The sequence below is a fragment of the Alosa sapidissima genome, chromosome 14, assembly GCF_018492685.1.
Source record: "Alosa sapidissima isolate fAloSap1 chromosome 14, fAloSap1.pri, whole genome shotgun sequence".
NCBI classification, from domain to species: Eukaryota; Metazoa; Chordata; class Actinopteri; order Clupeiformes; family Clupeidae; genus Alosa; species Alosa sapidissima.
Window position 1 is genome coordinate 15,956,996 of NC_055970.1, and position 144,179 is coordinate 16,101,174.

Sequence of the window (144,179 nt, forward strand, 5' to 3'; positions counted from 1 at the left end):
ACCATCGGGGGGGTTCACAGCCCTTGTTCTGAGTGGTGTGATGAGCTGCTCTGCCAGGTCCTCCAGCCAGCTTTTGTAGCCTCTGTACTTGTTTCTGAAGGTTGTTCCTCCAACAGACCTTGCAGCAATGTAGGCATTGTGGCAGGACACAGCCAAGAAAAAGAAAAACACCCTCCTCCACCATTTCTTCGATCGATGCTGGAATCCATAGTAGCCAACCATTTGATCAAGCTGATCGACGCCTCGAACACACGCGACACTCAGTTGACACACATGACACTTACACATTTGCACTCAAAAGACCAACAAAAGTCAAACAAACCTTTCATGTACTTCTGGTAGTCTGCGAGTGAAGCTGGCCCTACCACCGGGACTTGGTTGGCTCTGTCTTTTCTTCGATTCATGGTCCCCACCCGGTTGGCACGATCAGTGCCGCAAGCGTACAGGCCATGGGTCTTCATCTCCTCCAAGAGGTTTACCCCAGTGTAAAAAATGTCCATAAGTGAGAGCCGTAATATGGTCTGGCTAAATCCATTACCACGCGGTGTGCGAGACCCTTCACGACCAGCATAGACCTGGAAGTTGGTCACGTAACCTGTGAAGCTCTCTGCGATTACCCATACCTTGACACCCCATTTTGTCGGCTTCATGGGGAGGTACTACCTGAGGGAGAGACGCCCTTTGAATCATGCCATCATCCACAGACACCTTGCCATCTACCTCATACAGTGCCTGGAATTGGGTAAGGAGGTAATTTAGAAACCAGCACATTTTCCACAGCTTGTCATCATGGTTGTCATCTGCTGCGTGGTTGTTCTGGAGGTGTAGATACCTGAAAATGCAGACATAGACCCAGGTAAGTTACCTTGGATGAAAGCATAATATAAAATATTATCATAATTGTCATGTGTTGTGACATAATATTCTGTCTATATTGTAAATTACTTTGGACTGTAAGCTACTATTTATACTTGTATGTGATGATGACAATAAAAATATTATGCATAAAAACTGTCTGTTACTGAAAAGTATTATACTAATACATCTGTCTGTGTTGTAAATTGCATTCACATGTGATGATTACTGAATAAAAGTATTATGCATAATACTAATACATCTGTCTGTGTTGTAAATTACATTCACTTGTATGTGATGATTACTGAATAAAAGTATTATGCATAATACTAATACATCTGTCTGTGTTGTAAATTACATTCACTTGTATGTGATGATTACTGAATAAAAGTATTATGCATTACATTTCTCAACATAAACTGTTATAAGTTCTTATTACAGCATCATCACAATCAATAAGTATTATTATTGTCCTTACCTTCAGATGGCCACAAATCTGTCCCGGGCCATGTTGCTGGTAAAGATATTTTTACTCTGTCGCCAGTAATCTTTTCGTACTGGCAGCACAAGGAGTCCCATGCCCATACAAATCCCGATTAATGTCTTCATCTCCGGCACAGTTACGTGTGACCACCTTGCCATTTTTGCTCTAGATGGAGTTTGTTGAACCTGCTCACTGTAAGTATTCATCTCAGTAACAAGATGCGCCCAAAGTTCCTCAGTAAAAGTTAAATGCCTGCAGCAGTGTGGCATATGCAGGTAAATCGACTTTCACCCCTGGTGTGCGGTTGAAAACACTCCGTTGATTACGGTGGTAACTCTCAGTCTTCCATTCAGTCTCAAACCCTTCAAATTCATCGTCCACCTCGTTGTCTTCAAACAAATGTCGTAATCATAAATCCTGGTCGATTGGTTCTGCGCGTTCAAAATCATCAAACTCATCAGCAATGTCATTGAAGCCGAAAAACTCCTCAAAATCACTTCCGTCTGGATTCTCTTCGCTATCAAAGTCCTCTATGCTTGCTCGAAGAAAATTCAAAACAATGTTACGAGGAACATGACGACACTCCCACGTGTCTATTCTGATGCATTTCATTGGCCCAGAGGCCGATAATTGGTGCAAAATACCCCTTATACCCGACAATTGACGTATACGCTTTCCCAACGTCAATGATAGAATTACGCAACAGCGCCCCGGCTCCTTTTAGGCAAGTCCCTCCACTCGGCGGCCATTTGACAACGCTTTTTGGGCACTTGTCGGGCATCCATTTCGGTAGAAATGCGCATGCGCAAGGCTTCACGACACCAATCTTGCTCCAGCGGCGAGATCACAACACATGATTGGCACGATGTCTTCACAACACACCATATGATTGGCTCAATGTATTCACATCACACCACATGATTGGCTCAATGTATACACATGTCGACGTTTTGCCGAGGAAGGGGTGGGATATGTGTAGACAACGGCCATATTGGCTGTGTCTCCACATTAGAAAGTCTCTGGTTAAAGTAATGATGGCCACTCGTTTCTCTTTACTTAGCTGATTGGTTCTTGCCATAATATGAATTCTAACAGTTGTCCAATAGGGCTGTTGGCTGTGTATCAACCTGACTTCTGCACAGCACAACTGATGGTCCCAACCCCATTAATAAGGGGAACCACTAATTAACCCTGACAAGGCACACCTGTGAAGTGAAAACCATTTCAGGTGACTACCTCATGAAGCTCATTGAGAGAACACCAAGGGTTTGTAGCGCTATAAAAAAAAGCAAAGGATGGCTACTTTGAGGAATCTAAAATACAAGACATGTTTTCAGTTATTTCAGTACATAATTCCATAATGTGTTCATTCATAGTTTTAATGCCTTCAGTAAGAATCTACAATGTAAATAGTCATGAAAATTGAAATGAAAATTCATTGAATGAGAAGGTGTGTCCAAACTTTTGGCCTGTACTGTATTTCTGTAAGAATATTTTTGCTGGCATCACATAAAAAGGGCAGTATCTGACAAATTGTCTGTATGAGGTGCCTCAAGACTTCCACTGTATGGAGGTCCTTCCTGGTGGTCCTTCTCCGTTTGTTGTTTCCAACAGGACAGAACTAGGAGATGGAGACAAAGGAGTAGCCTCTCACTGCAATACAGGGGGAGTATATAGAAATAAAAACACGATAGCACTTTAAGAAAAAAAATGCGTAGCCCATGCTAGATTTGACCAAGGGTTCTGACATGAGTCATCTTACACTAATGTTATGGTAGACTGCTGTACAACCACAGAAATTCACAATACTATGATCTAACGTGTGCTACACAGCGAAACCTCGATGCATTACTCTTAATTAAGCTACGTCGTAGCTACTACATCAAAATATTGTCACATGGAATTTTGTAGCCTACATTCAACTGGTCCAACTGGCTGGGAATACACTTAAAGTTATGTCGCAAGCAATCACTATTTGCATCACTTTTCCTACCCGTAGTATAGCTCAGGATCATGGTGTTATGGGCAGTCCCATAACAGCACCCATCAGGTTTTAAAACGTAAACTTTTTCCTTTGAGCTCCACTTTGCTTGTTGTAGGCTTTAATGGTCCTGTACTGGGCTTGGACGTTTTTTGGTCATCTACATCTTGCAGCGCCACTCCGATTTGTCTGAATCTTACAATACAAACATGCATCAAGTTCAGCAAGATTTGCACAATGAAGGAAAAAGTGGACTGCACTCATTGATTTGCCGCTACCGGAACAGAAGCCTCTCTGTACACTTTCAACTTTGGTTTATCTGTAGAAACCCTATGGAAACCACCACTGAAGTATAAGGCTATTTTGAACTCTGTCAGCGGTTTTAAAAGACAGCCTTAAATATACACTGTTTGTTAGCGGTTTTGTCATAGAAACAATAGTGTCCAACGTCTATCTGTCGCTATGTTTCTGTGACGTTTGTACGTAATAAGTCGTTACAAACTGGTATTGCTATATCTACTAACAATTGCTAACAACAGACACTTGCTAACAAACGGTAGCATTTTGTTCTCGACTTGTTGACTAACTGGAACGCAACCAGCTCCGCTTTTCATACGGATATGACATCATTCTGAATCCCTAGTCGTTTTACGAGACAACTGGAACACGGCATAAGCCCTCAGGACGTTCAGACAACAAAGTCTGTGAGTCTGTTAGGGGGACATAATGGGTGCATTTCGTCCATCCTCCCTTACTTCTTTCCTCCCTTCTTTTCTCCAGTCCTAGCCCCTCTTTCTAATTAATTTTGTGAAGGAAACAAGGAAAGAATGTAAGAAAGATGGAGGAATCAAGGAGAGACAGATATGACAAATTAGATGTCCTTCTCACTCACGCATCCCTTTTAAGAGACATCAATTACTGATAATGCAGCGCAGCATCACCTCTTAGGTTAGAATAAACAGATCATTGTTACACAGAAATTGCAGAGAATATTAACTATAAGTAATGGAAAAGTCTGGAACAACCAACAGTCTTTCTATATCTGGCCGCTCAGCCCAACTGAGTAATCTGGGACGAAGGGCCTTGGTCAGACAACTAAGGACCCAATGGTCACTATGAATGAGATCTATAGTTCCATTGAGAAGATGGGAGAAGCATAAAGAAGGACAAACATCAGTGCAGCTCAGTGCCTGGTTTCTTCCACACACGCTGTTGGGAATTGTGGCTAAATAGTTCAGTCTTTGTTTCATCAGACCAGAAGATTTTACTTGTCATGGTCTGAGAGTCGTTCAGGTGCTTTTTTCAAGAAATGGCTTCCATCTGTCCACTCTACCATAAAGGCCTGATTGGTGGAGTGCTGCACTGATGTTTGTCCTTCTTTACGCTTCTCTCATCCTCTTAAAGGAACTCTAGATCTCATTCATAGTGACCATTGGGTCCTTGGTTACCTGTCTGACCAAGGCTCTTCGTCCCGGATTACTCGGTTAGGCTGAGTGGCCAGATCTAGGAAGATGGAGGCTACCGTGCTCTTGGGCACTTCCAATGCTGCAGAAATGTTCTTGTACCGTTCTCCAGATCTGTGTCTTCATACAACCCTGTCTCGCAGGTCTACGGACAATTCTCTTGACCTCGTGGCTTGGTTTTCACTCTGGCATACACCATCAACTGTGAGACCTTATATAAAGAGATGTGTACCTCTCCGAATAATGTCCAGTGAATTCATTTAGGCACAGGTGGACTCCAATCAAGTTGTAGAAGCATGTCAAGGACCATTGATAGAAGTAGGATGCACCAGAGCTCAATGGCAAGTGTCATAACAAAGGGTCTGAATACTTATGTAAATGGCATATTTCAGTCTTTTATTTAAAAAAAAAAAAAATTTACAAAACACTCCAAACACTTGCTTTTTTGTCAGGTGTTGGAGTATTATGTGTAGATTGATGAGAAAAAAAATTGAATCCATTTTAAGATGAGTCTGAAACAACGAAATGTGGAAAAAGTGAAGTGCCGTGAATACTTTCTGTATGCACTGTATTGGGTACCCCTTAAAGGGAAACTTGGCAGGATTTCCCCCTCTGCTGGAGAAATTGCACATTATGCTATTTCAAACTGTGTGAAAAGGTACTGATAAAGCACATGGATTTGTTCACAAGCTAGCGAACTGTTAGCATAAGTTTGGCAGAACTATGTGGATGTTACAAGGTAAGAAACACGATTTAAAACGAGTTTCTTGTTTCTCACTTCTTTCCGGGACGGTAGTCTCAATGTTGCAAGGTTGGTTTTCCGCCTGGGGACGCTAGGCGCAGCGAGAAAAGTCACCATTTTCACCGGAACAGGTCATTTAACCATCCAAATGATTTCTAAACGGGTTTATTAAGTTGAAATAGTTGCCAAGATCCCCTTTAAGCTACATGAAAGCCTATTGAACTACTCTGCATGTTGGAAAACAATGCTAAGGTCATGTTCCTGCATGGTTACTACAAAGTTAGTGAAACAGTACCGACAGAGATGCCATTCTCACGATTACAAGTCAGTGTATCATGAAAATGGGTTTGAAGCCATTATTTTTTTTAAGTCTTTGGCCACCCCTGTTGTTCAGTGTTATGCTTTTGAAAGCTGTATGCAAGCTCAAATAATTTCCTGCATTATGTATTCATCCAACTATCTGATTTTGAATCTGTTGTTACCTATCCTTTTCCATTAGGATAGCGCATGCTCCTGCAGCAGGTAAAATGGCTGTGTTTACTAAATGAAACAAGGCATACAACCTTTCATTATTCAGCCGTGGCCTACTGGTTAGCGCTTCGGACTTGCAGGGGCGGATCTAGAGATTTTTTCCTGGGGTGGCGAAGGGGTGGCATGAGGTTCCAGGAGGGGGGCCATGGACATTATTCAAAACTTAAAATTCTACGGATTTCATTGAATATGTTTTGTTCTCTACATTACATTACACGAGGTGGGAGGCAAATCGGAGATGTAGCTGGCGTTTTGGATGATGCGGGTCTTAATATGTGAATTTCTTTCTCTGTGTAGTCTGTACTTAAATTATACAGTGTCAAAAAGCAATTCTAGCGGGGTTTGGAGGTATGTTCCCCCAGAGAATTCTTTTAAAAAATGACCCCTCAAATGACTTCTAGTTAGTTTTGAGGGAATATGGATACATTTATAAAATAAGCCATAAATAGATTTAGGTTATATGGATTGAAACAAGATTCTGATGATTTGGGGGTATTTTTAAAACATGACCCCTCAAATGATGTCTTCTAGTGAGTTTTGAGGGAATATGGACAAATTTAGTCATACAAAATAAGCCATCGGTAGATAAAAAAAGAATATTAATATCCAACACTATCTAACTGCCTTTTCCAAGTATGTAGTCTAAATTACTGAAACAATTTGTGAAATAAGATACCAGAGACACTAGGCAAATATTTATAGGCATGTCATGCAGTTGGTAGCACCATACATAGGTTAGGCTATTGCAAGGCTTAAAGCAAGGACATTTTCTGTGCCTTTAAGTTAGGCTATTATTTTTAAGACCTAATATTATATAGGTATTATAATATTATGATATCAAATAATGTTTTTGCTCAGAACGAACCTAAATGGAAATCAGTCCTCCTCAGTCCCTGATCTTTAGTGCCAAATGTTACGTCTTGCCATTCACAATTTAGGCTACTCACTCACTCACAAAGTGGTGAATAAGGAAGTACATGTATAGGCTACTGTATTAAAGTACCTTTATAAATATCCTATTAAGAAACGACCTCAAACACGAGTGAACAAGCAACATGTTCATTTCTTGAGGACACAAACTCCTGTGCTGGCCTCAGCTTGTTGGTTCATCTACCAGCAAATGATTGAAATCTATCACCCAATGAAACTGGAAGATTTAACTGGAATCTAAGCAATTACATCTCATGCACAACGCTTCATATGTGATGTGCTTTCAAACGTCTAGTCTAGTAGCCTACTCTGAGTAGGGTTTGTTTGAAAATAGTAGGCTACTTTTACTTATTGTGATTGAGTAGAATTTCAGTCATGTAACTGTAGGCTACTTTTACTTGTGTAGATTGATTTACACCATATATGAAAAGAAAGGGTAAAAAAAAAAAACGCAACCGCCACCAGCTTGACACCGATTAGATATTCTAGTTTGATTTGACATGTTTTGAGAACCCGTGTTGAATTATCACGTGTATGGGTTGACATTGACAGCAGTATTTAGGCTACAATCAAATGTTATAAACTAGTGACAACACAAATAGACTTTAAAGGTTAATCGTTAAGCTACGCATGAGCATGCCCTTATTATCTGACCTGACCATCATCAAAAAATTCGATGAGACAAAGTCTTGCGGATGTAAATGACGTAGACTAACAGTGAGGTTGTTGCCGGGTTAATTGATGGACTGACTATGGGTCTGATTATGGACTTTTTCGTCTTGGTGGTCAAACTTACCACTTCGTTGTAGGCCTACAGACAGTTGACACATAGTTGCATGCACTGTGCAATCTGCTGCCAATGGTGAAATTTCGCGGGGGTCACTGCGCTGATGGTGATGGGTGAAACCATTGTGAGGGGGCGGGGGATTCTAAATCGGCGATTTCTGTTTGAGAGGAGTTTGGTGCGGGTTTCACACCTTCTCACAGTCCAACATGTATGAACATAAAATATACTTAAAAAATATTATCTGATTTATAAATGGGGTGGCAACAGGGGTGGCAAGACTGTGTCCCAGGGGTGGCAGTTGCCACCTTTTGCCACCCCGTAGATCCGCGCATGCGGACTTGTAACAGGAGGGTTGCCGGTTCGAACCCCGACCAGTAGGCACGGCTGAAGTGCCCTTGAGCAAGACACCTGACACCTGCTCCCCGAGCGCCGCTGTTGTTGCAGGCAGCTCGCTGCGCTGGGATTAGTGTGTGCTTCACCTCACTGTGTGTTCACTGTGTGTTTCACTAATTCAGAGATTGGGATAAATGCAGAGACCAAATTTCCCCTCACGGGATCAATAGAGTATATACTTACTTACTCATACTACTAGTGGTTTTTATTAACTTCAATATGAATTCCCCCCTCTGTGGAAACTGAGTGTATCTGTTGGGGGTCCAGAGGGGAAATGTTTTGTGTGTTTCTGTGGTAACATTTTAATTCTTATGATTAATATTGTCAATTAAAAGTTTGTATGTTTTAGTATTTGCACACTCATGACATAGCACACATTCAGTCTGCTGTCAGGGAAAATGTCTTGGAGAGTATCTCCAGGCCTGTAGATGGCACCCTGGGAGGGAGGGATGGGGGCAGGTACCATATAGCTGGCAGAGAAGAAGGAATTTTAAATGCCAGTGAGCAACACCTGAACATTGCCTTGTCCGTTCTCTTTGTATTTTAAGCTCAAGCAAGAGAACGTGGTTGTGCCGTGCCCCAAGCTCCCCTAGACTTGGAGGCCGGTAATATATCCACAGTTGTGTAATGACCAGTATTACATGATTGTATGTAAAATTTACATTGTACATTTTTGGACTAAAATTTGGACTACCGTGAACTTAGGGCACAATGCTGTATTTGGTAGCATGGGGTTGTGCTTTATACTGCTGTAATCCGTTTTGATGGGAAACTTGTTTAAGTCAACTAAAAAGCTTGCGAAACACCAACTTACCAACTGACATTATGTTTTCCAATATTCTAATTATCTTTCATTGGTGATGTTGCTGGTGACATTCTGCATTCTGCCTCGGACCACACAATTGCATTATGCATAGCTTTGGTGACCAGTGGGAATGGCAGGGCCATCAAGTTCTAGCAGCTTAGGATCATTATGGACCAAACCACCTTAGTATGTTTATGGACCAAAACATGTCATTGACCATATTTTCATGTAGTTTGAATGCACTTGATGAACATTTTTAAATATATTAATTAAATTGTCATTGTGGGTACAGGTCATTTGTGACAGGACATTTGTGTGTCTGTATGTGTATGTAATTCCCTAAAAAATCACAAGGTGTCAGTCTTGGCCTTGGTAGATATGGGATCCTGAAGGAGGACATCAAAAGCTTTTAATCATATTTTACATGTATCCCCACTGTGTAACTGGGAAAAATCAAAGCTGAATGTACTGTTACAGCAGTTCTGTGATTATGTACAGTTATCTGTCTTAACATTTGAACTGGATAATACATCTAAATGCACTAAGTACATAAACATACCTTAACAAATAACAGTGGACTGCCTGTTCATGCAACAAAAAAAAAATCATTTTCCCCTCTACAGAAGTGAAGAATTATTACCTTTCTCCTACAAAGGTAATCATTTTACTTTACTTTTGGGATAACAGGTATAAACAGATCAAAGAGTAGCACTTAATCATATTTCCCACTTTTGGCAGTCAAATGGTGATGTGGAATTGTGCTCCAATACCCTAGGATCTCCATTGTATTATCATTCATAGAACAAATGTTTAATGTATCTAGACAAGCAATGGTCTACTATGGTGTGTAAAGATGACAAAAATGTAGTGCAGTGCAATTGATTTTTTAAAACATATCAAAGAAAATATTTATGAAAGGAACAACTGCACATCTTGCTAAATCTGTGATCTGTGTTTTCCTCAGCTACATAGTGAGGCAAGAGGTTGGATGTGTTTTTGAATATAGCTCACAAAAAGCACTACACATTTATACAGCGTGAGATAAAGCATTACAGCCAACCTAAAGTTTAAACGTAATTTTCTATTGTGTAATAAGTGCTGGTATAATCCTCGTTTGCAAGAGGGAGCTGGGTTTGATACAGTCTAGTCTCTCTCTCCGAAACAGAACCGAACAAATTACAGTATGTACTGGGTCAATGTTTTCGTTTTTTTTTGTTAAAGTGCATGGTAATGGTAATTCATAATATAAACTTAGGAGGGGATATTAAACAGCACTGTATATTAAGAACCACAAAAATAAATAAATACATAAAAAGACATGAGTAATGCTTAAGTATTATTTTCATATTAACAATAAAATGTCACAACAAATTTCATTGCACATTGCCACATCATAAGCATTAATGGTCTGAACAGGAATTGGGCATGGTGTTTTCCGGGTCTTTCCACAGGAGTAAGGATGACCCATATGACATAAGGAATGATAGGCTTGTATTTGTACTACTCTTTTGATGCAAGTGTTCAACTAAGTGAAAAAAAAAACACCCTCTCAAATGAGAAGTATTGTGTCCATGTCATTCACGGTCTAGTGCATCCGTGGACAGTTTATTTAGAAGTAGTCCTTGGGTAGTAGGATTGCTGAGCAGGAAAGGCTTCCACCCGTGTTAGGTGTCCGGCGGTGTGTGGAGTCTGGCTGATGAGTTAAGGTGGAAGGAGAGGCGGTTTGAACGTGCAGGTCCCAGCGCAGTGACGAGGGGTCAGCATCTTGCATGAGAAGTGGTGAAGAGCATCATGAGCTTCTAGGGGAAACCATACTGATCACTTCATGTATCGACACACAATTGAATAATTTAATCTGTCAAACGTATCATTGACTGTCTATATCCTCAAAAACCTATTCCAGAATACCTACATTATGTGTCAGAATTAATTTAACAACATGAAGGGAAAAATGCAGCAAAAAGTGAAAGAGATCATTTTAAGAAAGGGGTTGAATCAAAACAATCATAATTTTCAGTGAAAACTTAGAAAGTAGCACTTGCATATATTCGTTACGTTATCTGAAATAAGTTCTCTTGAAACCAAAAAGTATGATTACCTTTCAGCTTCTGTTGAATTGCATAACGAGCTTTTCTCTCTTGGTCCAACTCGTTGCACAAAGTGTCTTCGTTTAAAAAGAATGAATATGATATTACTAGACTGTCAGTTAACATTTTTACTGATGATCAATGCTCTCTATATTAAAATTGAATGTTTATTGATACAATATTGTGACAATCAGTTGTCAGATGTTCTACTTCATCATAGAAAAGATATTCACAGTGTCACATCTTGGTTGTTCAATAGAAGTTTCTTTTTCTTTTTTTTGAACGACATAAAATCTATAAAAAATATTAGTCGAAAATATGCAAGTGTCACTTTTTTACATATCTTCATTATTCAGCAAACTGATACATATATACAATCTTCAATAAGTGCATTTCATTTCGGACTGACTACTCACCTCGAACAATCTGTAGCTGTTGTACCATTTCCTCTCGATATGACAGCTCTCTCTTCATCTGATCCTGAAAATTATCTGAGGAACAAATGTCCTTGAGATCCTTAATACATGGACAACATACCACTGTCATTATGGAGAAAATCTTGGGATAAGTTGAAAGTTTGTGGAGTTCTGCTCTTGGTCATAAAGAACTGCAGGTTGAATTATTTGCCTGTGGTGCTCTGATTATTCACCTTTTAAATTTTGAAATTCTCGCTCTAGCTTCTTCCTGAGCTCCACTTGCTCCACCAGCTGTTTTTGGAGCTCCTCTGTGGACATACGGAGAAACCCCATTCCAATGAGCCAATGGAAAAATTGCACTTTTGTATTTGAAGACTATAATAGTGTGTGTGATGTCTGTATGCTACTGAGACCTTGAATTTCCCCTGGGGATCAATAAAGTATCTATCTATCTATCTATCTATTTATCTATCTATCTATCTATCTATCTATCTATCTATCTATCAATAAAATGAAGAGTTTTTGAATGTTAAATGTAATTGACTGCACTAGTGTCTACATGCATAGTGGTCTCTGCTGTGTGTGAGGCGAGCATTAACAGTTAAATCCCTGTGTTTTCAAGCATGCTGTTGCAAGATAATTAGGACAATAGCCTCAGGCTTAACGTTAACATCTGAGAATACAAAGGGGAATCTGCGATGTTAACACAGAGTGTGAAAGAGATGGAGGTCCTTATAAGATATCTTTGTATCTTTTAATTTATCACAATATATTGTACTTATACTGGTTTACCACAATGACATGCAATAGCTGCATCCAACAATGTAATGTATGCAATAAGATGTTAATTTAGAAACTGCATAGTATTATCAAATAACTATCATACGTTAAATACATGAATATGAATTTACCGATTAACATGAGACATGTTTTGACACAAACTTTGTGAGCAATAAATAGACCTGTTCGTCTGTATTCCTATTACACATCTTAGGCTATTATTTAAGTAGTGGATACTTAGTAGTGGATACTTATTTGCCATAATTTATTATTTATTGTCTTCCTTTTAAAACTATATTACAATGACCTATTGTTTACAGTCAAAGCGTGGTTTATTCATTAAGGAAAACAGTCCGTAGGCCTACCTTTCGCCATATTTTCAATGCCTTTTCCAGTTCTGGGTACCTCATCGCGCATCGCCTCGTCACCTGTGCCACATGCATATGAATTATTATCATTAAAGGTTTCCGATGCTTAGACCACATATAGATGTAATCCACACTGTATGACAGTGTTCAGACTTACTCGAGCTGTCTTTGGATACATCGTAGGTTTTCTGCAAATCAGATTCGTCCTCCGTTGGAATGACGCTTTGCTTAATTGAATCTTTTCATGTCAAATTATAAAAAGGCTCAATAAATATTAGTGCGCACTGTAAAGTCAGAAATACAAAAACCTTTATAGTGATATTATTACCAATGGTCTCCCGCGGACTCTGGGGAAATTTGGATACTAAATGAGATGCTGTAGACGAGAGCAGGTGTCCATCCTTTTCATGGGCATACACCTGCAGCAACCAAATGAAAAAAAAAAGGAAATGTAACGTAATTAAATGCAACTTTTTATTTTACTAACCATGGCGGTAGAATTGTCACAATTATTGTAATCCACTTCCACGTCATTCATAATCAAATTCGAGTTATCATCTCAGGTTTACATGAGAGAGGGTAGTAGGCTATGCGCACAATGGCTGTAATTTGTGTCAGTGACAACAAAGAGAGTCCGCCAATCCCTTTCATCAAAATAAACTGAAAATTATCCCCCATTTTAACCCAATTTGCCTCAAGTAGCCAAGGCTTATGATCATTCTTAAGATAAAAAAAAAAAAACTAAATGTTTTTTTCAAATAGGCTACCGGATTAGCCTCCCATGACATTAATTGGGACAAAGGTGAAATTAGTTCAAAACTACTGGTCTTATTTATTGACACATTCACTGGAAGTATAAGAATTAGATTTTACTGCATTGCCCATAGCTTAGTTGAATGTGTTATATTATTATTTAAAGTATATTTAAAGTAGGCTTATATTAGAGAATCACACACACGTTGGTTTCCGTGAGGATACTCACTTCGTACACCACAGCATCTTTACTCTCTGGCACGTGCTTGCTCAGCCGCTCGTCATCAGATGACCCCGCCTCGCTGAACAAAACTCTCTGGGGATCATCCGGTTGCTGTGTTGGTCGAGTCTCCGAATCTTCACTTTCATCGGGATTGGCCTGAGACGAGATCCGCCCCTGGGGACTGTGATGATCTTCAACGGAAAGTTGAATTGACTCTTCATCTTCTGGTAATTTATTCGATTCCACGTCAACATCCGGGTCTTCTCCACTGTCAACGTCTGGAGAGATGGAGCGGTAACTGGAACTTTCACTGACAAAGTCAGGTGATAGGTAACCTGAACGAGCCCCTGTATATGCCTCCCTGTTGCCGTATAGTTTAGCAATGCTCTCAGCGTCTTTCACAACTGGCCTGAAAGCAGATATGTAGCTCACCTTTCGAGGCGTGCTGGGATGTCCCTCCGTTGACCTGGCCTCGTCCCCAGACTTTTCCTCTTCGTTCCTCGTGGACTGAGAACTTGAGCAGCGCTCACTATCAAAGAGGCTGTCTTTGGGTGTGATGGAGCCTCGATCATTTTGGTCAGATAGTTCGGTCTCACTTTGTCGCGTGGAAATGATATCTGTATGCGGTTTGGGCTGTGGTTGTGGATATGACATTGGTAGGCCGCCTGCCGTGGGCCAAAACATAGGGAAGGATGGGTAAATATTGTCCTTTACTCCTGGCCAAAACACACCTGGAACGTTGGTCTTATTTTGGTCTGCAATACCGTCGTCCTTCTTATGACACAATCCAAATGTAGGGAATCCATAGGGATGTGGAAAGATTGGTGGTGGGATCTTCTGTAGTACCCCAAATCCTTTGCTGGGCACAGGGATGACAGGATAGTTGCGTACACTGTTGGTCAAACCGAGAGCACCGCGATCGTCTTCACAGCGTAGGGTTTTGTGCGGAACCTCGGGTGAACTAGTTTGCGTAATGTTGCTGGAGGCTGCATGGGACTTTAGAGAAGAGGACATTTCTGACCCACTAAGTGGCATCGTCCTTTTCCGGCTCCCGCCGTTAAACATGGCCTTCACGTCCTCCCAAGCATGACTCACGTCATCGGACGCGCTCTTGTCGGTGAGTTTCAGGTGGCGTCTCCATGAATTGAAGTTTGCTGCGTCTGGTTGTGTGTATTTAGATTCAGGTGTACGATGGGAGTGAAAGATAAATTTGTTCGGAGAAAAATACATATTACAGTAGGAGCACTTGATACATTTTGCTCTTGAGCTGTTATATCGAGCTGGAATGAAACTACCCCTGCTTCCCCATGCGCACTCGTGAGAGACGTCAAATGCAAAATTTTCAGGCAATTTCGGTGGCGCATGGGCCCCAAGGAAGGATTTACAGAGCCTCTCTGCCTCGCGCTTGGTTATCATCCCGCAGCGTCTGGATGAGATGGGCATCGCCCCCGCCCGCCTCAGAATCTCGAGCTGAACCGGGGTGCACTGCACACAAGTGATCCCAAGAGCGACGCGTCGGTTGTGTATCTCGTTATAGCTGTAGTTCTTCAAGAGTGTGTTAGATATCTGAGCCAAACAAAGCCTTTCTTGCCCATCTATCACCAAAGAAACTATAGGCACTCCGTATAATGCAGTCTCACTGACTTGATTCGGCTTAAGAGAATTGGAGCTAGAATAGGGTTGCAGTTCCTGTTTTGAATTTGGGGAAGAGCTGGAATCTCGTCCCGCTGGCAACTGGCCGGGTATTGGCTCCATTCCTGGAGATCTGATTAAGGGTAAAAAAAAGAGAAGGTTATTGGAATAATTAAATATCCCACCACATAGGCCAAAGGTTGAACGTTTTATTAGTATTATTTTTTAAATTAAGTTTACTAGAAACTATTATCTACTGTGATAGCTACTGTGATAACTGTGTTATTAGTATTTTATTTCAGACCAATAAACAATAGTAAGAAATATGCATTTACTGTAATATTCAAACAGTCAGACTACGCTTGGTATGCTAATAATCACAATTTCGTCATTGTTTGTCTGGTTAATATAATTATAAGCACATCCTTTCAAATAGTTTATCAAGAGGCAATTGTACCTGGAAATCTCGATTTTTTTAGACGTAGACTTTAGAAATATTTCCTGTGAGCTGTCAATGTCAGCCCTGCCGCTTTGTCAAAACTTTTATCACATAAATGTTTCAGATGTTTTCGTTTTTAATGTTTTACGTATTTAAAGTATAAAGAATTGTGAGTCAGACCTTTTCGACGTCTTTAAATCGGCTCTGAGACTAGAGTGATTACTTAAGCGCCTACTTAACGGCCTAATACGCAAAAGAACAGAAGGAAAGGGTTCTTTAGCTCCGTCAATGAGCTTATCGGAGAGGAGAAGACAACTAAGCCGATTTCCTTGTTATTACACAGGGTTTTCCTAATTTCTAATAGAATATAATATAACTTATACTTTTAAAAACAGCAATTTAAACTATGAAAACATGCTTTAGTTTTTTGACACCTGACACTGAAAATGCCCTCCGAGTTTAGAGGCAACTTCGGGCACATTGGAGGTAATCTTGCTCACCATCATTAAAAGTATTAGCCTAGGTCTTGATATTTCCTCATAATCTTCGGTAATCATTTTTCCGACAGTCTATCGAAGACATCGAAGTCATTTTGTCATATTATACAATACATCAATTACCTGAAATGTTAATGATATCGATCTTAACTTACCTTTATCTCTGAGGAAAGAATGCTGTAAAATGTGACTTAGTTACATCAAAAAGAATGAGCAAGTCGTCACTTGGTCGTTCGAAATAATAAATATGGAGGTACGTCTTGGCTCAGTGTCATTCAAATATCCTCCTCTCTGCGTGCTACTGTGCAAAGACTTCCATACTCCATGGCTGTTCGGCATTGAGTGAGAAATGTAGGAAGATTGACCACATGTCAGTCCAGAAGCCGTCGCCACTCCTCAGCAGACTGAATACGTTACAGCACAGAAGAGCGAGCTAAAATAACTGCAAGGCACACCCACATCGCACGACCATGTCCGTATTAACTATTTGCCTGCGGGACGTACGATAGTCACGGGAACCCTGTTTGAATTCAGATGTGTCTGAGGAGGAGGACGAAGAACACGGGAATCGTTAAATGTTAACGATGATTAAGATATACTTTTCAAAACAATTATGAGGCGTTGAATAATTACACTTTGGGTTAGTGCGTAAAGACCAAGTGCTATGCACAAAACCGCTTTAGAGAGGTGCGTAAACAGACTTTATTTTTAAGAGACTTTTCAATTATTAACATTGTTAATGATGACTTTAAAAGTTTGGCATAGTTAATGTCTTTTAAAGACATACCCTAACAGTATTTATAAGTATTACATCAAGTGTAACCTATATGTCAAACTCATTTCTGAGAGGCAAAATGTTCTACCATAAAATATTTTTCCAATGTATGAAATGCAAACAAATGATTAAAAAAAGCCACTGAAGTAAAATCGATGGCGACAAAATGTCAGACTTTGTCAGGGTACATGACCATCTGTACTAATTTTCGAGGACGCAAATCAATTTGGAATTTCAGCACAGTCTTTTTTTTATTATTTGGAAAATGTATGGAACTGCATGTTATATGATTATATATGTTGCCTCTTTTGAAATATGCATTTTTTATTTGGTGGGGTCATGACGACCCCAGGGCATGTTTCCTGTCATAAAACCCATCACTCCATTTCTCATGCTCTCCAAATAATGGTCCCTAAATGCAGCAAATTTGTTTAACACACAGGGCGCGGAGCAAGCGGATAGTGTGTACAAGCACAGTGATATATTACAGCAAATGAGTGAGGGTGGAGAGGGAACCTTATATGATCAGATTAACTATTTATAAGGTGATCAATGCCCCGCAGTTAACCCCTCTACGACTCATTCTTGGATATCGATACCTTGTCCTGATAGTATCGCTCTTTAGTTTTCTTGCCAAACAAAATAGGCAAACCAATTTAACACACAGGCTAAACATCTCCAAATATACTCTACGAACATACATTATACATATCTAATGAAACACGCTGAATTAATTATTGTTTCTTAAATATGTTGAGTAAAAAATGTGCTGCTAACTTGCATTTGCACTGCATTTTTGTTTGAAAGCATATTTCATAGCACGGTGGTGAAAGCAGTCATAACAAATAGCCAAAATTAGTGGACAATAATATGACAAATGGCCTATTAATTATGTGTCACGATCAAAACTGGCGCACATTTGAAAGGCCCCTTAAACGTATGAACTGTCCGACGAAAAGTTTTGAGTAATCTGTAATTAATCATTCTGCCCGGTCCAAAATGTGAACAATTACTCTAAACAAATGCGCGTTAATAGCGTCCACAAACGCCCCGCGGGCACGCTGCACCCGAGCTTCAACCGTGATTGCGCTACCAGAAGGTGCACGCTGCTGCGTGCGTTATTGACTTGGGACCATTTTGAACGTGACGTTACAGCATGCTTGATTTAATGGAGAACTAAACGATTTATACATCCTTAAGTGCACTGTTAATTACCTTAAGATACAGACCATGATATTTTTTTTATATTTTATGTCTTTCCACAGTCATTGTTATTGCGCGCTGCATTGGCCAATATTAATAGTGTCTTGAACGCACATAGACCTGGCATGATCCCTGTACGCCATCAGATGGGCTTATTGCAATATTGATGGTGAAGGAAACTTTAACCTGATCTGTTCTGGTCGTGTCATCTTTCACAATCAAGAGGCTTTTCTCCAGCCCACAATAATTACAATTTATTCTGTAATTATTCTTTTCTTTTAAATTATTTACAACGCTCCAACTAAATGCGTCTTTGTTGCCATTTATTCTCGAGAAACAGGAGCTCACGTGTGCTACAACAATCCATTTATGAGTTCAGCGCAGGTACAGACACACAACACCACGCCCGCTTTTAATTAGATATTTTAGCGGTAATTTTAGTCGAGGCCTTTTATCACACTTGGCTACCCCTCAATAGTTTTTCGAGTATATTATGTGAGACACATCTGTGTGTAAACAATCGGTATAAGACAGACACCGCTTTAAAATATTTAAATGTCTCTAAGTCATCGAAATGACGTTTCCACAAAGAAAGTCTGAGGCTATAGATGGCTATACGTCTATCTTTAATGATGAATTACCACCCTTGGCTAGTGAAAACTCAAACTGCAGGCTAAATGTTAAATTACCTATTGAACACTTGCGTAGCTAACAGACGATGGTATTGTACATTAGATGTAAGCTATTTCAGAAATCTGTTTTTAATTTAGCTCCACAAAAGTTAACATTTGTAAAGTTTATCTGTTTAGCCCACATTAATTAGGCTCAAACCATGGACAAGATGCAAAATTAACAATCAGGATTAAAAATACAGAATATATAATGAAAATTGTATAATGGTATACAATGAGAAAAATCCGAAGACATAGTAGCATTTTTGTCACTGAATAAAATGTTTTGGCTTTAAGAGGCAGGTGAGCCTAAGGTAGGACTGAACGTTAATTAATTAATGTGTCCTCTCCGAGAGGAGCGAATACAATGCCAAGGGACTCTCCTTTTCAGAGAGCAGCTATTAAAGGCCAACCTCCCACATTGTTAAAATGATAAAGTTATTAACATGGCCAGTTTCATTGCCTTGTCGCTAAGCATTAGCTCGCTCGTGTTAAAGTGAAGGTAGTGGGAGTTATTACAGCTTGAGTTTAGGTGCACCACCCCACTATCCTAATACATCAGGATGCTAAAGCTCATCCTGGATAGCGTGTGACTCTACTCTGGGTTCTGAATGGGTCTCAGTTAAGTCTGTTGCTATTTGGGTTCGCACATGCCCATATCAAGTGTTGTTTCATGCACATAATGACACGCTGAGATACGCGCACATGACGCAGGCGTGGTGTCAATCAGCACCTTCAGAGGAAACGCCTGCGTGCGCGCGCGCTCACATATACACACACACACACACACAGTGCAAAAACAGTGTGGATAGGTGGCGTTGGTTTGTGAAGTATCTGATGTACTTCACCAGGAATAAATATCCCTAATTAAAGGAAACTTTTTTTCAACGCGGATAATTTCAGGACAGGCGTTGAGCATTTACCTCATGGGCCCGTCAGTCCACAAAAAACCTTCATGTAAATCTTAACTACGCATAATTGGCAGAGGCAAGCAACAATCTCACTCTCTCTTAGGAAAAAAACAAAACAATAAGACTGCCTGTATGAGCGCTGTGCTGTTAAACCTTGACCCCAATTAATTTCATTTTTAATGGTAAACATCAGCACCTTTTATAATGATATTTTTTCAGGTGTGCTGAAGTCAGATCGTTCAAATGGAGATAAACTGTACCAATTGTTTAAAAGGGAATGTTTGTTCTAGCCTTGACATCTCATAGCGTATGTCATGTATTGAGCTGGTGACATTTCAATCACTGGACAAATAAATCAAGTGTCTTCACAAAAGTGGTGCTCATTTTGAGACTTAAAGCAAACTATCCCTTCCGATCAGATGACTAGATTGTAAGTGAAGACGCCCGGACACCTCACACCCCATCACCAGGCTGTTGTGCGACAGCGACGCACATGTGCGGGCAATTTGGAGGGTAACAGAAGGTTCATTTCCCCATCCCATAATTCATGTCCTCGCAAGTTGAATTAAGTAAAGGTCTTCTTATGGCCGATTTAAATCCAAATTCAATGTTTTATTACATCCGCCACGCTACATGTGTAAGGTTTGTAGGCCTACACCCAGCCTTTATAAAAACCGGACCACACATGTAAAAACATAAAAGGAGTTCTATTTCACATAAGGGGTTTCCGTCACGAAGGATGACAAGATAAGGCATTTAAAACATCCTTCATTTGAGCTTGATTTGACCTGCGCAACACGGTCCCTTTCCGAAGCGTAGAAATGAAAACCAGACGGTCGATAACAGAAGAGAGAGTATTGATCAGAGGACAAGTAAATGCACTAAACAGACTGGTCGCAAGATGGAAACAAGATGAACCAGGCGTCGTCTCTGTAGAGTAGGAACACATGATCTCATAAAACAGAAGGTTTCAAATCGAAATGGAGAGCTGTGGCCAACCAAGCCAGGACGCAGTGGTTAACATTTGTCCATTCATCAAGTTATATTATGAATGAAATATTAGGAAAATATATAATGCACTTTAAAAAACTTAAGACTTGAACCCTCACCCAAATCAGAGCTTGTGGGTGAGGATTGATTCTTAGATAGGAAGAGTGTTCCTTTTATTATTTATTATTTCGGTCAGTCCTGTAGTTTACTATGGAGTGGGCTCTCCAAATACTATTTAATGAACGGAAAGACCTGTCTGATGAGACTAATAGACACAAATAGAGGTGTTCAAAAGCATTTATTATTGGATGTCACACAAAAGAGCATCTCAGGATTCTCTTAAAACGATTTTTGTAATCAATTAACTTGGTGTATTGCACCAGATATCATTTTTCAATAATGGACCATGAAAACACATTCAACTGAACATCATCCAGGGTCACATCTGTCACATACAGGCTGTGCTTGAGACATTTGGCCTTCCTGGGGTACATCTCCACAAAACCAATGGATACAACAAGACATATGTAACAGATGAATTCAAGTTGGACTTTTAGGGTTTACAAATCATATAACTGTGAGCAACAATGCTGCTTTACAATATCACATTTTCTATGTGTAAGGCTATAACTAAACTGTATTTTATTACATAGCAAGAACTTCCATAAAGTGCATTTTCTTTTATTGCTGATGAAAAAAATATGGAATGCCTTTGCTAGAAAGAAAACAAAACTCAATATTGCCCATATTTGTTTCTGGCTTTGAGAATTAATCTACAGTAAAATTGGCAAAGCAGGGATTTTTGACATTATCCACAAATTAAAACAGGTGTTAAAACATACTATGTATTTTATGATGTGCAAATCTTCTGGGTCCTAAGAACTTTAACCGTTATCCTTCAACAGAGCAACTATCCCATATAAGAATGAACCCTTTGGTTTAAATAGGTATGGTTGACAGTAATGTGTTCAAGGCTTCAATTTTCAACAGATAATTTCTGAATTCAGATGAAAGTTGTGAAGTTTGATTGGCCAATATATCCGCATTTTGCTGCATTTCAGTGTGGTAGTATAGTAGTAGTAGTAGTAGTTCAGGAGTATAGTAGCGGTAATCAGAAATTAGACCTACTTTGGAATTATCTGGAGTGATTTAAAAGAGCTATTGACGAATAGCTTTGATAATACGACGATCGGTTCAAAAGCTAGTGTCTCTCACAAATGCCCATCATGCACCTTGATTTCTTTTGGGTTTGACCTTAGGGCTATATGACAGAAAGCCAGGAGATTTTTTCTGTCAGTGATCAGAGTTCTACCGTGAGGGAGTTGGTTGGTTGGTTTCAATAAAACTCTGTAACAGTAAAGTGCATTATTAACATGAGTCAATTACACACCTCAGTTTAATTGATGAAAATACTGACAAACCAAGACATGAATTCATTGGGGTGAAGTGACCAACTGAGGTGGTGGGGGGGGGGGGGGGGGGGGGGGGGGGGGGGCTTACACAGAGTTTTTAAATTTCACACATTTTTAGAAGTCCTCTAATGTGTATATATATATGATTCATGATTGTTTAAAAAAATACTGCAAAAGAAGTTAAAATAATATTATTCCATTAAATATGCTGTCATACAACAGCACATAACATACAAAAGCAGAATGAGGAATCATTTGAGCCACATACTTAAACATGGTGTGGTGGGATGACTTTAGCACTCCATCTCATGACTTGACGTCATCAGTTCCTCATGGTGGACAACAGAGCTCACTCACTCACTCACTCACAATTCAGTCATTTATCTGTCTTTTCTGGAGCCCAAGGTAATCTGAGCAGCACAAATGGACACCATAGTCCAGAGCTTGAGCTGTCCGGAAGCCCTTCCCCACGTCGCTCCTTCATAATCTCACAGAGGCAGCTTCCTGACACTCCAAGCTGGGCTTGGAGGGGAAAACGTGTGGCACCTCATCCTTCGGTATTGAGGGCTTTAGAGTCAAGACCAGGATAGGACTGTCCTCTTGTCTAACTGAGCTTGGTAGGGCTTTTTAAGTCCATGCTTCCTACTTGCGTTTGGCAGCCACTTAACTTGTGTGGAGCTGAGGAGGAAGGTTCTCTTTGCATTGTATCTGTCTCTGCCTGGATGCATCATGTGTAGTTGGGGGGTGGAATGTCCTTTCCATGTTCTTCTCCCTGTGAAGCACTTTGGTTGTAAATGTGCTATATAAATAAATCTTACTTATTTACTTATTTACTAATGACAGTAGCAGTGTGGTCACTCGTCAGACTATTGCTCCCTTAACATCTTTCACTGCGGGCAGAGTAAGCAGACAGAGTGAGCGGGCATCCAAAGAGGACTCTAGCCGGAGAGATCAGGCATGAGCACAGGCGTTGCTACGCTACAGACAGCTCACAGGCACACGATAATGCTAACGCTAATGCTCGCTACATTGCTGCCAACCAATAAAGCACGGTCGCTCAGGCGTCTGGAGTCCACCTAAAATGGCACTTTCCTACGGAAAAAAACAACGTAAAGCCAATCATCTTCACACGGTTACATCCTTTTAAGACGTTAGGGTCAACTGCACACTCTTACGCATTCCTCAAACGTTATATTAGTATGAAAAAAAAAGAACAACAACAACAACAGAAGATTGCGCATTTCCTAATCAGCTCAGTCATGGGAGCTCAATGTAACAGGCAAATACAAAGAGTTGGGTTGGAAGTGAAGTCCATCTCACAGTGTCAATGAGGAAAGGAAATGCTCATTTCTAGGGAACGCCCCAAAGTTCGGACATAATATAAAGTTCATGACAGGGAACAAATCTCATAATGGCCATGGCCTTGGCCAGATGGGAAGGGAAGTGTTGGCTGATTTCTATGTGCTTTGGCTCCTCTGCACCCCGGGGATAACAGGACTGGGGGATCCTGGGAAATCTTTCCCATAATTCCACAGGAGAACCCCGACGGTCCCTTAGGACATGTGGGCCTGGGCCTGCTGGGTCCTCCTCTCCTCCAGGCAGCAGCACACCCACATGGACACCACCTCCATGTTCCCGTCGTCGTAGAGCTGGACGAAGGCATGGTCCTGTGGAGGGACAAACACGTGAGTGACAGAGAGAGAGAGAGGTGGGGGGTCAGTTATGGTCAGGAAGAGACAGAGAGAGAGAAAGGTGCGGGGTTCAGGACTCAGGAATGGACAGAGAGAAAGAGAGAAATGGAAAGAAAGAAAGAAAGAAAGAGAACGAGCAAACGAGAGATGGAAAGAAAGAAAGAGAGAGCACGAGTGAGCAAGTGAGAGAGAGAGAGAGGGAAAGAAAGAAAGAACTAGCGAGTGAGAGAGAGAGAGAAAGAGGATGAGGTACATAGTAGAGGAAAGGGAGCTCACAAGAGTCACCCAAGCCAGCCAAGACAAGAGCAGCTGGATTAGGTTTAGCAGTGAAAGGACTAGCCATCAAACCCTCTAGTGTCTGCAGGGCAGCTGACAGTACTGCCACCTCCACAGAGCCACAGAGGTCACAGCAGGGACAAAGTGGAGTGTATATGTGTGTGAAACTGTGTATTTGTGTGTGTGTGTGTTTTAGGCCTGTGATGGGCAGATACATTAATTTCCAACATCAAGCGTAGGATTCAGACCAACACTGACACATCATGTTTTTAAATGAACTTGTCACCCCTTATTTCAGTGATAAAGGGTCTTTTGTACTGGTTGCAACAGAAAAGCAAATTGGTCAAAACGCCACCATCAGGGGGATGGGAAGAACACACACACACACACACACACACACACTGTCACAACCTTATTACAGCTCTACAGGTGTGCTGCACACGGGGTCCACCGCAATAATCATTTCAAATGAAGACAACATCTCCACAAGAACTAGAATCAAGATTAATGCCTAGACGTGTGTGTGTGTGTGTGTGTGTGTGTGCAATTGTCTGTGTACACACACACACACACACAATTATTGTCATAAATACAGTCAATGTCACTTTGATAAACCCAATTAGAGAATAGTATTAGCCATTTCTGCTGGATGAAAAAAAAAAAGATAAAACAGAGTGGCAAGGCCAGTGTCTGCTGTGAGGTGCAGAGGGAGAGTGAGAGCTGATGTGTCTGCTGGAGTGTGTGGGGGGTGAGCACGTCCTGGACACAAAGGCACGCCACGCCACTCAGGCCCTGACGGCCGCGGGTCCCGGGGACAGGCCGGCGCCGGCACCATCAATCCTGGTGTCCTTCTAATGGGCAGCGCCGCTTTGGATACACTGAGGTTAATTACGCTCATATCAGTGGGAGCATGCGGCCGCTCCTGGGCCTCACACGGACTAGGGCACCCATCTCATCCATCACCCGGAGAGGGGGGGGGGGGGGGGGGGGGGGGTTGGAGCGAGGGAGGGAGGGGGGAGGAGAGAGAGAGAAAGAGGGAGGGAGAGGAGAGAAGGCAGGGAGAGAGAGAGGAGAGGGAGAGGGGAGAGAGAGAGAGGAGAGGGAGAGGGAAGAGAGAGAGAGAAGGCGAGAAGGGAGGGAAAGAGAGGGAGGTTGGGGGAGAGAGAGAGAGATGGAAAGATGGAGGAAGGGAGAGAGAGGAGAGCCAGTGGGGGCCCAGATGAATGTCTTTAATATCCAGCAGTGAGCCGTGGCTGGACTGTGCTGCCCTTAACCCTAACAGACTGGCCACGTCTCTGCCCCAACCCTGATGAATCCTGATCCTGACCGGGAGACAGGGCTTCCTGCCATTTAATTCAGCTAAGCTCACTCTAATACACACACAGGACACTGCCAGTGTCCATTACATACACACCGCTCCATACTGCTAGCCCACTTTGTCTACAACTAAAACACGTACACACACACACACACACACACACACACACAAACAAACACACACATACATCAGTTTCAAATACACACACACACACACACACAGACAAACTCTCTCTATCTCACTCAGACGCACACACACACACACACACACTGGCCTGACTGGACTGTTGCGCTTGGCTGTGGTGCTCCTGGTGGCGATGGACAGGGTCAGGAGCTCCAGCTGGACAGTTGTGCCACTGTCCTGCCAGCCGCGAGGTCACACTTGGGCACCCCCCACAACAGCCCTCATCTGGGCAACCTACAGCCCCCCCACCACCACCACTCCAACATACAGCCTCTCCCCCAGCCCAGGAAGAGATAGAGCAACATGAAGCCAAAGCCATTAATTAAAACACCTGCTGCTGGAATGGAAACGCCATTCGGCCGGAGAGAGAGAACAACACAAATAAATACTTCTTAGTTATTAGCTCATTATCTGCCTCCTGCTTACCTCGTGTAGAGGAGGGGGAGAGAGAGAAAAAGAGAGAGAGAGTGTTGAGCAAGCAGACACATAAAGAGAGGAGAGGAGAGAGAACAGGGGAAAAACTCATTTTAAAGTGTGGCTACATTAATCACAGCACCATATCAAAGTGTGATAATCACCTGAATACTCTATTAAAATAAAACTGCCAACCCAGGGGAAATTTCACCTTACTCTTTAATTGTTTTGAGTCTTTTGATAGGCTTTTTAATCTAAGATTAATTTATGCAATTTTAAATAACTCTACATATGATTAATAAGCTTGAAAATTAAAAGGAGTCTAAAGCAATTATAACAAGTGGTTGGTCATCACCTCATTAGGTGGTGTTGGGGAAACGCAGCTGAGGAATGTGTGTGTGTGTGTGTGCGCGCGCATGTGCAGGGGATGGCTGAAATTAGACAGGAACGCAAGAGACAGAAAGGCAGGAAGGTGGCGAGGTCAGTGCAATAACTGGGTCTTTGCAGATTTGCATACTAATGAGATGATCCCTGTGGAAACAGTAGCATTGGTAATTCAATCCTGTGTGACTGTGTGTGTGTGTGTGTGTGACTGTGTGTGTGTGTGACTGTGTGTGTAACATTTACATCCATGCCCATATATGCTGATCTTTCTATTCAGTGTCCAGCCCAGAAGCAACACTCGTCCACTGGATTACAGGGGAGTATATTTCAGGCCAGAGCCTGTGCAAGTCAACCCTCAGAGTTCAGATGTGTGCGGCTGTCGGCGGTCAGTTCAAATACCCCCTAAAGAGCTCCAGCCTTTGTGGTGTGAAACAGTGCACTTGTCCAGAGCCTCTCGGATGGGGAGGGGACAGGCGGAGAGGGGCGGAGAGGAGAGGAGAGGAGAGGAAAGGGGGATGAGAAGAGACAAGAAGAGAAGAGAGTGTTTCATGTGTGGGGTGATGCTGCACTGGAGGGGAGACGGCCAAAAATACCACAAAGTCATCTTCCTGAAAGATAACCCACTGCATACTGCCAGACGTGCTCTCACACACTCACACACACACACACACACACACACATTCAAAAAGACATAGATCTTGTTTTAAGTACAACAAGACTGAAATTGAAGTCCAAGTAAAATATCTGCATGAACTGTGGATCTTTCAAATAAAAAAGTATGTATGGAGATGCGTTTAGGGGTTTGGAGGGTTCTTGACAGAATTGGGGGCGCGCTTTGCGTGTGTGTGTGTGTGTGTGTGTGTGTGAGCACTCCAGCGTTAGGACACTGGTCTCTTTTGTCCTGGGGAGGGGTGGTTGTGTGTGTGTGTGTGTGTGTGTGTGTGTCTGTGCGCGTCCCAGCTGGGCATGGGGTCTGCTGGGAGGAGAAGGACAAAGGTGCTAAAAGGCTGTGTGACAATGAAGTCCTCCTCAGGGGATGGCAGTGGAGTGGGGGCCGGCTGCTCACACACATGCACACACACACACGTCAATCAACCAACAATCACTCACACACACACACACACACACACACACACACACACACACACACACACACACACACACACACACACGTCAATCAACCAACAATCACACACTCACTTTCATATACAAACGGCCATGATACAAACATCCACAAAGATTGTCTCTGTCTCCACACTTACAAAATGGCATGCCGTCTTTCAAATATTATGCAACCACATGCACAGTTTCACATCAGCACACAACTACAAATAGTTTCATATCTATAATACACACTATAAACACTTTAAAAATCAGAAGGTGGGCAGGATTTGACCACCTTCTTACTGCCCCATTGTCAGTGTGTGTGTGTTTGTGTGTGTGTGTGTGTGTGTATTTTGGTCAAATTCACTAAATCAAACGTGGGCCTTCACATGATGGCATCATTAACCCAAATCCCTGGCCAACACTCCACAGACAAGCTGATAGAGTAGTTTGCCTAAGTACATTAACTGAGAAAACTCATACACACACACGCACGCATACACACACACACACACACACGCACGCACACACAAAAACACACCAGCACACACAAGTACACACAAACACACATACAGTGCCCATGTCCTTATAGACAAACACACACCAGGCTTCATGGCCATAGTCTGATGTGATGCATTGCTCTGTCGTCTTGGACAAGTAGAGGGACACACTTTGGTGGGTCTGCCACCGCCTCGGAGACATTAGCAGAGCCACGCTCAATTAAGCCTGAGCCGATCCTCTCCTGCACGATACCTCGCCGTTAATGATCACCCGTCATGGACCTGCACCGCCTCTGGAGCGCTGCGCCCTCACCACACACACACACACACATATTACTACACACGCACACATAAACACACATTATGCACACTGGTTCCAACACATACACACACACACACATATTACTACACACGCACACATAAACACACATTATGCACACTGGTTCCAACACACACACACACACACACACAGTAGAGACACACACAGAAGAGAGAGAACACCTACAGTAATCTAGGGACCTGCAGTTAAGAAAGGACAGATAAAAATGGTGGCAGTGCTGACAATAATGTGCTGGCATCCCCATGGTGTGGTGGCACCACCTGAAGACAGCCCATGCCATCCACAACACCACACCATCAACCACCTGCCAAAGTGACAAGGGAGGAGAGACAGCCACGTCGAAATCACCTCAATGCCTGGCTTGTCTTTCAGACTGCTATACGTATAGTGTGTGTGGCGCCGAAGAGACAATAACTATTAGTGGAGCCAGGGCGCTGCTTGAAACTCCTGCTGTGGTGATGGCATTACCATACAGATCAAATGTGTTGCGGAGTGTTAATATGTATGCAGAGAGGGGGTGGCGGCGGCGGCGGCGCACAGACAATCAGACGCAGCCACCGAGGCAGGGAGGCGCACAGTTCCGCTGCACTGACCTCATCTCACGCTCATCAGGCCCGCGGCCCCGGCACCAGCCGCCAGGCAAGCGGGCCTGCCACGGGATCCGCAAAACACACACACACACACACACAGGCACTCAGCTACACACACATGCATACACATCACATACACACACGCACAGATAGGCATTCAGCGACACACATGTGTACACATCACATACACACAGAGATAGGCATTCAGCAACACACATGCATACACATCACATACACACACACACACAGATAGGCTCTCATGACTCATGACAGACTAGTGTATGCATGAGACACAGGCATGTGTGCATGAAAGAAATCCTCTTTCATTTCATGAAGGTATCACACCGTGCGTCAACATGAACATCGGCTGTATTATACCCATGGCTCAGGTCTCACTCTCTCCTTCCCTTTCCATCCCAACAATCTCTTTGCAATTCCTTTCACATCCCTTATCCACCTTATCCCATCTTGGCACAGCTTTTGATCTTTTGACTGTGGCTTAGAACAACAGCGGGGTGACCATAACTGACGAGGTCTGGATGTCCTCTATGTAAGTGTATTGATGGGGTCAAGATCCTCTAGAACAGATAGATGAACCGTCTCTGGTTCAGTGTACTGAAGAAGTCTAGATCTGGGTCCAGTGTGTGCAAGTGCTCAAATGGGGTCTGGACGTCCTGCGTGTGTTAGTGTGTCCTGCTTTAAGCCATCAGTGAGGAGCTGACCCTGAGTTGCAGTGCACCATGAGTCTGTCTCTATGGGAATGTGGAGGACAGAACCTGGCCGTCTCTATGGAGAGGTGGAGGACAGAACATGGCTGTCTCTATGGAGAGATGGAGGACAGAACATGGCCGTCTCTATGGAGATGTGGAGGACAGAACATGGCTGTCTCTATGGAGAGGTGGAGGACAGAACATGGCCGTCTCAGTGTTCTCACTCCACTCTCAGTGGACTTGGCGGCTCCATCCGGTGCCCACGGGCCGGCCAGCACTGTGCCAACAGCTTTTAAAGCCGTGAAGTGCAAATTGACTGTGACCACGGGTCACACACACAGATCTGAGATTTCCATCAGATTCACACATGGGGGGCAACAGAGTGGGGGGGCTGGGGGGAGGGGGGTGGGATGAAGAGAGCAGCCCGAGTCAGCTTTTAACTCATCTTATGCGGAGTTCAGTTTGTTCTGTCTTTATGGCAAACCGAAATGGACAAAAAGAACACAGCCCACCCCAAACCCTCAGCCTTACAAATCTCTTTTACAAGAGTCCACTTGGCGTGAAACTCTGGAAGCCATTTTTCTTCTTCACTATATAGAAATGAGTATTAACTTGATGGAAATTGTCAACTGGTATGGCCCGTCTGCTGTAACCTTGTATGCACTGGACAGATTTGACCTTGACCTATAACCCCATCCCCTTAAGTAGCTGATCATGCAGGCCTAGTGTTAATGATGAGCAACTTGAATTTTGGTCAGAACCCTTGGAAATGCGCCGGAGACATTACGTAAATGGTGTGCTTCGGCAATGTTTAATGCAGTACCCCAGGCAACCTTGACCTTCATCCCTGTGACCCTGAGAACCAAATCAGTACATCCAATCCTTACAGTGAGTAAGCATGTCAGGTTTGATAAAGATCCTTCAATCTGCTTGGGAAATATCACACAAAGACTATGGATGCCATACAAACATTACGGATACCACACAAACACTGCACAGCCAGAAAGCAGCATGCCTCACGTCCATAGTGGGCGTAGATGTGACACTAATGGCCCAGATGACTCAGTACGCTACAGGCCCTTGATTAACTAGAAAAGTTCTCATGGATAAAACCCAACTTCTCAGCCCCATCGCCCCTGACACAGTACGCAGTGCTCAGAAAGACTCAGAGGCACTTCAGTAGTTACGGAGGGCTCTGGGCCACCATTTCAAGTAATTAATTTCTAAAATAACTGATTAGCTACTTCTCCTTGTTCATGTCACCCCTGTGAGCGAAGGCTTGTGGCAGCGACAGATTTTACAAGACAGAAAAAAAAATGAAAAGAAAATGAATGTGGCCGATTTTCTACAGCAATTATAACAAGAAGCTAAATGGTGGGAAGTTCAATTCCCTTAATCACCTCTGAGTGAGAGAAGTTACAGTTAAATCTGTGATCGTAAGCTGACTACTGTTGACAGACAAATAGGGAGTTGTTGTCACTCATAGGGTTCACATGTCTGAAATGATTCAGTATAAATGTTGGAGTCCACTATGTGGACATCCCTATGTGTAAATATCCTCAGCCGATTCCCAATCCACTGACGAGGTAAGGCACACTCACCATTAAATTGTTTGGTGGCGGGCGCTCTTTGGGAAGCTTCTTCATACTGTGGAGACACAATTATAAACTGCAAGTTAACACAACTCAGCTTCAATTCAGATCCCGTCCAATTAATTTACACTTCAGAGAACATTCAAAGGAGAGGACTACAAAGGGGCCTCAAAAGATTTTTTTAGTACAGAAAAGGCAGTTTATGGAAGGGGGGCGACCTTGACTTGCCAGTATAGCACGAGAGTAAAAAGTCTTCACGTGTGGGGACATTTTAATCTCTGAATATCCTTGGTGTTCAGCATTTCCTTCTTGTCTCGTCCCCTCTGGAGATGAATTAAGCAGATTTAAATGGGTGGGCTGGGCCTTATTGTCCGCTCTGTCCGTGGCGAGGCTGGTATTGTCCGCTCTGATGGAACACTGACCTTCAGACGTGATTTTCCTTGAAAATATTTTGAAGTTGGGAAGCGTTGCGACTGAAATTGCAAGCTGAGGCCCCATGCGAGACTGTTTGTCTGATGATGAGACCAGACTAAGAGCCCTATTGGTCTATCTGAATTGATGCGATGCTGGCAATTGATAGCCTACCTAAACAAAACTGCTGTTAATATCACAGCATGTCGGCAGCCTCGTCGACATCTTCATCACTCTCATTGCTTTGACCACCATCACGGAGACACATCTTGAGGGCCAGAGAGCCGCAAAGAAAGCGTTGGCTAATTATCAGAGCAGGTGTAAGTAAGATGGGTTCTCCTTGGCACAGGTGACCTGGGCTAGGGCGAATCCGTCACAGCGACCTAGATAAGGGATGTGAGGGATTAGTGCTGGCCAGGCGAAGGCGGGGGGTGAGGTGAGCAGCGTTTGGAGGTGCGGGCTTGGTGGCGTGATGAATGGCGCGTGCCGAGGCCCTGGCTAATAATAGGCACCGAGGGGGGTGATGGGAGGCGGGTGCGGTGGCGAGGCTGGCATCTCCTCGCGCACCAGGTGACCTGTTTGTGTAAATACAAACAGAGGCTGAGCAAACAACAGCTGCTCCATGCCAACCAAACACATCTGGCTGTTGCCATGGAACCTACAGGTCCAGTGGGGGTGTTTATGAGTGTGCGTGTGTGTATGTGTTTGTGTGTGTTGGGGGGGTGGGGGGTGGGTTAACAGTACTTCAGTGTTTGCAAAGGGGATTTGACTCTAGTCATGGTTCACAGAGGGCTTTGGCATGTTTGTTTAAATCAGTGTGTGTGTGTGTGTGTAGGTCAGAAGACCAGGGATAATGTAAATATTTTCCTCTGCATCCGGCTCTGCAGAGGGATCATAATAATACTAATAAAAAGCCCACACCAATCAGAGTCCAATTATGTGTGCGGAGCCCCGGCGGGCTAATGTGCCGTCCCGTCCTTGCTAAAGAGACTCGCGGCCGCCCATTACCTCTCCGTGCCATTAGTCCAGCCGCGGCGCGGCGCAGCGCCGACACCACCCCACCGGCAGCTCTGGCGCCGGACGCTTTTAAACAACCTCCAGTCTCAGCGACAGTGTTAATGAGATCCACCAGCAAACAGGTGCATGCTCAGTCCCATGCCCTCTGATTGTGTGTGTGTGTGTGTGTGTGTGTGTGTGTGGTTGGGGGGGGGGGGAGGGGGGGGGGGGGGGGGGGGGGGTGGGTTGGCTCCTCTCTTGTGACAATGAGCAATGAGGTGAACATTTGTGACAATGAGGGGGAAAAGAAAGGCTCTTTCTTGAGGATGTTTGAAGTAGTCAACGTTGTCTAGATTCATTCAAATGTCTACTGAGGACTCAGGTGTGCCTCAAGACGTGGCCTTCATTAGCAATACACAGCAAAATAATAATGATGGCGCCAATGGAAGAAAAAAACAGCCTTCAGAACGCTGGGCCCACTTGTTTGATCGGTTCAGTGAGATTTACAACAGGGGACATGTGGAGACATTACCATTGTGTTATGAAGTGGATGAACTTCTCACTGAAATGCCCCATTGGAAGCACAGGAGGGTCCTGGAAGACAGAAATAACAACAATACAAGACATTAACCAGGCAGACATGGTGAACCAGAGAGAGGGAAATAAGGAGAGGACGAGAACAGTTTCACTTTTCTAAATTAGCTTAATGGAAACAACAATAACCATCATACTTCAAGGGCCCTATCTTGGCGATCAGAAACAGATGATCAGAGGCGCAAAGGTTAAGGGCGCGTCCAGTCCACGTCGGGCACGTTGTTCAAAAGGGTTGTTCTTCTGTTTCTTAATCAGTCATGGGTGTATTTTGGGCATAACATCCTTTAAACCAGTAAGAGTGACATCTGTCATTTCAGCAAGCAGCAAGCAGGGCAACTTCAAACAGCGCATCGGTATTTTGATAGTCAGCGGCGCATTTGAAGGAATGTGAGATGTCTGTGTATGGAACAGAGGGATTCCACTAAACCTTAATTCCGATGTTTGCATGTGAGATGTCCGTGTATGGAACAGAGGGATTCCACTAAACCTTTCTTTCCTAAAACCTGTTTGTGACTAAAGCCTACATGCATCTGCACACTTGCCTATTATTATACATATAAGTTAAATTAACACATTAACACTTATTATAAGTGAAATTAACTTCACTGTGGACTCATAGTCAACAACAAAACAGTTCTACACAGTTATTTACATTTACTATTGACTGATAAGGGGTTACCATCGAAAACATAGCCTGAAAAACACAACACTTACCCCAATAATGTTCGAATGACTGAATACAAACCCTAATGATATTTATCCTGCAGAGGAGTTGTTTGGGACTGGTTGCTAAGGGCTGCTTACATCTTGTATCTCTTGGTCAGTGGCGTAATGATTTTTAGAGGGTGTGAGATAGCGATTTTTGGATCATGCGCCAGACCACACCTTGTAGTTAATTGCTACACTCCTGGGCGCAAGGTTAAATAAAAGTGGAGTGCATGGCAAAATTCATCCCTTTATTGAGTGTAAGATAAAAATAAACCTTGCGTCGCGCTTACCGCCAGGTGTAAGATAAGGCCCCAAGTCTGTTATATACTCTCACTCTACAACAATGACTGAAAAAACAACAATGACATGCATCACAGTCATCTATCTTTTATCACAGTGGAGGGGTAAATCTAATTAGTCCAGACTGTCCTTAAAAAAATGTCTACAGAGAACATTTGACCTTGTTGGCAAAGTCTGCCCATGTGTGTGAGGACATAAGACTCTTTCTGGGAACACCTGAACCCACTCTTTGTATTAGGTGAGCAGGGAGCCTGATGCCATGAGGTGAGGGAGAGGGAGCGGGCAGGGCTTACTGTTGCTACGTGAGGACAAAGACAGAGAAGACACACTGGCACCGCTGGCCAGCAGGTACGGGAATGGGACAGGGACAGACAGACAGACTTACATACAGATAGACAGGCAGACATCAAAATAGGGGATACAGATGAGCATGTCTACAGCAGAATGGCTATGACGACCAAACAATTCAGATAACAGTAGGAATAAGTCAGAAAGATCCACAGCATCATCCACAGATCACTCTGTCTTGTGCATGAATTAAATCCATGTGGGGTTTGTGCTCAGGATCTTGCTTATGGTATTGAATAAGTAAATAGAGTTTACATAGTTCTTAAATTAGCTATAATTAGACTTTGCACTTTGCCCAGCATTTAAAAGAGGGCCCTGAGTGTGTGTGTGAGTGTGTGAGTGTGTGTGTGTGTGTATGTGTGTGTGTGTGTGTGTGTGTGTGTGTGTGTGCGTGCGTGCGTGCCTGCTTTTCAGGGGCTGTGAGCCGTGACGTGTTGAACAACTGCGCATGAGAGGGCCAGGACACACACCCCAAACCCCGCCCTCTCTTAATCACCCCAGAGGGAGGGACTCCGACCAATCAACAGGTCCGCCTCTCCATCTCCATGTCATCAACCCCGCCCTCACCTCACAATAAACAAGCACACACTAATGAACATGCCACCGTCAGCTCTATGGGACGTATGGAACAAATCACCCTACGCAGCTCTATGGTACATATGAAACAAATCACCCTAAGCATCTCTATGGTAAATACGTAACAAATCACTCTACGGTAAATACGGAACAAATCACCCTACGCAACTCTATGGTAAATACGGAACAAATCACCCTACGCAACTCTATGGTAAATACAGAACAAATCACCCTACGCAACTCTATGGTACATACAGAGACATTAGTGACCAAACCACCAGGTCTATGGTACATGAGGAAACACACTTGATTAAACCAACCTAAGGAGGTCTATGGTGGACCAGTGCAGCTCATATCATCTTTAAGAGAAAATAAAGCAAAAAGCCGTTTGGCAATTGGGGGGCCCAGTCAGGCGTGATGAGGCCAGGAAGGCGTACGGCTCAATTTCTACACAGCAGGCAGACGTAATGAAATCAAGCTCCTGAAGCCGGTCTCTACCACCATCTAATTAAAGCCAACAATACACAGACTCAGGCTGATGGCAAAAATAACAAGAGTTGGGAGGGGGGGTGGGGACACTTAACAACAGCCTGAACCCTTCACTTGCTCCCATTTGCCACATAAATACCTTAAGGCAGCTTCCTCTTCTCTCTCTCGTGTGCAGTCAGCTCTGCACCCCCCCTCCCCTCCTCCAGTTCCCTTGCCCATCCAGCTCTGCCCTCCATGAAGCATGATCCATGCACCTATTTAAATCAACAACACAGGCCCCACTGCTGCATACATCTATTTAAATCAACAACACAAGCCCCACCGCTACATACACCTATTTAAATCAACAACACAGACCCCACCGACCAACCTAATCTGGCTGCATGTCCAGTGGGCCCTGGCTGCTCAAATGAATGATATTCCATTATATCAGCCAACCCTGCAGCACTGTGAAAGGCCTGAGCGTGTGTGTGTGTGTGTGTGTGTCAGCCATGGTTGGAGAGAGAACACAAACTGTACAATTTGCTTGCAACCAGGTCACATAACAGGCACACATGCATGCATTCATTACAACACCAGAGCAATCGGTGGAAAGGTGTGTGTGTGTGTGTGTGTGTGTGTGTGGTGAGGGTGGAGAGCTTTGCTTTGATGTATCCTGAGCAAGAGCCATGTTGCAGCCCATGATGAAAGCGCAGTAGCATTATGCGTGTGGGGCGGTCATTACCAGACACTACAGGCCCCCCACACAAACCCAGGGCCCACGCCCGCGTTCTCCCTCTTCCTTGTGCCCAAACAATACGAGCAGTAAATATACATGTAATTGCCAGCCACCAATTATCAGGCAAAATGAGATCCGTAATTACAGCGGTGGAAATGAAGGAGCAGGGCTTATTAGTGTGTGTCTGTTCCTCAACAAGTACACACACACAAACACAGAGCAGGGACAGAGAGAAGAGAGGAGAGGAGAGAGGGAGGAGTGGAAAAGAGAGGAGAGGAAAAGAGAAGGGAGGAGAGGAGTGGAAAGGAGAGGAGAGAGGGAGGAGAGAAGAGAAGGAGAGAAGAAGAGGACAGAGGGAGGTTAAGAGAGAAGAGGAGAGAGTAAGGACAGGAAAGAGGAGAGGAAAGACAGTATAGTATAAGTATAAGTATATATACTCTTTTGATTCTGTGAGGGAAATTTGGTCTCTGCATTTATCCCAATCCGTGAATTAGTGAAACACACACACAGCACACAGCGTACACACAGTGAGGTGAAGCACACACAAATCCCGGCGCAGTGAGCTGCCTGCAGCAACAGCGGCGCTCGGGGAGCAGTGAGGGGTTAGGTGCCTTGCTCAAGGGCACTTCAGCCGTGCCTACTGGTCGGGGCTCGAACCGGCAACCCTCAGGTTTGGAAGTCCGAAGCGCTAACCAGTAGGCCACGGCTGCCCCAAAGGCAGGAGAGAGAGAGAGAGAGAGAGAAAAGAAAGGCGAGAAGGAGGGAGAGGAGAGAAGAGGGAGGACAGGGAGGAGAAGAGAAGAGAATAAAGAAAGAGAGAGGAGCAAAGGGGAGAGGAAAGGAGAGGGAGAAAAGAGGGGAGAGGAGAGGGGATGAGTAGAGAGGAAAGGGAAATGCGGAGAACTAAAGACGTTGAAAAAGGAGACAGGGAGGCACACACACAGACACACAGAAACTATCAAGGTAGCAGAGGACAAAGACAGAACCAGTTGTGTGGCCCTCACCTGTGTATGCCTATCTGTGTGTGTGTCCCTGAATATACACACAGTCACACACACCTCTTCATTCGTCACTTCACCCTGGTGACCGCTATGCCAACTGTTTATTTATCCCTGCAGTCCCATGGCAACCCCTTCCCCTCACACCAATATTAATGGCGGCTTCAGTAATAATAATAATAAAAAAAGACCTCAGCCGACCGCATGCAGCAACATTCAAATGTCACAAGAACATCTGTCACTCAGCGCCTCGAATTCCACCCTGCACACAGCGCAATGACAAGTCTGAGAGATCAGAAATGCAATCACACATAATCGCACCGCGCTCCAAACGTCATTTGCTTATGTTGCAAAAAATATATATATGTGTGCAGAGTGTTTGATGTTGAAGGAGCTGTTTAATTAACTTCATGTTCTCCCACTCAAACCTGCCGCGACCTCGGAGATGACTCTCCTCTCCTCTCCTCTCTCCTGCCGTCTCGCCTCCTTTCTCTAAGACCCAGGAGACCGCTCTGTCCGCTCGCTGTTCCAGCCACCTCCAGCACACTCCAGCTCCACCCCTCACTCTTTTTCTCTCTCGCTGTCTCTCTCTCTCTCTCTCTCTCTCTTTCCATTCCCTCTTTCTCTTGCTCTCAGATCAGCTGAACTGGATTACTCCACAAACTGGGTCCAGGGGAGCCAGCGTCGCTCTCTTCCTCTCTCCTTCCTCTCTCTCTCTCTCTCTCTCTTTCCAACCCTGAAAGTTTTAATTTAGCGCAAGCGTCTCCTAAGCCCTTGGTCAGATGGAATGTAGGTGGCGACCGTCCGGCGAGCTCTCGCCTTGGGGAGGAGGGCGGGCGGAGGCGGCGTGGGATGGGCGGCGGCAGAGCGGTTTAGTCGGTGCAAGGGCGACGGAGGGAAAACAGTTTGAGTGATGCCTATGCTGCATGAGTAATGAACAGGTCAGAGAGGTCAACCTATTACAACTGCAAGCGCTTAATTATTAATTACAATCTATACAGGAAGGGACAAGTTCAGTATGTTTAATGTGTGGCTATGCTAGCTGCTCCTCCACATACACACACACACACACACACACACACACACAGTCCTCGTCCTCTCTTGGCATTTTGTTATTAGCACGTCGTCAGCAAGTAGTTCAGGCAGAAAGGAGAGGAGAGAAGGTCCCACTGACATCTCTGCTAGCACACAAACACACACACACACACACACACACACACACACTCACACCCCAGCAGAGACACACACTCGTCAGTCATTAATGAAAATGACTTTGTAATTATACGCGCAGGAGTAAAGAGCACATTGAATCAAACAGTTACACAAGTAATCATTTTGCTCAACCACGGTTAAACACTGCGAGACACGCTCCCCTAAATTCTCGCTTAAATTGCGGCAAGATTTAGAGTTTAATTAGCAGCGTATAAAAATGTGCGATGGCCTACTTTCAGCAGTTTCCACTCAGACACTCCGGGAGCCGAGCCACACACAAGAACATTGAGAGACTTGTGAGTAAGTAAATGTGTCAGACACATTTAAACGGTTCCTTTCTGTAAATGAACTAGAACCTACATGACATTAAACAAACACTAAACACAGAACGCACACACACACACTGCAGAGGTCAGTGGTGCAGCTGAAGTTGTGGATGGGGAGACAGGAGAGTAAAATGCCGTCCTAACTGTCCCTGACCCTGGTCTGTGTTAAGTGCTCTGCGTATCCAGGTCGGAAAGTGTGTCAAGGTTTTGGGAACACGTTGCGGTGGATCCGTGAGGTCAAGGTTAATGCTACACACAGAGTGGCCTTAGCCCCTCTGCTGCACGGCCTGGTCATGCTACATTACCTCTGGTGTGAGTGTGAGTGTGTGTGAGTGTGTGTGTGTATGAGATACTGCACTGAAATCCAAAATGAAAGTGCCCATTCTCTTTGACTCAGAACTGCTTTGTTAAAGGAATTCTATATCTTTTTTTTATTTCAATTACAAGCACACGTTACTGGTGTTTGACTGCCAGTACAGGTGTATATACCACACATGTTTATCACACTTCTTTACTGATGCCTGGCAGGCATTAACAGCTTGATGTGTTCGAGGCTTGCCTTGCTCAAGCCTTTCAGTTTGTGTGTGGTGCAGCTTTTCCCAACAACAAAACATTCTTCATAAGCGTCCTGGTTCTAACATGGTGCTCTATTGTTCTGTTAATGTGTTAAGTTCTAGTTCTCAGTTCCTGTACTGTAGTCCAGTCTGTGGCAAGTCTCGAAACAGAGATTCTAATCCTAAGGAACATCCTGGTTAGATAAAAAGTAAATAAACACACAAATAAGCAACCAGTCAGTCTTCAGTTATTGTCAGTCATTGACTCTTGTGTTTAGGCCTGGTAATTAGGCCATGTTGTAACCTTTAGGCCCTGTGTTCTAGCAACATAACATTCTTAAGGGATCCAAACCAACTCTAAACGGCTGTCTATTATTCTATTGTGTACAAGTACTACAGTAGTTCTCTGTTCTAGATCTCTGCTGAGATGTTAATACTGTGGCCTGTGTACGCTAGCCAATGCTGTGGGCGGCTCTGCTGTGGTTCTAGCGAGGCCAGCTCTGTGGTTCTAGTGAGACCCGCTCTGATCTCGGGTGCTCAGGGCGGTTATGGGAAGGCCGGGTGGGGCTGCACGGGCCGAGCCGCTCCAGCACCCTGCTTCATTAGGAAACAAAATATAAGCTTTCCACTCCATTAGGGATGACTTTAGGAGCGAAAGCACATAAGCAGCCGACTCACCTCATCAACAATGCACTGCAATAACTGGAGAGGCTAGAATGAGAAAGGCAGGAAGTAGAAAGAGAGAGAGAGAGAGAGAGAGAGAGAGAGAGAGAGAGAGAGAGAGAGAGAGAGAGAAAGAGAGACCAACAGGGAGAGAGAAGGAGAGAGAGAGAGGGGGAGAGAGAATGAGGGGGAAAAAAACATTAGACAACACACAATTCTCTTACAGTGCTCCGGCAACAAAATCATTAATGCAATAAAAAGGTAGCAATTGAGATTAATCAAACACGCCCCAAAAAGCAGGGGCAAAATCCTGGGAGAATCCATTGTGTCTTGAATGTTCTTTATTTCTAACGGCACTTAATCTAATGGCAGCAGTTAGGAAGCTGGTGTATTATTTTATAGCAAAAACGCAATTTGGAGGAAGCTTAGAACAGGGCATCCAAGCGAGGGAGCGTACGACTGCCGTTTGGGGCAAAGGCAAGGAATTACTCCCATCTCTCCCCTCTCTGTAAGGTCATAAAGACACTCACCATCAGGGAGCCCTGGTTCTTCTGAATCTGAAAGGCAGGGGGAGAAAAGAAAAGTGAGTGTAAGATACACATAGGATCGGATAGACAGATCAATAGACAGATGAACAGATTAAAAAAAGAGAGATACGGAGTGATAAAACAAGGGTTGCCAGAGAGAGGGGATGAGAGTGGAGGCAATATGTAATTAGCATGTCATAATCAAAATGACTCACTTGGACACATTACGATCACTAAGGGGAAATTATGGCAACCCTGGTGGCAATTTGTGAGCATGTGTTCACGTCATTTACATAATGAAAATACACAAGTGTTAATAGCCCGCTACTCATTTAGTGTGGAGAGAGAGCGCAAGGAAGGGAGGCGAGGGCATTCATTTCAAACGTGCTTGTCTTCTTTCTTCCTCCCCTCTGGCTCGTGCGGCCGAGTGGAGGCGGGAAAGCCACGCGGACTTGGATGTGTCTTACGGATGGGACTGCCGATGACTAGAACACCAAGGCATCACACGTTTTTTTGTGTGCCTATTTCGATGCTTTGCTGATTGAATTGCAGTCCTTAAAATGTAGAAAATAGGATTCTGTGATGGAACAGAATGTAGGCACACTAAAAGAACCCCGGGGTGGCCAGTTATTTTGTTGGGCACAGTATTAGGTTTTTTTTTTAGTCTGGCACCTTGCCTGTGCCAATGCTCATTTCTTTGTTAACTAAGTTTGTAAATGAAATAAAGGAATGAAAAAGAGTAAAAACTGCCAGAATGGACAGGTCAAGCAGGAGCAGTATGAAGCTGTTTATAAAGCTGTTTACAAATGGAAAATACCCTTGACATGTGATGGCTGAAAAGAATCTCGATGATCAGATTGTATTCCATGTACATTTTCAGTCTAGCGTTTCTATAGATCATTTTAACTGCAGTGGTGATTCCACTGACCCTGTTCTATTGGCTGAGGGACAGCAGAGACTTTCTAATGAGGAGACACAGCACTCAAAGAATCTCCCATAGAAATGCATGGGGTTAGATCGGAACACAAACATGGCAGTCATCTACACATATTCTGCCCCTTCCGCTGCCAAAAGTTGACATGTGAATACATCGTGCCAATCATGTGTTGTGATCTCGTAGCTGCAGCGAGGTTGGTGTCATGATTCGTGAAGCCTTGCGCACATGCAGTTCTGCCCGAAATAGATGCCCGATAAGTGCCCAAAAAGCGTTACAATATGGCGTGAGTGGAAGGACTTGCCTAAAAGGACTTTGGGGACAGGGCTTCGGGAGGACCCATTCGAGTATCAAACATAATGTTTGGCTTTTATGAAAACAATGTAATTCTTTTATGTTCATATTAGGCCCACTCAATGAGTGTTATGCTTTGCATCGGATGTTGCATCAATCATATAAACAGATCTCACTCAGAGGAACTTGGATTACTTTTGGATCTGTGTCTGGAGGGCTTCAGAAAACAGCAGCTCCAAAATAAATGGAAATGTTTGTATAAAACATATTGAGCACATCAAACTGTAATCTATTTAAACTAGTGAAGGGAAACAATGATGAAAAACACAGCCAAATAAAACGAACACAGTCAGAATGCACAAAGGGAACAAATCAATCAGGAAGCGATTCGCTGCCTGGCGGCTGTATACACATCACATCAAGTCTGGTGTCTTCAAAGATTTTCAGAGCGAGCCATTGAAAAAAAAAAAAAATCTGAAACAACAATGACGATGACAAAAAAACTCCATTAGCTCCTGACAAAGAATGCAAATTAATCACAACATGGGGTGAGACTGAATTAAAAGAGCCTTTTTATAATCAATGGCAAGGCGTGGATGAAAAACCCAGCACTCTGGATCGCTGGCTCAACCTAACTGACTCGTGGGGCTGAACAAGGGCCTGGCTATGACACCAGCCCAAGCATGGGGCCTCTTTGTTGGGGCTCCTGACAGCCCTTTGCCCCCTCTGGCTACCCACTCTGCTATGTCTCCGATGCCCTTCAAAGCCCCCTGCACCCACCCTCACGTGCTGTCTAAACAAACTGACACTAGATTTGAAGTAATCTTAGTTGCTTGTGGTGCGTCATTTTACCGAGGCAGCGCTTGTGTGGAATGGCGTGGCATGGCGTTATCTTAGCGGTTGGCCTGATGTGGGGGCAGGCTGCGGACAGATGCGCTAGACTACATAAATGACCGTTTCGGCGCTATGGACGCGTATGCGTGCTCGTGCACTGGCTGTGGTGCGCTCCGGCTTCGTTGGGCTCAGCCCGCAGGTGAACTGTCTGCAGCGCCATATGGAGCAGGGAAAATTAACAACGAGATGGAAATCACCGCAGCAGCAGGGAGTCTCCCTTCCCTCTCCAGCCACCAAATGAAAATTAAAGATGCAAGGCAGGGCAGAGAGGGAAACAGAGAGAGAAAGAGAAACAGACAGACTGGGAGAGAGGGGGGGGGAGGCAATAAATTAATGGGGTGTGAAAACATGCAACGCTCCAGCACAGTGCCTGTGGCTCTATTTGCCAAGAAGAGAGAGAGAAAGAGTGAGAGACAGAGGGAGAGAAGTTTCTCATTTTCTCCCACTTCCGGTCATTTGAGGGCAAATCACTGATCACACATCAAAATGCTCACAAAGCGCTGCTGGTCCCCACTCTAAAATACATAACTGGGGAATTACCACTTCCACTGTTTGAGATCTTGGTGAAAAGCTACAATCCTGAAGCCATTAGGCCAGAACACCCCCTAACAGGACATATCTGCTGCAAGCACAGGGGCGATACCCTAACAGGACATATCATCTGCTGCAAGCACAGGGGCTATACGCTAACATGACATCCTCCGTTGAATGCACAGGGGCTATACCCTAACTGGACATCCTCTGAAGGCTGTGTATGGAGAAGAAACACTCTTACTGACCATGTTACTCCTCACCAGAAGACAAATATAACATGGCGCTACAACTGCTACAAATAACGCACAGCTGTTTGTACTGTTGTACTCTAATGTTCCTCTACCTTTTCTGCAAGGCCCCATTCATGTTTTCCATGGTGCGTCAATCGGGAAGTACGGTTCAGTTAGTATACAGGTGCATCTCAAATAATTTGAATATTATGGAAAAGTAATTCATTTCAAAAAGTAAAACGTCCATATGATCTTTAATACAGAAATGTCAACCTGAGAAGAGCCCTAAAGAGCTAACTAAATTAAAATACCAGCAATGGTCTCTTGAACCTTTAATCTCTGTCTGGGCAGGGCAGTGGACTTTTCCACTATATTCGAATTTTTTGAGATGCACCTGTACAACGGGTTAGAAACAGGCCTGGGGTTCCTTCAATGTTGCTTCCCTGCACTTCTTCTCTGGTTGCGAACTAAACTGAACTGAGCTGTGCTGAAAAACAGGATTTATCTGTATCATGTTTGATTTGCTCCAAGTGGGATATCTCTGTTAATTACAAGCCCTTGTCCAGTGAAAAGGTCATAATTAAAGGATCATAATAAATATTACATTACATGACCAAAATGGCCCTGAGCACCACAAGCACATTTCCAAACAACACTGGGATAAAGATGGAGAACGTCTAGTGATATCTAGATCATACAAGAGCAGCGATGGAGCGCCCATGTCTCTTGTGTTATTATTCAATGTTTGTGCGCAGGCAGGCCTGCGTTCGGAGAGGAGAGGAGCGGAGAGGAGAGGAGAGCGAATACATTAGTTTATGTAATAACACATGCTGGATTAGCATGATAATGGCAGCGTTAATAGCAGTTGCAGGAGCGGAGAGAGTGAAAGCACTTTGAAATGAGACATGCCCCAGGCTGTCCCCCTCGCTCCCCCCCACCCTCACATACACACACGTGCACATACACACACACAAAGGGTAGTGTGTTCCCCTCTATCAAGCAAACAATCCCAAACACACACACACACACTCACAACCATAAGAAGGACAAGGACAGTTTTCCATACTTAAACAATAGACATTCTACTCATCTTAGGACCATGTCTAAAGACAAGGCATTAAAATACAATCCCCATGAAAATGATTAATTGTGCACAAAATTACACTCTCAAGGCATCAATGGTCTTGCTGACATACATTAATGTGAAGCTCCCTGAAGGCCCATTACAACCAATTATTACCATTTAGAAAACATATTATCCAAATGTTCCCTCGACTGGCTCTAACAAAAATTAAAGGCTTGTTTTATAGTCCCTAAGCTTCTAATCAAACGGGCAGTTACTTCTTTGGCCTGGCCTTTTTAATATAAGGTGTTTTTACTGAAGGTGGCTAGTACCTATGCCATGGTCATCAGTAGGCCTGTACAGGAGGTTAATTGGCATACTAAGAGGTCGCTAATGTCATTGCCTGGAGATACACTTGCTAAATGAATACAGCAGCAGTAGGCTAAATTTCCCAACAGTTTCTTCAATACATCAAAATTAGCTGGTATACAAACAAACACCTCATACTCTTATTAACGTGCCTGTACTCAATGGTGTACCAGCTTGAATGGTGAAACTAAAAACAAAGGTCTGAGATGCTTTCTGCTTTAGCGACATCTAAACTGGCGAAGCTGCTGAAATTTCTAAATCCGTGTTGCCCATATTCCATGTGGCTGGTGCAGGTGGGCGCTTCTAACTCATCGGTTAACAGGTCCGCAATTCCAAGAATGGGATAAGCAAGACAAATCCCCAATTAGCATCCAATTAAAGAGCTGATGAGATTCCCAAATCCACTGGGTCATCGGCAGGAGTCGGTGGAAAGCTTGAGGGCGGCTGTGACACATGCATCAGTTCTATTAGCTATGTTCTGTATCTACATCTATCTATCTATCTATCTATCTATCTATCTATCTATCTATCTATCTATCTATCTATCTATATATATATATATATGTATGTTGTGTTGCATGCATCAGTTCTGTTAGCTATGTTCTGTATCTACAGCTATCTATATATATCTATGTTGTGACACATGCATGTAGTTGTGTTCTGTATCTATGCATCAGTTCTATTAGTTCTGTTCTGTATCTATATCTATGTTGTGACGCATGCATCAGTTCTATTAGTTGTGTTCTGTATCTATGCATCAGTATCTATGTCGGATTATGTGGTTATGCACAAAATATACAATAAATCTGGGTCTGAAATGTTATACCCATTGTTTAAAATAGAATATGAGATTTTTTAAACAGTGGAATTGGCATTGATTGTTTTATAAACGGATAAAACGACAGCTGACCGGATTCGTCTGGTCATTCCTACGGCATCCTTTGGTTTGCACTCCATGCCAGGCTTCAACTGAACCATCTGATTGAGCCGACAACCCTAAATCATTTTAGAGCAAGCTGACAATAATAACAGGCCTGACGCTGGACCCAGGGTGGGTCACTACCTCACCTATATACTATAATACCTCATGCTTGATGACATTTGATCTTGCTCAAAATGGAATACTGCAATTAAAAATGATCATACTCTCACTAAAGCTGACTATTAAGTATATAAATAGTTAGGTAAAGGCTAGTTTGTTCCAGCTCAGAACAGTTCCCAAACTAAAGCCAACTGAGAAAGTCATACACAATTCATTACTTCCAGACAGGATTATTGCAAGGCCCTATTACTGGAGTCATTGAATCATCTCTTACACATTTACAAACTGCTTACTGGTAGAATGAAAAGAAATCATATCACTCCAGTACAACTAGCCTTACACTGGCTTCCTGTCAAATATAGAACCTAGTATAAAGTTCCATTGACTGTTTCTAAAGCTTTAAATGGACGCGTTCCAACCTATGAGATGCACATGTAATGCCTGTGCACCAAATCACGTTTTTAAGTATATTTTTGGGGCTTTTTGCCTTTATTTGGATAGGACAGTAGGAGAGAGAGAGACAGGGCGGGATCGGGAAACGACTGCAGGCCAGACTCGAACACGGGTCCCCGTGGGCACCCGGACCCGAAGGTGGCACGGACACTGAGCCAGATGCGCACAGCACGTTCCTTAAGGTCTGCAGTTCAGGCACGTCTAGACATCACACGATCACAACCATGCTTTTAGTGTCTTTTTAGTGCACCAAGACAACGGTCTGCCAAATGAACTCAAACTCGCACCATCTGTGACTGCTTTTAAATCCATGTTTGAAAAGGCACCTCTTCTGATTAGCGTTTGGCAGCCACTGAACTTGTGTGGACCTGAGGAGGAAGGTTATCTTTGTATTGTATCTGTCTCTACCTGGATGTACTGTATTTGGTCTTTGCCTGGATGATGTGTTGTTAGGGCTGGAAGGCCCTTTAAATGTTCTTCTCCCTGTAAAGCACTTTGGTTGTAAATGTGCTATCGAAATAAATCATACTTCCTTATTAACTATTGTTAGGTCCATGTTAACCATTGATATGAATATGAACTTAATATTAACATATGTGCAGAAAGAAAGAAAGAAAGTGAAGTTGACACTCACCTGTGGATATGGGAATGTACCCAGGGCTAACTGTGAACAAAGAAATTAGGAGAATTATTATTAATTTTAAAACACTAGGCCACAAATTACTGTCTGAGGCCATATTTTTGTTGCATATATGCAATTACACAATTACTGTACAAACAAATATCTAGGGCCTAGTAGGCCTACTAAAAACATGACACAAACAAACAGTGATCCTGACGATGTGTTGACCAAATCTTTTAGGTTCAGGTTTAATCTACAGATGACAGCATCTGGTGGATTAAAAAAAAGATTTTGTATGGCTCAATGCCTCTTCACATGTATTGAGCTTCTAAAAAATACACAAGCACTTAGTTAATAACTAGAGTGGAACCCCCTGAAGAGATGAAGGATGTTTGGGTGCAGACAGATACAAGGGAAAGCCAGGAGCTGAAGTAGACCTTTACATGAGATGTCCCTCTGAGCAGGGAGCAGGGAACGTCTTAGATCTCCACTAGACTCACTCCATTTATAATCCCCATCAGTCTTATTACATTGCGGGGGGACATCAGGCTGCGATCTTTAGATGGTTCCAGATGAGTGAGATTGACATTCAGAGGCCATTTTGTTTAGGTTAATATGAAGAGCCTTGGATCACTCACTCATGATCATATCAATAATGTTGACCGATACTTTTCAACATTTACATCAATTACTATTAGAGCTGTGATAATATCTTGTGGTATTGATAAACGCAAGTGAGTGGGAGGCAGGCCATTTGTCAGAGCTGTGACCAGTACTGACAGTAACAGATTGAGAATCAATAATGACAATGAGAACTACTAGCAAACTGAAATTACAATGCTGTTTCAAAAGACCACCTTACTGGGGTGCTTTGACAAATGCCACACACGCTAAAGACACGCACACGCACACACACACACACACGTTTGGAACATGGACTGGTGAGTGGAGGTACAGTAGGCATGGAATGAGAGTGTAGTGAGGACACCCAGACACACATTTGGAGAATGTGTGTGTGTGTGTGTGTGTGTGTGTGTGTGTGTGTGTGTGTGTGTGTATGTGTGCGTAGGTACAGTAGGCGTGGGGTGAAAGTGTAGTAGGGCTCTAATTACTGGGAGTTCTATTGGCTGGGTGATTGATGGCGCTCAGCCACACTGACTCCCAATCTCAGCTTCAACCATGCACACCAGGCCGCCACCGCCATCACCGCCGCTGCTAGTGCTGCTGCTGCTATGCCAAACAGTGCAGAAACACTGCCGAGACATGGCATGTGCTGAGGACTAGCAGTGGGCAGAGAGTATACGGAACAGAACGCTTTGCGTACATCAGAGATAAAGAGAAATCAGAGAGAGACATAGATGGAGATGAGACAGTAAGAGAAGAGAGAGGGAGAGAGAGAGAGAGAGAGAGAAGTGTGTTAGAGCCAAGCCCCTTTATAGCAATCAGTGGGAGATCCGGAGAGTGATCCATGCATTGCTGTAGGCCAACATCTGTTTGGACAGCCTGCCCAGAGGGAATGGAGGCATAGCTCTCCGCACGCTACCAGCCCCAGCGATCGACAGCAGCAGGCCACCATTGTTTCTGTGGCAGTCGACTGTGGCAGGAGCGGGGGATACGCGCACATCGTTTTAGACATGAAGAGCTCAGAGTAACCTTCAGTGAGACAAAGCAGGACAGACTTGCCTCCATTAGTGAGATGCCGACACTCCACACGTCCGAGTGGATGCCATACTGCTCCCCTGATATCCGCTCAGGCTGAGGGGAAGGAACACCAGGAAAGGTTACATACAGCCTGACTCTTTTTGACATGAACATGATCTCTGTTACATTTCTTTTAGTTACACTTGTTTCTGTGGCTACACTTATGCAAACGGCGTGAGTGTGTGTAAGTAAGTAAGTAAGTAAGTAAGTAAATTTAATTTCTAAAGCACATTTAACAAACACAGCATAAACTGACCAAAGTGCTGTACAGTGGATAACTAAAGATAAATACTACACAAATAATACAGAAAAACACATTGGACCAATAGTGATAAAAACATAAATAAAAGGAAATCTTCAATATCAGGGCACACAACACAGAAATATATACATAGGATGAGCAGGAGTACAGGGTTGAAGTATGTAGGTGACGTAGTGGTTTGTGCATAATAAGGTGTGCTCTTGTAATGCTTATACACAGTAGAAGTGGGCATGCAGGCATGCATGTGTGGCTCTGGCTTTGCAGAGAGTAAAAAAGTACTAACGTCCTACTGCTCTACTCTGATCTGATCTGATAAAAAAAAAAAGTCCAGTACTGCCATGGGAGTTCACAGCACTGTTTTATCCTGGGCTTAATCTCTGGCTCTGCCCTAATTATAAGTGAGCAGGCAGCAGCACGACTCCTGGTAAGAGAGGTAATTTATTTAGTGCTGCTCGCCGCCCAGCGAAGCCCAGCTAAACACTACAAAGAGTCAATGTAGCATCATTCCATTTACAGATCCTTTCAAGAGAGTTCCATTATCAGAATCATAGTAGGCCCCACAAGGCTTCCGTTTTAACATTCCATATGTTATCTTAATGCAGAGGAAGTAGATTGGGACCCAAATAGAATGTTCAAGCATTGTTTTTGTTTTTATTGTTGAAAGGGTCTACAAGCAACACAACGTGAACACCTATTGCGCTACTGATGCAGAGGAGAGGAGGGAAGGGGGGGGGGGGGGGGAAGAGGCCAGAGGGGTGGACACAGATCAAACCCTCTTCAGAAAAATGACAGCAATTCTTGGTGTGGAGGGAAAAATACTGAGAAATACAACGGTCATACTTACAGCCATGTAGGCATTCGTTCCCACATATGTTTTAGCGATGGAGTTCACCAACTGTAAAAAAAAAAAAGGAAATTAAAGACAGTATTAGCATTTATTTAACAGCTTTCAAGTCTATCCTGAATGACATCATCCAAAACACAGGGCTTATTTACTGTAGAAGAGAATTCTAAACACCAAATGCAGACAACAAAATGAAATGATTTTTTAACCTTGCATTGTATTGGGGCCTAGTAAACATATACTCAGCCCAAAAATTGAGAAACTGGGGGGGGGGCATTGTTCACATCAGAAACCTGCATCTAAAATGTATAGACTGTTATTATTGCGCCAGCCTCTACTCTCTCACACACACATGCTAGGGGTCCGCTGGGGCAGGAGCTGTGAATTGGGGCAAACAGTGGAGATTTCAGCGGCGCTGACAGGAGGGGGGGGGGGGGGGGTGTGCTGGGGAGGGTAGTAATGAGAGCAGTCCCCTGGTGGCTCGCTTCTATTTGGGAGCAGGGGAGCGTCCAGCACGGGGACTCTCCTGCCTCCTACACGGAGCAGACAGAGAGAGGCCATCAGGTGCCACGCGTCCACATTCAGCCCCTCTTCCAGGGGTCACCGTCGGCGTGGATCTCAGAGGAGGGACGCAGGGCGCTGAGAATTAATTAGAACTGGTGGGCACGTGGAGAGTGACGGCTGGCTATTGTTTCTCTCCGCCGTTTATTGAGGTGGCACGCCTGTCCCATACGGCGCCGAGCACAACACCCCCCCTCCACACACACACACACACACACACACCAAACACTCTCAGTCTTTGCTATTGTCTCAGAGACAAGCCCTGGTCGTGGCCTCGGATGCATATCAATGAGAAGACAGCGTGGACTGTGAATGGAGTAATTAAAACAGCTGGATCGCAGACACACACTGCAATCTGAGCTATGGTGTGTGTGTGTGTGTGTGTGCATATGTGTGTGTGTGACAGGCTAAGTGGGGGAGGCAGTCCCAGGAGGGTCCTCTGGCCTGTGATAGGAGAGTGAATAAAAGGCTCTGACAGGCCAACGCTGGTGTGATTGTCAGACTCCATCACGTTTGTGTGACAGGCCACTCTCTTGGACACACGGGCCCACACACACACACACACACACACACACACACACACACACACAGCGACGGGGAGATGGGAGATAGGGAGGGGGACGTACTTGCGTGCTGACTCCAAAGTCGCACAGCTTTACTTGTCCTCTGGTGTTGACCAGCATGTTCGAAGGCTTGACATCTGTGGAGACAGACATCAGAGCCCAAGCAGAAGGGACAGGACCACATACGTGAGCAGATATGGAAAATGGCACATGATACACTGTGTGGAGGAAGTCTATTTTGTCACCTCTGGGAGCTATAGGCTTACTGGTGTAACCCACTTCGAGTGAATTATGCTAATCTAGGCTGGAGTGTCAGACTGGGTTATTGCACAGAGAAGAGTAGGGTATGTATAATTTTGTCTAGCTCTGGGGTATAATAATAATATAAGCTAATTTTTCAAAAAGTTGGCATGTTCTTTTAAAGAATGATACATATCCTTATCTTCTCTGTGCCTGCAAAAACTGAGTCTGACAACGTTAGCCTAGCTTGGCATAATTCACTGGAAGTAGGTTAGACCAGTTAGCCTATAGCTAAAAGGGAGTGATAAGCAAACTGGTCTAAGGAAAAGGCTTGATGTTGTACACACAAACAATAATCACCACTTACCTCTATGCAAAATCTTTAGACTCCACAAGTATGTAAGTCCCTTGACCACCTATTGGTGAAGTTGAAGCAGAAAGAGACAAGGAATTTATTTATAGTCTCAAAAAACATGTTTTCTGCACACAGGTTCACAGAAAGGCAGGTGCGTTGCTAATGTGGAAGAGACCAGTGAGTGTAAGTGGAAAGACCCAGATCACAAGCACAGCTCCAGGAGGCCTTTATCCAGATCATTAAATGGCCTGACAGAGTGTGTGCGTGTGTGTGTGTGTGTGTGTGTGTGTGTGGGTGTGTGGGTGTGTGTGTGTGTGTGTGGGTGTGGGTGTGTGGGTGGGTGGGGAGGGTTGGGCTGTGAATTAGAATTAACTCTAACTAAATAGCCATCAATGTTTGATTACGAGCAGGAATGAAAGCAGAGGCTGGAGGACAATAAAAGCTCAATAGAAATCACAATGAAAAGATCACAAAAGCATTGTGTCTGATGAGTGCAACAGAACCTCCGTACAGAGCATCACCAGAGGACCTCCAAAATCTGTTCCCAACACTTTGGCATGCATGTGAAACAAACGTCTCCAACCTTCAAACACCACATAAAAAACTGCAAATGAAACCACCGCACACAGAGTAGTCTTCAGTTGGCTACAGAAGCAGGCAAGTGGCAGGCACAAGGAGAGCTTAGAGACTGTGATGTGAGACGATCCTAAAATCAGAGGCACACAAGACACTTACGGCCACTGCGATCCGGCCTAACACATGCTCTGGCACCCGCCGGTACACATCCAACGAACCCCCTGCAAGACAACACAGAGTCACTGAACACACACACATCCAACAAACCCTCTGCAAGACAATACAGAGTCACGGAACACAAACGCATCCAACAAACCCTCTGCAAGACAATACAGCATCTGATCACCTCCTGATTTCACCTGCTAGATCTCAAGACATCAGACATGCCAAGAGAGGGGCGAGCCAGCGTGGAGACATCCATGCTGTTCAGAAGTGCCCACTCACCGTCCATGAACTCAGTGCAGATGGAGATCCGGTTTTCCACGAAGAAGGCGCTATAGAACGTGATGATGTACGGAGAGTCGCACTGCGGTGGGGAAACAGGAGGAATTCACAGGTTCACTCTCTCAGCTCATACAAAAAAACACACATCCTCTAATCCTATTTTTAATTAGTTGTTTTTTACTATAATTGATGCTCTCACAATAGCTGCTTTCAGACATAGGTGTAAGTCCGCATGGTTATTCTGTTCATGTGCGTCAGTGTCATTCACACATAATGTCTACATGTTAGCATCATATCTGAATCACCCGAAGGGTCGGACCTCCGCTTGACAAAGATTCCGAATATAAGGCGGAAGTCATCTACTACTATCTTCTACTTTAGTAGAAGGGTATCCAAAGTAAGCATTTAGTTTTTGGCCCCAGCAGGACCACCTGGGTCTAATCATGATTGTTGTGGTGGTGATGCGCAACATCCGTATTCAGTACTAGTTGCTTTCTCACAGATGGAGTTATGGCTGGCTTCCCAGACAGGGAAGAGGTGGATAAGGGAGGTAAGGAGTAAGTGGCTCTCTCTGAATTATTGAACAGAACTGGAGAGATCCTGCCACCTCCTAGTTCAGTGTGCCACCAGTCACATCACACTGCTAATGATTCAAAGCTAACTTCAACTGCCGGACATCACAACGAGGAGCACCAAGAGTGATGCAGGAAAGAGCTTGCAAAGTGACTGAACTAATAATACTGTAGTATATGGTATGACAACACCACACTACAACAAGAATTTGTAAAGGAAGTATTCGGTCTCAAACAACAGGTTGAAAAGAAGACCAAACCTTGTAGAGAATTTCCAGCTCGGACATAATCTGCTTCTGCAGTTCCACAGTGATGTCCAAAGGGATGACCTGTAGTACAGAGAAGCACAGTCACTCCCTACAACACGCTATGATCCCATAGTACATGTACAGACAGAGGAGAATTTTGCCTATATGCCATTTACATTTAGATTTTTATCCTATGCTATAATGTTACTGTTTCTATATCGGCAATACTTTAACTGGCATTTGGAGCACTGATAGCAACACCTGTTTTATAATAATAATAATATAATGTTACATATTGTCTTGTGAACAATTTTCAATTAATAAATATATTAACAAAAAACAATTCTGTTCCATTGTTCAATGTAGCACCTTGAGGAGGATAGCCATCAGTAAAGTATACCCTGCCTTACTAAAACAGGCTAACAAATGAGATTAGTTGTCACATTTAGAAGCCATTGATTACAGGTAGTGGAGAGCCCCTGTTTAAAGCTCATTGAGAGGAGATCGCTTACACGACAGGGCAAACGGGAGAGCTTAGCTTAGCAAGACAGGCAACCAGTGGCAAGATAGAGAGATGGATAGAGAGATAAAGAGAGAGAGATAAAGAGAGAGAGAGAAAGGGCCATCGACAGCAGAGGAGAAGGAGGGATGAAAGCGAGGGAGCCAGTAGGGATCAGCAGAGGAGGAGAAGGAGAGATGACCATGAGGGAAAGCAAAGGGATAGACATTAGTGAGAGTAGCAGCAGAGAGCCAGTTGTCAAGATAAACGAGGATCCTGGAAGTACTTCTCAAGCTTAACAGTCAACCACAGGAAGTGTGTGTGTGTGTGTGTGTGTGTGCTCTGTGGTGGCACTGTGGGCAGCCATTTGTCACTATCTATTTACAGTAGGAGACTCGGGGAGACAAATGTGCCAGTCACAGGTCACATTAAGATCCCCCCCCCCCCCCCCCCCGTCTTAACGCTCCCTAATCTCACCAGCACACTCAGAGGGCGCGGGGTCAGGAGCAGACGGACGAGAGCCAAGGCGGCATCAGTCTGATGCTGCTACTGACCACAGTGTCTGTAAGGAAGTGGACGGCATTTTGATTCATTTGTCTCTTTGTGGTCATGGCAGTCAGGCAGTTTTTTTCTGTTGGTTGAGGGAAGTCCCTTAAGGAAACCACAAACGAGTAGAGCCCAAGCTTACCTTCACTGCTAACACCCTCTTGCCCAAGACATGGTAAGCCCTGAAAAGTAAAAAAACATGTTTATAAAATCATATAATTATTGCAATGTCTGCGTGTAATTTGACATCCATGAGTCCATATGGTGTTTCTTGTATAATACAACGAAAGCCTTCAGACTTCAGAATCTCAAAGGTTATGATACAGGACATGCATTGTGAGTCTGACGTCTCAGTGGTGCTTTTTCGCCAAATGCCTTCATGAAATAAAATTAAGTGGTGTACACGAGTCAGTAAGAAATACAAGCATTTTAAACTTTCAGCAGTTATCTACGCAGCCCTAAGAGAAGACTAACGAATGGGGCCTCCTGCAAAGAGAGAGGGAGAGAAGTTCACTCCAACTCTGCTATGGTAATTACATGCAATCAATAGCCAGCTGAATGTGTCTAACTCCGAGACTGCACCTACATCGCGATGCCCTTAGATAAGGACTTGTCACATGCTGAGAAGGTCAGCTGCCCTGCTCTGTAGCCTACATAACAGCAGCATACTTAGAGGCCCTCTGCTGATCACAACAGCTTGACTGGCCTCTGTGTGCGTTTTCCCAGACGGGTTTCAGATGTCGGCCGTATTAACGGGCAAAGACGCAATGATTTAATTATAATGTGCTGTTAATCCAGACCGCTAGCTTGGGTTACGGGCTGGGGCAGTGGGCAAGGTCTTGGTTTACATAACCCGCGCCCCTGTGCCCCTGCCATCACCTGATCTTCCAATGGGACAGCTGCTCAGTAAGGGCCACGCACCAGACTGTTCCCCCCCGTCAACCCGCCTGGTTTGTTTATGGCAGGTCTGCAGCGAGCCGGTGCTGGTGCTGCTCTCCTGTGGTGTCGCAGTCAGTGGGCCTCTTCACAGGCCAGTAGAGTGATTAATGCCGAGTAGATAGGGGGATCCAGTTACACAGTCAGACACCTCCAAAGCAGCCAAGGGCTTTAATTAATGACGTCTTTAAGTGGGGTGGACCAGTAAATACACACATTTAGGGCAAAGACATAAAGATCTTGGGACCGCTGCTCAAGGTTGCACTTGTTTATTTTTTCTTTTTATAATGGGATTTTTGTACAAAAAAAACTGAAAAAGCTGACCATCTCCAACAGTGTTTTACACTTGGGTCTTTTTTGGTTCCTCAAAGGATTCTGAAACATTTTAGTCACTTATATTAAGACAAAAACTGTCCTTTCCACTGTCCTTGCACCTACCACATTTCCCATCTTCAATTTAGCAAGTTCCTGCTCCCACATCTGTGACATGTCCTGCCTGATGTCCTTGAGAATTCACTTAAGGTAATAGTTGCTGGGTGCAGTAGAACTGTTTAACACTGGAGCATGGGGATCCAAAGAAAGAACACCCTCTGGTTTCATTCTGGGGACATTTCAGCCTTTATTCCATCAAACAGCAGAGGGGAAGAGCAATATAGCTCAGGCTTCGGTTGTCTGTTGGTGTGGAGTATGGGCATAGCCACTACTGCATATGCCATGAATGCCCTCACAGCCAATGTCCTCACAGCACCCTCTATGGTAAAACAGTCTACTGGCTTAAGGGATCACAAGTGCTCCCTGTTACCTTATGATTACTATGGAAATATCATTTGGTGCATTTACTACACACCCAAATCCATGTTTTAAATGATCCATTTATTTTTAAACTATTAAACATAACAACAAATAACAATGATCTGTCTAAGTGATGCCTGGAATCATCCCTTGAACAGCATTAGCAACTTGCTTTTTTACATCTAATGTGATGTCTTACTTTTCCTTGAAGCTGCAATCAACATCAGCTATCCTAGACATCTGCATGTTAATTAAGACCAGTGGAAGATGTTAATTGAGACACTGATGGCAGCGCAGTCTCATGTTAATCACTGAAAGTAAAGGTTCAGATTGTGACTGGGTATTGATACAAGCCCTTGATAACAACTGACCACATTCATAACACGATTAGAATTTTAACTGTCCCACTATAGACAGATTTTTTTTAATTCTATTGGGGAATAAGAGACAATTCCTGTTTATGACACTTGCTGTATCTGATCTGAAATACTGCAGCTCGACAATAGAAGTTTAAGCCATGCTCAGGTCACCATCATCTGGAGAGAAGCTTGCCATAAGTGGTGGATAAGTGAAGGGTTCATTCACGGAGCGTCCCTGAACCCGCCGGCATGGCGAGCCAGCCAGGGGAGAGTGAGTTACGGTGACAGGCCTGCCACACAGGGCAAGGTTATCCAGCCGGCGGTGTCCTGACCCCCGGTAAACACGTCCCTTCCACTGTATCTTATTTACACTCAAGCCTATGCTGTAATGAAAGCTCCGTCATGCAGTATTCATGGCCCCGCGACAGAGAATCATGGCTGCCCTGCCTTATACCCAGCGCTCACAGACGCTGCCTCGGGTTACTGCAGACCTCACCTCTCCTGCCTCCACCACACCTGAGACGACCAGCACTGGACCCACACGTGATGGAAAGAAAGAGAAGGCTGGAGACGAAGAAAGGGAAGAGGAGTGGGGGGAGGGGGAGGGCTTCAAACACCATCCACTAATGCTAGAGCACTGGTAGGTAACCTAGCATAAAGATGAAATTAAATCTTGTGGGGGAAACCGGTCTGAAGCCCCCATTCAAACGCCACTCAAACTGTGCATGCGTATGGCCCCATTAAGCAGACGCAATGAGCCATGACAGTAGATCCTTCTGTGCGAGATACCCGGCCTGTCCAAAGGCCACAACCCTCCTCATGGTGACGTGCGCTGAAATCCTGTATGAGTGTAATGAAACTCCTCTCAAATCATGCGATCAGCACGACGGACATCAAAGGTGTCATTGGTGTTGAACTACAGTACTTCTCAGCTTCATGGCCATGGAGTCATAGACGGAGGGTTGAAAATGGAAGAAGGTTAATAGGAGTCTACCTGCCCAAGAATCGCCTTTATGAGAACAGAGCAAAGTGAAGAAATACCACATCGCAAAGAAAGCAGTGGGGGGGTAGAAACCTGAACGCTGACCTACGTTTGCATGCTCTTGAGTGGAGCTGTTGTGTGTGGACGTGAAGGCAGAGGAAAGAGAGCCAGAGTGTGATGTTTGTGAGCGTGTTGCATGTTTGAGTGTCAAAGACAACCTTATCAACTCTTCATGCCTTGACATGTAATAACCGTACAGCGATAGGCTCTGGTTAGGTTAAAGCCCTATAGAACAGCCAAGTGATTTATTTTTTTAAAGGAAAGCAATTTAACCTTATACCCAAGGCACCATGCTTTTTCCAAAAATAAAAAAAGAGAAAAACATCTATGCATGTTTGACGGTCAAAGTGGTTTGTGTTTTTATATTAAGCAAAAGTGTTTAGAGAAGAGGTGATTGAGGACAGGGGATTGTGGGACAGAGGTGGATGCCAACCCTGGGTTCCATCTGGCTCAGAGCTGGCACAGACCTGGGGAACCAACATCGGGTCGCCAAGGCCAGATCCGTCGGCAAGCAATCTGGGCGGCCAAGCCTCCTGTTTCCTTGCCCTGCGTCTGTGTGGACGTCTACATTTCACCCCACTGTTATGCTGTGAACCTGCTAACCTATGCAGCCCGCTAAAGGCCGACATGCACGTATACACTCATATACCAAATGAAAGCCTATCCAGCATCAAGCTTAAACATAGTCTTTTGTTGTTTGTTTGTTTCTCTTCTTCATATTCAGAGGAGGCATGTCAAGTCCTCTCTGTGGGAGCCAACTTTGATAAACAAACAAACAATTCTTCACCCATAACACTTGAGGGATGTTTGAAACAACATATCCCCAAACAAGTCCCTGGTGATTTGTTGAGTATCTTATTTAACCTGTGACAGGGTGCTCACTCACTCAAAACATAACATCAAAAGTGCCTTGTGTGCACCCTGGCGAGAAATTGTTCAAAAGCATTCACAATAGAACAAAAAAATCAGCACTTTTTTCTTCCACGCCGCCATAAAAATTGGGAGCTGGAGTGTGTGTGGCTTTTCTGCTGAGTTTGATTGATTTAAAAGTTGTCTGGGTTGCAATATTGGCTTTTTTTTACAGCACGCGACGCTTTAACAGATTTCCGCCACCACTGCTGGCAGAATGACCGCCTTTCCTTTTTTCCTCTCGACTTCCTCTCTCTCCATTCTTTTTCCCCGTCAATGAAAATATGACATGGATGAAATGTGTAGCGCTCCGGCGAGAGGCACAGAGAAGCATGGCAGCGCCTGAGAGCCAGCACTGACCCACTGAGGTCCCCCGCAACAATTTACTTAATAAATAAATAAATAAATAAACAAACAAACAACAGGCCAGCTAACACTGATGTGGAGTCAAGGCTACCCTGAGAGGTGATCAATACTTCAATCTCAATAAAGTATTTCGATATGGCTGGAAACAGTGTTGAGGGGCGGAGGGGTGAGGGTGAGGGTGCGTATGTGTGTGTATGTGTGTGTGTGTGTGTGTGTGTGTGTAAGTGCGTGTGGGAGGGGGGGGGGGGCGTTGAGATTTGAGCGTGGCGACCTGTGCCACCCTGTCGTGCGGCCCGTGCCAACCTCGTATATCACCGTAGTAATAGAAATGAGCTGTGACGCGCACACCCAACCTGCAAAGAGGAGGCACGCATAACAACTCCCATTCCTCAACTTCAAAATCAATACCGCATTCCATTTTGGCAACCTTCACTTCATGAAATAAATAACACAATGAAGCCAGAGACAAAATGGGAACCACAGAGTGCTGATATTCCTACAGGATATACAGTTAAAAATACTGTACATTTCAATCGGTAAGAAAACAGAAACCCCTTGCAGACCCTCTTTAGCTATGTAAAGGAAGGTCACCTCTGCTTTCATTTACCTGCATGCAAAAAGCGATGGATAAAATGCCATCTTGCTGGAAGAGTTTTGTATTACAAAAGGCAGTTTCTAAGGGATGCATAACAGTGTGTGTGTCGGTGTGTGTCTGTGAGTCTGTGTGTGTGTGTGTGTGTGTGTGTGTGTGTGTGTGTGTGTGTGTGCTATATCACAGAAGCCCAGCAGACTTACTTGTACACAGTGCCTCCATTTCCATGGCCAAGCTGCTCCTGGTACTGTATGTCTTGTTCATTTATCTATGAAAGCACATAGAGATAAATAATCAGCAGATGCCATGGCAGGCTGAGGAATATCAGAGGCGGAAAGATGCTCCTCGCAGGCTGAGGAATATCACAGGCAGAAAGATGCTCCAGCCATAAACCACCAGGCTGCTGCTCAGGTCATTTCAAGTTCAGCGGCGGGTGGAGAGGAGAGGGGAGGATCAATACAACATTTGCTGTCCAATTTATAAGGGGACAGTGGTGTGGCAGCATGTGATTGAAAGCTTAATGACGATTTGTTTGAGTCCCCCGTCACCTTCAACTTTGATAAAAGGTGTCAAAACACTGTACTGTACAACACAGTGACGTTTGTACGGACAGCAAGAGACCGGAACAGTCTCTGTTTCCTCACGTCAGCGTGATTGACAGGACTGTTCTGTCTCTCTTTCACTTTCAGGTCCCTTTGTGTATGTTGTCTCTTTAAACCTGAATGCATCAAGGAGGACTTGCAACATCATTTTAGTGTTTTGCACAAAAAATGTTCAATAGGTCTAATCCAAACAAATCAAGTAGGAATAGATATAATCAATTTGATCATAGTCCAAGGCCAAATGTGAGGAAATGGTTATTTGTGCTGCTAAAAGTTGGCACGCTAAAGAAGGGCTTGAGAGTTGCCACAGGGCCAGTTCATTTCCAGCTATATAAAACACTGTCTCCTGAAACATAAGTCAAACCAACCAAGTGTGCGCCACTGTCACTTCATCGATATTGACCTCTACGACCAAACAATTGCCATTTTGGCAGCATGACAGATATTAGATAAATATTTATATCATATAACCTGAGCCAATAAATCTACTTTAGGGGACCAGTTGTAGCCAAAAGCAATTGTCAATATCTGGAGAGAGGGGCATGTTTTGCTCTTTGGCCTCCGGTTGATATGAAGTCAATGCTGGATTGTCACAGCTCATTTTGGAGGGCAGGGACAACTGGGGGGAGGGGAGGGGGGTGGCCCTTTCCAATTGAGGCCCATTGATTGGGTTAAAGTGTGTTGTTGTGTTGGGAGGGGGGAGGGGGCACTTGTCAGATGTCAGGATGTGCAGTTGCTACAGCTCTATTAGTCCAGCGCCTAACAGGTGACACTAGGGAACAGGCTCGCTTTAATTGTCTGCCTGACAGAGTTCGGCTTCCAAATGGCTCTTGTGCTTCCAGAGGAAGAGCTAGTGTATGTGTTTGCGTTTGTGTGCATGTGCGTTTGTGTGTATGTGTGCGCGTGTGTAAGAGAGAGAGAGAGAGAGAGAGAGAGAGAGAGAGAGAGAGAGAAAGTTTGTGTTGAGCGGATAAGAAAGGCAGCGACAGGGGCCATTGACTACAGATACATCTCCGATCGGTGTGGGATAAAGATCTCATCCCATCCCACTGTAAAAAGGCAGCGTGAAAAACACTGGGAAAATAAAAATCAATAAGGAACCACTCATTGAGTGGGGGACAAGCATGTCCCAGTCGATAGGAGCTAATAGGTGCGGCTGGACAATGCAGAGAGGCCTGCGGCAGTGAAAATCTCCCCCTCTCATAGCTTTGGGAGTAGAGGGAACAACAGGGGTAGCCCTGGGTTTAATAGAACCTCATAGGGAAACCAATTGTCTGTATTTGTCTTCAGTGTGTGTGTGTGTGTGTGTGTGTGTGTGTGTGTGGATAAAGGAACTACATAAAACATCATACCTGTCCATTTGTCAGGATCTTTTTGAGCTCAGCTGAAGATTTTTTTAAGCTGTGTGGGGAAAATGTCTGTCAGTGACCATTAACACATTGCACAGTGCAAAGCTTACACATGCATGCATGCATACTGCCTGTATTATCACTGAGAGGGAGAGAGAGAGAGAGGGGGAGAGAGAGTGAGACAGAGAGACAGAGAGATTGAAAGAGAGAGAGAAAGAGAGAGGGAGACAGGGTGTGCATGTTCTATGACACTAACGGATAGACGTTTGGATGATGTCATGCAGAAACACATGTATCCATGCCACCACCAAACTGAAGCTAGAGATGATGTCACAGATAAACCTAATCATTATAATAATCATAAACACAGATAGATTATTATACTCATCAAAACAGTGGCTGATTCACACAGGTGCTATAAGGTAGGTAGGTTATATCAGGACCGCATCCACTGATAAGGTCAGACTTGCGGTTCGTCCCAGACCTCCCTCTCCAGCGCTGGCATCCCCCCCTCACTCACCCTACCAGCTGTGCAGCTGTAACCCTGGGCATCTCACCTATTGTTGGGCAGCGTTTCGGTGGCACAGGGGGCGCGGTTGTTGTCGGATGCATGCCTCGTGTTCACCTGCGGCCAGACAGAGACAATGACAGGAAGGCCATGCCATGGCTCTCATTAACCTGTGATTCAGCACAGTGGCTCCACAGCTCAGAGCGAAGGTTAATTGGCTTTTGTGGAAGATGCGGACATGGGGAAAGTGTTGGGGGGGGGGGGGGGCAGAAGGAGGTAGCTTGGGGAGGATAGGAGGAGTGGGGGGGGGGGGGGGGGGGGGGGGGGGGAAATTTGGGGTGTATCCTTGGATCCACATCTGTGCGCCAAAACATTTAGGTGACATTAAAAATAAATTCAGTTTGCCATTATGTGCTCTCCTGAATGGCATTCAAAGGTGCAGACCTAAATCTAACATGCTTACACACACACACACACACACACACACACACACACACACACACACACACACAAAGCAACTAAAAATAGTTTGTTTAATTGAGGTCTACAGGTCACTCTGATCAGTCCAGTAAAGAAGAGATTCTCTTGTTAATTAATTAGTGTCCATGAAGACCTCGTTTTCAAACAGATATATAATTTACTTTACTTGCCACCAAAGCAATTAATTTTACATTAAAACCTAAAAAGATCATTTTGAGTCTAGGGCAATGTCTGAAAACAAACACCTGACCCAATGACTCCACATATACCAATCCTAATGATCTTGCGCAGATATAGGTTAATTAAGCATACTGTATGTATACTTAATATGTATTGAGAGAATATTGCTTCGTATGTATGATACTACTAGCTACAATAAACCTAAGAAGGAGAAAGTTTAATGGGAACAGTAGAATGCATACAAGCATGACCACTGTTCTTATTCCATATTCATAAACACCATAAATCTGCACAAATCATTTCTCATCCCTAAACCGTTTCTGCATATTAGACGCAAGACGTAGATCTCCAACACCCCAACCGAGCACTTTCAAAAAGGACAAGAGAGCGAGGGAAGAAGGAGGGGTTGAGGAGAGAGAGAGAGAGAGAGAGACAGACAGAGGCAGAAAAAATAGAGCTGCACATCTACATATATAAATATAAAGAGGGGGCTGGTGAGAGGAGAGCCTTGACTTCAATTGACATTTCAATAAGTGGAGCACAGCATCGCCAATCCATTCCCAACTTTCCTGAAACAATTATTGAAATGGATACCTTCAGGCCATGTATGTTCCGTATCCCTGGAGTCTTGCCGGCTGAAACAGTAATTGACTAAATTGTAGAACACATCAGGGCCATTTACAAATTTGCTGAAAAGGAATCGTTTAAAAAGAAATGAGGATGAATCTGAAATTAGCAGTGAGAATGATTGAGACGTGGCTCAGGAGACATGCGCAGGGAATTAGGGGACCTTGCTGAAATGACTGTGGGTGGAACAGGGGTACTACTTCCAGACATCATTTGTATTTATACACTACGCTAATCCTTACGTACATATGGACACAGGCTTTCAGGATTCTTTAGTCTTTGTCTCACACTCAGTTTTTCTCTCTGTTACACATGCATATATGTACATACACACACACACAGAGAGAGAGAGAGAGAGAGAGAGAGAGAGAGAGAGAGAGAGAGAGAGAGAGAGAGAGAGAGAGAGTATTTGCATACTTTCCTCACAACAAAATGCCTGCCAGTGTAAACCAACACAACTAGCAGTCTAATATCATTAGCGTCTGTTATCATTATTAGTAATAATCAGAAACTAAATGTATAAATCAGTAAAATAACTCCTACTTTGTACTTTTACAAAGATGGAAGGTTAAAATCTATAGATAGGTATGATCACGATAACATTTACCCAGCTGTTCCAAATTACAAAAATTCAAAAGGATCCTTTCGTTCTTTTATGTGCCACATAGCCCACAGGAGGTAAAATGTTATTTAATGATGACGCAAGACAAGAGTAGTGTGTACACAGCACACACACACACACACACACACACACACACACACACACACACTGTACACACACACACACACTGTACACACACTATACAGTACAAACCTCGAGGAAAGATCTGCAGTGGCTCAGGCAGCAGTCCATTGACACGTTGCTCCATCACAGTATTGCAGTACTAGAGACAGAGGGAGGGGGAGGGAGAGGGAAAGAGAAAGAGAGAGAGAGAGAAAGAGAGAAAGAGAGATTGAGAGAGAGAGAAAGAGAGAAAGAGAGAGAAAGAGAGAAAGAGAGATTGGGAGAGAGCAGTGGGAGGCAAATTCAGAAAAAATGGTTCGATTTCATTTCACCATAAAGACTGGAGTTTGTCATTCTTCAATACAAATAAATTTAAAAGACAGAGTTAACTTTTACATAGTATAAATGTTCCCCTTCACTGTAAAAGTGTTGTCACTGAAAGGGGACAGTGCATTATTGACACCAGAGATAAACGCCAATCTCAATGCCATGAAACGGCACCATTTTGCATTGTCCATCAGGCTATACACCCAGCCTGAAAAGCCTCAGTATCACCGTCCAGGTAATCTTTCTTTAATGGGAAATTAACTCCCTATTGATCCCAAGCTTGTAATGCCTTCCAGGTGCGCTCCAATCACACGCCTGTCAAAATAAGAGTGGGGCCATTTGTTTTAGCGAGCAGCAATCTTACGCTACACTCCAAAACAGCTCGACTTTAATTACCTTCTACACTGCATTACTACACAGCGAAGGTTAACTCACTCACACACAAAAACACAGCGTCGATAGAGTGTGTGAGGCAATTTATCCTATTCATAAAAAAAACGACTGTAAAAACGCTGTACGTGAGCACATTAGAAGCAGGGTGCTCTGACCCTGCAAAGAACAGCAGAAGCTCCTCCGCTCTCCTTGAGCTGTGGTAGGTGAACAACTGATCTCACTGGAATGTGCACTACATTTGTACAATTACATTTTATAATATATTTATTAATTTAACAAATGCTTTTATCCAAAGTGATTTGCAACAATGAGGAATAACATAACGCAGAGGACCTTACCTTAGGTAACAATTAAAGGTGCTCTAAGCGATGTTGGGTAACGTCATTTCTGTTGACGTCCAAACAAAACAGAGAGCTAGCTCGCTACTCCCTCCCCCTCCCTCCTGTGCAATTGAAACTCTCCTAAACGTGCATCTCTTCGGTGATTGGCTGGAAGAGTTTGTTACGCTTTTTTGGTCCAGGCTGGACCAGATTGTTTTTGTTGCCCACAAAGACCGCGATTTTTTACAATGTATTTAGGGCACAGGCACCTAGTGGATGGTGAGGTTACGTTTGCTTTATGTTTTATACAAATGATTTAGCTTAGAAACCGCTTGACATCGCTTAGAGCACCTTTAATACTACACCAATAAATACTACTACCAGAAGATGAGAGGGCAGAAAAGGTTGAAGGACATAGTGGTAGAAGAAGGGAAGAAAGGTGAACTAGGTGTGTTGGGTTCTTAGAATTAGGAGGAGGTACAGCGAGAACACACACACACACACACACACACACACACACACACGATTCCTGCTAAAAGAACATTTCAATTGATGTTTCAGTTAACACCACCATCTGCTTAGAAGCTTGTGTGTATGTGCCCCCTCCTCCCCTTGTCTATGTCGGTGAGAGACCTCGTTCGTTGACACTGGCCCCTGAACAGATAGGCAGGCTGTCTACTGCAAACCAAACCACAGACACAGATGGACCCTGAAACAATGTGTGTGTGTGTGTGTGTGTGTGTGTGTGTGTGTGTGTGTGTGTGTGTGTGTGTGTGTGTGTGTGTGTGTGTGTAGGGTGGGGGGGGTTGTGCTGTTTGTGCTGTTTTCAGTGGGCCACTGGACTCAGGGCAGAACACAGCTCAGCTCAGCCTAGCAGAACAGCAGCCACACTCCCCTGCCCTACGAGTAAATGAATCACACCCTGAGAGAAACAGAGTCGGTCACATAGAGAGAAAGAAAAAGATAGGCACGGAGAGAGAGAGAAATATAGGCACAGAGAGAAAGAGGGAGAGAGAAATAAAGGCACAGAGAGAAAGAGGGAGAGAGACGCAGAGAGAAGGGAGGGGGGGCAGCTGTTATTAAAAGGCCTATTTATCATCGCTGCCCCCTCCTCAGGTTTCATCTCTTCCTGCCCGCCAGCATTGTCGCTAGGCCACACAGGAACAATGTAGCTCCTGCACACGCACGCACACACACACACACGCGCACACACAAACGCACACGCACACATGCATTCGCGCACACACACACACGCACGCACAGAGACATGCACAGACACCCCAGCACATGTGAACATGCCCTCAGTTCCTTGTAGGCGCGCGCTGTAGGATCAGAAATTTGTCGTTACTACATTGTAGTTACTACAGCTCACACTCATACACACCCATGCATACACACACACACACACACACACACACACACACATACACACACACACACAGACACACACAACACCTTTAATTTTCCACTCCACTACTTTATTGATTAGGAGCCGCAATTACCCACTAATATGTAACAGTGTATTAAAAGAAATTCCCCTTTGTTGGACAATAACTAAACACTGATCACAAACAGCATCCCTCAGCCTGGGGGGACAGACTGGCCCTCTCTCTCACACCGCTCCTCTCCTCCCCTGCCTTAGCCTCATCATCATTAGCAGACCCAGAATAGGAGCGCTCCTCAATTAGCGCGCGTCGGCTGGGGGATTGTGGGGGAATGAGGTCGCGTGGCTACATCTGACACGGGTCAGTCTTTAACTTTCAGCAGCAGCAGCAGCAGCAGCAGCAGCAGAAGCGGTGGTGGTGGTGGTGGTGGCAGCGGCTCCTTCCTCCAGGTTCAGTGGCGCGATTATAAATGCCCCTGTCTCAAAGGCGTCCGCTCTGCACGCACCCGGTCAAAGTCAGACGATGACGGAGGCTGTCCTCGATGCGCAACACGGCGCATCCCTATTTGCTCTAACGGCAGCGTGCATGATTCCACACTCTTTCTCTTTTTGCATGTGCATTTGGCGTCTTTTGGTGTGATTGTCGTTTTGTTTTACAATTGTGGTCGGATGTTCTTTACTATTTCCTCTGCAGGTTGTGACCCCAGTCAATTGAGAGGGAAGGCTTGAAGCTGTCGGCTTATGACCCCAGAGGTCAGGTCAGGTGCCAGCCTCATCTGATCCCAGGCGGCATCCCATGACGGATCCAATCCAAGGGCAGAGGCCACCAGAGAGTCGGCGGAATCGCTTGCTTAACTGCTCATCAGAAACAGAACCAGTCCTTAATTCCTATTAATTCAACACCATGGCAATCCCCTCATCTGGAATTAATGACAACAAGGCAGATTCGGCTAGAGGAAAAGAGGTGAGGGTCTCAGAGGACGCTAAACTGCCACCCAGGCGAAAATAAAGCATATGCTCTGAATATGAATGCGGGGATTGCTAAAAAAGCGTGAGTGTTGCGTAAGACCGTGGTAAAGTCAGTATTATGCCCATATTACACTTTCCCCTTCATTCAGCACCTTTCCCAGACGGTGCCATCCCAGGAGGAGCACAGGCTATTATCGGGAGCAGCAACTCATTTACTCAGGAGTTGGAGATCATTGTGCTGCAGCCAAAACTATGTGAACGAGGCAATGTGTTTGGGTAAATGGTGTTTGTATGCAAGCATGCATTAAACAGCATTACAAACAGGCATCCCCAGAACACCTTTTTGGTGGCCTATTTAGATGACTGAGTTCCTTTCTTTCCAATGCACTTGCCCTGAAATACATACAGCTTACATCAGCATCAACAATGACAAGTGATCTGACCCAATACACCATTTGAGGTAAAAGATATTATGGTTATTGTTATGCCTGCTCAGGCACTTTCATCTAAATCAAATATTATCGACCTTCATAGATTTTCTATTGAGCCCACTGCCAGCTTACAATACTAAGGAGGACAAAGTAACTGAAATCAGGTGAGGTTAATCTAGGCTATGTTCTGAAAGGTGAAAGATACGTTGAAATTATTCAAGCAGCCTACGATGAGCACAAAACAACAAAAAATTAAATGATTTGAAGTACGGTAAACAATTAAATAACATGCATTTCTAAGTGTCTTTTTTTTCTAGGGAGAGCAAAAAGAGCCTGTAGCTATCCAAGCATCAGTGTAAGCTGATGGGGGGTAAAAGACATCCCCAGATGAAAGTAGATTTTGAAAAATTTCTCAGCCCAGGGGGTCCGTTTATTAATGAGGCGAAACTTTAAGTACTGCATAATAAATAATAAAAGTTGATAGTTCATTTAGCTTGCACCGTAGCACACAAACACAACAATCAAAGCCATTACTCTTGATGTCTGCGACATGAACAGTAAGCATTGAGAAACAAATACAAAACAAAAAAAGTGTTTTGGGGAAAAAAAATATAAAATTCTACAGCAGAATATAGCTGGTATGTGAATGTGAATGTGAATGTACATATAGATATGGGTCTTGCAAATTAACATTGGCGGATTTTTGTATTGGGTAATTAAAAAAAGATTGAATTATCTTTAAGTAGCCTCATTTGTACCATATTTGCTCTTTAAACATTAGACATTGCTTGTGACCACTGTGAGACACGCGGGAGCCGGTGAGAAAGAGACGCAGACGATCGCAGCTCGTCTCTTTGAGGACTTGTGCCAGTGCATGCCAAAGGTGACTTGTTACCATGGAAACATCAATTGGCACATCAAGCAAGTGGAGGGGAGGGAGGGAGGGTACAGAGACAAGAGGAAAAAGGAAAAAATCTGCAGCTACTTGTCATCTTCACCAATCTGCTTAGTAATGAGCATATTTTGCCAAGGGCTGAAAAGATCCACAATAATAGATTTTTAATAGCTTTCCCTCTAACAAAACCCTTTCAGCGCTCAATGGCACAATGAGAAAGGTTATAAATCAAATCTCAAATCTCAATGGTTTGAGGTCAGTAATTATAATTCTGTGGAACCATAAAACTATATATACTTTCCAAAAAAAAAAAAAAAAAGATTTTTTCCAGATGTTATTTTTCTCCTTGCTTACTAACCTTGCAGTAGGAAAAAAATGGTCATGAAAGAAACATTTCTGAAAACATACTAAAGGCACTTTGAGAGAATTTTTAAGAAAAATTAACACTCACATATGAGAGCATGGCTTTCATTTCTTCGTCACTCCTGACGGTAATTCGATCACCAACCTCATCTTCATCTACAAAACAGGAAATCTATCATCATCTCCACGAAAACAGAGATTATGGCAACAGTCAACGTGATTACGAAATATCATAATGTACTACTGTCACAATGAAACCATAAGTACAAAAACTATGTTCTTATTCATAATCCCCCAGGGCACTGTGGCAAGCCAAGCATTGACAGTCCCTGGGTATCAGTAAGAATATATAGTGGCCACAAGTTCACAACAAGCATAAACATATCAAAATATTATAATGTCTTGGAATGCCAAATTCTGTTCTTTTTTTTTTCTTGGCTTCTCATTTATAGTGCTGAGGGGTGTACGATGAAGCGAGGTTACTGCCTTATCCATGAACCTTCAGAGTAACCACTGACCTTTATAAGAACAGTCACGTATTGTCACAATAGTAAAGTCACATTTAAATTAGTGGTTACTTGTGAAGTTATCTGAATAAGACAGTAAGTAACTTTGCTTCATAGTAGACCCCTCAGACCTAAACCTGTGAATGTAATGTTCTTAGCTCAAATTACCTTGATCTGTACATTAATTTGTCTACATTACAATTTAATAAAACTTCTTCAGGTAAAAAAACTACCTCTTACAAAGACTCATCTGTTGAATTTTGTATGCAGACAGCAAAGCAGCAAGCAGCAAAACATAACTTAGTATGTTGATCAATAATGAACTTACATTCAAATGCTGTTATTGTGGCTTCTGGCATGACATCCCTTATAGCTACCTAAGAAATGTTGAACCATAAACAGACGTAAATACATTCACAAGCGAAATAGTATCTTTGATATGTACAGAAATTAGGCTGCAAGAATATATTGGATAATAGTGAGGATGTGGAACCGGATGCTTAGGAGTAAGCACTGTCATTCTATGCCTGCTACTTTAACATTTGGATGTGTCAGGCACAAACAAAACTAGATTGCCTCTTACCACACAAGACTGTCTATTTAGCATAACGTAATCTTGCTAGAACCTTTATAGCCATACGTTAAAGTAACTTATACTTAAGTTATCGCTATATATTTGGGCATAATTAGGCTACGTTACAAACCAAACATTGGCTCATTTCTATGTTTGACGGTCCAATTTGACATGCCAACATTTGACTCTTCAAAACTGAAATATATTGTGATGTGGTACAATCAAGTGTCAAAAAAGATAATTTAATAACTTAACGCTATCAAAGTACTTGCCAGTAAGTCATTAAAACTCAGCATAGAGGGACAGTCCACAGAGGAGTCCATGTCCCCGCGTGAGGTTTTGATTCGGATGACGATTCCCTCGGTGTCCATGCCGCACAAATTATTCAGAAGAAGTAAAAGCATAACAAATGTGTGAGAAGCACCATAGCGTAATTAAGCTAACTAGCTCACTTATACTCCAGCATGTATGTTACGTTAGCTTGCTAATAGCACGCTCGAACTATAGATGATGTTAACCACATTTTGTTTGCGGATTGTGCTTAAATCTTCAGCAGGACCAACTCAACAAACAGCCAGTGGCTATAAGATGAACAAACGTTTTTGATTATGAATAAACCATGATTTTTCCGATACTGGCTAACGTTAGCTCTCAAACTGTCAACAAACTAGAAAACTCTCAAATAGCGGAAACAAACCGGATGACTACCGTAATGAACCCGGAAACGATTCAAGGAAACGTCTGTAGTTTTTTTGTGACTTTGGTGTTTACTCAAATTCAGCTTTGCAGCAGCTTTCCTGTTTTCTGTTACGGTGGGCTGATGTGATCTTACTTTCAAATGGTAAAAAAGTATTTCATACATTTTAATGTAGAATATTTTTTATGACTGCCTTCCTCTAAGCGTCTGTCATCAGCAAAGAGACACAGTCAGACTCAAGACATTTCTTCTCATTAGCTACTACTTTCAAATTGAACTATTAACACAATTAAGAAAGCACTCTGAACTTCAATATGGTCTATCACATGATATAAAAAAATCACTTCAAAGCTGTTATTCAAAATAGGCCTAATGAGTACTTCATGCTTGTATTTCAAATGTAGGGGAGTTGAAAGTACAGTAGGCCTACTTGTTTTTTCAAATGTAGTAGAGTAAAAGTTAACTCAAGTTTATAGATACTTGAAAAATATACCAAAGAGCTGTATTAAAGTAAATTTAATTACCACCCCTGGTTAGCATACACCTGTAAGCTCTATATGGTCCACCAACTGCTGATTGGATACACCAAGGTGTAGGCCAAAATGTCTCAATTTAAAATAGCCTAATACTTGTACATACTTTTTTTCTGTAATATGTTCTGTAATAGCCGTGGCCTACTGGTTAGCGCTTTGAACTTGTAACCGGAGGGTTGCCGGTTCAAACCCCGACCAGTAGGCCCTTGAGCAAGGCACATAACCCCTCACTGCTCCCCGAGCGCTGCTGTTGTTGCAGGCAGCTCACTGCGCTGGGATTAGTGTGTGCTTCTGTTCACTGTGTGCTGAGTGTGTTTCACTAATTCATGGATTGGGATAAATGCAGAGACCAAATTTCCCTCACGGGATCAAAAGAATATTTATCTATGTATATCTATGTTTGCTCTCTGGCTGGGCTGTATCATCTCCATGCTTCACTTGTGTGAGCTTAAAGCAGGATTAGTATGTAAAGATTTTCACTTGACACAAGCCATTAGTGTTAAATGAGTGTACAACAGAGAACACTTAACCCTCTGTTGATTACTGCCTTATCTTGCAGGGCTGATTCAGGTGCTTGATCATAGATAGTCTGAATGCTTGATGCTTTCAAGCCATTGATCCCTCAACAAAGACTAGTGTCCATTTGCTGTAATTTACAGCATTGCATTTGCCACTGGGATATTTGACATTTGCTGACCTTGGTCATGTTTAATGATGAGCAGCTGGTTAAGCTTAATCCTTTATACTGGAACAAATGCAAAGCTCTGTAGGTTGGCACAACAGCATCTGAAATAAAAACCCTTTGCCCTCTTGCCTATAGCCATTATCATGGCAAACAATATATAGTTCTGCAATGTCCTTAACATTTCCAGTTCTATTATAGCAAAATGTAAAAGCTAAATATGAATAGCATGCTTTATATCATCCATGCTTTTATCATGAAAAAGAAGTCAGACACACTGTGCTTTATCGTGTGTTTTTTTTCCTGTTTGCACGTACATTAGCAATCATGAGTCAATTACTAAATTTGCCTTGATAATAGTTAAGGATGATGCTACCATTGATGTAATTTGACTTTAATGGAGCTGCACAAAGGCCATTGTGTCACTGTGCACACATACTGAATACATACATGTCTGTATTTGCCTTGGCAGCTGTGCTAAGGAAAAGACAAACATGCAATCTCACACTTATTCGTCTGTTGTGATTTGACACAGGTATTGAACAACTGGAATAATCAGGAACAACAATAGATTTTCTTGTAGGGCATTATTACGTTGTTTAATTGTCACAGGAAGAGAAAGAGACAAAGACGAACAGGAGTGTCCCGGTTAATGCTTCCACCAGCACTGTGCTGATGAGAGCAGGTAATCCATATGGCAGTGTGTCAAACTGACCCTCAGAGAGAAGGTGCTTGGATATTTCGCTAAGTCAGCAATCCACATTATCAGAAATCAAAGCGTGGAGCTGGCTGGGGCCTGAGCAGAGGCCTATATGACTGAGAGCAACTATCTGGTAATTAAAAACTATTTTATCAGCCCAGACCAAGTTCTCCCTGGTCTCTCTCTTCCCCACAATTTACAAGCTGCTTGGCTGGGACTGAGAGCTATTTGAATTCAGACATATGAGCTGAAGTTATTTAACTTTTTACAAGAAAGAAGAAAAACAAAATGAACAGACTTGAAAAATCGCAAATATTGGATGGTTTAAGTAACAAAACAAAACAAAATAAAAGGAGCAAGATGCATAGTCTACATTATTGGTTGAAATTGGAACACAGATTATCCAAATAAATCCGATCCAAATAAAAAAAAACATTTAGGAATATCTATATATTCAGTATACACTAGTAAATGCTTAAGCACATTTCTATTTAATGTGTTTGTATGTGGTTCATCTCTGTTTGACCAGTTTAATAACCTGGAATTCCCCTAAGCTCAATAAGGCTACTTTGATTCAGGTTGTAGCTCTCCACCGATCACAAAAGCTCGAGTAGGCCTAATGCAACATAACCCCTATTCACCCCATTCCTGACCCTATCAAATCAGCTGTCATGTCACTTATACTGCCATTTATCAGAGAGCTGTACAGATAAACCTTGACACTGGTGTGGTTAACGCTGAACTATTCCATAAATAAGAGTGTACTGATGCAACTCCGAAATGGCTTGATACAAGGTACGCCGTGTTTTCTCGATTATCATAGCCGATGTCATCGCATGACATGGCTTAATGACAATTTACTGGAATTCATTTTACTAGACATTGTGGACATGTCATAAAATATAATTTCAGTCAAGACATAAACAAGGCACACATCAGATGCATATCAGCTCTCTGCTATCTGTCAATCATATAAATCAGTGATTTGGAGAGGGTCTGAATTACACCTCACACAGACCAAACTAGTGTACATGGAGAGTGTCCATGGCAACGCTTTTAGTGTTAATGAAGTCAAGGTTAAGAGGTGACGTCTGTCCACCTTTGCAGTGAGGCCACAGTTTCAGGTTGCTGCTTTGTACACTGAAATATTTAGCAAACAAATCAATGGAAAGTCTGACCAACTTTTTAACTTGAATCTGAGGTCAGTAATTGATGATGACTGGGGATAATACCGTCAGACAGATTTGGCCTGTGCCAACAGCTCTTTGGCCATTAAATGTGGTTCATTTACTCACCTGGCCTCTCTTGAGTGAGATGGGTGTTTCTTGTTTTGGGGCATGAATTGGAATTCTAAAACAATCCCTAAATGCCAGCTGCCTCGAAATGGTGTATGTCATTTAATTTGTGGCAGATATGGTTATTTACCGTATCTACCACAACTTGCTTTTCTTAAATTATGAAACATTAAAAAGAGATGTTCAGACAATGGAGTAACTAGCACTAGCATTGGTTCATTTTCATCGAGGTCTCTTTGAACTGAGCAATCCTAATGCTCAGCTCTATCGCATAGGGGTGTAACTGGTGGAGTGTAGACAACAGCTTGATAATGCGACCGCAAAGTATAGACATACATTAATAATCAGTGGCCACATGAATAAATAAAATGCTGTGATCATTTAGCCTACTCACAGACTTCTGTTTTTGTACTTTTAATCCAGTGGGATTAGGGGACCAAATGCCACACTGCTTTTTATTTAAAGCTTTATGGTTAAAGACCAACTAGATAAAGATAAATACGCAAGTTACAGTATGTCCTCTAGACAATATAAAATAAAAACCAACAGAACACCATTTAAACAACATGTATTGCATCATTAGTAAACAGACAACAGTTATCGAAAATGTACTAATGTACCCCAAAACATTTAGTGCATACCAACAACGTCTTGATAACACAATTTCAGAGAAAAATTGACTGTGTACAGTCTAGATTGTATTGCAGTGTGCTGTGGAAGGCAGTGCAGAGGAGCACCTGGTTTTGCACACTGGTGTTGAACAGCAGTCGGACTGACTTAGCCTCTGTATGGTAAATGGCATCATTATAAGTATATTAAGGGGTCAGTAGAGTCAAGGCTTTATGCTTAAACAGGGGCTAATTTTCTGAATAATATTCCAACAGTAACTCCCCTCTCTTTTTTTTAAATAGGAGCCAGATAAATCACTTGTGAAGGAGTTGTTAATAACTAAGTGGCAGGTGGCTGTGGTCTCGCTCCCGATCCTATTTGTCAACTTAAATGCTCCTGCCAGGAAATGCAAATGGCTGCCTGCCTGCCGACCTTCTGCCCAGTAATGGTCTCACAGATTTTTTTATTCATTTATTTTTTTACAGGTGTGCTCAGGACGTGCCATTATCACACTGCCTCCACACACACACACACACACACACACACACACACACACACACACACACACACATGCACACACACACACACACACACACACACACACACACACACACACACACAACCTGTAGGACTTAGTCACTGGACAGTGAAGAGCATCAGCTGACAGTTCAAAGGACATGTTAAAGCACTGCTGAAAGACAGCTGAATTGGTTAGGATCAGGTTTAAACAGGGATGTGTCGGTGTGTGTGTGCCATGAATTACTATAATTGATTGGATTTTTTTTGGTCTACCTCCAGGTGTAGAAGGCCTTGAAATGAAGAGTGTCTACGAAGTGAGGTAGGGTTACTAGTCTGTAAATACTATTTGATGCTACTCCAACTACTGTGACCCAAGGATAAGGTGAACTGTCTTTGAGACCAGTATCAGAGAGAATGCCACAAGCAACAGAACAAATAAAAGGCGTTACCTTCACTGGTCCACTAAGGTTTTTTTTATTTATTTATTTTTCAGAAATGGCATCATAAACTGGGTATCTGAAGTGCTGATGTTGCAAAATTCTCTCTGGTAACTTGTCATACACTCACAATGCAATTTTACACGAACAGGTGACACTGAGGGGTCAATATGGGATAAATGCAGAGACCAAATTTCCCTCACGGGATCAAAAGACTATATATTTATACTTACATACTTATACACACACACACACACACACACATACACACACAAATACACAATTATCCACACACAAACACACACACACACACACACATAGTGTGTTTCACTAATTCACGGATTGGGATAAATGCAGAGACCAAATTTCCCTCACGGGATCAAAAGTATATACTTATACTTATACGTACAAATACACAATTATACACACACACACTCACACAGACACACACACACACACACACACACACACACACACACAGGAGGTGAGAAAAAAACGAGACAATCACAAATTGATAATTCTACAATGGATCTCAAATGGGATCCAAATAACATGACAAGTCACAAGTGTGCACGTATGAGGCGCTATAAATGGAGGCATCAGTCAGCAGCGGCAGCAGCGCGTCTGATTTAGCGGTGTATTGATCCTGTGGTGGCTCCTGTCTGTTTGATGCGGACGGCTGGGTGATGGGCAGACTCCAGAGGGCCATTTACCAAGTCTATAAGAATCGCAGCGCACCGCCTCATTGTCAGACATAACAAAGCCCCCTGAAATACGAGTGTGGATTGTACCTGTTTTCTATAGCCCCCACTTTTTCATTAAAAGCCGCAGTCGTGCAGCTGAGCCTTCATTACGGCACAATGTGGCTGGAGCTCAACACAAGGGCAAACACATGCGACCCACTTCCACCTCCCCCCATCATAACGTGGACAAAAAATACTAAGATGGCTTCTTTTTTTTACAACAGGTTTGAATGTAAACAGTTGTTCAGCTCTCCAGACAGGTCTTCCAACAACTCCAACCCCCCCCCACCCTCCCCACATACACACACACACGCGCCCTAGACCGTTAGGTGTGTGTTTGAATGGTTCAGTGGGGTTGTCCTGTGCAGCAGGCCAGACCACTGCCTCCTCGTCTCCTTTAATGCATCGTGCTGATTCAGTGCTATAGAAGACAAACACACACACACACACACACACACACACACACACACACAAACACACACAGAGACATCTAGGCTTACCAGCACAGGCTACAGTTACAGACATCTGCCCTGCTACTGACCTGCGGTATGAGGAGGATGGTCCATTTGTGGTAAATGATTGGGCCGTTCAGGTTTTCCTGGGCTGGGCTGGGCTGGGCGCTGGTGGCTGGTGGTATTGTGCCTGGGGTTCACTGACACCAGTGGGCTGAGCTGAGTGGTTGCAGGGCGAGCCATGGTGTAATTACAGGGCGAGAGTTCAGGCTCTCGGACCCTGCAGCAACTCTGGGAACGCCGCGCTGTCGCTCTCTGGCCTGACGTGTGGCCACCCCTCCTGCCGCCGAGACCCCCCGCACACACGCGTCTCCAGTGTCATTTCAATTTCAGCATGTCCTCAGAGGTCAGAGCACTGGAATAACACACACACACACACACCAACACACATACATACACATACACAAGTACACTTACACACACACACACACACACATAATAACTCACATACACACACACACACACGCACACACAATCACTCACATACAAGTACACTCACGCACACACATGCACATATACTGTACACTCTCTCTCACACACACACACACACACACACAATCACTCACATACACACGCACACACACATACACAAGTACACTCACACACACACATACAATTAAACACACACTCACATGCACATATAGGCTACACTGACACATACACACACATACATACACATACACAAGTACACTCTCTCTCTCACACACATGTACAATACCAGATACCAGATTTTGCACCATTCATTTTTTTCCAGATTTTGCACCATTCATTGCAACATTCTGTAGCCTACCTCTTCATAATCGAGAATACAATTTAATTTTTCATATGCAGTGTATGCATACGCATACAACCTTCCTTTTTCCATGCTTTGCACGCTCTGTCTGCTCTCTTTTGATGTGTGTCTCTTGACAGTGTATCTTGTCCTTGCATTTATATTCTTTTATTTGTCATGTTCATTTAGCTTTCCCTTTTGTCAGTACAGTAACTCTGGAGGATGCTGCTTGCAAAATATGTATTTCTTAATTTGTCCTTCTGCGGTACCAATTCTTATCTGCAAAAGTAGGACAAAAGAAATCATACAGGACATTGGACAGTCTACTTTAATGATCATTTTTGATAGTCATTTACATTTGACTAAGACTGCAGTTGAAACCATAGTGAGGTACAAGAGAGCATTCATCCCATCTCTGCATTTCTTTCCATAGAATACTACCCTCTAGTGGTTGAGAAAAAGCACTGCATGCTGTGTTGCAAAATTACATTTGTAATGAACTTCATATTTGTAAAGGAGAAGTTTGATGAAACAAAATATTTTTGTTTATGAAAACAGGGCTCACTTGAAATGCAATGGGAGAAGACAATGAGAAGACAATGAGATTATCACCCCCTCCACCCAGCACCCCTCCCAACCCCATCCAATTACCCCTCTTCCATTGTACTTTCTTCACTTTAAATTTCAACTCCCCCTCAGAGCCACCAGTAAATCTATTTACATCATTTACAAAACAGCAATCTGGGCACAACACGATCAAGCCCAGCATCTGCAGAACACCCATCAGTATTGACAACGAAGGAGCAAACAAACGAACCAAACGCTGCCGCTGAGAAACTCATCTCACCCAAGCCTCATTCTGGGGCTTTTAGTCTTTGGAAATGGGGGATCGTTAGCAGAATGGGTCCGTGGCGCGCCCGTGTGGCTGGGGAGCCATTGCGGAAGAGCCGGTGTATGTGGGAGCAGAGACGGGAAGCAGCGTGGGGCTCATAAAGAGCTGAGGAGGACGGTAACGAAGCAGACGACCACACTTCCCAGGATGGAATGAAGCTCCGCTGGTCGTAACGTGGTTAATAAGGCCTGAGCTTGAACAGACATTCAAATAACCTGAAAACTTTCTGCTAAATCTCATACTCTGAAGCCGTAGTGCATTTGTGTGTTTATCATATCGTCATTATTTAAACAATTTCAAGCCCTGTGTGTGTCCACTGTACATTTTCCTGCAAAATAGATTGCAATTAGCCTACTATTGCCTACTACCCAGTGTCTTAGATATGGGAAGGCGCAGGAATGACAGTAAATGGCAAACGGACTGGTGGCTTCAGGCTCATCAGCGCCTCCAATAACACTGTTGACCCGCTCCGGAATGAATTATTCCTGCCCCCCTCCAGACATGGTTCAACACCCTTGAGACGAGTCACTCCTCCCAGCTCCGACACACTCCAGGATGGCGGGCCAGTTCCGACAGGTCAGAGGTCGGTGCCTAAAAGGGGAATTAGTTTATTGACACAATAAGACATGGCAGTTTATTTGATGACCTACCACAACACTTCCCTAGCAATCTGTCCTGCTCCCAAAGGAAGAGGGGCCATAAAAACCAGGAGGGTCTCTCTCCCTCCCTCCCTCTATCTATCTATCTAGCCTACCTCCCTCCCTCTGTCTATGTCACTATCCTTCGCTCTCTGTCTATTTTTCCCTCTCTCTCTCTCAGCCATACCTTGATGTCACAGGCCATTGTCCAGAAGGGGATCAAGGGATATCTTAGTCCACATCTGTCCACAAGTCACCGTTGTCTGATTAATCTCTCTGAAATGAAACAGTATTTTGCCAGATTGATTACATGACCTGGGTCAAGTAGGCTATTTCAAGTATAGTCCAGGGCAAAAGACAAACAGTGGAGGAAAATTATGTAAATGTTTTATATACATCAAACTACATGCATAATAAGCACATTTGAAAAGTAAGTCCACATACCACAATCGAGTTCTCAGACGACAGTGTATGTGTGTAGAGGAGAGTGAGTGCATTTACGAGATTCCATTAGTGTGTGTGTGTGTGTGTTTGTAGTCGAACCTTTGAGTGTCCTATGAGTCACATAAACAGCGCTGTCACTGAGGAAAAGCTGTGACGTCCCATTAGCCAAGTGTGACACTGCAGCCTAATGGCTCTAGCTTGAGCGCTATGCTACGCTACGCTAAACTATGCTACGCCACACTAAGCTACGCTACACAGCTCCCGGCTCCACCTGCACTCTCCCCCGCATCCCCAGAGAGCCTGCGGAACACTCAAGCCAGTCAATCAGCCGATCAATCAGAGGCCACCTCGCAGCTCTCTGATCAATACGGTCTTGTTTCTGGATGTACGAAATGCCACTATGGCGTTGGCACTTAATTATGTTGTTAATTGCTTTGTTGAGCTATCTGAGAGAGTCCCCCAGGTGGGTAATGGAGGGTGGCTGGATGCTCTGCGGCCCAAATTGCTGCATTTACTTGCCAATTCAGTAGGTAATACAAGCTTTCATGATGTCTGTCTTTAATCTGTACCCAGCGAATAACCAGTGTGTTTAGTAGATAACACTGGAATTAGAGTTTAGAGTTAACCTCTTTTTACAGCAATGACAACTTTCTATGAATAACCAGCAATGTATATTCTGTAGCAGATGCATATTTTCGATTTTCGTACTTTGTGGTCTTTTCATGGTTAAATGTTTATACATTTTGTGAAAATGCATAAGTTATATCAGATGGAGCTTCCCACTGACAACATAACACCCCAAGGCACTTGACTTGACTTCACCCATAAGGTTCTGGCAATTTTAGGCCTGATACTCAGGGGTCAAATCCCAGCTCGCTGTTTCATGAGCAGTAGAGTGCTCAGTGGACTGTGGAAAAGTCTAGGGTCACAGTTGTCTTCAAATGAACAAATTACCTCATCCAAGGCGCTCACTCATGCACCCTGGATAGCAGCCCGCACTAAACGGGGCACTTGAAATGATTTATTCTGACACAAACACAAGCAGTTACTCCATGCAGGCAACGATTGCTGCCCTTGGCTTTCACAATAAGTCCTCATATTGAACATTTCGACCAGCTCTGCAACGCCACCGTGCCAATCCTCCTCTCTGCTTGTTAAGAGAGTTGTCTTTTCGGTCACAGCATGAAAGGCACATTTCCCCCCACACACAGTGGCAGATCATTCAATGAAGCAAATAAAAAAAGTCTAAATGTACACACACGGAAACATATGTAAAAAGCAAATTGAAAAAGAATTGGATCAATTAAGGCACAACAAACAGAAGAATTATACACACACTGTTATTCTTTGTTCTGTACTTAGCCAATGTGGAATCGGTCAAACACATTTTGATCATTGCAAAACTGCAGAAGGCCATGGCTGACATATGGACTTCAGTGGCCATATGTGGTTCATAAAGCCGGTTACAAATGACCAGGTCCTTTCCTCCATCTGTTAAAGCCATCAAACTTAATTTTTCTACATGTTTTAATCAATTTGCCTTGGTAACTAGTGCACATGTTTGATAGTATCCAGACCATGAAGAAGTGGCAATTCAGCCTCAAAGCTCAATATGACACACACTGGGGCCCTGGGGTCAGTGCAGTCTATCACTCTCTCCTGCTGGCCCCCCTGACACACAACATTCAAAATCCCAACAACAGGCACACTTCCCACGACCCCCCCCCCCCCCATCCCCCAAACTCTGGTGGAGAAAAAGAGAGGGGGAGAGAGAGAGGGAGAGAGAAAGAAAGAAAGAGCAAAGGGAGTGGAGTAATTGTGTTATGTTGTGTGTGTGTGTGTGTGTGTGTGTGTGTGTGTGTGTGTTTGTGTGTGTGTTTGGTTTTAATTTTCTGGGCTTCTGTGTTCTTCCCAGTGAGTTTGCTGACTCTCTCCCCCCGCTGTGCTCCTCAGCACCGCCAATAATTAAACACTATGCACACAGCCTGCCGACTGGCGGGGGGACTCCTCTCTTCTCTCACAAGTCCTCATCTCCTCTTGCCTGCCTACCGAGGAGGGAACCGAGCAGCAATAGCACTGTGTTCTGCAGAGGGCCGAGCAGCCACACGTGTAGCTGGCGATGGTGAGAGCGAAAGCTTTTACTGATGCATTAGCACAAGCCATAAAGCACAAGCCCACCATCCAGCACATGCTCCACCACCAACACAAAGGATCCAGTCAATGTGCAATCAGGGAGGGTGCAGGCCATATCCCTGTCACCGTATAGCTCTCAGGCCGTGAGGTGTGGGTGTGTTACTGTGTGTTAATGCTCCTGTTGCCATTGCCTGAAAGTGTTTATCACGGCTGTGCGACACAAAATTAACAGAGCCGCCCTGACCCAATCAAGACGCGACATGCTGAAGCAAGGATATATTTAAACTGTTCCCGAGCTTGGGCCAAACAATCACAGACGTCCCCCGGGGTCAGTCACGGGATCACAGAGCAGCACAACTGCAAAGTCATTAGGTTACGGAGGCAGAGAGCAGAAAGTGTGTGTGTGTGTGTGTGTGTGTGTGTGTGTGTCTGTGTGTGTGTGTGTGTGTGTGTGTGTGTCTGTGTCTGTGTGTGTGTGTGTGTGTATGTGTGTGTGTGTGTGTGTGTGTGTGTGTGTGTGTGTGTATGTGTGTGTGTGTGTGTGTGTGTGTGTGTGTCTGTGTGTGTGTGTGTGTATGTGTGTGTCTGTGTGTGTGTGTGTGTGTGTGTGTGTGTGTGGTAGAAGGCTGGTGGTGGAGGAGAGAGAGAAATGACACTGAGAAATAACCTCGCCGGCTCTCTCCAGTATGTGAGCAGGCTTGCCATTGATTAAAACAGCAAGGTGTGCAATAAAAGCCGAGGCAAAGTGCTGGCACCATATGGCCTGGAAGCCCCGAGGCTGCAGCCTGGCGATCGAGCCCTCCTCTCCTCGCCGCTGCTCACTCTCATTCTCGCTCTCGCTCTCGCTCGCGTCCCGCTCCCTGTGTCCCCAGATGGTGAAAACACAATTTAAAGCCCTCCGTCGCACCACCACAATGGGCTCTGGCAGCAGTTCAACCGTTTACTCCAGTAATTAACAGCACCAATACCACAACAATTACAGGCCCCAATCCTCGCCGTGTCACACCATGAATTAGGGAGAGCTAATAGCTGGAAGGTAGGGATGGGATGGGAGTCCGGGGCCTGCAAGATGGGTGCGTGTCAGAACAAAAACAAGCGAGAGAGGTGAAAACAACACGCTCACAGTACAAAATGATTACCTTGTAATTAGTTTACAAAAAGCTTCCTATCTAGTGGCAAAACACAGTAATTAACGTGTGACAGAAAATCAAAGGCTACTTTGTAAGCACGAGGAGAAAAAAATTAACATTCCCGACCTGAAGCAGTAGGTACTGATTACTGGCATATTAAATCGATGCATTGCTAACTGCTAAGCATAAATATCCTGGTTGTGAAGGGGCGATAATTGCATGTGAACAAGGGGACACTTCCTTTTTATGCTGATGGGCTTGGGCAAGCATGGTATTGTGTGTCTCCAGATTTCGCAGCGCTCCATATCATTACATTCTGCTCTATCTGCAGATCACTCTGGAGATCAAAGCAGCATCATCACCCCTAATTGCCCAGCCATTTACTTTTGAGCACTCTCTTAAACAGTGAGACTGTGTGTGCTATATTACAATCATTTCTCTGCTGCATTATCTGATATGTATATAGCCCAACTGGGATTTAAATATCCTCCCTTTGTTTGTGCTGCATTTACAAGATTTTGAAAGCTTGAAAGCAGCACATTGTGATTTTGCAAATGACACAGGTTGAACAGGAGTTGGGTGAGGACTGTCAGCCATGTTTTTGCCTCTCCTTTGCACTTAGGTTGTCCTTGATCATCTATCAAAGACCACAGCAGCCCTGGCTGTGGCAGACAAGCCAGATAGCTTATTGATAGCCACCTGGGTTTTGACCTATTCTGTTTTTGTGTGGCATAAATTGAAAAAAAGCTGCAGCCAGGAAGCCACCCAATCCTTCACATCTTCTGAGCGCCAGCAATGAGCTCCCAGGGAATACAACTAATTACCTCACATCTGTATTTATTTGATCCGCACGGAATTATCCCTTCTGTCACTCGCGCCGAACGGAGCCAGCCACAGCTAACAGCGATTCATCTCTCTGACATTTCTGGCATAGCTTAACATCGCCACGGTGACAGAATCAATAGCAGAAATGAGAAGAAGGGAGGGAAAAGTCTAGGGTGTGCAGTTTCCATGCAGATGTGTACTTGTACAAAAACACACAACATTGACAAAAAACAGCTACCACATCACCTCTATTTGGGTATAATTTAGAGCATTTCCATGCTGATTTTAAATAGATTACAATTAATAGACTTATTTAAATGGCTAATCACTGTAATTTATCACTCAGTACAATACAGTGCTGCCCTTGGCTTTCACAATAAGTCCTCATATTGAACATTTCGACCAGCTTCGAGTATTGCAACATACTTTACACCAGAATCATCTAGTCAGCTCTTTTTTTTCAGTTAGTTTAGAATGTAATAACAAGGGTTTTTACTGATGACAAGGTGTGTGTGTGTGTGTGGGGGGTGACCATAGGAACCATGCCATACACTTTTCAACTATTTTATTATATTCCTTGAGATGCTTTTGTGAAAAAAATGCCTTGTCTCATTTTCCTCGTGATGTTATAACATTTCCTTAGCCGTTACAGTCATAGAGAACAGTCAAATTTGAAAAGCCTGGTACATTCACATCAAAATATCTTATAACATGGGATGTTGTTAAATACCCTCTATAGATAAAACTACTTTGTTAAAAGAAACAAGGAATCAATTCCTACAAAGGTTTTAAAGAAATATATATGTTGTAATGATTTCCATATTGTATTACAAGGTGACTTTACTGACCTCCGCAGTACACAAGGGGAACTGCATGGGTAATATCCATCCCTCCAGTACAGAGCCTGTTGGTTGGTGGTACTCAGCACATCATCTCTTCATCCAGCACAGGGACAGCCACCCCGGGAGAATACATCAGGAGGAAAGCGACAAACATATAAGTTATGGCAGATAGACTTACTGTGAGTAAATTGTGGTGTGGTGTGGTGTGTGTGTGTGTGTGTGTGTGTGTGTGTGCGTGTGTGTATTGGTATATCTTTAGCAAGAGACAGTGCACTTGTTTAGTGCAAGCGCATGCATTTTGTGCATGTGCATGTGTGTCTGTTTATTTGTATGCATGTGAGTTCCAGAGTGAGCAGACGGACTACTGTGGCAGGTGCTGTCTCTCCCAGAGCACCGCCTGCCAGGCAGCATACTACATAGGGGGGCTGGGGGGGGGGCAGCAGCAACACCCATCACAGAACACCCGCCAACAGCACACATGCATGAGGCTCTGGCCACCATGACCAGCAGCAGAGCCTGTTGGACGATGGCACTCAGCACATCATCTCTTCGTCCAGCACAGGGACAGCCACCCCGGGAGAATATATCAGGGGGAAAGCGGCAAACATACAAGTTATGGCAGATAGACTTACTGTGAGCAACACTTATTGTGTTGATTAATGCTTGTGATTAATTATTTCCATTGTCAGACAGGTATTTCTTTGACTGCAAGTTACTCATCAGTACACTTGCAAAGCTCGGTCCTCTGTACTCATCTTGCTTGACTTATCAGATGCTTTTACACGGTCAACGACTGACTGCATCCTACTGTCCATACTCTGAATTCTGAATTATACCTCAACGGGCTTTGGTGCCCCTTGTCTCTGCTATGTACACCACCACCCTGCTGGAGCTACGCATATGATACCCAACTCTGTCTCTCTTTCCTGCCTCAGTCTCAGCGTGTCTGTTGGAGTGTCTCTCTAACACATCCACATGAATAAAGGAACATCACCTCTAACTGAACCTTTCAAAGGCCGAACTGCTGGTCTTTTTAGCCGAACAAACTATACAACTTAACTTTAACATCAAAACTGACTCCTTAACTCTTGCTCCTACAAAGGTTGCAAGAAACTTGGGTGTCATGATTGATGACCAGCTGACCTTCTCTGACCCTGTGGCATCTTTCACCTGGTTGTGCTGCTTTGCACTATTCAGTATAAGAAATATCAGGCCGTACCTAACCCTATACGCCACCCAGCTCTTGGTACAGACCATGGTTATCTCTAGTCTCGACTCAGCCCTCCTAACAGGCCTCCTGACTTGTTCAGTGAAACCGTTACAGATGGTCCAGAAAGCAGCGGCTCGTCTGATTTTCAATCAACCAAAAAGGGCACACATTATCCCGCTGGTCATTGAGCTCCACTGGCTACCTTTAGCCACCTGCATCAACTTCAAGTCGCTAATGTGATTGCTGGGTCTGCACTCACTTACTTAGATGCTCTAATCAAGGCTTATGTTACCCTTCAGCCACTGCACTCCTCCAAGAAATGTCACTGGCAGTGCCATGCCCTACCTCCTTCTCCTTCTTCCACTCATTCGACTACACTTTAACTAATACTTAAACTTCTGCACTCTCACCCTATGGTAGTGGTATCTATTGTAGTAGTATTTATTGTTACCTAAGGTCTCTTTTGCAATGAAGCTTGAATGTTATTCTTCATTTTGTAAGTGAATTTGGATAAAACCTTCTGCGAAATGAATAAATGTAAATGTACAAACCTGTGGCCATCAGGATAATCATTGCTGCTAGGGGCAGAAAACATCAGACTTATGTAGCCTATGTACCTACACTTCCAAGACAATTCCAGCCCTGAGGATCGGTGCTACTTGAGTAAACCAGTCCAAATGAATACTGCACCTAATCAGAAGTTTGGGAGCTGTCGTGAAAATTCAGCAAACATATCCAGACACCTTAGGCCTGCTGAAGCTTCGTTTTCAAATGAATTGAGTTCTGAGGTGATCTCAGAAGAGTTTTAATCGTATAAAGGAAAACGAGAGACGAGACTTCAGTCCGATACTCTGCTTCACCTGATTAACTCAGGATGTCAGCGGTGACCTTGGGCTTTCTCCTCAGTCTCCACAGGCAGCTCTGCCGTTTCACACCGGCGACAAATGAAGGCTCTCAAACAAAGAGCCTTATATGAAGATAATTAATGTGTGGACAAGACCTGAAAACCACCGGAATGACGTGCTGCTTTAAAAAGCGTAAGTGTAATTAAATAATTAAAAGTGTGCTAATTAACATCAGGGTGTTGATTATTCACCCACAGAAGACGAAGGGAAAAAACTGCACTTCTGAACTTCTTAATTATTCCTGTGCACTCACCATTGCTTTTGCTCAGACGCCCTCAGTGCAAATACAGGGCCCATCTGCTTGTAATTAGATCTAAATAATTTCAGACATAGTAGCTAATTATTTTGACTGCACATTCGATTAAAACTGGTGCAGGGTACTTTCCAGTTGGATCTTTCTCTTGATGAGAGGTTGATGCGTGATTGAAGCCCTGTGCAACATGAAGAGAGAGAGAGAGAGAGAGAGAGAGAAAGGGGGGAATCATTCAAAACACACAAAAGGTAGGGGAAGGAGACACATATAAACATAAAAATCCAACTCCCAATCTTTTATAGTTCATTTCCTGTAAATGAGGGGGAATTACACCAAATCGCAATGGCTCTGCATCTGAGGCAAGCCAGCGATAATAGCTTTTTATTTGCTTAATCCCCAAATTAAATGGCGTTTCAAGCGGAGGGGACTCCACTCTGTCGGTATTACGACTCCCATCACCGGGAGAACATTCCCCTGCCGAGACCAATTTCAACAGGACAAGCGGAGCGTCCCTGAGCTCGGGCGGGCGGAGGAGCGGGAATGCGTTTGTCGGCGGCGGCCGGGTAATGGAGGCGTGTGATAGACCTGCAGGCGGTGTGCTGCGCGCAGATACCTAATGACGGGTGAGCGATAATAGTCCTGCTGGAGGACCTGATGTGTTTCCAGTTGGTTGCCAGATGCCGGAAATCAAGGCGAACATTGATCAGCGACAGCAAGGCAGATGCATTCATCATGTCATCGGAGGGGAAAAAAGGTGGATGCAAGACTGCTGAGCTGTCCTTCCCTTCGCATCGCCGTTAAGAGAAATGCAGCAAGCGAGCACAGATTGTATTAATTAAATCAGTTCTGTTCTGACATCTCTCCCTCAATTAATCCAATCAGACAGCAGTGATAACACCGCCAGTAGTAGATTATGGGGTTTAATTACATAACGGCATTCAAAAGCTCAAGGCTACAAACACAAACATGTCCACACACTTGCAAACACACAGAAACAGACTTTTATACATAGAGAGGTCAAAGACAGACCTAATGGAAAGAATGATGGGACATAGGAAGGATGATGGTACTTTATGATGTTGACAGTTAAAGCTGACAGACTGGTATGATTGGGAATGAATTTACCGATAGTCTTTTTGCGTCAGGAAAGGCACTGGTGCAATAGAAAAGCCAGCTGAGGGAATCTGACCACACAGCACAGACATGTACAGACAGCATGAAACTGACACATGCAATAATAGACATCATAACATGCAAAATGCAAAAAAGACACTGTGTGTGTGTTTGAGTGTGTGTGTGTGGGTGGGTGTTTGAGTGTGCGTGTGTGGGTAGGCGTTTGTGTGTGTGTGTGTGTGTGTGTGTGTGTGTATGTGTGTTTGTTTATTGGTATACAGGGACATTTCTTTTGTGCAAATACATTATGCATTTTGTGCATGTTTGCTCTTATCTACCAAATGTGCAACTGTGTGTGTGTGTGTGTGTGTGTGCATGTGTGTGGGAGGTAAGGATGAGTTTGAGCTCACTATATTCTCCTGGAGAGCAACTCAAGATGGTGTATGTGTGTGTCTGTCTCTGTGTGTGCACACGTCTGCCTCATCTGTAGGACTGTGTGTGTGTGCGCGCATGTCTATGTGTGTGTGTGCATGTGTGTGGGAGGTAAGGATGAGTTTGAGCTCACTATATTCTCCTGGAGAGCAACTCAAGATGGTGTGTGTGAGTATGTGTGTGTCTGTCTCTGTGTGTGCACACGTCTGCCTCATCTGTAGGACTGTGTGTGTGTGTGCGCGCATGTCTATGTGTGTGTGTGCACACGTGTGTATCAGCTGGCGGGCTGTGCCCAGTTCTGCCCCCGCTGAGTAGCTCTCCAGCTGCTGATAGCGCTGATGCCACCGTCTCCACTCTGCCCGCAGGGCTCTGTGCCCACCCACTGCCATCTGAGCGCGGACGAGTGAGGACGCACCCTACCGCCCGCACCCGCCGCTTGTCACGAAGAGAAGCCGCTGGAGCAAAAAGAAGCAGCAGGCCTAACGCACAGTATCCGCATGGCGAAGCCCCGCCGCACGGCTTCGTCTGGACCGACCGGTCCCCTGCAGCCCTCGTCTCCTCCTAAAGACGCAGCCCCCACTGGGACACTCAACCGGATAACCTCCATCAGCTCAGGTGACCTCCACCACTGCTTTGAGTCCACACCTGCCGGTGGAGCGGAGAGGAGGAGCAGAGGACCACCCTGGTAGCGAGTTTCATTTGGCCAATCCCAAAGGCAGACGAGGAGACCTGACGTGATGAGAGAGAGGGGAAGAGAGAGATGGGTGGGGGGGGGGGAAGATAGATAGAGAGAGAGAGTCCATAGGAGTCTTCAGCTGTCAGAGAGAAGATGATAGATGAGTCTAGGTGAGCACTGAACTGACTGTGGGTATTTGAAACCCAGAGAGAGACGAGAGGGGAGTGTAAATGGAGTCTATGGGACCTCTATGGACTTGGCCCTTGGGTTTGCATTGTATTAATCCACATGGCCCTTGGGTTTGCATTGTATTAGTCCACATGGCCCTTGGGTTTGCATTGTATTAATCCACATGGCCCTTGGGTTTGCACTGTATTAATCCACGTTCTGGCTGTCTTCCGCTGTCCTAACAGAGCAGGCCTTGTCATGTGCTCTGAAGAAACAGGGGGATGTACATTTCCACATTTGGAAAGAAAATACCATCAAATCAAGTATACTGTCATATTTATCATAAACAGACAACTATATCCAAATGGGCTCATTTCTTCCAGTTTAATACAATTATGCATTCGGAGCAACGTGAAACATCTGGTGGAGGCAGACATGGGACAACATGACATGACAGGAGAACAAGTGCCTGAAAGCCTCGTAATAACCCAGCTGCTATCAGTCTGTTCCCTTCAGCAAACCTGCCATGGACGCATAGAGAGAGATAGGGGGAGAGAGGGAGAGGAGAGAGAGGAGAGCAGGAGAGAGGGAAAGAGAGAGGGAGAGCAGGAGAGAGGGAAAGAGAGAGGGATAGGGAGAGCAGGAGAGAGGGGAGAGCAGGAGGGAGAGAGAGGGGGAGAGTTAAATGACAGATTCAGATAGAAATAGGATTGTCCTCCATGCACGTTTTTTCTTTTGTATGTCTTGCTGAGGGTGTGGTTAATGTTAGAGCATCTCTTTTGTATGAAACACTAAGAATGTAAGTGAGACAATGAGTAAGGAAAATCAATTAATTCGAAACAAGGATAACACTTACGTTTTTAGACACTTTAAATCCTTCCACCAATGAGGAAACCCAGAGGAAAAGAGTCTAGACTGTAACCTCTTAGTGTTGATGGAAGACCGACATAGCAGACGGTCATCAGAGGACTGCAGTGGGTGAGAGGGGACGTACAGTTGGATTATGGATTTAAAACAACAAATTACAAATCCAGAGTGTCCTATAGGCCAGAGTGAGGGATTTGAATTGAACTCTGGCTGCTATGGCAAGCCAATGAAGAGTAACTAACAGAGGAGTTACATGATTGTGTCTTCAAAACCAGACGTGCCACTGCATTACAAATCACATAATTTTACAGAGATACAGATAGTTATACTGAATACATACCTCTGAACACTGCCTCTGATACTGAACACTACCTCTGATCAGGAGGGTCAGGGCAGGGTCATTATAAAACGTTGTCAGGAGTGCAGCCGCTTAGAAGGAGCAATACCTGAGATTCCACAAAGCTTTTACACACAGTAGTACACAAACCTCTCTCAGCTCCACCTGATGGCCATAGAAAAACCCCGTTGGTCAGCCACTGTGTTTGTGTAAGTGAGGAGGTGAGCTGGAGCGCTGCAAGCGGAGAGCGGTGCAGTGTTGCCCCACTGGCCCGCGTCGTGTCCAGGCCTGTCAACACCAACCACCATGATAAACAATGGCATCCGCTCCCTTCAACTGCTCGCTCTACTAGAATGCTATTAGTTCTGGGTCACCGGATGGATTCCTCCCAACCCCTCCTCCCTCTCCCAAACAGCCACCTTCCATTAGGCAGGGACATGGCCGTCTATTAATCAGAGGGCTGGCAGCTTGTGGACGTCAGTAAAAATTGCTTTTTCACTTGTTTCACGTGAAGTGTAGCCGAATGAGGGGAGCACATGCTTGTGAATGTGATTACTATATATGTCCCTGCATGATTTAGTGCTTTTCGTTAAGTTTTACACAGAAATTGCACAACTGGCCAATAATACGGCCTTACTTGGTCATTAAAGGATTATGCTGGGGGGAATAAATGTTTTTAATAAGTGTAAATCTTTCAAAACTGAGCAAAAAATGTTGGGAAAGAGCAGCACAGATTTGGGTGTGTGGTGTTCGTCTTGCAGACTCGTACTTTGCGTGCATCTGTGTTCTCTGCTCGTGTGCCAGCTCTGGAGTGCTCATAAAGCTGCTCCTGTGGACGCAATGCTGGTCCTCGCCAGGTGTTCACATCCTGTGCAACTGAGCGAAGTGTGAACGCGAAATGTTTACGAATCTCCTTCCGGCGCATGAAGGCAGCCGCGGAGAAGTGCTGGCTGGCACGGCGGAAGGCTTGCTGGAGGAGGACGCGCTGGCCGGGCAGGGGGCCAGTAGGCGCCAGTTGGAGACGCGCGGGCATCTTATTGGCATGCAGGGCCAGGTACCCGCTTCTGTCCGGAGACAGCTGTAACGCACTGGCCCGTGGCGGAGCAATCAGGTGCGGTCTGCTTTTGAAGGAGTGCTGATACGCCGCAATCTGTGGGCTCTGCGGGCCCGGCAGCCGGTGCCCAGACCACCCGACGCAGGCGGTGACAGCCACGGCAACATCCCTCATCGCACCGCGTCGGCGCTGCCCGCCACACTCCACCCCCGTACAGGAGGAACAGTGGAGCGGAGAGCAGGAGAACGCTGGGAGACAAATGGCGACCTTTAGGAAGATTAATTTGTTTACCAACAAATGTTTCTTGCCGCCATAACCGAGCTGGGTGACCTTCATGCTCAGTGTGCTTGGGTTGAGATGACGCACAGTGAGTGGTCATCTGTTCTCCAAACTTCACTTGTCACTTTCCTCAGAGCTTGTGACAAACATTTGCCATCAAGTCTATGGCCCTTCTAGGAGGAACACAGAGCAGTCGAACTAAAGATGGGGATTCTCTCACCAAGGAATGCATAGACCCTGTGATTTGATATTGAAAACCCATCCATCATCAATGGGATCCTTGCAGAAATGGGAAAAAATTCATACAACTTGCTCACTTGATACTACATGAAACTGCTCAGCTGTTCCTTTACAGTCACAGATAATAGTTCTTTCCGCTGTTTAACCTACACGATTTAAACCAGCTTTGATTTTACTATTTTTTACTATTTACCAGCTTTGAGTGTTGTTGCAGCTGCCCTAGGCCTTTGTGTTCAAGTGGGTTGGTGACAGAAGCAAGAGATTACATTATTCTTCTGCTTTGTCTGAGTTTGACACTGTAAATAGTCTTGGGAGGGGTGTGATTACTGTAAGCAAGTACAGACATTTCACATAAGCCTAAAAAGGCCAAGGTGCATTTATGTATCTAGGTACATTTAATGGTGATAACCTCTGCTACATATTAAATATGTTTTGCAGAAAGGCAGACTGGTCTAAACAATAGGGTAGACTTTATATAAAACATCCACAGATTCCTAAACAATCAAGTCATTCATGCTTGTGTCTCTTCTCAGACGTGGATTAATTCTTTAGTGTTCTCTCGAGAAACCCCAAAGTCAACTGTTCCAACATATGTAGACTCATTTGTCAGTCTTCTGTCTGGGAGAAGTTATTTGCTTTTTTGAGTCAGCAGTTTGACATACAGTGAAGGATGACATCACTAGGTGGTCATTCTCTTACTCTACCAGTGGAGGGCGCTAAAAGTTACAAATTCAGCGCTTTCTAAGCACTTTCTTTCCAGCCCTGGTGCCAAACCCATGCATTTCATTGTTTTTAAACCCCCTTGGCCAAGACTGTTGCATTTCACAAGCAACAGATTTAGTGAAGTAGAGAATTCATTAAATGCAACACAAATAATATATTTCCTTCAAAAACTGACATCTGTCTGTATCCTCTTAAGGATAACATGCACAAGATAATCAATCTTGACATTCCTAGAGAGAAATCACATTTAGGCTACTCATGTCAAGGCGGCTCGAAGTGGAACAATATGCCATTGTCATCACCATACTTATCTGGTGGCTTGACATGAAAGCATCTCTTCCAGACATTTCAGACGTTAGTGAGTTCAGAACACACATCCTAGACACAGATGGTAAGCGTGTAGGCAACGTGCTTTCTTTCCTTACACGATGACAGCTCACAGGCCCTCCTTGCCCCGCAGGCTGTTTCAACAATGGCAGCCTTCATATCAGAGCAGACAGTGGCTGTGAACACGCCGGTCGCCCGGCTCAGGTTACCCAGCAACCTAGCAGTGGAGTAAACACAAACAGTAAGCGGAGCGACTACTCCTCGCTGGTTTCAGACTAGCAATTACGCTTTTTACTGCCTGTCAGCCACTGAAAGGGAAGATGAGCAGATTGCTGAACACAATCGCAAGTGTGACAGTCGGTAGCTATCTGCACGAGCTGGAATCGGCTGGCTTCGAGAGAGCGTGCTCAGAGTACGACTGCTTGGAAGACTGGGTTGTGTGAACAAAGCTGAAACTCAGCAATTTCCTGTTTCTGCTGCAGTGCCTGTGAGAGTTAACCTTCGTCAGGGGCCTGGCAGCTCTGTGAAAGGGGAGGGCTGCTGAACAGACTTCATGTTTCCAAAATTTCATCTTCTGTAGCCTACTAAGACACTTAGTATTTTGTAGTGGAATGGCTCCAAGAAAAGAACACAACAAGACTTTGAGATAGGCCTACACATTTATTTTTATTAAACAACAAGAGCCAAAACACAATTAATTGAATCAGTTTAACTACAATTGTGGAAGCAATGATAAATGATATATCTTTTTACAAACACCTAACATACTTCAAGCACAACTTGTACAAAACTAAGTACATAGAAAACCTGAAACAAATATCAGCCAATCCATAATTGACTTAACAAAGTCGCTTACAAAAATGTAATAAAGATTTCAATAGCTTTTAAGTGAATCCGCTGATTCAACAAAAAACATCAGTTTATGACACTTCAGATATAACAAAATTTAAATATACACACACACACACATATATATATATATATATATATATATATATATATATATATATATATATATATATATATATATATATATATATATATATATATATATATATAAATGTGTGTTTGGGGGGAAACTACAGAATCAAGACAAGTGAGACTCAGACATAACTTTGTTCATTTTCAACCAATTATTCTCGAACTTAAATATGGTGGACCATGTGCGCCATCGGAAGTGCAAGGAGCATAAGTGTACCACTGTAAGTGCTGTGTGTGTGTGAAAGAGGGAGTCTCCATGCACCGCTGACTAATGAGCCCCGCCATTGTGTCTGTGCCAGCCTCAGAGACGGCACTGCCCTTGGCCCACACAGGCCAGGCGGACCGCAGGGAGGGTGAAGTGGACCTTGTGTGCCATCCTCGACAAACCCAAATATCGGTTTACCCCTCTGTGTTTACCAAAGGTTTTAAAAAAGTAGGGGAAGTTAACAGCACTGGTTTCTCAGATCCCTCTGAAGTGTTCGAGGGGCTTTTTTCATCCTTCCTCCAAAGAAGTACAAAGACAGTCTCAGAGGAGTGAGCGACTGCTCCTCAAAAGAATTTAAAAAAGAAACCAGTGACTGCACACAAAACTGGTATTGGTTTAAATATGTACACAGCCTACCATGTCAAGCGTTCCCTTTTATTTCAGAAACATCTAATCAAACTCTCCCCCTCTGTCACAATAAACATACAGAATAAAAAAACATAGAGAAACATAGAGAAATTCCTTATCCCCAAAGTTGTCAGCTCTTGGCTTATCTGTTCTCCCCTGTACGGGCAAGGAGCGATCAATAATGCAGTACGTTGCTATAAAACATTCCCACTCCTACAAAAATATTTGGTAGCAAAATAGACTCTAGAATACAAAAAGTGAAAAAATCTCAGAAAATAAGCATGCATTACTGTTTCTGTATATGTATGTACAGAACACGTCTAGTTTGAATCAAGACGAGATTAAAACCCACAATGGTCCTGAGAGGAAACTGTGTTTTGACAACATAACTCTGAACAAGGGCTAAACTTGGTTCATGGAATACTCACTGCACATAAACGGCAGGTGAGAGTACATCACTTTGCATGGAGAGGCACAAGACTGCCTTTCTCTGGTGCACGCAATTTCCTTGTTACTAGAACAGACAATGAGCAAACTGTGGCAAACTGTGTGATCTGGAGTTTCTCTGTAAGCCTAATGAGGAAACTTTGCAAATGTAACCAGGAAGTATTAGTGCTAAATAGGAGACTGAGGCAAGGCAAGCACTTCCGTCTATCACTTATCGATGAAGTAAGCACCATCTTCTCATCCCCCTCATAAAACACAGAGTATACTCCCCTCCCCACATGTGTACTGGCATAAGGGAGAGGTGTGTGTATATGTACAGTACAAGACATACTCAGAGCATAATGGTGCTCACATGCAGTTTTGATGCTATAAATATATAGACGGAATATATAAATATATACACTATATCATCTATCCTAGGCAGATCCTTTGCCAATCCACCTCCTCTGAAGCTGGTCATAGGACTGAAGAGAGACAATACTTAGTGGCTCGACTGCTAATGGCAACTGTTCTCAGTCTGAGAGCAAATGTCGGAACTTTTTTCACAAAAAAAAAAAAACATCTCCCTTGAAACAATGCAAGCAAGACAAAGGCAGTCAAAATCGTCTCAACCACTACAGAATGGCCAACATCTGAACAACAAATGCAAGCAAACACCAGATGGACAGTGGGTGGTCAGATTAGAGAGAGCAGACGCTGTCCTGTTTGATATGAGTGGACACAAGCTTGGCACAACTCCCCCCCCCAAAAAAAACTGACAAAAAGTGACAGTTATGAGTCAGACCCAGACAGACAGCACCACACCTGTTCCGCACTTCAGAGAGGTTTCACTTCTGATTAGGTGTCTCAACGCAGGCACCCCTTCCAACAGTCATAAAGGGAGACTTAGGCTGCATGCAGAGAAGAGGCTTAATGCTTCACCTAGTGTGTGGCTAGACTGTAGCTACCTAAACATGGGGAAGAACAGCATGCCTTACAGGTTAAAGAAACAAAGACGTGACCACACATACACACACACACACACACACACACACACACACACACACACACACACACACACACACACACACACACAGAATACACAATTGTTAAGAAAAATTAGAAAATTGATGCATCTATTTTTCTATACTGCTCAGGAGAGTAGAGAGTAAAAGTCTTTACAAGACATTCAAGACTTTACAAGAAATTAATTCACAACACTGGGCAATTGAAATCACAATAAAAAATACAAAAAATAAATGTATGAAACTTGGTACTGTACAAAAAACTGTTTCAACACTTAAAATTCAATGCTCTTAAAATTCTCACTAACTAGCACCACTACTCCAAATTATGTATGCACAGCTAAAAAAATCATCTTTCTTTTTTTAAAACCTTATTGCTTGTATATAAACAAATCATGTAGTTCGCATGTGTATGAGCATTTTGGCACCACCTGCCAAAACAATTAATGTATTTAAAAATCAAATGATATGGACAATGTCAGGAAAAAAACACAAACAAACAAAAAAAGCATTATTTGTGATGTGCTTTCCCTGTTGCACATCACACACATCAGAATCAAAGTGCTCCTGAGAGTTGCCCAGGGAGGAGTGGGTGGAGGAGTGAGTGGAGGAGTGAGTGGAGGAGTGGGTGGAGGAGTGGGTGGGAGGTTGCTCTCTCCAACAGCCTCTTCCAGTCGCTTTCTTGGTTTGACAGTTTAGTTTTGGTCTGTACGTTTCCTGTCACTCTAAAGTGTGTGCGTCAGATAGTGAGTGTGTTATTTATGTGAGTGCTTGTAAACGGACTGTATTTATATGTGAGTGTTTGGTGTTTGGTGTGGTGTGCGTGCGTGTGAGTGTCTGTGGTGTGTGTGTGTGTGTGTGTATGTGTGTGTGTGTGTCTGTGCGTGTGCGAGATTATGATGTGCGCCTGTGCTTGTTGTGTGTATATGTGTGTATGTGTGTGTGTGTGTATGTGTGTGTGAGTGTCGTCTTATGAGACACTGGAGCAGCGTATGCTCGGGGAGCCCATCTGAGTGAGCACTTTGTCCAGCCACTGCAGTGGCCCGTTGAGGTGCAGCTCGATCCAACAGGGGGTGCTGGTCACCGTCTGACGCCTGCAACACAAAACAGGAGAGCGCCCAGTTCATATCACAGGTCAGAGAACACTATCAGCTTAATACTGCACATACCACAGGAAGAGCCCAGCTCATATTACAAGCCTGAGGACACCAGAAGCATGCTGATGTTAAATAGTTTAGAATCATTAGAGCACATGAAGAAACATCCGTCAAAAGACGCACACGACTGCCACTCACAGTCTTGGCACAGATGGTCTGTTCAGCTATTCTGTTTGACGTGTTTTAAAGTAAAATAGCGAATGTGAATGTAGCCTACTGCCTGGAAAGACATTTTATTTGGGAGGAATTGGAATGGTTCAGTTCTGCGTGGTACGCTCTCAGAAAGCCAGTCCTTAGAATGTCTCAATACACTATGACTATATGATTGCGTGAAAATAGATTAACACAACTCAATTTATTTACAGAAGGAAGAAACATTTACATTTACATTTATTTATTTGGCAGACACGTTTATCCGAAGCAACTTACAGCAATAGAATAACATTTAAGCATTTAACATTTAAGCTACAGAGCTACAGCTACAGCAATAGAATAAGTTGTAAGCTATTAACATTTAAGCTACAATTAGAGCAATAGAACAACATTTAAGCTATTAACATTTAAGCTACAATTAGAGCAATAGAACAACTTTAAGCTACAATGCAGAGGAGACTATACATAGGAATTACCACTGCATCTGTCAATACTGGTACTGGAGGATAGGGGTGCTTAAGTACTAGTCAAAGTGTTAGAATTAAGCAATAAATCCGAGAGGCCGTAGGTTACACTGTTAGCTAAGGGGCGTTATTAGGCACGATGCGCTAGCGGAACCCCCCTTAGCTGTTGCAGAATCAGTGTAACCTATGGACTCGAGTGGCTTATTGCTTTTCTAAAACTGTTACTATAAATACCTAGCAAAGTTTCATAAAGTAAAGGCACAGCAACTAGAAATGAAACCGATTTATTCATAGGTAATCACTCTTCCGCCAAGAAATATATTTCCTCTATCTGAAGCCAAGCAACGTCGAGACGCAGCTACTTTAACTTTTGTATCAGCGCAGTAATATAGAACGAAATGTCGTCAAGGTGTATGTTTATGCTGCATTTTACAACGGCATCGAACGTGATTCAGCCAATCACAATCAAGGACCGGAACTATCAGTTTTAGAAGAGGAAGTAGCGGAGGGAAGTGGAGGAAGTAGAGGAGGGAAGAAAGGGAAGTGGAGAGGAAGTAGGTAGAGGAGAGAAGAGCATGGTAACAGGAAGTGTGTATCAGGGGTGTGATGTGAAACATGTGAACATGTGAAACAAGAGTGATGGTTAATCAAAGCTGATCGAGGCTAAACTAAAGCTCAAGCCTGAACCAGGCTCAAGAGCACGCAAGGAAGTGGAAAAAGTACCATTTACAGAGAATGTCCTGGTTCACTTGACTTCATCCCCACTGCTGAGACCAACCCCTGGCCTTGTACCAGTCAAGGGCACACAAAGCCAATGCACTGCTGCCAAAAATGTGCAAAAATGCTTAAGAGTCCGTATGAGTGCTCTGCAGAGAATTCCAGGCATTCTGTGTGTGTGTGTGTGTGTGTGTGTGTGTCACCTAACCCTCCCTCTGCTCCACTGAGGAGACTTCTCAGTCTGGGGGCACTGGGCTGCAGGGGACACAGAACTGCCTGGACCTGACCCCTATCCCTTTCTCTCTCTCTCTCTCTCTCTCTCTCTCTTCTCTCTCTCTCTCTCTCACTCACACACACACACACACACATGCAACCACGCACACACACACGTCCCTCACAGGGACCGAGGCTGGTGCCAAACAGAGGCTCCTGCATTCCTTCCTCCTTACGCAACACTCCACAGCCGCCCCCACTCTCCAGCCGAGTCACGTCTCAGGGAGCACTTTCCTCTCCTATTCTCTTCTCTCTCTCCACTCCTCTTCTCTCCCTTTTTCCTCTCTTTCATCTCACCCCTCCTTTCTCTTCTGTCTCCACTCCTCTCTCTCTCTCTTTCTCCTCTCCTCTGTCTTTCCTCTCATCACTCTCCTCTCCTCTCATCTCTCTCCTCTGTCCCTCCTCTCATCTCCTTCTCTCGTCCAGAGCCACACGTCGGGCCAGTGCTCCTTACAGACCCTTGAACGTTACACTCAAAAGGCCCTCTCCCTAGAGCAGCGGGCCACAATTGTCCTGGAGTGACCGGTCTTAACGGCCTCTCCTCTGCGCCGTTGCGAAACCCACTTGAACAGCGCTTCGCGGAGGCGGCCTCCCCCTCATCCAGCGGCCAACAGGCCGGCAGTAAATCCAGCTCCCCAAGCCCGTCCCTCCCCGCTGATTACATCTCCATGCACGGACACATAGACAGCTACAGTCACACAGGAGGAGGACGGGGGAGGGAGAGAGAGAGAGAGAGAGAGAGAGAGAGAGAAAGAGAGAGAGAGAGTAGGAGAGGGAGAGAGAGACAGAAAAGAATGAGAGAGGGATAGAATGTAAAAAATGGAGAGTGGAAGAGAGACAGAGTATGACAGAGGGACAGAGAAGGAGAGAAGGACAGAGAGAGAAGGAAAGAAAGAGAAGACAGAGATGGAGAGAGAGAAGGTGAGAGAGGACAGAGATGGAGAGAAGGACAGAGAGAAGGAGAGAAGGACAGAGAGTATGAGAGAGAGGACAGAGATGGAGGGAGGGACAGAGAGAATGAGAGAGAGGACAGAGAAGGAGGGAGGGACAGAGAGAGAGGAGGAAAGAAAGAGAAGACAGAGATGGAGAGAGAGAAGGTGAGAGAGGACAGAGATGGAAAGAGGGACAGAGAGAAGGAAAGAGAGGACAGAGATGGAGGGAGGGACAGAGAGAAGGAGAGAGAGGACAGAGAGAATGAGAGAGAGGACAGAGAGAATGAGAGAGAGGACAGAGATGGAGGGAGAGGACAGAGAGAATGAGAGAGAGGACAGAGATGGAGGGAGAGGACAGAGAGATGTAGAGAGGGACAGAGAGAAGGAGAGAGAGGACAGAGAGAATGAGAGAGAGGACAGAGATGGAGGGAGAGGACAGAGAGAAGGAGAGAGAGGACAGAGATGGAGGGAGAGGACAGAGAGAATGAGAGAGAGGACAGAGATGGAGGGAGAGGACAGAGAGATGTAGAGAGAGGACAGAGAAGGAGGGAGGGACAGAGAGAATGAGAGAGAGGACAGAGATGGAGGGAGAAGACAGAGAGAAGGAGAGAGAGGACAGAGAGAAGGAGAGAGAGGACAGAGATGGAGGGAGAAGACAGAGAGAAGGAGAGAGAGGACAGAGATGGAGAGAGAGGACAGAGAGATGTAGAGAGAGGACAGAGAGAAGGAAAAGACAAAGTATTTGGGAATAAGTGAGTGAGACCCTAAATGAGCAGATGGGCGGTCTGACTGACAAAGTGGACGGTGACCACAAAAAGGCACAAAATACGACCAGCAGGGAAATGAGTCTCTCCCCACAAGAGTCAAAAGTCATCATGCGTCCAACCGCAGTAGGCCCAGCATGTGGAAGATTGATTCCACTCAGTGAGGCTTGCTGCTGGGCAGATGGCAAATGAAGCATGACCTGGCTGGAGCTGTTAGAGTCGTATAAGTTTGGGTCCGTTCCTCCCTTCAGCTGAAGGTGTAGAGAGAGCAGAATATCTATGCAGTCGTGACAGGATGGAGGCCTCCCCAAACCACAATATCTCATAAAGATCTGATAGGGGAACCAGCAGTAGGGAAGGTGAGGTGGGGTGGGGTGTGCTATATACCACAGACGGAAGAGAAAAACAGAATAAGAATATGTGAGAGAGAGGGGGAGAGAGAGAGAGAGAGAGAGAGAGAGAGAGAGAGAGAGAGAGAGAGAGAGAGAGAAGAAACAGACACTGGGAAAGTAGATAGGGAGAGCAGGAAGGAGGGAGAGGAGAAGATGGAAAGCAACTGAGGAAATGAGAGCAGAGCGATTCGAAGAGTGGTAGTGAAAATGAGAAAAGACAGAGAGAGACAGATAAAGAGAGAGAGAGAGAGTGAGGGAGAGAAAGTGAGTGAGGGAGGGGAAAAAAAGGAATAGTGCAAGTGGGCGTCTGCTGAAACCAGAGCTGGCACTTAAGTGTCTCCACATGTGGTGGGGCCGTCTGAGACCCGACTCGGGGCCACTTTCCCCAACCCAGCTCCACTACCCCCCCACCGCCCCCCCCCACCCCAGCTCTACCCCAGGCCCCCCCCCCCCACCCCAGCTCTACCCCAGGCCCCCCCCATTCCACTCCACTCCAGCTCCAGCCCAGCTCCAGCCCAGCTCCAGCTCCCTGGTTGAAAGCCACAACTGGCTCTGATTAGGGGCTGGCCAGTTCCTGCCTGAGCAAACAATGAGATTACTCACAGCCCTGAGCGGGAAAGGGGAGGGCTGCTGGCTTGGGGTGTGTGTGTGTGTGTGTGTGGGGGGGGGGGGGGGGGGGGTGGCGGAAAGTCTGACGACCCTGAGAGCGGGCAGGGCATGTGTGCGACCCGCTCAGTGGTGTGACACACTTACGGACTCCCAACAGGGAGAAGCGGGAACTTTGGGTAGACATAAGCGGTCCTGGATACAAGAAGCAGGTGTGAATCTGTGTGTGCGTGTGTGTGTGTGTCCTCACCTGTACTCTGCACCCCAGCCCTTGACGAAGCTCATGCGGATGGTGCACATCCGGGTCAGCTGGTAGACGGCCTCGAAGCCCTGGTTCACCGACTGGGCCAGGAGGGCCGCAAACTCCTGGTTGTTGAAGATCTTCAGGTTGCAACCTACAAGCACCCACACACACAGACACACACACACACACACACAAAGTGTCAGTTTAATCTTGAATGTGAGATGACTCTGAATAAGTGTTTCCCAAAAGTGCACTTTGTTAACATTGTTTATTGAGTATCTGTATAGTCGGTGGTTGGCATGAGACAAGTGGCGCCTGTCTGAGTCTTATCAGCTGAAGGTCTGGGCTTGCTGGACCAAGCCTTCTTCCTGGTAATCTAACAAGCTCGGATATCCATCAGCCGCAACAGTGAACCACAAACCCAACACAAACAAACAACTGCAGGCACTACATAATAAACCACAACAACAAACAAATCTCCTGTGCACACAGAAGGCTAAATTTAGAGAGTATTTCTGTATCAACTAAACGCTTGGTATGAATTCTCCCCGACCTGGGGTCTCTAAGTCAGACCGAGAGCCAGCTCACCTGGGGGGATCTTGCAGACGGTGGCGGGATGCCAGCCGTAGCGCTGGTTGCAGTTTGGGCTCTGGACAAAGATGGCGCTGTCGCTGAGGCACTCGGCAAACACCTCCCCACCGATGTAGTACAAACGTACACCCCGACCTACAGAAGACACAAACACAAAAAAGAGAGAGGTCCAGGCAGTGAACGATTATGTTTTTTTTTTGTTTGTTTGTTTACAACGGTATACTCGGGAGACGCTACTCTTACCACAACTGGAATACTGGACTTACAAAGTTACAACAGATTTGTTGGTCAAGAAGTGTCTGCTGTAATATAATGTAATTTGTACCAACAAGCAGACAATAAAAAGAAAAAGTGTGTGCATATGGTGTGAGTGGGAGAGGAGAGAGAGAGAGAGAGAGAGAGCACACTACATATACAACTGTGATAGAAAGAGGAGTGACCACTGAGCAACGCGCCCACACGCACACACACACACACGCACACACACGCACACACACACACACACACACACACACACACACACACACACACACACACACACAGTGTATTGATGAAGTGTAAATGTTTGTAATGTTTGTAATGTTTGTATATGTTTGTTTGTTTACTTTTTTGTAATTATTATTATTCCTGTGAACGCTTTTGGCAATGCATCATATGTTTTGTCGTACCAATAAAGCATATTTGAATTGAATTGAATTGAGAGAGAGAGAGAGAGAGAGAGAGAGAGAGAGAGAGAAGGAGGGAAAAGGGCAAAGCAGGAGTGGGCATGTGTGGGCTGTGTCAATTCTATGGATATATGTCTGTGTGTAATGGATTGAATGTGTCTACTCTATGTTTCCTATGTGTTTTATACTATATACTGTAATTTATACTGTTTTATACTATATACTATAATTTTCATGCAGGCATAACAATAAAGTATATTCTATTCTATTCTATTCTAACGAGCAAGCAGACAACACAATTTCATGTGTGGGCAGAGAGAAAGAGAGAGAGTGATCTGTAGGAAGGGGCAGTGCTGCCTCGTACCGATGTGGCGTCGCGTGAGCTCCACGGCGGCGTTGCGGTTGACGTTGGACAGCAGGCCCAGGCAGAAGCGCTCCGAGTTGGACGGGTCTGTGAAGCCGTCAACGGTCAGCGAGGGCTGTGAGGCGTGGAAGGTCTCGCCCACACGCTGGTTCAGCTCGTAGTAGGAGATGGAGCACCAGAAGGCCGGCTCGCAGTATGTCACTGGCTGCAGGTCTACACACACACACACACACACACACAGTCAGGTTAGGATTCGTGGAAGGTCTCGCCCACTGGTACCACAGTACACACAGACACAGACACACACACACACACACCAAACACACAGGGTCAGAGGCGCGAAAGGTCTCGCAGTACATCACCGGCTGCAGGTCTACACACACACACAAACACACACACACACACACACACATACACAGTCAGGTTAGGTCTCGTGGAAGGTCTCGCCCACGTGTTGTTTCAGCTTTAGGCAGACTCACAGAACCACAGGTACCACAGTACACACAGACACACAGACACACAGACACACACACACACACACACACACACACACACACACACACACACACCAACCACACAGGGTCAGGGTCAGAGGCGTGGAAGGTCTCATAGTACGTCACTGGCTGCAGGTCTGAGACGCCCAACCCAGGGGAGACACAGGCAGCGATCAAGACAAAAACAGCAGAGAGGGAAAAATAACAGTGAAAGTGAGAGAGAGAGAGAGAGAGAGAGAGAGAGAGAGAGAGAGAGAGAGAGAGAGAGAGAGAGAGAGAGAGAGAGAGAGAAGAGGGAGGATAAGAGAAGGGAAATGACACAATGATGTCAATGTTTAACGTCGATTCCCAGAAACAGAAACCAGGCACCACTGGAAACGCTGCCATCTCTTGGACCCCAACAGCACCAAGCAGCGGCAGCGAGCAGTGAGGGCAAATTACAGGCTTCCAGCCCAGCTTCCATAAACAGCAGTGCAGTTCCTGTAATTGCCTTTAAAAATGGCCTGACTGATTCAGCACTCAATGGCCATCTTTGAAGCCTCTCCTCCTCCTTGGGAAGTCGCCTGTTTGTTGTTTCAGCAGCGGCTTAGAGGCCCTCTAGACACCCCAGTGATTTTTCGGAGGCCGACGCTAATCAACAGGATATTATTATTAGTGTAAGTGGAGGAGGCCTTTATCTCGGTGCCACAATGAGATCAGATGTGTGTGTGTGTGTGTGTGTTTGTATGTGTGTGGGTGTGTGTGTATGTGTGTGTGTGGGTGGATGGACAAAAGACAAAAGGTTCATTGACTGAATGCTTCCTCTGTGCTATCCACACGGCTTCCAAAAGAGGAGGAACATAGACCTCATCCGCTTGCCAAAATACATTCTCTTACACATGTGTGAAAGCACAGACACACACACACACACACACACACACACACACACACACACACACACACACACACACACTCAAACAGACGCATATGGACAGACGTTCCTGCCTTCGAGAGGCTCAATACGAAAGCTAACAATACACTACTCAATCCAACCATTTCTCACATGTCCATTTGAAGAACACACATACACACACACACACACACACACACACACAGAGACTCAGCAGCAGCTCACCTAAGTTACTGTGCGTTGGAGACACTGGACTTGGTGAAAGGTTCGGTGAGCCTGCAACAAAACAAAACACAATTCAACGTTACTCAAGTTTGGCTTTTCATTATTCTCAATAGTTACTTTGTGTTCTACTGCGTCCTATGTTCCTATGTTGTTTGTTTGTTTGTTGTTTGTTTGTCTGTGTTCTACTGCGTCCTAGGACATGTTCCTATGCTGTTTGTTTGTTTGTTTGTTGTTTGTTTGTCTATGTTCTACTGCGTCCTAGGACATGTTCCTATGCTGTTAGCAACTTAGTTGGTTGGCAATAGGAAATTGCATTGCAACAAACAAAGTTGCTAACTTAGTTAGCAACTATGGTTTTGGGAAACGCACCCCAGAGTACCTTAGAGCATAAAGCATCCAGGTAGGAGTCCTGGAGCCACAGGTGTGCTTATGTAACAATAGCCAGTTGGTACTAGCTGTGTATGTACATAAACCTCCCTCCAAACCCCTTAAGAGACATGCTAGTAAGCAATGCCATGGGTTTTAGCTCACTGTAGCACACTCGCGTCCTAATCTGAGGTGCTGCAAGTTGCGGGTTCGAATCCGGGCAAAAGCAGTGCGTAGCCGTAGTGGTCAACCCAACGCAGGTTACACTTACCTGTGTCCATACTGTGGCTCATCGGATGGTCACTGGTCTCCCCGTCCTCACTGATGTAGCCAGGCGGAGGGGTCTCTAAAGCACGGGGGAGGGGCCGTTAAACTCATGCACAAATCTCACTCACAGCGCCCAGTCTGGGGCATTCAGAGTCTCTAAATCTGCAGAGCATAAAGCCACTCAAGCCTGAGAAACATATGCATATTGCATATAGTTGCATATAGCAAACACACATTTATAGCACTATGCTAACAGCAGATGTTTCACAGTGCAATGTTGCGGTGTGTAACATATGGTCTTCCATTTCATCATACACATGCCAGGATGCAGTGGGTGGGGAGATGCGGGTGTGAAGAGTACGGTGTCCTCCTGAGAGCTGCTGTGTGGGGGGGGGGCTGGGGCTGGGGCTGGACATAGACTATGTGTGTGTGTGTGTGTGTTTGTGGCCGGACTGAGACAGTGTGTGTGTGTGTGTGGCCGGACTGAGACTGTGTGTGTGTGTGTGTGTGTGTGTGTGGCTGGACTGAGACAGTGTGTGCATTTCACACAGCCTGGACCTCTTGGCTCTGACAGACAGTGGTGGCGGCTCAGAACAGCAGGAGCATGGAGGCTGGAGGACTGAGGTAAGACCTATCTGTCTGTCTGTCTGTCAAGCTCTGAGCCGGAGGTAAGAGCTGTCTGTCTGTCTGTCTAGGTCTGAATGTCTCAGAGGGCACTGACTCCTTTACTGGTTCTGTTTCTCTCTCTCTCTCTCTCTCTCTCTCTCTCTCTCTCTCTCTCTCTCTCTGTCCGTGGGCTCTGACCTGCGATGTAGTTGCTCTGCGGCTCGATGCCGGCGGGGAAGTTGGTGTTCTCTGGGATGGAGTGGATGTAGTCATCCAGCGGGGGAAACTCGGCCGGGATTTCCGTGTGCCGGGGCACCAGCACCGGGGGCAGTACTGTAGGGAGACAGACACACACACACACACACACACACACACACACACACACACACACACACACACACACACACACAGACACACATAAACAACATGACATCAATAACACAACACACACTTTTATGTCAGCCACAACTGGCACTGGCCTGTACAAAAATTACCCACAAACCCCAGCGCTTGCTCACTTGCCTCACTGGCCATGGGCAGCCCCCTGTGAATGGGCACAGTACTCAACAAATGAAAACAACACATGTAGGCTAAACAGAGATAATCCTCTTTGCATGATACCCTCGGGTGCAGAGCAATAAATCAGAGCAGAAGCGAGTTGGGGCAACAACCCACACAACCACAGAGCAACCAAAACACAACCCACTTCTCCTACATGCCAGGGCATTAAACGAATGCACTTTAGTATCCTGTCCCCTGGTACAGCGCTGGCAGGTGAGCTGTGCGTGTTTGTGTGTGTGTGTGTGTGTGTGCGCGCTCACTCACTCACCCGGTGTCTCCACGCGCTGGTAGTGGTAGGGGTTGACGCACACCTCGTCCTTCTTCATGTGGAAGGCGAACTCGCACAGGTCGATGGCGCGCAGCTCGTGGTGCGACTGCAGGTCGGGCCAGCGCCACAGTCGGCAGTAGATGACGTGGGGAAGACCCTTCCTGTGGGACACCTGCAGACGGCCATCCAGAGACCTGCAGGGGGGAGGGTAGAGAGACACCACACAGGGGACCGTTAGAAACGGACAGGGAGCAACAGACCAGTTAACGGACAACAGACCAGTTAAGGAATTATTAGTGAAATAGTGAGAAGAATAAGAGACAGAGAGAGACAGAAAGATGGAAATAATGGAAAGAGCGAGAGAGAGACAGACAGACAGACAGAAAGACATGGAAACAATGGAAAGAGAGAGAGAGAGAGAGAGAGACACACAGGGGGGCGACACACGACCAGACAAAAAGAAAAAAGAAATATGAGACACAAGATGAAGAAAATGAACATACAGAGACTATGACAGAGTGCCACTGACAGGCTGCTATTTCAGGTGATGCTTCTGTACACAGAGAGAGTCTCCAAATGAGTAACTGGCTGGTCATCTACTGTTTCCGGTGATGTTCCTGCATAGCATAGTGACGGGCTACTGAGAGTTTACTGTGTCAGGTTCTGCTACTGATGGTCCTGCAGAGAGTCTCTTCAGGAGTGACGGGCGACTGAGAGTCTACTGTTTCAGGTCCCGCTCCCTCCTGCTCTTTCTACATTCCCCCTTTTTCCACTTCCTCTGAGACGCGGCCCGTCCAAAGATGGAAGAACATTTCCAGATCCAGGCGGCCACAGACAGCTTTACGACCGGTTCAAAATAACCGTGTTTGTCACATTCTCCGCACAGCCAAACACAGAAAGGCGGCTCATAAACCCAGAAAAGGAGCCTGGTGTAAACAAACGCAAGTGGTGTGTGTGCTATTTGTTTCCAACAAAATGCCGCTTTCCTAACTCATTGAGAGAAGCTGAGTGCAGCGGCAGGAGCAACTGCTACAAATGTTTATGACAACCGCAAGGAGGAAGTCACGCTGCCACACACAGTCAACACACCCTAGCTCTGCTGGACGCAGGCCACAACCTCACTACACCCAGCCCAACACACACACACACACACGCACACACGAACACGCACACACGCATGCACACACACACACGCACCCACACACGCACCCACACACGCATGCACACACGCACACACACACACACACACACATACACACATACACACTTGGCTTCAAGCAAATCATCGTCTATGGGATAGCCTAACAATCAGCTCCGTCCACACTGGTCGTGAGAGATTTATAAAGCCTGTCAATCAGTAAGCAGTAAAGTGCCCAGCAGAACCAAAACAACAGCCAGCCAGTCCAGCAGCCAGCGCCTGGTGTATGTGTGTGTGTGTGTGAGTGTGTGCGTGCGGGGGTGACGTGTGTGAGCTCCGAACCCATTGCTCTGGTGTGTGTGTGTGTGTGTGTGTGAACACAGAGGCTAGAGCTTTGCCTCTGCTTCTGGCAGTCCACAAGGTCTGCAGTGGGCTTCTCATTCCATACAACAGCACCACTCACTTCCCAAGCAGTGCAGAGGCAAGGACGGGGAGAGAAAAAATATAATTAACAGTGATGTAAAAAACAGAAGTTCTGAGTGTGTGTGCGTGTGTGTGAGAGAGAGAGTGTGTGTGTGTGTGTGTGTGAGAGAGAGAGAGAGATAAGAGTGTGTGTGTGTGTGTGTGTGTGTGTGTGTGTGTGTGTGTGTGTGTGTGTGTGAGAGAGAGAGAGAGAGAGAATGTGTGCGTGTGTGTGTGTGTGTATGACACTGAATGAGCCAAAGCATAACAGAGAGAATGAGAGAGAGAAAGAATGACAGGGGGAGACAGGGCCAGCTGTGTGTGTGTGTGTGTGTGTGAGAGAGAGAGAGAGAGAGAGAGAGAGAGAAAAGGAATGACAGGGTAGACAGGGCCAGCTGAGGAATAGTAAATCTCCAAAATATAAAGCACCATTAGAAACCAATTATGTAACACCAGGGGTTCAGCCTCTCCCAACCAGCCTCATATGTAATAATCCACAGCCCATAGCAAAAGGCTCTTCGCACAGGCCTATTCTGCTTGCTGACAATGTGCATTCACACACCTACAAATGCAACCACAAACACACACGCACGCACAAAAAACACACACACGCACAAACACACACCCACAAACACACACATACACACAAGCACAGGAGGAGGAGGAAGTGCTGGAGGTGTGGCTACCCGTAAAAAGCATGCCATTTCCTCCAGCTTCACACATCAGCGCTTCACCATCAACAAATTAAGGTTAATGGCGTCTGTGAGTGAGCCCCTGATCTCCTTCTCTAGCAGGGCCCGCCAAGGGCAGCGGGCAGGGCTAGCCCCACCGCACCACGTCGCACACGGCGTCCGGAGACCAGGGGAAACATGTTCTGCTTCCACGGGGCTTTTAGAGTGTACGTCTGCATGAGAGATGCAAATGAACTGTGCTTTCATGTAGGTCACGTGTGCAGCAGCTCTACTGAAAACCAAAAACACACCATCTGCACTTCAGTTCATCTTTTCCCCTCAGAAGTAAGCTAGCGCAATCAAGCTGATTACAAACATAGATCTCTTCTGCGGTGAGGTCACTGCTCCAGACCAGGTCAGCGCAGTGCCCCAGTAGTGGAAGGGTGTGAGAATGCGCTATTCGTTACTGGGCGGAGTTCAAAGCCGAATGTTTTATTTAGAGCCGACCTGGACAGGAGTCTGACCTCTCCTGGACTGTGTGGCCGGCGGTGGTCACTCCCCTCGCCTCTCGTTCACTCCCCGGTCAGCTCTCAGGGCCACAGCAGCGCTGCGGAGCTGGGGTGAGGTGAAACGAAGGCGGCGGCTAGCCGATGCTGCCGGCGGGAGCAGACGTGGTTAAATATGCATCGGGCGCGTCTGGGACACGGGAGCACCTGAAATATGCATCAGTGGCTGGCAGAGAGCACGGCCCGGTCACTCTACGCCAGCACGTGACCGTGTGTGTGTGTGTGTGTGTGTGAGTGTATATGTGTGTGTGTGTGTGTGTGTGTGTGTGTATGCTTGTATGCTTGTGTGTGTGTGTGTGTGTGCGTGTGTGTGTGTGTGTGTGTGTGTGTGTAGGTGTGTGTGTGTGTGTGTGTGTGTGTGTGTGTGTGTGTATGTGTGTGTGTGTGTGTGTGTGTGTGTGTGTATGTGTTCGTTTGTGTGTGTGTGTGTTCGTTTGTGTGTGTGTCTGTGCATGCATGAAGCCAGACATGAAAAAGGATACAGACGCTGAAGTGAGGGTCTCCTGAAAATGACTTTGGCTAATCTAGGCCACGAGACGCCGCTTAAGTGCTGAAATGTTGGCATGTGTGCCCATGCCTCCCGGCTGTAAAGCTGACATATATGCACATATAAGGCATGGGATATGCACACGTGAATGAACAGTCAAACACATGCACCCACATTTTAGAACCATACAAAAAGCTAAATATTCACTAGAATAAATTGAACCAGTGACTTCATATAACAATGAATTTCTCCTCATCCCACCCAGTACTGACTCAGAGAATGACTTTTGTGCAGACTTTTAGTGTGGATGATGACAGATATAGCTAAAGACAACCTCCTCTCCTTCTGCTACCCTTAAAGCAGTACAGGGGGTGAGGAAGTTCACTTTACTGATTGAGCTGACAGTGGAATAACTTGGGGGACAGCAAACAAGCTCCAGAGCAGGCCTCAGCCTCACACACACTTCCCTGCTCTCTGGAGCTGGCAGACGCTACGACGGAGACGATGCGGAGAGGGATTGTGGAGAATCGGTATTGATTTGTTGGGCTGATAGTAAAAGAAAGGAGAAAACTGGGTGAATGATCCATCCATTGGCTCCACTGGCAAACAGGGGGCTGACCGCCAGACTGCACGACCCCCTCCCCCCCTCACTACTCCACCCCCACGTCCAGAGCCTGCGGGGGCGTGCGGAGGGACGGGGAGGGGAGTGTGTGTGTGTGTGTGTCTGTGCATGCTCTTTAATGCCCAACCCCCACTCACACTGCAGCCTGTTGGGCGGGTTTAGGGGGAGCAAGAGGAGATTTGGGGGAGAGGGCTTCAGTTTGGGGGCTGTTTTGTCTGTCCATATGTGTGTGTGTGTGTGTGTGTGTGTGTGTGTGTGTGTCTAGCCAGGCTGGACTGCTCTAATCTCAGGAGAAACACAAATACGTGGAGGCCGCATACTGTGCTCGTCTGAGCAGTGGCCCTCTAGCATCACACACTCACACACTGACAGTGGCACACGCTTTCTCTAACATACACTAACACAAACACACTTCCATGCACATGTAACTCCTCTCAACTTTTGGGCTGGGAAGTGTTCTTCTTCCTCTCAAACTACCACATCAAAATTAGTGATGATCTATGGTCTGAGACAACTTCAGCATCTTCACAAAGTTAAATATGACAAAAAAGTAATCCTGGTACTGGTCTGTTATGAAGGAACTTTCGAACAAAACCCCTGTTGTGGATTCATTTTCAGCCAGTTTTAACGCCATGGAGCACTGCAGAGGTCAGTTTGCTTTCAGCAGAGTAACCAGTCCAGGCCTTGAGTCTATTTGTGCAAGAGTGCAGTGTGAAAGGGACTAATTATAGCTGGAGAAAGAGCTCGCTGGACTACTGAATGACACCCCTGATGTGAATGCGGTAGAGTAGCATGGGGAGGGTGTTAGGCTGTGTGTGTGTGGGGGGGGGGGGTAGGACAAAGGAAGTAGCAATGACAGACTGTCTGTGTGGAGCTCAACTAACCCCCCTCCCAGATCACCCCCTTCAACACACACTCCCAGACGACACCCTCTTCATGCATGGCCACAAGCCACAACCCCCCCATACACACACCTCCCTGCTGAGTGCAGGGCGTGATGGAATGACTTGTTTTTGTGACGTCATCCCATAGTGTGTGTGTGTGTGTGTGTGTGTGTGTATGTGTTTCCCAAGTAAAAAAAACCCTCCAATTTCAGCCAATTAGACGCTAAGCTCTCCTCTCCTCGCCAGAGTTGGCGCAATCACTCAGCAACTTCTCGCTTGCTCTCTCGCCACTTGAGAAAGAGAGAGAGAGAAACAGGCAGACAGACAAATTTGTCTCTCCAAGAACGATTTACGCATCTCCAAGGATGATCTATGCGATGAATGAAGCCCTCCTAAAATAGCAGCGCTTCCTTGTCTGTCTGCACTGTGCTGAGCTGAGCACCAAGGCCCCCCCCCCCTCCCTCTGCTAAAGCCATCAGGCCGTCGACGAGTAAACATCAGGGACTCTGCTTATGATCCACAGGTGAGCTAACTGGCCGAGGGCGAGTCAGCGGAGCCGAGAGGGCCCACTAAATACTGCAGAGTGGGCGGGAGAGTCCAGTCCACCAGTCCTGTGCCTACAGGCTACGCGCACAATTGGGCCCCGAGTCCAAACCTTTAGCTGAGACAAAGGCTGAAAGAAGAGCCCTATTACCGAGCGCTGGCGTAACTACCAGCCTGGGCAGCTTGGCCAGAACGCAAGGAGCAGGCAGCCGCTCTGCACAAACAGCCACAGCAGCCAAACCTGACGTCCCATGGACCAAACAGAGCATCCTGGCAGACATCACATCACTATTAAATGTCATCTGTTCCTCGAGAGAAAAATAAGATCCAAGGCTCGCCGCTTAGCTTAAACAGCTCACTTAGCACTGTTACCATAGTAACATTAGGAGCACAACACTACAGAAGCTAAAGAGATTGACACTTTTCATGCTATCTCTCTCTTTATGTTACCATGGTCCTAACAGGTCAGTGCTTTTGGGAAACACCGCCAGGGCATTTCCCAAATCCATAGTTGCTAACCTAGCAATGGGAAATTGCATTGCAACCAACAAAGTTGCTAACTTAGTTAGCAACTATGGTTTTGGGAAACACCATCCAGGACAGTGTGCTGCTTTGAGATGGACGTACAGCCTTTGGTGATGAGGCTGTGGGAGCGCTGCTGAGCCATGTCCAGATGTTTACTCAACCTCTACGCCCATGCTCTGGCACGAGTCTGTCTGTGAACCCAAACGCCTCTCTCTTTCCTAAACAACAGGGCGTGAGTCACGCCTCTTCACTCCATCGCTGCTACAGTAAGGACGTCAGAGGGACTCGCGCTGACGTAGCGCGGGGGTTGACGGAGCGACGTGGCACAAAGCCACCTTGTTGTCTGTCAGCACAGAGTGCCCATTATCGCCAGCTGAGGAGAGGATCTCTGGTCTAGCGCGCCGGCGGTGCGGCTCCTTGACCTCTCAACCCCTCCGCAGGAGTCGCAAACCAAATATCAGCCCTCGCCAAAAACCCATCTCGCTCTGCCCTGGGGGCCCCGGGACACACACATTCCAGTAAGTGGAGAAACCACGCCTAGCACCCTGTGTACACACACACACACACACACACAGAGCCGTGAGGGAAAGCAAGCGAGAGTGCAGGGGGCCTGGGGGCACGCTCTTACCACAGGCATGCCATGCTAGGCAGTCGAGCCTCTCCTCCTCTCCTGACTGAGCCGCCGGCATGGCATACATAAATGTCAACAGATACGCTCACACACGAGCAAACATTAACACACGCACACAAATACACATGGGAGCACAGAAAACACACACACACACACACACACACACACATTACTACCACTGCACACTGACTTGTAGACACATCACACAATCACAAACAATCACAAACTTAGCAGTCAGTATAACTGACCGTTAATAGTCAGTTTAAGCACACTGCAAAGAAATAAAACATGCTCACAAAGAGTTCACTCACAACAATCCGAGCCACCAGCGTCTATATGAGGGCAACGTGCGGCTAATCTGGGGGACTTTACGAGACTTCCCACACTAACACCACTGTGTCACTGTGCCCTCGTATGCCCTGCAGTCCGTATGCCACCCACTGAACCCCAGCTACCTTAGAGAAAGCCGCGCGGCTTAGACACGGCGGGCCAACAGCAGCACGAGTGTGTGACATCAATGAAACCCGGGCGGGGACACTGGACACCCCATATCACAGAAAAAGCCCCGCTCTGAAAAAAGCAGATCCAGTTTCCGGATGTCTGTCGGGCTCCCGGCTCAGCCGGCCCTCCCTCTCAGGCCCAGATGAGACAGGACGAGACGTGCCGGGCAGACTCGACTCGCCGCGTCTCGGAGATACCTGAGTGACAGAGTAGCCAGACGCTTGGCACCTCATCCGATCCGAGGGTGCGGCGGGAGGACCGTGGGTGGCTGGTGGCGGGTACTTCTGCTGGCACGCACGCCTCTGAGGGACTCTCCTCTCATGCTTACACTTGGCCCCGTGCCCTGGGTGTCGCTGCGGAGTGAGAGGTGTGTGTGTGTGTGTGTGTGTGTGTGTGTGTGTGCAGGCAGGGCTGGGCCGACGGCAGACTTCCTCTGACAGGCTGTTTTTCTCCTCCAGAGGACAGGATGTCTGGGCCGCCCGTCGATGTCATTATGGGTGGCGGAAGAAGCAGTGGGGTGTGTGTGTGTGTGTGTGTGTGTGTGTGTGTGTGTGTGTGTGTGTGATGCAGGAGGGATGCACGGAGGAGAGATCCCTTTACAAACATTAGGGGAGAACAATCGATTGAGCCTTTCCCCTTAGGGCGGCTTACCTCTAACCTCCTTCTGCTTACTATACCATGTTAATGCAAAGAATCCATGAGATGTTGACAGCTAGTGTAGATCATCAAATTACACCCTTCTGTCTTCTGTTCTCTCTCTTCTGCATCTACAATCCTTGGAGCTTGTCAGATGATCAGGCTAAACAACATATGGCTACTAGACCTATTAATCATACCAGGGACTGAGTTTTATGCAGGATACAGATAGCATGTAGTAGTATTTATGTAGTAATACTTCCCTTAAAGTTCAATGCTTGTTGAATGATGTAATATCTCAATGCATTCCACAAATGGTTGAGCACACATTTTATAAAACATCTGTGAACATTAGACATTTAATGTTCATTTATTAGACAGAGGTAGAAAATTTGTGTACATCAGACATTTATTGGGTACATGTTAAATCTTGCTGCTAGATTGATTTATTTGTTATACCTTTAAAGGTCTTTAATTAAAGATGTGTCAATAGCAGATAGAGACACAAAGAGAATGTCCCCAGTCCCCACAGAAATGTCTGTTTTGTGTAGAGTGTCCAACGGATGTCAGAGAAACTAATTGTCTATATGTCTCCTGTTGAAATCCTACAAACCTGGCTGACAACTGTTCCAAATAAAAAAACAACTTCTTTGCTCTGAATCCAGGAATTTTCAGATCATCTTGACTTCTGCCAGGTCTGCACCCAACACCTCACACTTTCCCCTCTCTCTCTCTTTCTCTCTCTCTCTCTCACACACACACACTTTCTCTCTTTTTCTTTCTTTCTTTCTCCCTCTCTGTCACTCTCTCACTTTCTCTCTATCCCTCCCTCCTTCTCTCCCTCTCTCTCTGGCTCAACAGCTAGGCTAGGCCAGCCCCAGCCCCAGCCCCAGCTCCAAGTCCTGAGAAGTTTCCAGCCTGCAAGTGAGAACAGGCCTGGGTCCCGGCTCTGGCTGCCGTCCAGATGCAGGGGGAACATCACAGTGAGGTCAGCTCAAGTGCAAACCCTACCCTCCAGCAGGTACAAGAGGTTGCGCTACGTTTGCTGGCTTCGTCAAGACAGAAGGACAGGAGGATGGGAAGATGGTAGGAAGGGAAGAATGGAATGAGAGACAGAAACGAAAGATTGACATGAAAGAATGAAAGAAAGTTCAAGGAAGAAAGAAAGAAAGAAAGAAAGAAAAAAAGGGAGGAAGAAAGACTACAAAGGTGTTCTTCAAAGTGTATCAACTTTTTATGCTGGCTGCTTAGATTACCCCTTCTTCAAGTTTACTGCCACCTACACCAAGACATAGTCAAGTTTGCAGGTCATGACCAAGGTTGTGTATTTTGTTTGTTTTTTGGAGGGGGGGGGGGTATCTTTACAATTAATGATTATCAATCATTTCAAATACCCAAAATCAAAGACATCCACCAAAAACACTATGGCAAAAGAAGCCTGTTTAACTCAACCTTCCTGGAAAAAAAAAAGAAACAGTAAAGCTATGGGAATGGAGAGGCATATCCGTTCTCATCTGACACAGTCATCTGTGCACCTGTTTCAAGTTTAAGCCAACAACACATTGTGACCAGAACCCAATTCAAAACAAAGGACGACGACTCTGCAGCTGCTTAGGAAAGCTGGATGAATTCTAGGTCAAGTTCAGGTGAGCATTCAGTCTAAGCTGATCATAAGCCCATGTGGTCAGGATGCGTCATGTGTCCAAGATGGTGACACCACAGCGGAAATGAGATGCAGTAGCCTAAAGCCAGACCAATAGGGCCACCTGTGACAGCCCTTTAGAACACTGGGTAAAGTTAGGACACTTAAAGTATGATATTAGGAATCCTGCTGTTGCAAATAAAAGGCTTAGTTGATACACAGGCTGATCTGCATGGGTTATTAGGATGTCATAACAAACCTATAAAACACAGCACTCGTAAAATACACGTCATTGAATCTCTAAAATGTGCAAGGGGTAGACCTACCAAGACTGAATGCTGAATTAGTGGAATAGGTTGCTATAGGTTGGCAAGAGTGTGCAAGAGATTGTGTTATGTAACATTTCACTACTATTGGTGCAATAACTTTGTCAGTGCATTTGAAATTCAATGAAACAATTCTCAAAGTTGAGAAAAATCAATATTGCATGTACTAAAACCGGAAGAGTAACTTATTGGTCGGATGGAATGTTAGGGGGCCTGGTTGGTAGGATGGAAGGGGCCTATAGACCACTTAGACAGGTTCCACTATGAACTTAGCCAGACATGCTAACACTGGTTGGGCCTTTCAACCAATTGTATTTTTCACAATTTGATATTAACACCTGCACCACTGTTGACGAGCGCCACTTGCAGCACAGAAGACAGCTGAAAGTAAATCACGGAGCTACGTGGCATGGACTAGCTGCATGCAATAGACAGCACGCTACACCATACAGTCACAATGCTGTGCACGCTGAGTTTACTGCAACAGGATAAACCCTGTTGAGTGATCAGGGCATATTAATATGAACTGGTTTAGCTGGCATGCAAAGGTCAACGCCACATGCAACATTACTGAGGTACTAGCAGTGTTGATAGCTACCTCGGTATGGTGATGCACTTGGTGTTGATGTTCTGTGTTGTGATGGCAGTCTCCAGTTCGTCCAGCTGTCCCGTCTTCTTCAGTTTCTTCACAAGACTCTTCACAGCCTTTTCGCACCACTTCTCCTCCTGCCCATTCTGCTCTCCCTTTTTCCAACCCAAAAGTCTTTTCACAATCGGAGGTGTAAAAGGTAAAATTGACATTTTGACTGGAGTGGTCCTTCGGAGTTAAACCCTCCAATAATTATATGTAACATAAACTAAATGTCCACGCTATTCCAAATCCAAATCCAGGAAATAGTCCGAAAAAGAGATAAAAGGCTGAAAACGACTTAGCATAACAGGTGTATGCGTATGCAAATACGGAATGAAAATGTTTTATCGTTTAAAATTGTAGCGCACGGCTGGGCAACTCAAGCGAGATCACGGTCTAGTTCTCCTCACTACAACTCTGTCCAATCCAGCGCGCAGACATTCAGCGAGCCAAAAATTTGTATCAATCCGCAAAGAAATATAGTTCCTCTTCCTGTTCTTTATCATATCATGCGTCTAGTATGGGCGTAAACACTTATTATTAGGACATTATACGTTCACACATTTGATCTAATGTAATATTTTTTGCATGAATTATTGTGATAGGCCTACAAAAAGACAGGAGTTTTCTTTTGAATCCTCCGCCAATGCGACGAGGCACCGCATAGACATTTGTAGGAGTCGGCCTCAAATGCAAATACAGCTCTCCACAGTCTCTCCGCATACCAAGCAAAGGCTCTGTGGCCAAAACGACCTACTGTCAGCTATAAACAATGATTGTTGTATCAGCTGAGATAGTAATATGAAACTTTTGATAATGCTCAGAAAGATGTGACTTCATATTGGAAGGAAATTTTGAGCCTATACTTTTTCTGTTGGTAGCCTAGTTTGGCACTGATCAAAACAAAAGGTCCGAGTTGGACAAAATATTCTATATTAGTTTTCACCATTGCGCAAAGCAAAAGGTGTAATCTTGGTGAAACCTATAGGGGAAGAAAGAACCACAGACTCAGTTTGTAATGTTAGGGAGAGAGTCTAAACTCTTTTCCATAGTCATTCAGTGGATTAGACAATTTTGGGGGAGGGGGCAATAAAAACCAAGGGGCCCCTTGTATGTTTTCTCTGCCAGTGAACAAAGTAATAAAATAACCTAACTACACCTAGACAAGACATCATTACAAATGATGAAGATGATTTAATAAAGTAACCAATCATACTAATGCCCTAATGCTGTCATGTGTCCTCTCCTTGTCCAGATCTATTAGTTTTTCATATTTATGTGATAGTGTGTGTGTGTGTGTGTGTGTGTGTGTCAGGATGGAGACTCGACTCGCATCCAAGAATGCAGGGTGTCCATCTGATACTCTTCAGTCCCCAATTGGTAGATGGTGCTTTATTTAGTGTGTGTGTGTGTGTGGGGGGGGGGGGGGGGGGGGGCAGCAAACATGCAACCTGTCCTAGCTTGCCTGAATGTTTCACACAAACACAACAAACTATGCTGGGGAGATTCAGCCTTGTTCAGCCCAGAAGATCTACTTGCAGTGCAGAAAATCCCCATTCATTTTCCTATGGGGCTTTTGGAGGGGTGGGTATTCCAACATAGATGATTTCTTGGTTATGTATTCACGAGAGCCTGATATCTTTTCCACAACACTGACGTTACGTTACCGATAAAACAGTGTGCTCCTGGCACAAGTAATGTATAAACTTTACAGCTCTGCATGGAGTGCTCTACCTCTTCTCCCATCTATTTTTGAAAGATACAGATGTCATTGTCATGGCACCTTGCAACAGTTGTCTCATGCACAACAACAAAATGTTTATTTCAATTGTAAATATAAGTCGAATTTTGTTGTATGTATTTAATAGAAATTAATATTCCATATGATATTGTCATGTGTTTTCATCATACAACCCCCCGCTCCCCCCCATGGTCATTTCCCATTCATCCAGCCGTCACGCCTTTTGTCCACAACCCCCCCCCCCCCCCCCCCCCCCCACACACACACACACACACACACAACTTTGCACCTATTTGTACACTAGGCACTGGGTGGATGTACTGGATGGATGGATGGATGAATGGTGGGATGGATAGAGGGGAGGAAGGATAGGGAGCAAACCCAGTGCTCTCTGCACAGCCCAGTAGTGGTCTGGCACCTGTTAACTCCCTGTGGGACTGGACAGCCAGCACAGGACAGCTGGTTTTGAGTGCGGCCGGAGGTGGGGGCTGGGAGGGCATATGGACTACAGCAGACAGGACTGAGAGGAGAGAGAGGGGGATTGTGTGTGTGTATGTGTGTGTGTGGGGGGGGGGGGGGGGGGGGGGGGGGGTGGTTGTGTGAAGAACCTCCCTGGACAAAAGGCGTGACGGCTGGATGAATAGGAAATGACCATGCACAATCCGATGGATGATGGTGGCATTGTGAGCTCTGGGACACTGGGGACCCGTGGAGGCAGAGGCTGCAGGCGGAGGGGGCAAGTGAGCTCAGCTGTTCTCCCAGAGGAGCACCGGGGTCGGGTACCACACAAATAAGGGCCTTGTGTGGGCCACTGCGATAAGCTAAGAACATGATACAGTTGCTAACCTGATAAAGTCCTGCAAGATATGTGGCACAGCTGTGATCGAGCTCCTACTGTAGGATCAACTATTTTAGCTGCTTCCAGGGGCATGCGCTATTTCAATCCAATCAGCCTATTTGATTACAGCATCATTTAGGCCTTGTTGTTCTCTTTTATTTCGTTTAATTAACTGACTTTTATTTGTGTGATCTGTGTGAAGTCTTAACATGGGCCCCTGCAGGTTGGGCATGAGACTACTATTGGATTTTCAATTGTTCAGGACTACACAGAGATTTTTGCTCCCCTGATGGTCAAGTGTTCTGTATTACCTTTGACAAACACCCCAAAGAACACAGAATGTTGTTGAACTTCTTGTGCACCTTAGACAAATAATGAATCGCTACAAACATGTTAGAGTTGACACCAGGCCAATCCAAGCAATGTATTTTGTCAGAGAGGAACTTCAACAGGCCGCATGCTTATACAGCTTCAAGGGAACTCAAAGGCTCCACAAGGTGTTTTTTTTTTACACGGCAGTGCTTGGCAGGAGTGTTGAGAGCTACTTGGCAACATTCATCAGACTTATTTTGCAACATACCTTTGCAACATACCCGCTTAGAGTAAGTTGTGTGTGTGTGTGTGTGTGTGTGTGTGTGATGTTTTCCTCCATCGAAACCCATCAACATCTCAGCAAGCTCTTGACAGATTCAAGAGTAGTACACAGTGTTCACTTCCCTGTGCACAAGCAGTCCAAACTCCCCCTCCTCCCCCCGGCACTCACAAAAAGGGGATATATTAGCTGGTCCAAATTCTGCCAGTGAACAAAATAAATAAAAACTCTGAGGTGAGTCCTCTGTCTCACCCATGTCTGAGGAGGCCCACAGTGGCAGAGGAGCTAGGTGTGAAAAAAAAAAAAAACTGCAAGCAAACACCTTCATATAGCCATTTGTGTTGTGCAGTCTGCTTGCTCATTTCCGGTGGAGTTCAGTCTAGCACCCTGTGACTAAAACATGAGTGTTATGTCAGAGAGAGAGGTCTCCCTCTTAAGTCCACAGGATCTCAACCCAAACACGTGAGCAAGCACAAAGAGATAGTTTTAGTCAGCCGGATCACTCACTGGGTAAACCCTGTTCAGAATTTGACATGTTGTGTTCACACACTGAGAAATGAGTCACAAGGCAAAGTATACTCGCTGATGAGCAAAGTCTGCTCAAGTGACTGCTCTATTGTTCACTTGACTGTGTTGTTGAGGGTTTGCAAACATTAGTCATGGGGGAAGCTTTGAGAGAAATGACTGGAGCTAGACTATGCCTGTCACAGTGAACGTTAAATGTGTACAAAGCCATTTATGGTAAAATTGTATTATACTCCTGCCAGGTGTGACTGAAGTCAATCATTAACGATATCGCTCTAATAACGCTCTATCAGGAATTGAATGGCATTGACATTTACAGCTCTGGAAAGAATTAAGAGACCACTGCACATTTTTCTGATGTCATCCTATGGTTGCTGAGTGACATTCGAATGAGTTGGTGCAGTGGTCTCTTAATTTTTAATGACCGTCAACTCATTTGATTGTCACTCAGCATCCGTAGGAAGATTAGAAAAATCCTATTTGCATAGAACTTTACAAAAAAGCTTTAAGTACACAGTAAGGGTAAGCTCAATGTTAATACCATTTACAGTTTTTTCAGTCGCTAACAAGCGTTTGGTCCAATCAGTTGTCACATTTTCAAAACTCTAAATACAGTTAGCACAACATCGGTCTTTTGTGGCCATACCATTCACACGTTTTCACACGATATGCAGTCAGTGAACAAATTTCCTCAATGCTTTCATTTTCTTAACAGACAAGCTATACCTCCCAACAAAAATTATGGATTGTTTTTGCGAGTATTTACGAATGTTAACACACAACATCCCACAATAGCAAAAACAATATTCCAAACCTTAGATACAGTATAAAAACCTCTGCTTCTGCAATGATATCAGTTCAAAAAACAATATATCTCAGATGATAATACAAACAAACAATTGAATAATTGACACACAATTGATTTATGTTGGGTAAATTGGGCCAACCACAGCTGATTCCAGTCTGGCTTAGACTCAGTGGCAGGGGTTATTTTTTTCTATTACATTGACACTTATACAGTAAAAGGAGGACTTTGAGGAGTGATGTTTTTAGAAACAGAAACAGAAAAAGACAAACACTGTAATGTCTGGACGAGGAAGAGTAAGAGCAAGGGGGCCCAGGGAGAAGAACAAGCCCAGTGAGAGATGCAGTGAGAGGTGCAGGAGCAGTGAGAGATGCAGGAGCAGTGAGAAGAGCAGGGCCAGGGAGAAGAGCAAGGTAGAGGTGTAAGAATGGTGGTGGCATTCCAAAGGCTGTAAGAACTGTTGTCAGTGATGAAATTCATGCCACTATCATTGACCATGTAATCAATGTGATGTTGATGAAAACATGTGGCCTAACCCTGAAGATCCTGAAGATCGCATAAATTAGATACAGTAATTTTGTGCTTTGCTTTAGCTCCCCCCTTTTTATCTGGGCTTTTTGCTGTTGTTTTTTTGTTCAGAATGCTCCTGTGTGTGTCATGGATATTTTGTTCACTGTAAGCAATACTGTAAAACTTTTTCTGTTCTATCATACTGTAAACAGTATTTCTACTGTACCTCCTGTAGTAAACAGTAAAGGGAAAAATAAACTGATTTGCTTTTTACTGGAATGCTTTTGAATGTGAACATAACATGTGGACATACAGTTCCCAACCAAGAAATTTAGTGTAATTATTGCATGCAAATACCTGTAAAACTGAAACATAAAAGTCTATGCAGTTTTTGTAATGTCAACAATACAATAGCCAGTATTTTGAAACCTGGTGTACTTTGATTTACTGCATGTACCTTGTGAAGTGAAAACAAGTGTTATTCTTTGACAGAATAATTTCATTTTGAGTCAGATTTCCAGTGTTTTGGTAAAGTTAGTGTGTGCAGAGAAATATGTGTTAGTAATATATTTAACAAAATGTGTTTTTGAGAAGAAAATGATCCGTTTGGCCAATTGTGTTTTGTAGGTGTGAGTCTGTGTTAAGAGTTTAGAAAAAGTATCTGAAGTATGGGTAAACGCTTGTTAGTGATTGAAAAAAACTGTAATTCCTGATAGAGTGCAATGGAAAGTCTATACAAGAGCAATATCACTGATCCTGACAGCTTGTACTCTGCTACCCCCTGTGGCCTCGGGCAGAACTGCATCACACATCACACACATTATTTGCCATGGTGAATGTAAAGTAGGCCTATGGCACTGCAGAATCCTCAATGGAGATGTTGAGTAGCAAAGATTCAAAGTTTAAAAATGCTTCTAAATGACAAGAGCACAAGTCACCATGCATTCAACACACATTGTGAACCAGTTTGTGAATTTTCCACTGCTGTCAAAGTACATTTTTTTCATAAATGACATTATCTGATGCTTGAAAAGAATTCCATTGCACCGATGTATGGAAACTCATTTGAAACTGTGGTTATTAATGATAATAGGGCCACTGATTTTTTTCCAGCATTAGAAAACTCCACTTTCCACTCAAAGACGAAACCCTCTTTTATGTCACACATCTACTTTTAGTAAGTAAGTAAGTAATGTGTCACATGGCTGCTCTGGTCTGATTAGTGTTCATATTCGCATACTTGAGGCTTCACTAGACCCCTTTTACTGGGGCCTGTGGCCAAGTATTGAAATGCTGCGCCCCAGTAAATAAGTTAAAGTTTTTAACTAGCTCCTGTTTTCTATTTGGCAGCAAAGTATTATTATTATCATTAGATTGGACTGTGCCCCTGCTTGAGTACAGTACTTTATAACAGACTTTCATGACGTCTTCATTTTCACCACAAGGTGGCAGCAAACCTTCATCATTCACTGTCACTGGGATTCGTGGTATTCCTCGTGGCATGCACTTCTGTTCAAAAGGTCTTCTTCCCACTGAGCAGCATTTCAACACTCTCAAATACATTCATCAGAGGACACCAAGCCACCTTTATAGAGACTTCAGTCTGATATATGTTCAATTAATCATAGAGCAAGTAGCCTACATGATATATCATATACCTGAATGACCTTGAATTTCCCCTGGGGATCAATAAAGTATCTATCTATCTATCTATATACATATGTATATATATATTATAATTATGGAATATATCATATTCTCTTTAGCTGTCTACATAAGCAAATATAACATTATTTGAGTATTTTGCAATTCCAGCTGAATTGTCAATATCATAAATATAAATGAAGACATCCATCCAGGGTATGAGCAAGCATAGAACAGTAAACAATAAATATATATGATAAAACAAACAAACAAAAACATTTAGATTCAGAAACACATGTTTGGGCACAAATGTCAAAGTTTTAATGTGCCATAAGCTAAAACAGGAATCATATCTATAGTTTGGGTAGTTCATCTTTAATTTCATCATGCTAAACATGCACAGTATGACAAAGATAATGTACAGTATTCAGCAGAATAAGAACTGTGTTAAAATACTGGCATAATGAACAGAGAGAGTCTGTGCAGAGCAGCAGGAGAATCCCAGCCACATGGTTAGGTAGTCCTTAAAATACCCACATCTTTTGTCATCATTCATGCTTAATTTCCATTTCTCTTCATCGATCATGCTTGTGTGGACAGGACAGACAAAGGAAGGTAAACATCTGTTGTACTGGGTATCAGGTTAAGGCATCAAGAGAGCTGTGTGTGTGTGTGTGTGTCTACTTGTGTACGTGTGTGTGTGTGTGTGTGTGTGTGTGTGTGTGTGTGTGTGTGTGTGTGTGTGTGTGCGTGTGTGTGTGTGTGTGTGTGTGTGTTTAGGACCAACAAGCTTGTTTAGCTGACCCCAGTGTAAGCGGACCTCATGACAGAATGTCTGGCTGCTTGTCTATGCCCGGTCCACACTGGAGCCAGACCGTCTGTCGGCCCCCAGCTTTGCTTGCTTGGAACTGCTGAGAACATCCGATCCCCTTCGAGAGGCCAGGGGGGAGAGGAGGCAGGGGAGGGGGGTAGGGAGGGGAGGGGAGGGAACACCCACTGCTGCACACCTTCCTCCTTATCTCTTACTTTTCCTCTGCTCATTCAGTAGCTCTCAAAGCCGGCAAAGCTGGCCTCCGCTCAGCCCATTTGCCCACTGTACGTGTGCACTTGAGAATTAACCCAGGAATGCTTAGAACATAGAACAACATGCCAATATTCTAGCCCTGCTTATCACGGTTACTGTGAGCTAGGGAGAGTGGGGAAATGGGAGTCCATGGACTTACTAAGTAACATTTGCATTTTAAATGCAAACATTAGAGCAGGGAGAGAGAGAGAGAGAGAGGGGTGGGGGGTAAGGTGCCAAACTGAAAAGCCTCATGAGCTTCTTATGACTAGACAGGTCATGTCAGGCAGTAGATGCCAGTATGTTTGAGCCCTTAGCTCTCTCTGTTCCCCGGTAGGCAGTATTCCATCGCGGATCATTAATTAGACAAAAGCAATGGAATATCCTTTCACCTGAGCATTCTGTGGCCATTCTGTCACCTACGTGGAGAGGGTCAACCAGCCAAGTCAAACCTCTCTCCACATTGTCATAGACAGTCAAAGTGGAATGCATTATTTAGAGAGGGTATAAGTATAAAACAGATTACAAGGCCATTTTGAGCCAATTACCAAATGGAGTCTACTAGCTTAATTTGAGCCTCAGACAGTTTTAAAGTGGAAATCCGCTTCCACATTTTTCATTGCGTCCCAGAAGTGAAATATGTAGCCACCACGATCCTGGGGTTTTGTGAAAGCCCTCATCAAGTGGACGCTGAGGAAATGCACATCGTTTTTGTTTTCCAGCCAATCCCCTGCTACTGCCTCATCCGAGGGACGGAAATACAACAGAACTGGCATGCTAGTTAGTCTGCTCGACAACTCAGAATTCCATAGAGATTCCGTAGATTTCTTCACTACTGTGTAAATGAGCTGGATATAATTCCAAATCAGAAGCTGGCGAACCCCACCAGTGTCTCCACAGCTGCCTCACACACTCAGAGTTACAGATGTCTGTGTTTAAACAGCTCTCAAAACACAGCAATAATGACGCTTAAATGATGGTTTCCCCCCCTGATTGAGAGGCCAAATAAGGAAACCGTGTGTGACGCCCGTGTTTGTTGTAGTAACACTGGAATGGAGTCATTAATGTTCCAAAATGACTTTTATTAGTGGTGGAATGAGACCCCCTCTGGCAGCAGAGAAAGACGTCCACTGACGGACCTCTCCCTCCCTTGCTGCCCGGACCGGTCTGTGCACAGGGCCACAAATGAGTTTAGGAGGTACTGGTCAAACAGTGGTTGGTCAGGTCACACACACACACACACACACACACACAAAATCTCTCTCTCTAACTCTCTCTCTCTCTCTCTCTCTCTCTCTCTCTCTCTCTCTCACACACACACACACACACACACACACACACACACACACACAAAAACAACAACCGTGCTTCTGTTGTCTTGGCTCCTCTGCAGAAGATTCCTGCTATGTATTTCAATACTCTCAAATGCTGTTTTCAAACAGACGCTTTCTTTTAACTGTAAAATCCAAACATTTAATATATCATGTCTGTCTCAGCCCAAGGTAATGTGGCCTGGCTCCAAGCTGAAAGCTCTCTATCTCATCTCTCTCTCTAGCCTGGGGCTCATTTTTGGCAGTGATTCTTGTCCATGTTAACTTCTCTTTTAGCACACTTAACACATCACATTTAGTCAGGCTGCAGCTGGTCAAACCTGTCATGACATGAGAGAGACTGTGTGCAAGTACCTTTCAGGGAGGAATCCATGGGAACTGAGCCATTTTATTCTTAGCAGAACCAGTGAGGCCCCTGTAAACGCACTTCACTGGACGGTGTACTGACACATCACCCTCCTGTTATTGAAGTGCTATGGCCATTTTATCACTATTAATGTCAGTTTATAAAGCACACGTCTAAATACCATCGTAATAATGTCATAATAGTGGGTTCGTGTGGAATATCTAATTCGGTCATTTGAATACCAAGCCAAAGAGTTTGATCAATGTCAACAGGGTAACTTTAGACACACATAGTACACATGGGACCCAGTATTTGTTGGTTATATGTAGTTGGTCATGTTTTTTTTTTTTTCAGTAGCTGCTGTTGGGTTTAACATACAGTATTTGTGTTATGCAAACAAGCATCCCTCCAATTTTGTAGCCATCAACACAAAAACATAGATGTACATGAATCTAAACTAATTCCATGACTGTGTGAGTTTGTTTGTTACTTAAATAAACAGACCAGTATTTGAATCCTTTGTTTTCATATACATATCATGATTTGAGCTGAATGTATGAATGAGCAGTGCATTACAAAACCTAACAAGTGCATTGGTTCACTGAAAGCTGGAAAGCAAAAAAAGGCAGCAAGCAACTCTCATTAACACTCTGCTTACACATAATATGTGTATTGCAGCAGAAGTACATGACTCTATGCGAGTAGTACTTATTGCTGCACTAACACGTCCTTGTCGCACAGTACCTTGATTTTTTCCCTTTTTTGGAAGAGGCTTTGAATAAAAGGATCAGCTAAATGACTAAATGTAAACGCAAATGTGAACACACCCGTACGGAAGTGGAGCGGAGTTTAAATTAGAACCCTTTGAAGCCCTCTAATGTTGCTGCATGGTTGCCATTTTCTTTTTGTAAATAAATTCCAAACAAACTCACACGCTTACACTGAGGTCAATATTCACCCTGGGCATACGTACCTCTCGCTCCTCTGGAATGTTGAGCCTGGCCACTGGGGGTTGCAGATTGGCTTATTCTCCCAGCTTTTACCCTGTTCCTCTGCTGGCTTTGAGAAACTGCAAAGCGGTTACACGCTGCAAAACTGTCCTCAAAGTGAGGGGTCAAGAAAATACCGGGCAACTGTAAACCGCTGAGGGATCTAAGAAGAGGCAGTGTGATTAGTTCATGTAAACATTCATAAGAACCCATTTACCTTGAAGCACCACAGAGCAAGAGAGAAGTAGAGGGGAAGAGAAAGATAGAAAGAGAGAGGTAGAGTGAAAGGGAGAAAGAGAGAGAGAGGTAAAGAGTGAGAGAGGGAGAAGTAGAGAGTTAGAGAGAGAGGGAGAGAGGTAGAGAGTGAAAGGGAGAAAGAGAGAGAGGTAAAGAGTGAGAGAGAGGGAGAAGTAGAGAGTTAGAGAGAGAGAGAGAGAGAGAGAGAGAGAGAGAGAGAGGTAAGAGCTTGTCCTGTGCCTGGTTAATGAGAGGCGAGGAGGGCGGTTGACCAGTAGCAGAGGAAAGGCGGGCAGGGAGCCACACATCCATGATGCAGATAGCAGGATATCAAACGTCCTCAGGGAAACTTCAACACACGTCAGTCTGTGAGCGAGAATTTGCCCGCTTGCCAAATCTTTTCTGTCGTAGAAGCTTCTCTTCTACGAGTACAGTAACCTCATTTGCTCAAATATATTTATGCAACTGAACATTCCATTTTCATAGGAAAGTTGATTGCAGCATGTGCACTGATCCCAAAATCAGTCCAAACTACATGTCAGTAACTATTAGTCCAAATCAGTCCAAACTGCATGTCAGTAACTATCAGTCCAAATCAGTCCAAACTACATGTCACAACACTCAGGCAAACCATGCACATTTGGAAAAATCGGAGGATCCTTTTTTGCAGCCAAAGGGTTCAGCCATAGGGTAGGATGCAATCATCAATTTGTTACTACTTTTTCAACTCCCTAAGCAGCAATTCCAAACTTTAAGTATTACTTCATGAAATTCTAGTGACCTCACTAACCTGAATCAAAGCTAAACCATTGTTCAACGACCATGGCCTGAATGATATAGTACACAATATATTGTAGATGAAACTTTGAGAAACTCAATATTATTTGTGTAGATCTTGTTTCTGTAGAAGACCCACGCAAGGGCATTTGGGATAATCTGTGCATAAAAGTAAAGAAATAAATAAAAATAAAAAAAATACTCAAAATATTAACCCTCGAAATGTAAACTCCACTACCTTTCTGACATAGAACTGAACTGATACCATTTAGCACTATGCAATCAAGCTCTCTTTGGTCTTCTAAAAATGCACATGCATCTTTGCTTCGCCTTACTTCCACAGACACTAAAGTTGGAGTAACGAAAGTATGCTTGTGGCTGAAGTTTCATCGCCTGGTTGGGGTTAATTGGATGAGGAATGCTTTTGTGATTCAAGGGAAGAGAGGGAAAAAAACTGTTCTTGGCGCAGTTTCAAGGGGAGAAAGTGGGCTGTATTTTGGCTTGGTTCTGCTGAAAGAGAAGATTGTGCTCACCCAGTCGCAGTGTCTCAGTTTAATTACTCCAGCGGTTGACAGACATGGTGCTTAAAGAAACAAAACAAGGACAGCGGACAGAAAGAAATGTGACTGGGAGTCCATGCCACAGGGATATTTCAGGAATATGTTTATAGGTCATAAATGTATGTGTTTGCTGTATTTTAAAAGTTCAGTGTAAGCATATGCCAAAAAACATAATAGATCGCAGATGATATGTCCACAACTAAAAGCCAACTAATGCCATGTTTGGGTTTGATGGTGTCTTTGCTTTGGTTCAGTTAAGATCGATTGGATTTTACATGGAAACAGAGAAAGCCCGTTACTATGGAGAATGGAGGACTCCAAATGAGTTTAAAATCTGTCCTCCATTTCCTAAATGACAATGAGTATTTTTAATGGTGACTTCATAGAGCTATGTTCTGTGTCCAGCGACAGCAAAATAAAAAACAGCAGGGCTCTCTCTGCACCACCGTTTACACAACTGCCAGTCATGATGAAAATACAGACTCTTCCTTGGCATGTCTGCATGCTTTTTCTTACCATTTCACAGAGAAATCAAAAGCCCTTCTCCCGCTAACATCATTACTGTAAGCACCAGCGACAAGGCACGGCCGTTTTAATGTCTCTTGCAAAGAGATGTTTCAGCTCAGCGGCACAGACATCGAGACCATGTTTTACAAACTATTTCCATGGTGGTAGTAGAACATTCATGAAACAAAGCCTGCGTGTGGAGCTGAGAGGGGGAAAAAACCACTAACCATAGATAATGTGCATGTGGCTTAGCCAGGCTTGTTTTAAAAGAGACAAGGTGGGGCCTGAGAGAGTGCTGAGTGAGCAGATAAAGCCACTCGGCCATTTCACTGCTCTCCAATGGTTAGATTGGCTGCTCCATGTTTTCTTTGACTTCAACATGGGGAGTATGCAGTGATGACTTGAAACGCTGGATGATCATTTTCTGAGTGATTTAAGTGTTGCATGAATTTTTCTCGAACAAGATTATGAACTAATGAAGTGACAACAAATGAAGATGCAATCTTATATGAATACTTTATTATCAATGTGTGAATGGCCTTAGCTTTTTTGTCTGGGCATTGATAGTATACAAAAACTATACACCAAAACCAGGTTTTATCTTCGTTTTCTTTTGAGTGACTTCTCAAAATGGCATTTAGAGACTCTATATATGTAAAATATAGAGAATCAAAAGTGCATTATCCGGTTTCTCTTAACTTCATCCGTATACACATTGCACCATACATAAATAATCACGTTTTGTAAAAATGACTCATTATTTACAAGTGTAATATATTTCTCATAATATATATATACATACACACATATATATGTATATACATATATATATATATATATATATATATATATATATATATATATATATATATATATATATAATATAAAACTTTATATTAAATCTAGGTAGATTACATTTCGGATAGTGTTATGTTTGTTTGCTATCTGTTGTTAAGGAGGATCTCAAGCCAACAGGGGCAGGAGGTGATGAACTGTCGAGAGTAGCAGGGTCCCCAGCCTTTAGCGAAGCTGATGCGCACGCTGTTGGGGTCGTACGGCCCGTCCAGATGCTCAGGCTCCTCTGCGCGCCGCAGGTGACACGAGTTGTCGTAATCGAACACCTTGATGGAGTAGCCCGGCATGACCTTGCGAACCACCAGGCTCCTGCCACCGTTGGGAATGTCCAGCGTGGGCGAGTTGACGAAGATGGGGTGCTGGCTGCGGTTGTAGGCCCACACGCCGTCCGGCTCCTTGCTGAGCAGGATGCCGTAGCCGATCTTCCCGCGAGTGCGCTGGACAGAACTGCTGCGCTGCTCCAGGCCCAGCTGGCCCAGGCAGAAGCCCGTGCCTTGAGGTAGGTCGTAGAAGATGCTGAGCGAGTGCTCATACACTGGGTAGAGGCGGCCCACGCGCGTCCGGTTCTCCCAGTAGGCCACACTGCACCAGTGGCTCTGCTTCAGGGGGTCCGGCGACGTACTGCTGTCTGCAAAACACATTCAAACACACTCAAACAGTCAGACATCATCAATCAATCAGCCTTTTCTGGTACAAATGTTAGAGCTCTGCAACAGTTCAGAACTGGCCATTGAGCAGAGGAATACACTATTACCCAGATTCATCAAGCCTCTTCTGGATGTGCTTATCATTACTTTATAGAACCGAGTCATCAGATCTACCCTCTGTTAAGACTATCTAAAACAAGATGTAATTTGCGATATAGAAGATGGTAAGATGCTGCTAGGGGAAATATGCGGCTAGGACTGCACAATACACTCCATGTCCATGCTTTTGCATATTTACTTCCTAAAATATACCCACAACAAACAACCAAACACAGGTATCACTAAAGCAAGCATCAAACACCCACACAGCTACACAGGGTGAATGTTTCTTGGAGATCCTTCACGGGGGATTTGATACTGAAGGGGCATGAGGCCCCTCGAAAGGAGGGAAAAAAAAGCAAGAAATCTGTCATCTCTGCCGTCAACACCCCCAGCTCCCCTCCCAGCATTCCAGTGGGGTGAGCGGGCCAGTTGGGGGTCCCCCTCTCCCCTTGGCTGGCCCTCCCTCCGCAAGCTGCAGGCCGGCATTCAGCTCCCTGACAACTTAGTGCGCGCCTGCGACCCCGTGACCCTCCTGCCTTCATGCTATCAGCTCTGATTAACTCGTACACAGAGTGATGCCATTATTTTGCTTCAGAGCGTCTATTGACACAGAGGATTTAAAGCCTGGGCCTGTGGCCCCATTCCTCTCATTCCCAAACCGCGCTGGGGCTAAATGACCTCCTATTAACAAGCTCCTTTAAGGTAGAGCAGACCAGATACACTTTCACATTTCTCCTCGCTAACCTCACCAGGCCTTTACCACTCCTCCAAAGTCCATCATGATGCAACTGACCTTTCAGAGGAAACAGGGACACATGAACTAGTACACACACACACACACACACACACACATATTCACTCAGAGTTAACGTTGTCTCAGGACTCATTTGCCAGTTGTGAATATCCTTCCTCAGCTCTAAAGTGGTCTCGCATTATGAATCTCCAATGTCTCATTAGTGCATTCTGCAAAACAGCTGTCTGACGGGGACAGCACAGACTAGCTGAATGAATCAATGTGCATTGTTCACCAAAAAAGAAAAATAGAATCCAATGTACTTCATAACTTTTACCTCCAGGACTACTTTCTTGCAAAGTCTACTTCTGATGATAGTGTAGCTAGTGGGTAGACTATATGGTCTATAGATGTGGTGTAAAAGTGTAATTATTAGCATGACCACCAATTGTGAAATTCTGGGACGACATCGGTACCGATGTATAAAATAATTTTGCCTATAAGCAGTGCAGATACCGATATCTTTTTCTCTGTTTATTTACTTTGTATGTACTATGTATGTTTATGTACTGTTGTTAGCTATATCCTTTAGCAGAGTGGAAACAAAAATATTCATAAGAAAATAACTGAACTATTTACTGAAGTCTTTAAGGCCTTCATACCACAACCTAGTGCAGAATTCATGGAACATAACAGATAAATATCACTGTCATCGGTAAATGTCATTGAAGGCCGATATTGGCCAATATCAACCCTACTTGTTATGGAGAAAGCTTGGTGGAATTATTTCTTAAGTTGGTTCCCCATTACCAGTTTACAATTTACTGTAAGAAGCAGTAAATCTGTGACAAACATAGCCTTTCCAACAAATACTTGAGCTTTAAAAAGGTCCAACCACACACTCTACAAAGTTTTTAATTTTCAAATTTCACAGTGGGAGAGAATCCCCCACTTCCCTAAGCACTACAGAAGGGGAGGGGAGCGAAGGGGATGGGGAGGGGGGCACGTCTCTAATCCTGTGCCAGGGATTAGACTCTCCCCCACAGCCATTAGGCTCTTCTACCACACTGACAGAGAGAGAGAAAGAGAGAGAGAGAGAGAGAGAGGGAGAGAGAGAGAGAGAGAGAGGGAGGGGTGGGGGGGGCAAACATAGAAAGGGAGGGAGAGGGAGAGAAAGAGAAAAAGAGAGCGAGAGAGAGAAAGACAGAGAGAAAAAGAAAGAGAGAAGGAGGGAGACAGAGAGAAAAAGAGAAAGAGAGAGAGAGGGAGAGGCCGGGGGAGTGTTTGTAAGGATGCCAAAGAGACGTGAATTCAACTTCTGACTCAGCCATAATAAACTTAGAGATTCTATTATTTATGCCTGTGGAGAGAGTTGTTTCGTGTTATTAGCACTTTATGGTATTCCAAAAATGTGAAATCCAAACTACCACAAAAAGAGTCTCTGTATCTGCCCTTAGACTAGCCTCTTTATGGGGCAATGAGGAAATATTCATATTTCCTTTGAACAGAAACTGAACATCAAACAAACTACCAACACAACAGAGACATAACATTGCTGTCTATAAACAAGGCTTAATCCAATTTACTAACTGGCAGCAGTATTTCATTTTGCTAATATAACATAGTACTTAACCACAAAGAATGCTTATGGTTAATTCTCCACTATTAAAAAGTTCGCTGGACTCCTGCTTCTTGATTGAAGAAGAAGAACAATGAAAAATGAAAGGATTCTGTCACAATACGTTCCATGAAAGATTTGTATCTAGTTACCCAACTCCCTATGATGAAGCGCCTGTGATGAAAACCTATCTATTGGTCGATCCCAACATCAGACAGAGGGGAAATAGGTTGTGTCAGGATTATACGAGCTGAATCCTTCATTCCCATCACATCACAACACAGCACAGCCAAATGGTCCCACCCTGCAACCCAACACGGAATGCCACAGCTTCCTCAAAACAAAAAAGTGCTAGGCATGGGGGCAAACTCTATCCCAACAGGCACTTTAAAGTAATTCCTTAAAACACACACACACACACACACACACACACACACACACAAAACAATTTCCAACAATCAATAGAGTCATTCCCAATCAACATCTGCAAAGAATCTTTAGGTTAAACAGAATGGCAGGATTTCATTAGGCTAATTGCATGCGTTCCGAGGCACTAAACGCAAGAGGAAAAGCCGCAGTCAGTCCTGTAATTCAAACCTTATTTTAACCCGCCGGAGCCTGGCAACAGAGACAGCAGCGTCAGAGCCACAGGCCGAGGCTGGCAGGACGAGAGAGAGAGAGAGAGAGAGAGAGAGAGAGAGAGAGAGAGAGAGAGAAAGGAGGAAACAGACAGTATGGGATACACCAGAAGAAGATTTTTCGTTATTGTCCTGGTGCCAAGAGCTGTCTCTCCTGCCTCATGTGGAAAGGAGGGGCCGTGGCTAATCGACGAACACTTCACAGAAAAACTCGCCATTGTTGCCTCACAATCTGATTTGTAGCAAGTAGAACTCAAAGCTCTAGAAAGTGCCGTAACAGCTCTGGACTGTGAGTGTCTGATTTGCTATCTTAGCATCATTGGGTCGATGAAAGGCATGAAGGCAAAGGCTACAATGGTGACGATACAAAAATACAGTTAACATTATAAAATATGGTGGGGGCATTTAAGCTGACCAAAGTTTACCACCAGGCTACACGTGGGTCAAACAGAGAAGTCAGGCACAGTGGAGCACCCAGATTTGACAAGCTGAGAAGCCTGCTGATGAACTACAGACTATACATGTGGTTTCCCCCGATCCAAACTCAATATTTACATTACAATGCTGAGTGGAGCAGAGAGGACACCACAGCGCTGACGACCAAACAGACACATCCTAAACTAGTAAAGCCACCACCCTCAGACCTATTAGTCCTCAGCACTCAAGCAAGCTCAGGGCTATAGTCTGCCTGGATGGCTGAGTCAGACAGGCTATATCACTTCAGTGCACAGCCTTGGCCATAGGCATGTAAAAATACCAGACCAACAGTTAGGCATTCTGTTCATTTTTACAGTAATTGCCCTCCTCATTGCCCCAGGTTTGGTGTGGTGACCCTGTGCCCTGCAGAGATGAGAGAGCTCTTAGAGACGTACGACTGGACGGCGTCCTATGGCACAGAACACGCCATGGAGCCGGCGTTCCCATGACTCTTGCCCACTGACCCGACTGAGGGGCACCCCATTTAGCAGGCTGTTCCGAATATTTCTTTAACTCCAGAAAAGCTGCTCTTAAGAAAAGTCTTTGTAGCTAACCTCAAAGAGTTGGGATGCATTTCTGGCTCCTAACAGCCCAGGAACATGAGTAGTAACAGTACTACATTCAGGAATACCCAGAACAGATTTGTGATAGTTTTGGCCATTTACCTGACCACTACCTCATTTGACTGTTAAAACACGGAGGCGTGTATGTGTGAGGGAATGTCCTGGTTGCCCTGGTCAGTGTGAGCGACACGTAAATGAGGAAAACAACACCCTGGTCCCAGAGCGCCAAGCTTAAGATGCGAGGACCACGCAGCGCATTCCTGGCCTGCGCACCGCCATCAAAGGGCCAATTCATTGACTCACGCTGCTTCCAAAGGAGACAGGTTTTTCAAACAGGATGTTTGTTTGAGGCCTGACTTCCCTAAAATAAACAACCCCTAAAGCCTGATTCCTAGAGGCAGCCATCCCACTCACATCATGTCCATACTATGCACTCTTAGGAAACAAACGCACCAATAATGGGAACCCAAACTGTGTCCAACCCATGTGATTTCAACTGAAAGGCAGAGCTAAATCCGAGGAAGCTTCTTTTTTTCCCCCTTCTTCTTTTTTTAAGACTTGCGATTCATAATTTTTCCAGTGTGACAGATTTTGGCAGGAGCGCTGGGTTTTATAACACCCTGAGGTTCCAGTGGGTCTCTCGTCCAAATGTTGTTTGATAGGCAGCAATCCTTTATGAGCATGTAGGAAACTAGAAGCGCTACCGGTGCTACAACAGTTGCGTGCGTACGACTGAAGGCAGAGACAACTTCAGAACACAAGAACAGAAGATGTTTATTCCAGTAAAGCATATGGAGGTCTCACAAATGACCTCAAACCCTTGTCACCTTCTATTTTTCAGCACTCGTGACCTCTCAACTACACAGAAAGCCTCACAACCATTAGAGGTAACTACCATAGTTCCAACAAGAATTTTCTTTTTTTATATTGGTTTTGGAATATAAAATGTCATGTGACCACAGTGTTGGCAAGATCAAGTAAAATTACAGACCCATAAAATCTTGATAACAAGATACAACCGTAGCCTCACTGGTACGTTAACAAATCAATACAGGTAAGCTAGACAACATGGACACTTAGGATGAGATCATTGTCAGTACAGTGCAGTTATAGCTCCAACAAAGCCTACCTAACTGCTGCACGTATGCAAGACCAAGATCCACTTCAGTCTAATAAATGATAAAGCCATTACATGTTTACAGAGTTGCGCCTGCACCTTCACATTAAAGCACATGCAGCCAAAATGGATAATATATTTGGCATTTCCAGATATTGGCTATGGTTTCAGACTGTTATAGTGTATTTGTACCGCAAAACATCACTGCAGCAGCCAAAAGGTTTGATGCCTTCATCATGTTTGCAGCACTCAGAACCAGAGACACTTTTCACTTGAGACGAGCACCAGATCTGTCTCTCTCAGTCCCCTCGCAACCCATGCAGGGTGCATGACACCAGGAAGCTATATCCCAGTGCAGGTGCATAAGTGAACGTCGCTTCACTACCCCGAGCACAAAGCTGTCCAGCATCCTGGCAGGACACTTCAGAGGTCAGGCGTAAACACTAATGGTTCCTGTGACACTTCAGTGGAGTGCTTCCTGTCCTCCAGACACTACTTGCGTGTCAGCACAGTCTAACATTGCGTCCTTCTACACTAGTCTGGTCTAGTACGCTCTAAGAGTTACAAACAGAGTCTTGACAGGAAGACTACAGATAATTGGTCTTTTAACTTACAGGGAATTTTAATGAAAGAGATTAGAAGAGAGAAGAAAAAAATATTTCCACCACAAAACCTGCTACTAATAATGTAACGCACTGTTTATTTCATGGGTTCTTTCTCATTTTTGTCTATAGATCAAGCTCAATATAACAATACCATACAGTAATAATTGATGCAAATGATTTTGTCAATATACAGAGTATTATACACTAGGTACACATCCTAACGATGCCTTTTTACCCACAGCATAATCACAATGTTTAATTGTAATGTTTAACTTTGTAGGTTGCCCAAAACACATGGTAACCCAGGGCAACGAGGCTACAAAGCTTTCAACATTAATGTGCCCTGCTCTGAGCAACACTAAGTCGGTATGCTGGGAACTGATTGGCATCATGCACACAGATATGGGCAGGGGAATCTGAATCTTTCCTTGGTGAACCTGTCCTGAGCTTTGTACACACCGAGCCAGCCAGACAGTATTCTTGCTTTCTGAATTCTGAAAGTCTAATCATGGTTGTCAGCAGGTAATAAATAGACTAACAAAACAGGCTAACATTTTCCCCTGAAAGCATCTTTAGCAAAGCTTTACAGTTTGAAGGATCAGTCCATGTGTGATGAAGATTCGTACAGAATGTGTAACTGCGTGTTGGACACTCACCTGAGCAGTCCCTGGGTTTCACAGGGTGGGTGGCCTCATTTTCAGTGTAGGACAAAAGTGGATCTGTCTGATCTGTAATGGCCACAAAAAGTCAGTGCCAGTATGAAGAAATGATTCTGATATATTTCATTACAGATTCAAAGTTAATTTCAGAATTCAGCATTACGATTCCCACGATAGGATCACATTAAGTTTTTTTACTGAGAAACACACTATGTGTTCTTTATACTCTGTCAACACACATTTGAGTAGGATTCCAGTGTATGGAAGTTAGCAGTGGAACTTTGAGGTGAGAGAACGTTGGATGTCTTACCCAGTGGCTTGGGTTCTGCTGAGGGGGAGAGCCGTGAGTAGGGAGGGGGAGGTGATTCTAACAATAACAAAAAGAGATATTAGAGACATAGGCCTTCACCATTTGTTAGTAAGGGCTGGTACATTAAAACAAAACAAGCATACTATGAAAATACCATACCTATACCAGGTGTAACTTCATTTTATCTATCATTTTTTATCATTCTATTATTTATAGCCTAAGCCATTCGATAAATCCATAAACCTTATACCATATATGCAACTTTGTTTGCCTAATTATTGAACATATCCTCCATTTACAGTGATATCCTGTACAGATTATCTCTCCACATAAGGCTCCATAACAGTAAAGCCAACTAGGAAAGTAAGTATCTGTTAACAGAGCTTCTGTCCTTTGAATTTACAACCTGACAGCTGCCAGGAATGCTGTCAGTGGGTGAGGAGAGGCAGCAAGTTACTTCTTTATTCCATGGAGAGAGCGTTAAAAGCTTCCCAGTATAGGCTACTGTTGCTAGCTTACAGAGAATGATTAAATGATGTATACACTTCACAGTAAAGTAATAGCCTATGTCATTTGAGGCACATGTTTAACGGACCAGAACGAAGGGAGAGATTTTATGTCTATTCTTACCTGGTCCACACATGCGGCTGTAGTGGTAGGGGTTGCAGCACAGCGCCTGGTTCTCAAAACCCCAGAAACTCCGACACTGGCACAGTGGCTTGAGACAGGTTGTGCGCTGCAGGTCGGGCCAGCGGTAGAGCTTGCAGAGCAGGTACTGAGGAGGCGCCGTCTGGCTTCCGATACGCAGCTCCGTCTGCGATGCCATCACGCAGTGGCTCAGCATTGCGCCTCGGGACTCCACAGCCTCCAACAAAGTATCCAGCGACTTTTCATTCAGTTTCTTGAGAAAGGCATAAGTGGCCCGCTTGAGCTCTTGGTCCACCGCTGCCCGTGTTTTTACGTCTCTCCTGTCCACACCGACAGATTCGCGGACACTACGGTTCCGCCATATCAGCTGACAAGGAATAATGTCTTTAGTCCTGGTCGACACTGGACTTCTAGGTCGACTGTGGTCCAGATCTTTAAACAAACAACAAGTAACCCCCCTACCATCGGTTCCTTGCGAAGACTTGGGGCATCCATGCTCAAGGACACACATAGTGTCACAATCATTGTCCAAAATGACACTCGCTTCCCTACTTTCTAGATTCCTGCTGTACACTCTCCCGGGGTTTGCAACCCTTGTCATCGGCATATATTCCGTTTTGGGTATTTTCTCTGGATTGTTGTCAAACGATTCATCCCAACCCCCTTCACTGCTTTTACTACAACTTCCATCTTCCCCATCCGTGTCTGGAATCAAACGGCTTCTCCAGAGTCGCCGTGCAAGACCTGAGCGTTTCGACCTGAACATACGACACTTTCTTCTATTTTTATGCGTCCTTTATGTTTGCTCACGATTCTTACGATTGAAAATCGTGATATGGTCGTCGTGCCACATCAATATTCTGTAGCCTGAACGCCGTGCAGTGTAAGCACAGCCGGGGGCAGTATGTTTGTGGCCGAACCACAACATTAGCTAGAATGCAAGCTACAATTGTAGCTAACGTAATGTTATATCAAAGAGGAGATTCAGTTGCAGAAATTCCACAGAGCCTAGCCTATAACTGAAGTGGTAGCCTACGACATGAACCTTTTGGGGTCGCTTCGTAGCATTTACTGCTTGACTAGGCTACCAGGATATTGCGGTTGTCCATTTCAAAGTCGCAGTAGGCTATAGCTGTTTGGTTTTTAGATGGGTCGGTAAAAGAACGGTAGAAACAAATGATGAATGCAGAAGCTCACCAAAGACGTATTATTCTTCTCGGTTGGTAGCTTTGTTTAGATTTCTTTCCTTCTTTTTTGGACTTTGAACTGCTTCGGATCGCCTAACCTATTAGCGTATAAACTTCCCTCTGCGAAGAAATAATCAAACATAATTCATAATCCCGTCTTCGCGACCAACTAAACCAGCGATTTTGAACGACTGAAGAAACAAGGTGACTCGTCGGATCCTTTGCGCTGTGCGATCTTAAGGGATATGCTATTCCATGATCAGGACTCGTAAATTAGGCTGGCATTCCTCGACCATTTCTTTCGTCGATTCCCCCTTTTTCTTCTTCAGATAGGCTACACACACATACATTCATACACACGGGGCCCCCGAGGAGTGCAACGGAGCCATTGGCTGATTCCCATCATGTGCTAGTCTAGACAGTTTGGCGGCTGGGAGCAGCACTGATTGTTGCGCAAACATGGTTTCGAGTTTCTTAACTCTTCAAGGCGTAATTTCCGCCCTGTTTGAGTTAACGCTTAAAAAATAATACATTTGTTTACTGTTTTGAAGGTGATATACTGTTGCATTGGATTATTCATCTAGACTGGGATGTTCCTAGAATTTCAACAGGCAATTGACTATTTCGTGTTCTCAGAATATTGATAGGCCTACTCTATCGTCATAGCCTAAATTGTTTAATCCCTAATATAACATTATTTAATCATGGCTATCAAATTGATATAAGGATGGTTTGGAGAATATGCGATAGTTACGTGCAATTACTTCGGGAGACAAACAAAACTGCTGGTGTGTGCATTATTTACGACCGTAGTGATCATCAACATTATCAATTCTCTCACTGATATTCTCTTTTGGCATGCGGACTTGGTGGTGCGAAAGTAGGCTAAGCTTAAAAGTCAAGCTGCTTTCTTTCTGTGCTAGCATCTAGCATTTTACAACTGTTTCATTATCAATATAAATGCACGTTGTTGAAGTGTTACAGCAAGTGTTCTGTGTTCGCCCTCAGGGCATAAATACTCCTTTAAATGCATGCGCCTCCGGCGGGATTTAAAGAGTTAATTTGTTTCCATGTGGAGTCAGAGAGTCGAGGCCACGCCCCTAATATATCAATTCGCTCAGAGTAACAGAAGTTCAGGAATGGGGGCCTCCAATTGCCTGTCAAGATGTCAAATATTACTCCACTGAGGAGGACACAGCCCTGACATAAAAAATGGAGAAGAACGATGTCTGCAGGTTTCCAACAATATCTGATCAAACTGACACTAACCTTCAAGGCAAATAGACAGAGCTAAACTGTTTTTTTTATGTCAAACATTTTCTTTGGAACTAATTAAACGAACAACACCCCTACATCCATCCATATAAGCTAAACTACCTGAAATAAATGCATTGTGTGATTCAAGAAACCTGTTGAATTGTGCACGCAAGCTCTTTCAGAACAGATATACAAAGGGCCTTGGATATTTAATTTGGCCAAAGTTTGAGCATTTTCCGATACAATAGTGTTATTTTTTTTATTATTCTGATGAACAATTTAAAAAAAATAACCTTTAATTTTAGTTTGTTCATAGAAGTATGATGATTGATGCAGTGCTAGGTGGGGTACTAACAGAGCAGATTCTATGACCCCTGAGAGGGAGGCCAACAATCTTCAGGCACACCTTGGCAAAGCCATATCTCGCACTGATGCAGTCTACACAGTAATACCAATGTACATCAACATAACACAACCAGTCAGTGTTGTATTCTGGACATTTGGGTGAAGACATGGCCATTTTATAGTTGTCATAATCAATGGGACATTTATTTTTGCATGTGCACTTTCTTTGTCATACAATTTGTTTCTCAGTCATTCCGCACTTCACTTTTTTCACTTTGTACTTTACTTTTGACTTGCTTTGTTTGAAGTGTGTGGAACGTCAAAGGCCTATTGAGAGCTGAAATTCTTAAGAGGACGTAATGGCCTGGGTAAATGGGTCAGGTTTCTTCGAAGGGATCAGGGGATGGAGATGGGGTAAGGTGGAGGGGGCCGGAGTAGCAGAGGGTCACACAGGGCACCTGTTCCAAACACGCTCCCCAGAGTAACTCTATCAGATGCCAGGCCAGAAAACAAAAACCATTTGAATACTCCAACTGTGTGTGGATCATAGACTGTATAATTAAGGTGTGAATAAGCAATTAACACATGAAATATCAAGAAACTCTTTTAATTAATTGCCCTTTTGCAGATTGACACCTAACCAGCGCTTTTTATTTCTGCATTTGAATTCATGACTTTAATATCAAAGCAATGTATACAATGACAAAAAGTGCTACATTCTTAAAGAGGAGCAGATGAATACCATATTATTTCAAAAGACATGTTGGCCATGTTAAGTGTATGCTTCAGCTTCACTGAAAGTGATTATTAAGTCAAAGTCAAAGTCAAGTTTATTTGTATAGCACATTTTCATACAAAATGGAATGGAAATAGGAATATGAAAGAATTATGATAGAGACTATGAAGCTGGACTAGTTTTATATTATGCAATTACCGGGGTGCACCCACACGTCTGCTTGTGTACGTCATGCGGAGGAGAGCCTCGCACAGCCTCACCAAGCATACGCTGTCACGCTATACCCCCTGGCAACCCTCCAGCTCCATTCAGCGTGTGTGTGTGTGTGTGTGTGCGCTCACAAACCGAGCTGCAGATTAACACACAGGCAAACAAATATACATGTGTGTGTGTAATGTGCACACAAGCACACACTACTCAGTCAGGGAAATATATAATGCTGGATCTGTTTTTCCTTTCCTGCAATGTGTTTCACAACATTGCCATTTGTAAGTCTTGTTTACAGTATAGCATCAGTAATCTTATTGCTTAATTGGGTAGAACTGCAATTGAGAACACAAGACAATAGACAGCGTATGGAGGATATTGTATCATAGTACAGATTTCTGTATCATTTGATTTAGCTCAGGCAGACAGTCATCTATATTGAAGTGCCATTGTTTCTGTTCTGTGAGATTTCTTTGCAGAGTGTTTATTCCGTGGGGGGAATAAAACAATCTCGAGACGTTTCTGCAAGTACGTTCAATTCCTTGTGAAAGTTCTGCAGACATAGGAAGCATCACCATTCCAGCCATCTATCTCAACACAGGACTGATAACTCGCAAGCCTGGCGTCAGTCTAATAACTGCTAAGGCTCCCATTTAAAACCAACAGATAGTCTATCAGCCGAAGTTGTGCTTAGGAGACAGGGTGGCCGGCACCAAACCACCCCCCAAAATAGCTCCAGCCCAGGCCCTGGGCCCCTGTGGTCCTGCTCTGAGGGGCCTGGCAATGTCCACCACAGGAATAGCCTGTCATCAGGTCCATTTCAGCTAATGGCTTTATGGGAAAGATGGCAGACATCTTAGTGCAGAAGTGATAGAGTGCTCTCAGGTCTTTCCCCGCACCCCCATTGCTTCGGCCCAGCCAGTTAAGGAGCCTCTTCTAAAAAACAGCTGTGCAGGGTGTTGGTAAGCATGTATTCTCTGAGTGTCCTAGGGAGAGGTCATCTGTGCAGTCTTGGACCAGAGGAGTCCCAGCACAATCAGACCGATAGACGTGTTTGTTTAACGATTTCACTCATACATAGTTCTGCCACACCATCTCTCTCTGTCTCAATCCATCTATCTGTTTTCTTCACATTTTACCACTGACTTTCCTGTGGTAACTTCATCCTTCTCTCTCCAGCAGTTCAGTCTGCTTTCAAATCCTTTGCATCTGTAACTGGGAGCAGAGTCAGTTTCCAGTCTCTCTTTCTAAAAAAAAAAAAAAATCAACATATATTTCCCCTCATGCTTTTCAGACACAATTCACTTTTGGGGCGAGTAATCCATCATTGTTCCCTCAATTCTGGAAAAAAAGAAAAAAGCAGTGTAATGGAAGGCTCCCCAAAACATGAGGCGAGTTCTCGGAAGTAAACAATTAATCTCCATTTCCAGGCTTTGTCTAATGGACAGCGCACATTCGATTATGGGATGGCTGCATGGTGTGGTGGCTTAGGTTAACTATTATACAGGTAATCAGGTCTTTTGTTTATTCTAGTCTTGTCCAAGATTCAAATGCCATCAGTTGACTATGTAATATATGCACATATTGCATT

General features: G+C 44.5%; 5 protein-coding genes and 2 long non-coding RNA genes across 11 annotated transcripts in view; 1 reads left to right on the forward strand and 6 right to left on the reverse strand.

The window, feature by feature from the left end:
- LOC121682480 overlaps positions 1-896 on the reverse strand; it is a 968-nt gene extending 72 nt beyond the window's left edge. Inside the window, exons 1-2 of the mRNA XM_042062638.1 lie at positions 323-896; positions 1-242 (exon numbers count right to left, since the gene is read on the reverse strand). The exon at positions 1-242 is cut by the window's left edge and continues 72 nt beyond it. Coding sequence (XP_041918572.1) covers positions 1-242; positions 323-650 — 570 coding nt within the window. The 5' untranslated portion in view covers positions 651-896. The remainder of the gene's footprint in view (positions 243-322) is intronic.
- Positions 897-9,407: 8,511 nt separating this feature from the next.
- skor1a (SKI family transcriptional corepressor 1a) lies at positions 9,408-16,394 on the reverse strand. 3 transcript variants are annotated; one of them, XM_042062415.1, is made up of 9 exons: positions 16,322-16,394; positions 13,605-15,363; positions 12,951-13,041; positions 12,780-12,860; positions 12,620-12,682; positions 11,708-11,782; positions 11,475-11,549; positions 11,070-11,135; positions 9,408-10,767 (listed from the first exon to the last, which is right to left on the reverse strand). In XM_042062415.1, the coding sequence occupies exons 2-9, from the start codon at positions 15,351-15,353 to the stop codon at positions 10,673-10,675; spliced, it is 2,295 nt and encodes a 764-aa protein (XP_041918349.1). In that variant the 5' UTR covers positions 15,354-15,363; positions 16,322-16,394; the 3' UTR covers positions 9,408-10,672. The 3 variants fall into 3 exon arrangements, with proteins under 3 accessions (XP_041918349.1, XP_041918348.1, XP_041918350.1); XM_042062414.1 differs by having other exon boundaries at positions 9,408-10,770; XM_042062416.1 differs by lacking the exon at positions 11,070-11,135.
- Positions 16,395-20,995: 4,601 nt separating this feature from the next.
- Positions 20,996-70,815, reverse strand: map2k5 (mitogen-activated protein kinase kinase 5). 3 transcript variants are annotated; one of them, XM_042061434.1, is made up of 23 exons: positions 70,397-70,815; positions 69,879-69,927; positions 69,133-69,200; positions 64,053-64,122; positions 63,206-63,246; positions 62,001-62,068; positions 61,447-61,495; positions 59,696-59,760; positions 54,639-54,678; positions 53,464-53,532; positions 52,632-52,713; positions 52,347-52,408; positions 51,624-51,672; positions 51,080-51,153; positions 49,893-49,943; positions 48,769-48,840; positions 47,098-47,127; positions 46,872-46,946; positions 40,654-40,680; positions 40,139-40,171; positions 33,170-33,231; positions 31,240-31,285; positions 20,996-23,795 (listed from the first exon to the last, which is right to left on the reverse strand). In XM_042061434.1, the coding sequence occupies exons 1-23, from the start codon at positions 70,526-70,528 to the stop codon at positions 23,682-23,684; spliced, it is 1,428 nt and encodes a 475-aa protein (XP_041917368.1). In that variant the 5' UTR covers positions 70,529-70,815; the 3' UTR covers positions 20,996-23,681. The 3 variants fall into 3 exon arrangements, with proteins under 3 accessions (XP_041917368.1, XP_041917369.1, XP_041917370.1); XM_042061435.1 differs by lacking the exon at positions 46,872-46,946; XM_042061436.1 differs by lacking the exons at positions 20,996-23,795; positions 31,240-31,285; positions 33,170-33,231 and adding an exon at positions 39,309-39,654.
- Positions 70,816-75,411: 4,596 nt separating this feature from the next.
- LOC121681160 lies at positions 75,412-78,276 on the forward strand. The gene is made up of 3 exons (XR_006022009.1): positions 75,412-75,478; positions 75,653-75,706; positions 78,182-78,276. It is a non-coding gene; the product is annotated as an uncharacterized LOC121681160 (long non-coding RNA).
- A 45-nt stretch (positions 78,277-78,321) lies between these two features.
- Positions 78,322-84,613, reverse strand: LOC121681876. Its single transcript, XR_006022333.1, has 3 exons — positions 84,534-84,613; positions 79,341-79,429; positions 78,322-79,106 (listed from the first exon to the last, which is right to left on the reverse strand). It is a non-coding gene; the product is annotated as an uncharacterized LOC121681876 (long non-coding RNA).
- A 9,542-nt stretch (positions 84,614-94,155) lies between these two features.
- smad3a (SMAD family member 3a) lies at positions 94,156-117,841 on the reverse strand. The gene is made up of 9 exons (XM_042061819.1): positions 117,387-117,841; positions 107,155-107,348; positions 106,524-106,658; positions 105,724-105,798; positions 105,087-105,137; positions 103,479-103,691; positions 102,447-102,584; positions 101,865-102,009; positions 94,156-97,250 (listed from the first exon to the last, which is right to left on the reverse strand). The coding sequence occupies exons 1-9, from the start codon at positions 117,587-117,589 to the stop codon at positions 97,127-97,129; spliced, it is 1,278 nt and encodes a 425-aa protein (XP_041917753.1). The 5' UTR covers positions 117,590-117,841; the 3' UTR covers positions 94,156-97,126.
- A 12,542-nt stretch (positions 117,842-130,383) lies between these two features.
- On the reverse strand, positions 130,384-140,465 carry smad6a (SMAD family member 6a). Its single transcript, XM_042061126.1, has 4 exons — positions 138,839-140,465; positions 138,209-138,265; positions 137,896-137,967; positions 130,384-131,367 (listed from the first exon to the last, which is right to left on the reverse strand). Exons 1-4 carry the CDS (start codon positions 139,620-139,622, stop codon positions 130,826-130,828), a joined length of 1,455 nt encoding a protein of 484 aa, XP_041917060.1. The 5' UTR covers positions 139,623-140,465; the 3' UTR covers positions 130,384-130,825.
- Positions 140,466-144,179: the final 3,714 nt, after the last annotated feature.

Excerpts from the sequence above, each read along its gene's own strand:
- skor1a (XM_042062414.1), bottom strand. The coding sequence starts at position 15,353 with ATGGAGCCAATACCCGGCCAGTTGCCAGCGGGACGAGATTCCAGCTCT. Across the intron at positions 11,550-11,707 it reads AGAATTTCAAAATTTAAAAG|ATAATTTTCAGGATCAGATG; the intron begins GTGAATAATCAG and ends TTTGTTCCTCAG. Across the intron at positions 10,771-11,069 it reads AATTCAACAGAAGCTGAAAG|AAGCTCATGATGCTCTTCAC; the intron begins GTAATCATACTT and ends GGTTTCCCCTAG.
- map2k5 (XM_042061434.1), bottom strand. The coding sequence starts at position 70,528 with ATGCTTTTACTTCTTCTGAATAATTTGTGCGGCATGGACACCGAGGGA. Across the intron at positions 61,496-62,000 it reads GAAACGCTGCCCAACAATAG|CTTAAAAAAATCTTCAGCTG; the intron begins GTGAGATGCCCA and ends TTCCCCACACAG. Across the intron at positions 46,947-47,097 it reads GTACATTCCCATATCCACAG|GGAGAAGAACATTTAAAGGG; the intron begins GTGAGTGTCAAC and ends AGTGCTTTACAG.
- smad3a (XM_042061819.1), bottom strand. The coding sequence starts at position 117,589 with ATGTCAATTTTACCTTTTACACCTCCGATTGTGAAAAGACTTTTGGGT. Across the intron at positions 105,799-106,523 it reads GCAGAGCAACTACATCGCAG|AGACCCCTCCGCCTGGCTAC; the intron begins GTCAGAGCCCAC and ends CCCGTGCTTTAG. Across the intron at positions 97,251-101,864 it reads GGCTGGGGTGCAGAGTACAG|GCGTCAGACGGTGACCAGCA; the intron begins GTGAGGACACAC and ends TTTGTGTTGCAG.
- smad6a (XM_042061126.1), bottom strand. The coding sequence starts at position 139,622 with ATGTTCAGGTCGAAACGCTCAGGTCTTGCACGGCGACTCTGGAGAAGC. Across the intron at positions 138,266-138,838 it reads CAGCCGCATGTGTGGACCAG|AATCACCTCCCCCTCCCTAC; the intron begins GTAAGAATAGAC and ends TGTTATTGTTAG. Across the intron at positions 131,368-137,895 it reads GAAACCCAGGGACTGCTCAG|ACAGCAGTACGTCGCCGGAC; the intron begins GTGAGTGTCCAA and ends TGTGTTTTGCAG.